General features: G+C 41.7%; 1 protein-coding gene across 1 annotated transcript; it reads right to left on the reverse strand.

Moving 5' to 3' along the window:
* Window positions 1–48,600: 48,600 nt before the first annotated feature.
* Window positions 48,601–121,418, reverse strand: LOC123761054 (uncharacterized). Its single transcript, XM_069339343.1, is given in 83 exon segments — window positions 48,601–50,090; window positions 50,831–51,048; window positions 52,813–52,962; window positions 53,383–53,494; window positions 54,016–54,161; window positions 56,036–56,160; window positions 57,003–57,224; window positions 57,877–58,016; window positions 58,126–58,370; window positions 58,682–58,832; window positions 59,411–59,613; window positions 59,736–59,877; window positions 60,618–60,729; window positions 61,847–61,962; window positions 63,667–63,779; window positions 65,110–65,298; window positions 65,529–65,703; window positions 66,840–66,911; window positions 67,011–67,116; window positions 67,683–67,814; window positions 68,947–69,110; window positions 69,708–69,919; window positions 70,083–70,287; window positions 71,944–72,094; window positions 72,225–72,409; window positions 72,549–72,645; window positions 74,213–74,358; window positions 74,605–74,741; window positions 75,471–75,576; window positions 75,697–75,900; window positions 76,072–76,269; window positions 77,189–77,227; window positions 77,229–77,331; window positions 77,605–77,819; window positions 77,932–78,130; window positions 78,584–78,829; window positions 80,954–81,099; window positions 81,576–81,755; window positions 81,912–82,044; window positions 82,471–82,712; window positions 84,211–84,375; window positions 85,403–85,597; window positions 86,239–86,328; window positions 86,753–86,875; window positions 87,015–87,170; window positions 87,645–87,772; window positions 88,687–88,897; window positions 89,298–89,523; window positions 89,691–89,889; window positions 90,588–90,721; window positions 91,558–91,647; window positions 92,053–92,237; window positions 92,896–93,081; window positions 93,369–93,514; window positions 93,748–93,841; window positions 94,179–94,325; window positions 94,551–94,694; window positions 95,715–95,893; window positions 97,191–97,364; window positions 97,681–97,822; window positions 98,247–98,523; window positions 99,032–99,215; window positions 99,557–99,743; window positions 100,096–100,224; window positions 100,425–100,580; window positions 100,846–100,881; window positions 100,883–100,956; window positions 101,365–101,538; window positions 102,604–102,770; window positions 103,083–103,216; window positions 103,817–104,030; window positions 104,414–104,548; window positions 104,800–104,918; window positions 105,328–105,473; window positions 107,002–107,194; window positions 108,579–108,731; window positions 109,241–109,382; window positions 111,147–111,250; window positions 113,088–113,248; window positions 114,846–114,950; window positions 116,151–116,265; window positions 117,361–117,512; window positions 121,185–121,418. Coding segments are annotated over 83 exon segments (12,705 nt in total). The 5' UTR covers window positions 121,228–121,418; the 3' UTR covers window positions 48,601–49,976.
* Window positions 121,419–121,896: the final 478 nt, after the last annotated feature.

Below are 121,896 nucleotides of genomic sequence, written 5' to 3' on the forward strand. Positions count from 1 at the left end.
TCCACCTTCCGGAGGATTATTAAAGGTGCCCAACGGCCTTCCTCCCACCTGTTGGATGCTGGCGCCGCTCCTCCGTGCTTGCATACACACACATACACACACACAAAGGGGGCTGGCTGGCTGAGTGGCCAGCGCTCTAGATTCGTGGACCTAGGGACCAGGGTTCGATCCCGGCAGCCGGCGGAAAAAACAAATGGGCAGAGTTTTCTTCACCCTGATGCCTCTGTTACCTAGCAGTAAATAGGTACCTGGGAGTTAGACAGCTGCTACGGGCTGCTTCCTAGGGGTGTGTGAATGTGTGAAAAAAAAGTTAGTAGTTAGTAACAGTTGATTGATTGACAGTTGAGAAGCGGGCCGAAAGAGCAGAGCTCAACCCCCCGCAAGCACAAGCTAAGTGAATACAACTAAGTGAATACACACACACATACATACACACACACACACTCACAGGGACTTTCTGTCCACGGAAAACAGAAGAGTAAGGGGAGACATGACAACTACCTAAATTCTCAGGGAAATTGGCAGGGTGAACAAAGACAAACTCTTTAGCACGGGTGGAACACGAACAAGGGGACACAGGTGGAAACTTAGTACCCAGATGAGCCACAGAGACATTAGAAAGAATTTTTTCAGTGTCAGAGTAGTTAACAAATGGAATGCATTAAGCAGTGATGTGGTGGAGGCTGACTCCATACAGTTTCAAATGTAAATATGATAGAGCCCAATAGGCTCCGGAACCTGTACACCAGTTGATTAATATTTGAGAGACGGGACCAAAGAGCGGAAGCTCAACCTCCACAAGCACAAGGTGAGTAGAGACATACACAGTACAATATATATATATATATATATATATATATATATATATATATATATATATATATATATATATATATATATATGTATATAGTGAGATAGAGTCGTACTATGTTTACCACTATTCACATATTTGTGTTTTACGTGCGTAGTTCGCTGTTTTGCGCTGGTAACAAGACGGATAAGAGGATTTACTGAAGATTTGCATCGTAAACCATGAAACTACGCTCCAGTGCTCCTTATTTGTGAAGGCATAAGAGGATATATTTCAGAGAAAAGTGCAGGGAGAGAACAAGAGAGAGAGAGAGAGAGAGAGAGAGAGAGAGAGAGAGAGAGAGAGAGAGAGAGAGAGAGAGAGAGAGAGAGAGAGAGAGAGAGAGAGAGAGAGAGGAAGACTGAAGATGAAAAACAAAGAGAAGGGAAAACTAACCACAGTTTCTGGTCAAGCCATTTTAAGCCTCTGAGGACGACAACAAGTCTAGCAAATCCTGCCCGACAAAGAGAAGCAAAATCCAATAATGGTTAGAGAAAGAGGGAGAGCAAGGAAAACTGGTCATATATATAATGCATTGCAGTGGGGTACTGAGCTTACAGCAGAAACTCTCTCTCTCTCTGTCTCTCTCTCTCTCTCTCTCTCTCTCTCTCTCTCTCTCTCTCTCTCTCTCTCTCTCTCTCTCCCCGCGCTCTATCTCTCAATCTTTTACTTTCCCTCTTTCTCTGTGGCTTTGACAGCGAGCCTAGTCTTATCATAAATGTTAAGGAGATCCTAACAAAAATCGCCCATGTTTTAATACATATCTCAAATGTATATAAAGTACTACAGAACAGTTTTGAGTGCAGGAGAAAACCAGAAGCATTGATGGTTCTTGTATCTCGGGCATTTTGTGAGCTTTGGATTTTCAACGTCCTGGAAAGAATTTCCTGAAATTTCACCAAACATCAAGTAAGCCTTTTTATACAGAGCAGCTGGAGCAAAACAAAGCCTGTTGCAACACTTATGGAACACTCGAGAGTACGAGAATGCTAAAAATGTTCGTCAGGTTTGGAACGAGTCAATGAGTAATGTTATTATTAAAGCAGAAGTAAACGTGGCAATTGAGTGAGTTGGTGGTGATGATGGTTGTGGTGGTGCTGGTTGTGGTGGTCCTGGTTGTGGTGGTGCTGGTTGTGGTGATGCTGGTTGTGGTGATGCTGGTTGTGGTGGTGCTGGTTGTGGTGGTGCTGGTTGTGGTGGTGCTAGTTGTGGTGGTGCTAGTTGTGGTGGTGCTAGTTGTGGTGGTGCTGGTTGTGGTGGTGCTGGTTGTGGTGATGATGGTTGTGGTGGTGCTAGTTGTGGTGGTGCTGGTTGTGGTGGTGCTGGTTGTGGTGGTGCTGGTTGTGGTGGTGCTGGTTGTGGTGGTGCTGGTTGTGGTGGTGCTAGTTGTGGTGGTGCTGGTTGTGGTGGTGCTGGTTGTGGTGGTGCTGGTTGTGGTGGTGCTGGTTGTGGTGGTGCTGGTTGTGGTGGTGCTAGTTGTGGTGGTGCTGGTTGTGGTGGTGCTCACGGTGATGCTGGTGAATGCTATGAATGGCGCTGACAGTGGTGATGGTGATGATAGTGGTAGTGGTGGTGGTATTAATTGCTGGCTGGTAGTGGTAGTGGTGCTGATTATGCCCAAATAATCATGTAATATTATTTTAACCTAAATCAGTAACAATATTTTTAAATTCAACAAAAACGAAAACTTCCAATAAAATTATTACTAATATACGGTTGGAAGTATTGACATGTGACTGAGAACTTCAAGGAGGGAGCTGTGTGAAGTGTGCCAGCAGATCCCAGACTGGCTGCTGCTGCTGCTGCTGTTGCTTCCTGGTGTTGACTTCAGGAACTCATCAAGCCGATCATCGCTAATGGTGTGGCAGAGCTGGCATCCTTCCTTGCTTGGTGCGAGGGGCGTCCATTTAGGTGTGAAAGAAACTTTAGAAACGCTGAAAGTCTGGAAAAATGTCATTTAACTTGCATCCTCCAATTTCAGCAATGATAATTTTAAAATTTAGATGATAAAATATATATTGGTACCTTATAACCTGTGAATGCTATAGCAGCGTTTTTGTTTCTGTAGCAGTAGTAAGGGAATAAATTAAATTTAGTGAATAACATTTTCATTTGCAAAATGTTTAAATTGTTGAGGTGACTGTTTCGTTAACATCCAGTTGCTAAATCGTGGTCCATACCTTTGTGTACATTTCTCTTCTCAAGTCACATGTGTATTAGAGGGACAAGATCTGCGCCATCTACAACTTGCTAATTTCTCCTGATAATTTCTCATCTAAAGGACACTGGTCTGAAGATTAGGAGAGCTTGTCTGTCTAATTTTGAATATCAGTACAACGCTGACTGTCTTCCATTCCTTCGGGATCTTTCCTTATTCTATTGAGAACCTCACTTCCTCTACTACTACATTTATATATTTTGTTTCTATCTCTTTCTCTCTTCCACTAAGTGCCTCAGGGAAAGAGGTGAGTGTGGGTGAGGTAGTTAGCTCGTCCTGAACACTTCTGCGCATTATACAAACATGCAATCCGAATGAAAAGAGGAAGGTGGAAGAGGAGGAGGAGGAAGAGTAGGACGAGGAGAGGTAGAATAAAAGAACTGGACATCGGAAAAAGGGACTAAAGGCGGACAACGAAAGTGAATGTCCGCTGACCGACAAGTGAGATTATCCACTAAAATTAACATTATTAGTTGTGTTAAAACTTGCTCCCTGGAAACAAAGATTGAATGATGATAAATATTGAGTGAAAAATCAAGAAAATATTGGATTCAACGTGTATACCCGACCATCAGCACCTCCCCTCAATCTCCCGTCTGTCTCTTTCCTCTCCCCTCTCGCCATGGTAACCTCCATACCCCACCATCTCCCCTCTACCACATTAATAGTATCCCTACACTGTTTCCCCTCAGTTGCACGTTCGAGTACTACTGTCCCCTTTGCTTGCTGTCAACACCCTTTGCTGATGTAACTCAAAGTTGTCATGTTTATTTACTTGCAATGAGAACCGGAGACGGATTTGTTCTGAAATTATCGAACATAACTGAATTCTCGAATAGTACAGCGTATTTTGACGTAAACGTCCCCCAACGTTAAAATATGATGTACTATAATCATAGCGACTCGCAAAATTGACAGGCTGTCCCGTTTTCTATTTGTGGGGTCATCGGTTAGGTTAGATTCAGGCAATTTAGTACAATTTTTTGACGTGACAACTCGAGAGGACGTGCTGCATATACATACACACACGCACACACTGAAGAGCGACTGAAGGAACTGAACCTGACGACGAGAGAAAAAAAGGAGGGAGTGGGGAGATATGATAATAGCATATAAAATACACACAACACATACAGCACACACACACACAAGAAGTTATCACCCACGTAATATAGAGGAAGGGTGGCAGTGTTTAATCTGAAGTAAGATAGCAACGCGAGAGCTTGGCTGTTTGAGAAAGCTCCTCCGGAGTTCACCACAGCTGACGACGTCAAGTTTTTCGCTCTAAAACTCTGAGATATGACCCAACGCCTCCACCAACCTCTCTGGGGAAAACATTTAGAAATTGTTTTCACTGACCAGCGAGGAGGTGATAGTTTGTTATTGCTGGTTTCCTTTGATGATGTTAGTCATTGCTGGTTTGTTTGGTGTTTTTCACTCCTGGTTTGTTTCATGTTCAAGACATGTGTTATTTGTATCGTGCGTTACAGGAGAGTGACAATTGCCTCCAACCTCCAACCGTTTATATCCTTATCATATATTAAGTTATTTACAAAATTAGGTACGACACCTCCTTTTATGTGTTCTTGTTTATAATTTTCTTACCTCCTCGCATAGGAGCATAGGAACTTTGTATTAAATAGGTACCCGAGAGTTAGGCAACCATTTTGGGGTGCATCCTGGGGAGGGTCAGTAGTTCCACCTTGGGGGTGGAACTATATATATATATAAATCACTCTCACCTTCATTATGTAACTTACACATTCCTTAAGCAGCTTTACTTCTTCTCATAACTTGATACTTCCGATCTCAGTATGAGGAATTGTGAGGGAGGGATAGTGAGGTAGAGTGAGTGGAGAGCCTGTGAGAGTGGGTGTGAGCCATGGGAGGCGTGTCTGTGTGACGGTGGGATATTGAGGAGTGGGAAGGGTCACGGACCCTACCCCGGCTGCTGGCGACAGCCCCTACAAAGAACGAAGCGAGCTGACTAATGGAGGCCCTATCTGTTGTATTCATCCTTTCCCCCTTTCCTATCTCCCTCTCTCCTCTCTCTCTCTCTCTCTCTCTCTCTAACAAGGTTGCTGCTGTGATAAGCGATAGACTACAAGCAAAACAAGACCAAAGGTGGCTCATGAATAAGTAAGTGGATTGAAGCTTCATTGTAGTTTTACTGAAGAGGAGCGCTGGCTGGAAATTCTTCTATCAAACACAAAATTGTATTTTCTAAACATTTTTGAAGTCGGAAATTTTGCGAGGTTGATGGTTCTCGTGGGTATAGTGGAGCGTGATGAGAGGAGAGACTGGAACTGACAAATAACTACTACATGAAGACAGGTGGAGGAGAAGTGAGCTTCATGGCAGCTGTGCAGACCAAGGGAACTGATCAATCACTATTGAATGTTATGGATTTTATGGACATTTGGGAAACTCATGGAAAAAACAGAGCGTGATTTATCTAACACGTCAGTATGCAGGTGGATTGGAAATATGTTATAGGGAAAGAGGAAAAGCAATAAGGCTAAATGTCACATACACACACACACATATGGGGTAATGGTATAGTAAGCCACATTAGGTTGACGTGGACTGAGACTGTATCTCACCCGCACTATGATCTCCTGTCAATAGAGCATTCTTTCAACTGCAGCGTCAACTCTTCCCCCTAAGCCTCTCCCAGCGAAGACCCATAAACAATCCACCTGGGACAGTCCCAATGCGAATAGAACTGCTGAAGCTATGTTCCAGATTGCAAGATCTTGAAAGGAGATAAATTGCTCGCCTTCCAGCCGTAAGCACCGTTCACACCAGGGACCTTCTTGGAACACTTCATTTCTCTGGAATTAGCACACATCTCGAACTACAAATCTTCTTAAGTGCAATAACCTCTGCTTTGCTGGTGTTATTCACTCTGAACACAAGTGAATTGCAACGTGCAACCTAACTAATATTGTCTGTATTTTTTTTTATCAATGGAATAATGGCAAACAACTGAAGTGAGGGTGTTTCTATTTACTCTGGAACTTGCAGTTCTATGTGTTTGTCCAAAGGTTTGCAACGCAGATCAAATGGAAGAAAAAACTCAAAATCTATTGGGTGGAAGACTATCAGTGCAACTTTGTATATATAAACAAAACGCTCAAACAACAGTCTTTTGATTTTGATTGTTGCCGCCGAAGGCGGCTAGTTTATTGTGCACCCCATACTCATCCTGTGACCGGTAGCGCAACAGCATTACAGAGGGCACCAAATGTCTTTATCAGACCTCATCTTAGATTATTACAAAAACATATTTCTTCAATCCTTCACACCTTATAGATACAATGTCAGCTAAGTTATAGAGAAAGTGCTATTATTAAACAACAGTCGAAGAGAAAGATCCTGTCCGGATTCCCTAACCACTCGACTCTCCACAGTCTGGTGGATTTACACAACATCCTGAGGAGAGAACCCTGGGCACCTGTTCACCATGGATCACCATGTAGTGAACCTGCTCGGCCATTACATGTCCCTCCAAATACAAACACGATAAATCGCGATCCTATATACTTCCAGTAATCCTGTTACTGAGAGTTTACTGACAGCTGGATCTCCAGTTCTAAATTAGGGCTGTGAGGCTCGTGCCTGCGACGCTCTCCAAATGCAATACAAAATGCTTAAGGTTATTATATATATTGTGACGATAATCTCCTTCAAGAGATTGAGCCTGCTCTTCCCTCCAAAATTACGTCTTCACAATTATATAAAAAGACTATGGAAGAAATGTCCAACAACGACAACAACACCAGCACCAGCAAGGCTTGCAAGGGTGAGCAGAAACGTATGCAGCCCGCCACCTGTTCGGACCCAAATCACCAAACTACCCGTTGATCGCTACGGCTCCGCTGATTGGTCGCCGGTCTGGCTGCACCTGCACTCGCCCCCCAATACTACCCGATGTCTGGGGTCGCCCCAACATCAGTCTTCAGAATGTTCCGTGCTTTCGTAGCCAGCACACCTCCCAGCTAGACTCTAGAGTGTACTGAGAGAGGTGGTGGCTTTAAGCCAATATTCCAGCACCTCCCACTTACTGTTGTATTGCACTTCTTGTTATTTTGCCTTAACGTAACTTTCATTGTGTCATTTAAGTATTCTTATTATTTTGATTCATTGATTTTATTATACATATTTGTTTGTCCATATTTTCATGTTTTGATTTATTTAACGTAATTAAAATTTCATTGTTAAAGTTTTACTTGTGTTTTGTGTGTCTTCTCCTTACCTTACCACAGACGAAGTTCCAGTTTTTCTATTTTTTTTTTATAACTATGTGACGAGGCCATACCCCTAGCCTTAAACAGCCGAACACCAACGCGTTACCGTCACAAGTTTTATGGGGGCCTGTCCTAGGAGCTTCACTCAGGTACTGGTGATAAGTGGTAATTTATGGTAAGCGTATTTAACTTTGTTAACGTAGCTTTACTATTTTTCATTCAATTTCATTTTTTATAAGGTGCGGTGTATTGTGCATTACGAGAGTAACATATAGTGAAGGTGAGACAACTTTGGATTACGTGGTGACTGTAGGCCTCAGTCATACTCTTAATTGGTCATCTCTCCCTCCATGTTATTACTCGTATTTACCATCTATGTCCCTTGAATATTTCTCATTCTGACAGATCATCATATTGGTACCCTGGTACTGTGGTCTGCCCCGGGTCAAGAGTACCCAATCTTCTGCAATCTGACTGTAGGAGGACAAAGAGGGCCATAGTTCCTCTAGCTCGAACTTTAGTTGCTGAATTGGGACCTCAGCAGCAGTTCTCGTCACCAGTTGACACCTCGCACCCCTACACGTCAGTCAGAGATGATGATACATACAACGGTAGGGAATTAGCTTATTTTTTCAGAGCACAAAAGTTCGCTAATTCTGTAAGTATCATATTAAATTCAGTAGGAAAAACTTGCTTTATGTCCTATAGAGACTTGGCAAGGTATGCCTACATCCTTGGACTACCAATTTTACTTTTGAAGCATTTAACTGTTTCATTTGTTTTCGAAACTTTGTTTCATTTGTTAGTAGGATTTTCTTGCCCTTATTCTCTTACATGAGTACCGGGTACAAGATTTCCTGCGCCCTTGATTTAATTTAATCATTTAATATCTTTCACTTAACGTTAATTGTTAAAGATCACACAGGATAGGTACCAGTTGCCACGTTGTCCTGTTTCTGACATTTCATTATTGAACATTCGTGTACCTTTATTTGCTAATTTCACCATGTTTCGTCTCCAAACTTTCCGTGCAAATCCAGCAGGTGAAATAGGGACTTTGAGTCGTGCCAAGAGGACTGAACTACAAACTCTTGCACATGAGTATCAACTAGAAGTTCCCTACCAAGCCAACAAAAATGACCTACACAACCTGTTGCTGGATTACTATTTAGAGCAAGGTAAGATAGACTCTGAAACTCATGAAACTTACTATATTGCAGAGAAAACTGACTTGGCTACGATGAAACTTAAACTAGAGCTGGCCAAGATTGAACGTGAGCAGCAAAGGGAAGCCCTCGAACAACAAGAACGAGCAGCTGCCATAAGGAGAGAAGAACAAGAACGCGAAGCTGCTTTGAGGAGAGAAGAACAAGAACGTGAGATTACATTACTCCGTGAACGTGAACGAGTACAGCTTGAAACACTCCAGGAGCGGGAACGCTTACAGCTTGAAACCAAACAACGCGAGTTGGAAATACAACGCGAACATGACAAGCAACAAGCGACTCTGGCTCTAGAGTGTCGTCAACGTGAAATCGCCTTGGAAACTTCACACTTCACTCAACGCCAGCAAGCTACTGCCAATCTTCCCGTCAGTTTTAATATATCACATGCAAGTAAGTTAATGCCATCCTTTGTAGAAGCAGAAGTTGATGTTTTTTTCACCACCTTTGAAACCCTTGCTAATCAACTCAGTTGGCCTGTCGACCAATGGGCTACACTTCTCAGAGTCCATCTTACAGGTAGAGCTGCAGTCACACTCAGTACTTTGGCGTCTGAGAATGACTACTACACTCTGAAACAAGCAGTGTTGGACGCCTACCTCCTCTCTACTGAAAGTTATAGAAGGAAATTCCGTGACCACCTGAAGGCAAGTACCACTACCTTCCTCGAGTTTGCTAACACGAAACGGAGGTATTTCATGAAATGGCTGGAAGCAGCACATGTCTCTACTTTTACAGAACTCGTCAACCTGATGCTTGTTGAAGAATTCTTGAGACGTGTGCCGCCTCCTGTCCGCCTCTACTTAGCAGATAAAGAAGAAACCGACTACCTAAAGTGTGCTAAGTCGGCTGACACTTACAGCCTCATCCACCGGCTGACACCTGAACCATCCTCCAGTAAGAAGTCGTGGTACAGTTACGAGAAGGTGAGCCCCGATCAAGCTGGTTCACAACTGTACTGCAAATATTGTAGACTCTATGGACATACCATAGACAAGTGTGGTAAGTCTCAATACAAGGGAACCACTGACCAACAACGACCCAAACCAACTCCTCCTAAGTCCGGTAAGCCTGTGATGAATGTTGGTGTTGATGTTAATGATCTTTCTCTTTTCAGTAACCACCTGTATACTGGAACTGTCTCTGCCAACGGTTCAAATCCGGAGGGACGTTTCAAATTGAAGATCTTGAGGGACACAGCGGCTCTACAATCGATCATCTTGAAGTCGGCTGTGCCCAACATAGTCTACACCGGGGAAACGGTCTTCATCACTGACCTCACTGCTACTACTCCATACCCTCTCGCCAGAGTCCACCTGGATTGTCCCTACGTGAACGGGGAAGTCCAAGTCGCCGTCAGGGAAAAGCCTTTTCCCATGCCTGGAGTGCAACTTCTCCTAGGCAACGACTTGGCAGAAGACCTGCAACCGACCAACCTGATCGTCATGGACAAACCCCAGGTGTGTAACTCTGTGCCAAGTAACCCTATTCTTGAGTATGTTCCAGCAGAGGTTCAAGAGAGTGATGAAGTTTCTCCTCCGGTTCTCGTGACCACCCGTGCACAAGCCGCACGTCCACAGCCAGCTGACTCTACTGCTACCGCTGTCCCTCAAGACCCTCAGAAACTACCCCCGCATCTGACCAAGTTGGAGTTCCGTAAGTTGCAGAGGGAAGATCTTACTTTAACACCATTGTTTTTCCAGGCTGAGACTCAACCCGACAGTATTCCTGGGTTTTTCCTAGAGAACGACTTGCTCTACCGCAGATATAGACCCAGTAAACTGAAGGAGGAGGACGATTGGGCCAACACCGAACAACTTGTGATTCCCACCAGCCTGCGGCCCACTATTCTACACCTGGCCCATGGAGCATTCTCCCACTACGGCTTCAACAAGACTTACCATGGGATTCGCCAAGACTACTACTGGCCAGGTATGGTAAATAACGTCAAACAGTACGTAAAACAGTGTCATACATGTCAGATGGCAGGCAAACCGAACGTCTCCATTCCCAGAGCACCACTGATTCCCATACAGGTGCCTGCGGAACCTTTCCACAGACTCATAATAGACTGTGTTGGTCCTTTACCTCGGACCAGTTCAGGTAACGCCTACATCCTAACCATCCTGTGTCCTACCACCAGATTTCCCATAGCAGTTCCAGTGAAGAACATCACGGCTGCTACGGTTATCAAACATCTATTGAAGATCTTCACTCAATACGGATTTCCCAGGGAGATTCAAAGTGACTGTGGCACCAACTTCACCAGTGATCTCTTCAAAAGAACACTGGAGGAGTTCAACATCAAACAGGTATTGTCCAGCCCCTATCATCCTGCTTCACAGGGTTCTCTTGAACGTAGTCATCAGACCATCAAAGCACTCTTGAAAAAGTTTTGTAGTGAAACCTCAAAGGATTGGGATAAGCAGATTGACCTAATAATGTGTATTTTCAGAAGTCTCCCCAATGAGTCCCTAGGAGTATCTCCTTATGAGATGCTCTACGGCCGTAAGTGCCGTACTCCCCTTAAGGCTTTCAAAGACTCTCTCAGAGATGCCACCTTCAGTGAGCATCAGAATGTGCCCCAGTTTCTTCAAAACCTTCAGCACATTCTAGAGAGAGTCCACCGCTTTGCCCATGATAATCTATTGAAAGCCCAGGTGAGAATGAAGACTCATTACGACCAGACCAGCAAAGTAAGAAAATTCAAGCCGGGAGACTTCGTCCTTGCTTATTTCCCTATCCCAGGTTCACCTTTACAAAACAGATTTTCAGGACCCTACTGCGTCAAAGAGTGCAGGAATAATAATAATTATGTGATAGAGACTCCAGATAGGCGGCGGAAGACCCAGCTGTGCCACGTCAACCTCCTGAAGCAATATAATGGTACTCCTCCCACTGTCTTGACTAATTATTCCACATTCACAGAACCCTACATTCACAGTGAGACCTTCCCAGCTTCTCCTCCCGAAAGCACTGACAAGGAGTCAGCGCTTTCTAATTCCGAAATCCTTAATGATCTTCCCAAATACTTTCAGGATAATCATAGTGCACCTCTCGTCAAGATCTTCAGAGAACATCAAGAGTTGTTCAGAGATGATCCCCAAGAGTGTAATGTTACCCAGCACGACATCCAACTGCTCCCCGACACCCGGCCGATTCGTCAACCCTTCTACCGAATCAGCCCGAGCAAGAAGGAAGTCATGCGTGCTGAGGTGCAATACCTCTTGGATCATGGACTGGCTACACCTTGTGAGTCCCCCTGGGCCTCACCTTGTATCTTGGTGCCCAAACCCCAAGGTAAGGTGCGGTTGTGCACTGACTATCGAAAACTGAACTCTGTCACTGTCAAGGATGCTTACCCCTTGCCAAGGATAGATGACATCCTTGATGCCATTGGTAGTGCCCAGTACTTGTCCCAAGTGGACTTGCTTAAGGGGTACTATCAAGTGTGTCTAACGGAGCGCGCTAAAGAGATATCTGCCTTCATCACTCCTTTTGGACTTTTCAGATATGAACGCCTTCCTTTCGGACTATGTAATGCCCCGGCCACCTTTCAAAGAGCTGTCAACCGTGTCATCCAGGGCTTGGATAACACATACGCCTACCTGGACGATATCGTCGTAGCCTCCAACTCCTGGAGTGAACATCTGCTCCAGCTGCGACGTCTGTTCTCCAAGCTCCTGACAGCCGGCCTCACCATCAACCTGGGCAAGTCCACTTTCGCGAAAGGTAAAGTGCGTTATCTGGGTCATGTTATTGGGAGTGGCAGCATAGCTCCGTTAGACTCACACACTCAAGCCATCCTACAGTATCCACAGCCTACCACCAGGAAGCAGCTCCTGCGCTTCCTTGGTCTTGCCTCTTACTACCGTAGGTTTGTGAGGAATTTCAGTACAGTCGCCACACCTCTAATTCTATTAACCAGTCCCAAGCAACGGTATAATTGGACCATGCAGCAAACCGTTGCTTTCGAACAACTCAAATTCCTCCTCTGTTCTAACCCCATTCTCGCCTCTCCAGATATCACCAAGCCTTTCGTCCTTCATGTCGACGCCAGTGGTACCGGCGTTGGTGGTGTCCTGATGCAACAACGAGGCGAGGAAGTTCTACCTGTCAGCTACTACAGCTACAAACTGAAACCACACCAGAGGAACTACAGCACTATTGAAAAGGAGCTACTATCCATCGTCCTGAACCTCCAACACTTCGCTCCGTACCTACAAGGCGCCAGGTCTACCACCATCTTCTCAGACCACAACCCTCTCCGCTTCCTACATCAAGCCCAATTCACCAACCAGCGTCTTCTACGATGGGCTCTGTATTTACAAGACTTCAACCTGGAGATCCGCTATATCAAGGGTTCTGACAACACCATAGCCGATGCCCTCTCCAGAGTTTATGAAGTAGAAGCGACTCCATCCATTACTCCACCACATAACGACGTACTTCTTCCAGAACCGCAGGCTTCGGGGGAGAGTTGTGACGATAATCTCCTTCAAGAGATTGAGCCTGCTCTTCCCTCCAAAATTACGTCTTCACAATTATATAAAAAGACTATGGAAGAAATGTCCAACAACGACAACAACACCAGCACCAGCAAGGCTTGCAAGGGTGAGCAGAAACGTATGCAGCCCGCCACCTGTTCGGACCCAAATCACCAAACTACCCGTTGATCGCTACGGCTCCGCTGATTGGTCGCCGGTCTGGCTGCACCTGCACTCGCCCCCCAATACTACCCGATGTCTGGGGTCGCCCCAACATCAGTCTTCAGAATGTTCCGTGCTTTCGTAGCCAGCACACCTCCCAGCTAGACTCTAGAGTGTACTGAGAGAGGTGGTGGCTTTAAGCCAATATTCCAGCACCTCCCACTTACTGTTGTATTGCACTTCTTGTTATTTTGCCTTAACGTAACTTTCATTGTGTCATTTAAGTATTCTTATTATTTTGATTCATTGATTTTATTATACATATTTGTTTGTCCATATTTTCATGTTTTGATTTATTTAACGTAATTAAAATTTCATTGTTAAAGTTTTACTTGTGTTTTGTGTGTCTTCTCCTTACCTTACCACAGACGAAGTTCCAGTTTTTCTATTTTTTTTTTATAACTATGTGACGAGGCCATACCCCTAGCCTTAAACAGCCGAACACCAACGCGTTACCGTCACAATATATATATATATATATATATATATATATATATATGCCGAAAAATGTCCCCATATATATGCCGAAAAACCACATGAGAAAAATAGAGAATGCTAAACGCGTTTTCGGCTCAATTCGCCTTCATCAGAGCATTTTAGAATCGCTTTGATGAAGGCGAATTGAGCCGAAAAAAACGCGTTTAGCATTCTCAATTTTCACATGTGGTTTTTCCGCATACTTGGATCAGTGTTTTTGTGATCGTTCTTGCATTATATATATATATATATATATATATATATATATATATATATATATATATATATATATATATATATATATATATAACTATTATATGGTCTGGGTACCATTCAGGCTTGTTCGCATTTGTATTCCTTACGTGTGCCCCAAAGAATGGGGTGATTTGATAAAATACTATGCCCAAGATTACCATCAGAGTGCCGGCGGGATGATGGGGAAATAGCCTCGGCTACCATCATCTTTTGTCCGGTCGTGATGGTCGAGTGGTTAAGGTGTCCTATACACCAGTTGTAAAGTGCTCCTGGCAGTATGGGTTCGAGTCACTTCTGGGGTGTGAGTTTTCAGTTGCATATATGCCTGGGGACCATTCAGGCGTGTTCGCATATATATATATATATATATATATATATATATATATATATATATATATATATATATATATTTATTTATTTATTTATTGTCCCGTCTGGTATTTTCATGAACTTGAGGTGAAATGTGTGAGGAGATGCCCCGAGGGGGCGGTAGAGAGCTATAAAACCGTAAACATGGAGGAGAGCTGTTGACGATGTGGTCGTCCCCTCAGGAGAGGGGAAAAGGGGGGGGAGGGGGAAGAAAAATATGTCGGAGAAGGTAGGTGAGGGGAAGGTCCCATAAACAGCTTCGTCAACTCCTTGTGGATTGACGAGTACAGAAAACAGCATCCCACTGAATCTCTTTGATCTATTTCAAATCTGTGTGTTTTGCATTAAATTTTATTCCGAGTTTTTGACAGAGTTATTCTGAGTGCTTGGCAGTTTTAATAGACTTTCTCGGAACAAATTATAGATTACTGTATATGTGCAACAGTCCATATTTGATGCTATTCTTTTGAAGGATTTTTATAGAAAGGAGCTAAATGAACACAAGAGTCCCCTTCATCATCAACCTCATGAGAGTCTGTGTTGGTGTCACCAGGCGTACTGCAACTTGTATTATCAATCTTAGCTTTGCCATCCACTCAAGTGTGTTCAAGACATTTATAGACATACAGCTTACCTCCATTAAACCTTACTACCTACATCACACCCCCGATCTCTCACTCTCTCTCTCTCTCTCTCTCTCTCTCTCTCTCTCTCTCTCTCTCTCTCTCTCGCTCACTCCCTCATAACCTACAACATTATAATCTTATTTTCCCTCATATTGCCACTGCGTCGCTCTCTTTCCTGCTCATAAATAGAGCAAGCACACTCTCACTCGTCCAGGTAGCCACCGCTCACTCACTCATAACCCAAGTAGCCACCCACCATTCACTCACAGCCCAGGTACCCAGCCATCTCTCACTCCCAGTACAGGTACCCAGCCATCTCTCACTCCCAGTACAGGTACCCAGCCATCTCTCACTCCCAGTACAAGTACCCACCCTTCACTCACAAAGCAGCCACCCCTCTTTCCCTCACAACCACGGTAACTCACAGTCTTGCTAGCCATTCACAACACTCACAGCCAAGGTAGCTAAGACAACCAAGCATCAACGCCGAGAGGAAGCTGAACCATTTTTGCTTACTGAATTATGTAATATTGATAGAATGAAACAAGAGGCAAAAATGAATAAAACAGAGGGAGAGGAGGAGAGAGGGTAGGCGTGGCAGGAGACTAGGCTGGTTATTGCCTCTATCACCTGGGGAGACTGGACAGTGACATTGTTGATTGTTGTGGGACCCTCAGCCCTCCGCCTCCACACACACATGTTGTTGTGTGTAGTACACTTGGCTGAAGACACTGTCTACGTCCACAAGCATGTGTGTAGTACACTTGGCTGAAGACACTGTCTACGTACACAAGCATGTGTGTAGTACACTTGGCTGAAGACATTACATGACCAAGTTTCAGCTTCTGGGTCCCAGACTTTCTAACAATTAGTTGTCTAATGCAATGACTCCCAACCACTTAATTGTTTGGAATATCTTATCATAGAATACATTTATGTCACCCTGAGCAAATACCTTCTCTAATACCATGAGTGTTGACTCACAACCTTATGGCTCATCTCTGCGTCCAGCTGCTATGCATGCTTCTCTTCTTACAACACTATAAACCACACAAACTATTATGACCAAATCATTCAAACTATTATGAACGAACTAAACAATTATGAACATACATACAAACTATTATGAACAAACCATACAAACTATTATGAACAAACCATACAAACTATTATGAACGTGCACACAAACTATTATGAACAAACTACACAATTATGAACATACATACAAACTATTATGAACAAACCATACAAACTATTATGAACGTGCACACAAACTATTATGAACAAACTACACAATTATGAACACACATACAAACTATTATGAACAAACCATACAAACTATTATGAACAAACCATACAAACTATTTGAATTACATCACTGGAGTTACAGTTTAAAAAATATTATAATAAAACTGAAAATGCTCCAATTCCACAATGCTGAACTGATTAAATTATCGTTAACGTTACATAAACCCCGTCCATAAATATAATCGTTGTTGACGTCTCCAACCTGTTTGTATTTAACTATGTCGCGAGAATTAAAATGAAATGCTTTGGCCTGGGAAATGGTTTTATATGCAAATTTATTCTAGCTTCATCAAATTCTGACATGAAAGATACCTGTGTAAGCAATTAAATTTCTTCCACCAGCAGCTTATAACCAGATTAGAATATTTAATTAAGAAATTTTTTGCATATAAATTGGACAAAAACTTCAGTTATAAAATGGGACTTCACGCTGACACAAGCCTGTGAGTGGTCTCGCCTCTGAGCACCAGTGCCACCATGGAACACCAGTCATACACACACTCTTGGTTTGTATGACCTGTTTCAAGATATACAGTAAAATAGTATACATTTCTTGGCAAACAGCCTCACATGCCAGGCAATTCCCCTAGGGAAGGCTGGCCACAGCTCAGATTACGGGAGTAGAATAACTCTCGAAATTATCAACAGGTAATATGCTCCTTGAGAAAGACAGGTACCTGGTAACCCCCCACGACCTATGCGCACCTCACCTCATTATGAGAGAAAGATACGGCACCTCTTCGTGGATCCCCAACTCCTCTTCCTTCCCCCACAGCCTCTTCCAAACCTCCACTACCTCTCCTCGTCTCCCTTTCTCACGCACCTCTACTCCCCTCTCCCCCATTCCCTCTTCCCAACTCCTCCAACAAACTCTCTCCACACCCTGGATGGCTTTTGGTAAATCTCCTCCAAATAAGACTGTCTGCAGCAGGTTTTAAAGTGGCGCTGCTGCCTTATAAGGAGACGAGTCAGAGTTCACATCGCCAGTGTTCATCACAACACCATCTCCAGCCTCCACACCTACACGAAAGCCTCACTGCTAATTGCTTCCCACGAAGTCTTTTACGGTCCATCCTAATTACTGAACCGCGCGCGCCCTGGCGACGTCATGGAAATCTTAGAGGCGCGGGAATCAAATGTCGCGTCGAGATATAACGGAAGCGAAGTGAAGCTAGGAGAAAGTTTAGCTGGTAATGAGGGACGATACGGGAACATATCTCGGAAGGTGACAACCTGCTAGGAAGCAATGTTTCACATCCATTACATTTTATTTGCGCAAAATTTATAACATCCCAAATCTGGTCAGAATTTATTTCATGTGTGTGTGTGTGTGTGTGTGCTCACCTAGTTGTGCTTGCGGGGGTTGAACTTTAGCTCTTTGGTCCCGCCTCTCAACAATCAGCAGGCGTACAGGTTCCTGAGCCTATTGGGCTCTATCATATCTACACTTGAAACTGTGTATGGAGTCAGCCTCCACCACATCACTCCCTAACCCCCTAAAGTGTTTGTGTGTGTGTGTGTGTGTGTGAGAGTGTGTGTGTGTGTGTGTGTGTGTGTGTGTGTGTGTGTGTGTGTGTGTGTGTGTGTGTGTGTGTGTGTGTGTGTGTGTGTGTGTGTGTGTGTGTTTGCGCGCACGCTCGAGTGTCTATGTGTTTGCTCGCGTATTTGTGCCTGCAAGATTGAGTTTCGGCTCTTTCACCCCAATAAAGAAAAATTCCCAATAAAATACAAGAGAACCACGAATGATTAATACAATAACTCCTGACCTAAATTTATTTATCTACATACCTGTTAAATTATGATATAACGGAAAGTTTCTAATATTCGTGGGATGTTTACAATATCAGGGACACGTTTGTAACACTCTTGGGATGTCTATAATGTCAGGGAAACGTTTGCAATACTCGGGGGAATATCTATAATATAAAAAAAAACTTTGTAATATTCGGGGAATTGTAATATCCGGGAAACGTTTGTAAAATTATTGGGATTCTAAAAGGGAAAATTTCATAATATTCACGGGGAGTGTTTGTAATAATGCTGGTGAATCTCTTTATTATTCTCAGGAATGACAGCAAGTGAGAAGATATTTTTTTTCCTTTTCTTCAAAATTTAATTATCTCTAACACTGTCAGCGTTGAAGTATTCAGACACGGCTCGTAAATGAAACAGGACTTTTAAGATATTTTTTCGCCATTCAAAGGAATTTTCGGTAATGAGGTTGTCTGCGAAGTGTGAGTGATGAGTTGTAGCTAATTTTATGCACTAGAGGAGTTGTGCTACTTTTCGTTCGCCTTTCTCTCAGCCGGATTTTTTAAAATCGTTTTTGAAGGAGAATTCTGATGCCAGCTTGTTATTGTGGTTTATGTTGAGGATGTTTGACGGTTCAGTTGGAGGATTGTTTAGTGTGATGCTCGGTATTCCAGGCTTGGTACCTGCTTTTGGTAATTACTTTGTATTATAATACTGAGTGAACTGAACGAGACTTCGTTGAGATGGGTTAGGTGAGGGTCGAGTAGACGAGACTGGGTTAGGATATATTAGGGTAGGGATAAGTAAGATAGGTTAGGATAGGGTAGGTTAGGATAGGGTAAGTTAGGTTAGGGTGGAGTATGGTATGTTACGGTAGAGCAGGGTAGGCATGTTTAAATTTTACTCCCCATATGAACTTCAGTGCCTCAATCTAGCCCAAAAAGTGCTTTTATGGTAAGTTCTCTCAGGGACATCATAGGAACTGGTAATTGCCAATGATGTTTGGTTTCCTATGATGGTGGTAATCCCGTTTTCTTTCATGGTGCTGATACCATTTCTGCAGGACTCCGCCCTCCCGCCAACCGTCGCCATCAACCACCCACCTCCTTCGGTGGCCGTAACCTGGTTTGTGAGGCGCGTAATGAGGTGAAGATGGGCACGTGTAGCACCTGTCGACTAAGACATTGTCACTAATTGCCCGTTAGCCCTTCCATTACCAACCTCTAGCGAACGGGAGGGAAGACCTAGTGTTTGGAATATGAAACCTATTTCAGTGCTTCGTTTACATCTGCTTTGTCTTCTTTAACTGAATAAGACTGGTGCGCCCCCATCTGGACTATTGTGTCCAAGCATAGACACTGCACCTTCAAAAAGACACTTTTAATAGAAAATTCAACAGACATAAATCCTCCCAGAACAAAGTCAACTCTCATACAATAGAAGGTTGAGGACCACAGGACTAACAACACTACAAATTAGACATGACGGCGCTGATCTCATCGAAATCTTTCAAATACTGAGCAAGTTGGAGGATATTAATCTACACCACTTCTTTAAGATGTCAAATGTTAGGCATACAAGGGGCAACAGCTTCAAGCTCAACAAGCTACAACATAAGACAGAAGAGAGGAGATTTTATCTTTAGTGTTATAAACCCATGAAACCGCCTATCCGCCGTAGCTGTAAATGCCAAGCCAGTACTCTATTTCAAAATCGATATAAAAAAACCTCAGAAAGAATGGAGGGAAATTTGACAAACCGTCGGTTTCCTGTCCCCGACAAAGCCACTAGAAAGACATAGCGTGACGCTTATGATCTTGCATCAAGGTGGCTTAAATGGTTTCGGATTGGGCATCAATACGACTTGGCCGGTTTCTTACTCTGCAACAACAAGGTTTAGACAGTTTCTGATCAAATGTCAACATAGTTTGAAGGGTTTCTAATCCTCTACCAACATGGCTTGAAGGGTCACTGATCCTTTGTCAACACGGCTTGTTGTTCCTCCTTCAGCACGTCACCGGCAGCCACGACATAACCAACTAGTGACTCCTGAAGACGGCTCATCCTCGTTTCCAGCGGACAGGACCGACGGCCCCAAACGTTATAACCTCATTAAAACTTTACTCTGACATGTGCCATTCCAACTCTCCGACAGCTCTCAGAGAATTTATTCCCAGCGCTTCCTAGTGATCTGTTGGCGGCTCGATTACACTTTTTAAAAGGAATACAGTGGCAGGAAATTTATGTGCTTAATTTTATACCCTCGGAATTTTATATTTGTTGTTTTATTTCGGTTCTAGTTCCTGGATTTTGCGTTGGACTTCAACACAGGAGTAGGTGTATCAGAGGTGGAACCAATATTATATATATTGTATAATCACTATCCCTTTCATAGAATGATTCAAGCTCTCATACACATAGCCCTGTCTCCAGGATCAGCTTCCATTAACATTCTTAATTAACTATAAACACCAAGGAAGAGATAACATTCGCCTGCTCTAAGCGACCCAAAGTGGGCAATTTCCAGCAGACATTTCATGAACTTGAAGGTTCATTGACAAATACATTCCAGCATCGAGACTGAGCAGCGCCTACTCCACACAGGCATAAAGTGAACACGACTGAACAAATTTACATAGAAATAAGGTTTCCTATTGCGTGCCTCTGAGCTGAGTCTCCCTGGTCCGTGTATCACGAGAGGTTAATCAGGATGTTTATATGCACCTGTATGGTTGGTACGTCTCACAATAGTTCTTATGTATAGTCTTATGAGGACTGACGGTCACTTTAACACTTGGACTCCTTGACTATGACGTGTTGACTGACTGCCTAGTGTTGACTCTCATGTGCTGGCTGACTGCTATATGTTAACTGTCATGTGCTAACTGACTGCCATATATTGACTGTCATGTGCTGACTGACTGCCATATGTTAACTGTCATGTGCTGACTGACTGCCATATGTTGACTGTCATGTGCTGACTGCCAAATACTAATTGACTGTCATGTACTGATTGACTAACTGCCGCGTCTTTACGTTTCTGAGAGAGAAATTCTCATGACGGTGTTGATTACAAGAAATAATAAAAACACTGTAAAAACAAACAAATATTATTAACTATAAGTCTTTTCACGAGACTCGAGAGCCCTCAGAGGGGAGCTCTCTGGTTCGCCTCAACATAAATAAGGTACAAACTATGAGTCTTCATTCAGTACCCATGATCAATGGTCCAATAAGAGCACACTGCCTGCCGGTGATAACAATTTGGTGCCATGACAACAAGGTTGGTGTTGCACGTATGCATTAATATGGTTGGGTTATGTTAGCTTTGCTTGATTACCTAACAGGAGGGAAGAGTTCTATGGATCATCAGGACCACAGGACTTAACATTCTAGAGAATGGAATGCTCTTAGACTGTTTCCTATCCTCAGTCTAAGCCAGAAGAGGCCGTCACAACTACTCTCCGGCAGTGAAAGTGAGAAGCATCCTCACTGTCCTGTGGAATGCTCGAGAGCCAGAAACGGATGTAAAAATTGTTCCTCACCTCGGCAACAGTTGGACACCAAAGATATAAAAACAAATGCACGTTACTCGTGTATCTCTTTGCCAGTGTAACCTTTTAACGACTCTTCCACTATTACGCAGCAACGGACGACCACATAGGCACATCCATTTGTACAATCCAACAACAGAGCTAGCAGCGTATGCATCTGCTGACTCTATAGTATAAAGGAAAATGTTTCCTCGTGCAGTATACTCACATAAATACACACATGCCTAACCACAGAGGAATATATACGCATGAAGAACTCAACGAGGAATACATTTCATTTTCCAAACAAAAATATCATATACACTGTCTACTCAGCCACAAAGATGCATGTGATAAACGTGAAGGGGCACAGGATATCATATAGTTGGGAGGGAACAGTTCCACTGGCTACCTGCAAATATCATATGCCGGCGAATCCAATTTTCATGAATTGGGAAAATGGCACGACCTGTGGGATTATTACAAGGCAGAGAGGCAACGACAAAGTGTGTGTTTACATGCTTGAGTACTCATCTACTCATCTGTATGTGTTTGTACAGATAATTTTCAGCTCCAAAGCCTTGCGATGGTGGTGGTCGTTGTGGTGGTGCGGGTGGTTGTGGATGATGATCAGTCATTGTCGCAATGACTGTATTGTCTGGCTGTAGGGGTCGTCATCAAGGGATCACACAGAAGCTTGCAACTGGCTGCCCCAGCAGCATCCCGACACATTAACCTCTCTGCATAAGACTGAGACAAATAAAAAGCTGTTCATTATGTGCCTAGAGGAAAGACAGACCATCTGACACATCCATATGTATCGTCTAAAGGAACCGGGCTGTGGAGTGAATGTGCCACGGGAAGAGAACCTGGCTGGCTCAACTTCTACAGACATTGCATTTAAAGAAACTCTAATCCTTCAGTGGGGTACAACAGGTACAACAAAGCTGGTAGGCGGGTCATAAAGAACTTAGACCTCACTTCCCCGCAGCCTCTGTTAGGTAAGTTTCTGTTAGATAAGTATACCTAATATGCCAGGTGGGCCCTATTTTACCTATGAGGCACGACAACACCATTACCCAGATTTGGTCACCGATTTCAAGAGTGACCTTTTCCCCTTGCAGAAACCAAGAAAATTGTTTTCATCAATCCCCATAGACCGTATACATGAGCATAACAACGTCCTCTTTAAAGAAGACGGCGGAGCAGTTAGCCTTACTGTCAACCAAAGTGTCTCTCATTGTTAGAAGGTTGTGAGACCAAAGGTTACCATAGCGAAAGACGATCCCCAAGATGGACACCTGTGCAGTATAAGGCAAATGAATATCTGCGTAGTATGAGGCGAATAGACACCTGCGCTGTAGGGCAAATAGAGAATATACATCTGTGCAGAATAAGGCGAATGGACTTATGTCACAACGACCAGAGAGTTCCTTATGGAAGAGGTCTTGTACGTCTTGGAGGATGAGATAGTCTGAGAGATCCTGATGGATGAAGAGTCCTGGTGGATGAAGGGTCCTGGTGGATGAGCAAGGAAGGTTAGGGTGCAGGAACGGACGCAAGGTCAGCTGCGAGGAACCTAATCAATACCTCAGTTGTGAGTCTTTCCTCCCTCCCTCCCTCTTTCCTTCTTCCCTCCTTCTTATTTACCTCCTTCCTCTCTCCCTTCTTCCCTCATTCCGTCCTTGCTCACTCTCTCTCCCCTTCCTCGTTCCTCCCTCCCTCCCTTCTACCTTATTTCCGTCATTCATTCCTCCTTTCTAACTCTCTCCTATCTTCTTCCCTCCCTCTTTCCTACATTTTTCATTCCTTCCTCTAACATTCATCCTGCCTTTCAAATTCCCCTTTTTCCTACCTCCCTCCCTTCCTTCTTTCTCCCTCCCTCCCTACATATATACATACTTCCTCAATCTGACCTCCTTCCCTTTCTTCTTCCTCCCTCTTTCCTCAGTTCTTTCTCCCTCCCTCGTTCCTTCCTTCCTTTCTCCCTCGTTCCTTCCTTTCTCCCTTTCCCCTTCCATCCATTCGTTCCTTCCACTGTTCCTTTGTGTCTTTTTTCATACATTTCTAACCTTGCTAAACCTTTCCAGCCTTTCCATTCCCTTTTCACTTTTCCTCTTCTTTCTCAATATTGATATTCTTTTCTTCTCAGCTTTATTTTGAATGTCCGTCTCTCTCTTGTGTTTCTCTTTCCAAGTTCCTCTAAGTACTTGCTTTGCTTTTGACTTATTTTTCCATCAAATTGCCCGTCAATCTCCACATATTTCTATTTTTAGATTTTACTTGATTAAAATTTCCTCATTTTCCATTATAATCTGCGTAATAAACGGGAGTTTTCCCCTGAACTTTTTCATCTACTTGAAGACCAAGGCTCTCTCATGGAGCAATTATTTCTGTAGCCCCTGAATAATAATAATAATAATAATAATAATAAAGATTATTATTATTTATGATTTATTATTATTGAGAAAATCCGTAGGAGCCGTGATGAGGGTTCGAACCATAGCGGTGTGTAGCCCCACGCACACGCCTCGGACAATATTGTTATTATAATACTACAGAGATTATTATTAGTAGTAGAAGTAATGTTATTTTACCAAAAACCGAACTTTGTGAGACTGTAAATGATGTATTGTCCACAGGACAGAGATCACAAGGGTTACAGTGGTACAGAGTACATAAGCGTTACAGTTGTCCACATGTTCAGGTCGTGTGAGACAGAATCAGACATATGTACAGAATGTGGCTGGACACGTATGAACCAGTTGGTATTTTATGCCAAGCCGGTGGGTGATTTTTAACTTAAACCTCGGCTTAAAATCCAGTCGTTTTAATGACGAAAAGCTGACTGGTTTGTGGCTAGCTGGCTGGCTGGCTGATTGACTGGTCAAGTGGCTGACTGGGCGCGTGGCTGGCTGGCCGGCTGGCTTTGCGGTCAACTGGTGTTGACCCTTGTGGCCAGCGCATCATCCATTTTAGTTAAGATATATATATAGGCCCCTTCCGGACCGGCCAGTCACCCTTTATATTCGAGACGTGGCTCAATATACACCATCTCGAAGGGTGCCACAAGTTGCCGCGTGAGGAGGTAGGAGAGTGGGGTAGTTGCCACGTGAGGAGGTAGGAGGGTGGGGTAGTTGCCACGTGAGGAGGTAGGAGGGTGGGGTAGTTGCCATGTGAGGGAGGAGGGTGAGGAACAGTTGTCATGTGAGGAGGGGGGGGGGAGGGAACATTGACGGGAGCTGGGGAAGGTTTTTGTTTTCGTTTTTCTAGTCAATTATGAAATAATTTGGCTGGACGGATGAAATTATGACCAAGGGCTTCAGTCACGAGAAACTGCTGCTAATTTCAATTTGTTCAAAACCATTTTTGAAGACACCATTACCCATTGCAATCTTAAGAAGCAGTTTCAGCGTAGTCTTCGCAGAGTTGGAATATATATTGTTTTTTGCAGGATAAACTGTCATTAAAAACTGTTCCTGTAGAAACTAATTCTTTTGTCCAACACGAACGAAAGCTGTCATTATTTCTTCAAATTAAGCTTTAATTTTCTTTTTGTTATAATTCAGTATAATATTTTTAAACACTGAAAAAGAACCATTGCAGAAAATAAATGTCACAACATTGACCGGATACACACACACACACGTTATTATATATTATATATATATATATATATATATATATATATATATATATATATATATATATATATATATATATATATATATATATATATATATATATATATATATATATATATATATATATATATATATATATATATACATATATTCAAATAAAGCAAATATATGTGTACATACAAAAGAATGGGGGTGGTAGGAGAAGATAATATTAGTGTTCAGTGAGAAACCACAAGGTCTCCTCTGAATACTTTTTATTTTCTTCTCCGAGGCTATGGGTCCCCACATTGGCACCAGAGGTGGTACCCTCACAAACTATAATATATATATTATATATATATATATATATATATATATATATATATATATATATATATATATATATATATATATATATATATATAAAGACATTTTCCGAGCTTCCAGGAACAGTTGGCACACTAATGGAAAATACGAGCAGCGTCCCACACAAGGCTTAGATATACAAGTTTGTAACCGGATTTTTAAGACGAACGCTAATTGAGTTTTACAAGTCCAAATAGACTCGAGAGACTTGCATTTTTTTTTGATAGGAAAAGAACAGTTTCATTTAGCTCTCTTCACCGGTCCTGGCTACGGTGAATATTTTTTTCCAATGAATACTAATAGTACGAATATATTTGTTTTATCTTTTAACATTTGTGAAAGATACAAATCTCATCAACTGAGATGGTTAAGACTAATAAAAGTTAAGACTTGGAATGGTAAAGACTTGAAAGGATGGTGTTACGACTGATGTAATGACCCAAGACGTTGTGAATGTTAGAGAGTCATCATGTCTTACCCACACCAAAGTGAGGTAACACAATAAGTCACTTAACAACAGGAGCCGCCATAAATGTTATTCAACAGCACAAGGTGCCATAACGGTCATTCAAAACAGAAGATGCCATAACTGTCATTCAATAACAGATGACATAACGGTCACCCAACAACAGAAGCTGCCATAAGACTTTACGTCTGGGAAACAGGGGGAAGTAATAATCCCTTGGAACTTTTCCTGTTGCCCACATTCTACCCCCATGGATTTAAATGAATCTATCATGTTTTCTTCACACACACACACACACACACACACACACACACACACACACACACACACACACACACACACACACACACACACACACACACACACTCACACATCCACAATCTGGTAAAGCTTACACAACTCTAATTTACAATTTAAAATACGATTTCTTTTCCTCTTCTGAGACTATGTTAAAACATATTGATTCGTTTGAATCTTGAATACTAAGCGAGAGTTTTAGATAGAATTCATTACTTTCACCAGCTTGGAGGGTAATGTTATGGTCATGATCTCACCATAGAGAACAGTCATGACCATATAGAATATGTTCTTATAGAAATATTGTGTCTGTTGGTACAATGGTCTGTTGGTACAGGTCATATCACCGTTGATCATCAAAACATTGATAGTAACCATGATATATATGTGTTTCCGCCTACTGTTTAGACCTATTGTCTTGTGTATGACCCTCTGTCCTGCGTGACAGTGAATACCAGCATTATCCTCACTTTAATAAGGCTTAATCGAAATCCTCAGATTAGGCAAAATTGTAATTGATTTTGTCAATAAAGATGTTAATAATAAATAGAGTTGATCATCGAAGTGCCAATATAAATGTTATGCCAATATAAATGCCAATATAAATAGAACCAATATAAATGTTGACTTAATCCTATAAGATGGTAAATGAAATAAAGCAGTTGGTGGGGTTCGACCAGTGTGTTCCCACACCACCAAGGGGCCGTTTCCCCACACCTGAATTCCAAGTTATTAACCGCTGACGACGCCATTACCACCGCTACCAGCTCCCTTCGCCATCTGGTGATAATGCAAGAAGGAAGAAAGTTTCCCAATTTGGTGGAATAAGACCTAATTTGCAAATTACACTCTCATTACACTCGGTCTGATTTGTTGTAGCGATGCCCATATTTATCTCTGGCACCCAGAGCCAAACTCACAGCAACTGGCTCCCAGACCCTAGCTACCATGGTCTGACTCCCAGAACCTAGCTACCATGGTGTGACTCCCAGAACCTAGCTACCATGGTGTGACTCTCAGGGTCTGACTCCCAGACCCCTAGCTACCATGGTCTGATTCTCAGGGACTGGCTCCCAGAACCAAGCTCGGTGTGATTATGCTCTTAGGCAAACTATTTCGTATTTGCCATTCAGCCATTTCACGACTGAGAGGTAGTGCATATGTTACGGCAGTTCGGATATCCTTGGTGGCAGCTCGGGTGTCTTTGATGTTTTGATGTCCGTGGGACAGTTTGGATGTCCTTGAAGCATTTCGGGTGTCTTTGGGTGTACTTTCTATGTCGTTGGAATGTTCGAGTACACTGAGGGATTGTTCCGGCATCGTTGGAGCAGTTTGGGTGCTCTATGGAATTGTTCTGATAGTTATGTTGCTGATTGGGTGTCATTAAGGACAATTCCGATGTCCTCGAGGGCAGTTTGGGGGACCTTGTGGATAATTCTGATTTATTTTCAGAAGATTAGGTATACTAGAGGGCAGTATTTCTCCCTCAAGTCTATAACTAATTAACGACTGAACCCTAACTGTTATGAAGTTTAATGATAGACACAGCATAATTGTCTCTAGTGGCACCACAGTAACAACTTCAAGACTAGATACGATAAAGAACTCGAGCACCAGACAATTAAAAACCAAAATACCAAGTATAAGGCTATTCAGCGGGACATAGAGCTAGACCTCAATTCTTCACAGACACCGATAGGAAGGTATTGATAGGTAAGCACCACCACCCCTGCAGCACCGCTCGCACCAGTACCCAGGGCCAGGTTGAGTCATAAATCATTAGATAGAGTCAAGGCCAGTCACCCGGACTTATCACAGCTACACACACACACACCGCCCACATTACCTACGCATCAACACCCATTGTTTCAGAAGCACTACCCACAATGCCAAGTGCCTTAATAACATTGTTCATATCGAAATAAGAGCTAACACTATCCACGGTGCCACGAGGAAAAATGCTTCCCACAGTGCCACTAGGGAAAACACTATCCGTAGTATTTCCAAGGGCAAACCCAACCTACAATTCCACTCGGGGTAAATACTACCAAGGCGTGTCATAATGGCTTCTTTTCTCAGTTCCCTATAAGGTAAACATAACGACATGAAGGGGTCGAAGCAAAACGTCTCCCAATGTCTTTTACAATAACACGTGAGATCAAAAGAGTTATCTTTAAATCTATCCATAACAATTAATAATTCCCGTTGTCGGGAACAGGATGAATGTACCTAGGCCTGTATCGAGGTCCAATATAAGTCAAACTTCTGACCCTCCCCAGGATGCAACCCACAACAGTTGCCTAACTCCCCGGTACTTATTTACTGCAAGGTGAACACATGCCTCAGGTGGACGAAAGCGTGCTCATCCATTTCTATCCCGTCCAGGAATCAAAGCCGGGATCCTCGATTTTGAGTCGAGAACGCTGTCCACTGTACAACAGGACCCTTAGTCCTCTTGTGCAGGATTTGATGCACATGAAAGAACTTGGAGTTTATTATGAATAATAATAATTTACATAATATTTCATTATAATGGCACAGACGTGTCGACCTGACAGTCTGCCACAATTTGGAAGCGACAAACTCTGAGACCCTGCAATAAACAGTCAATGGATATATATGTGCAGAGAGAGGGGGGGGGTACCCCGCTTCTCGGTGAATATAAACAGAGTTTACTCTTGGATTATGATGAAGACTAAAGCATATTTATTGGTTGGTCAGTGAGCTATTGTGGTGTCTTAAATAACCCTCCCGTGGTTGACATGTCTTAGGACGAACATCAAACCAGTGTAACGATCACGACAAATGAGTAATGGTTCTGACGAACAAAGCCTGCGAATAAGGAATGAGCTCTATGTCTGCAAACAACGGGTAGTCAATGATCAATATACCTAAAAATGCTAAGGTATATTGATCACCACAATCTGCTTTATTTACCGAGAATACTGACGACAAAAAATCCCAGAACCAATTTATTAAGAAAACTCAGTAAATTGCACTCGTAAAAGTCAAATGATTTACAATTCAGATAAATGGCAAGAAGTAAAGTTGAGGAGGCGAGCTACTGGCCGAGCAGCACGCTGCTAATGAAGACACGATGACAAAGACCTGCCAATACTAGCGACTAATAATAAAAAGTGAAACAGGCAGAGTCCTAGGGAAGTAAAAGAGGCCAATATAATTTTTAGCGTCATCAGTAAAGTATTGATAGTTTCAGGTCCTGGAAATTCATCCTGGAACTTGGACGTCAATAGTGCATTATATCACATAATAGTCTGCTCAATCTACGTCACTAAACTAGACGACATATTATATATATATATATATATATATATATATATATATATATATATATATATATATATATATATATATATATATAAATTAAAGACTTCATTACCGAGAATGTAAAAATAATTCGTGAGAATTCTGTTTACAAAAGTTTAATTTATTGTCATACATTCAATACAAATAATTAAAATAATAAAAAATAGGCTGAATTCAGGAAAATACTCTAATATTTTTATATCAAACTACGAAAATCAAAGATAAACACTGCCAAGTGCCACAAGAAAACACACTACTAACAGCGCCACAAGGGTAAACACTTCTCGCAGTGCCAAGAGGATAAACACTACCCACAGTGCAACAAGGATAATTAGTGCCCACAGTGCCAAGAGGATAAACACTACCCACAGTGCAACAAGGATAATCAGTACCCACAGTGCCAAGAGGATAAACACTACCCACAGTGCAACAAGGATAATCACTACCCACAGTGCCAAGAGGATAAACACTACCCACAGTGCAACAAGGATAATCAGTGCCCACAGTGCCAAGAGGATAAACACTACCCACAGTGCAACAAGGATAATCAGTACCCACAGTGCCAAGAGAATAAACACTACCCACAGTGCCAAGAGGATAATCACTACCCACAGTGCCAAGATGATAAACACTACCCACAGTGCCATAAACCATAGTATTTCCCATTAAAGGTCAACAAGTTCTCAATAAACATATCATTCGAATTTTACAGCGGATTATAACCTGTACTACAAATTCCTCAACTGCGTTTGTTTTTTTGTTTTCTTATGTTCTTCCTGAGTTTTTATATTCTTAATATGCTGTTATGATTTTCTTTGTTCTTACGTTATTTTCCCTTTATGCTATGTTATGCTACGTTCTTCCTATGTTCTTCTATGTTCCTATGTTCTTCTTATGTTCGCCGTCTGGTGTGTTGCCAAGATAAGATTTCGTGAAGCCGTTGCCCGGAAGAGAGTGATCTCTGAGAAGGATCCGTCAATATTTTCTCTCCTTGACGACGAGACTGCCTCAAGATGCGACGTGTTCACCCACGCACACTATTGGATATTTCAATTTAATATTCATTTTGAACGCGGCTCGTGCTTTTGAGAGGTGCTAAGAGGAGGAGATTGCAGTTTAATGGATGTTTGTGATTCATTTCTATTTTTGACGCGTTATATATTTTTTGTATAAGGTCCGAGGAAGGCATATATGTGGAAGAGATAACCAGGAAAAGAAGTTATGACAACATTTTGGAAATAGGAATGAAACAACAGGAAGAATATGATTAAGAATAAGCAAAAAAGTTCCAAAGAGCACGACAAATAATGAGAACAACGTTAAAAATAAGGTGACTATCTTTATCATAGGTGGATATTCCCCATGTGGATATCCTTATCATAGGTGGATATCCTTAACATAGGAGGATATCCCCGTCATAAGGGGAATATCCCTATCATTGATGGATATCCCTATCATAGATGGATATCCCTACTATAGGGGAATAACCTAACATGGGTGGATATCCTACTATAGAAAGATAAACCTATTTTTACTACATATTTAAATAAATGGGCGTCAATGCAGCTATCCTACATTATATGAAGGAGTAACATGATGTATCAGGAGCTAGCTATGGTATACTAAGGTACCTAGTCATATATGCAGCTACCCTTCAATATATGTAAGGTTACATAGCATGTAACGATGCTATGACCAGTGGGTGCTTCTTCAGACCAGTGAATTAACACAAAATACATACTGCGTGGAGAAGTGTAGGTATTTCAACAGACTCGTCAAACTCAACCCTTGACATTAAGAGCCACACTCTCATGGGTGTCTTCAGCAGGCCTTAGACTCCACTAAACATCCTCGAATCAAGATGCAGCAGCTCTTCAGCTATTGAGTTTTGACATTACCGTATTTCCAAGATGCATTTTAGTACACCAGACTAAGGTCATAGTGCCAAGAGCAGGTGTTTACTGGCCAATGAGGCCATTGGAGCAGGGCCAGAAGACCGTCCCTCGCTTAACCACTTACAGGTCCACTACATGGCAGCCACAACGCTCATTTCGAATTAACGGCTTAGGGAATCATGTGTAACTAGAAGAGTTATATAATGTAACTAGCTATCATCTTTAAGGCGGAGGCAGGAAGTAAATAGAGGTGGTATGGGACACACCAGCTGTGCTGTGCCACTAAGGAACGGGCGTACACACATACACACATGATTTCCTATTATCAGAGACAGGAAGTATTAAGGTTATCTAGGGGTACCTCCCTGTGTAACCCACAAAAGTTGCCTAACGCCCTAGTACCTATTCACTATTGGGAGAAGAGATGCATCAGGCATAAGGAGAAGTGTCCGTACGTTACGTTCGGACCAGGAATCAAACTCTAGCCTCATCAGATGTGAGCTGACTGCTACAAATCATACATGCATACCTACTTCATACATACATACATATGCCTTTTCATAACTAATAATATGTTCAAGGAGAGTCTCGCAGTATCCATGTGTTCATTATCATTATCGAAGTATTCATGCGTTCATTGTTATTATTGTTGAAATATTCATGCATTATCATTCTAGTAATATTCACTAGAATTCAGGACAAGAACATGGCCAAACCATTCTATTCACTCAACTCAATCTTGCAGTTGATTGACTCTTTACTGTGTGTTAATTATTACCGAGATACAGACAAAATAAAAGTACGAGATCTAAAAAGAAGTAGAGCAACATCAATAATAATAATAACAAAAATATATATAACATTACCCCTGCTAGCGATAATAACAATAATAAAGCAGAATTAATGTAATACAAATAATAATGATAGCAATATCTAAAATTATATTTCATTATATTTCCGCTGGCGAAGGAGCTAAAAGTTAAGGTTTCTTCCCAGTATGTTAATGATCAAGCCCGAGTACATTTCCTTTACAGCAATGCAACTCACAAAATGATTGTTAGACTATTCATGCTAAACGCCCATTACCAGACGAGCAACAACCACGCTGCCTTAAACACGCATTCTTTTGAACCTAAATGATGAACGCGCTGAAAGCCCATTAAGCATATATTAAAATCCACATGAAAATATGTTTTGCAGAATTTCCAGGGGGGGTAAAAAATATATAATTTTGGGGAGGGAGAGCTCAAAACACGCGGGTAATGTCTAATTGGCCTAATTATGACATTCCAGGGGAGTTTTCGTTTATTTTTTTTTTACCAATTTCTCCGGGGGAGTCGGTGGTGACGTGGCGAGCATCTTAATCTACAGGAGCAGGAGAAGGAGAGGGAAGGGAAGAGGTAGGTTAGAAGGTAGGAGGAATACAGGAAAAAATGATACAAGAGAAATGGAACAGTAAGTACGGGTAGGTGAAAGGAGTAAACTGGGAAAATGCCTGTTGGTAGAAGAGGAACGAGATGTGTGAAGGGTGTGTGTGTGTGTGTGTGTGTGTGTGTGTGTGTGTGTGTGTGTGTGTGTGTGTGAAGGGTGTGTGTGTGAAGGGTGTGTGTGTGTGTGTGTGTGTGTGTGTGTGTGTGTGTGTGTGTGTGTGTGTGTGTGTGTGTGTGTGTGTGTGTGTGTGTGTGTGGGTGGGTCGGTGGGGGGGGACGTATGTTTGGTCCATCGTCACTCGCGATGAGGTCGATATCTTCACAACAAAGAACTCCACAACAGTTTTCTGCTGTGGCAGAAAACACCATCGACCGTTTTGCAGGGATGATGCTCCGGAAACTTTAGAGAAGGCAGGCCAGCTGGCGAATCAGAGAAGCTGTATCGATGTTACTCTTCCACAGCGTCGTTTATGACGAGAACTGATTAATAAAACATAAATATTTAAGTAAATACTTATCTGACAGAGGGCGCAGCATCCTGAGGATTACTGGAAGCACGCTCCGCTGAGCTCTTGGGGAATATAAATGGACCTCTCGCAGCCCAGCCGTGTTGCCGGCCTGTTCTGTTTTCTTTCCATATGTCATGTGTGCGTGCGTGTGTGTGTGTTTGTGTTTATTTACTATTTGTGCATGCAGCAGCTGTTAGATCTCGAACCCTGCCCTTCTAAACGTCGGCTGTCTAAGGTACTGACTCCCGACCAATTTTGTTCTCTATCATATATGCTACATATATTTATCTCAAACACACACACACAACACACACACACACACACACACACACACACACACACACACACACACACACACACACACACACACACACACACACACACATACACACACATACACATTCCCAGGATGCAGCCCGTAACAGTTGTCTAACTCTCAGGTATCTACTGCTAGATAAACAAGGGCATCAGGTTAAAGAAACTCTGCCTATTCATTTCGGCCTCGGCTGGGAATCGAACCGGGCTCAAAGGACTACGAGCTCGAACACTGTCCGCTCAGTGTATGTATTTTTACAGAAAATAAAAAGTTCCAGTTTCGAAGGGAAGGGAACTAGCAGTTGATTGCGCCAAGAAATATTTGCGAGTAAACTCAAGAGATCAACTAATTTCTCTTAGTTGAACCCTGATTTCATTCCCCAAATTTAACCTTTTGTAACTGATATAGAATAAAAAATACACATACAATCTAAAACCAAAAATCATTATAAGATTAAACGTCACATTGTATATTATGTCTTTGGGGAATCCTGTAATGTACTGAATCCCATCCGCTGTCAAAAGGATTCAACCTTTAACGGTTTAGTCAGACGTAAATCTTACCACGTAACAATGAATACAGAGCAAACTATCATACACAAGGAAAGAGGAAGGGGTTGGCAAATGCTAAGAACGTAAACCACGGAATTTAACAAGTTTATAGCTTTGAAGAACATTTGATAAACAGTGTGTGACTGATCTAGCAACATTTTATTGTACAGCTAAAATATATATGTATTGTAATCCTTGCCACCAGCAACTTACAATGCTCGTGGCTTGGCCAGGTCATTCAACTTAGTGGAGGCCTGTGGAGCTATCGTAACATCACAAGTTGACAAACTACTGAAACTATCTACGAACCAGAGCTGGACAGATCCTATTGGAAAATGGACAACATAACCCGCTCGCGCGATTGATATTCGACTTATCTCAGAGTCCGGCAATTTCCCTAAATTCAAGGAAATCTTCAGCTGAAGAAACAGGTGTTTCAGTGGTGAATGGTGTAACTGAACATTCTCAATAGTTCATACTGTTTCACTTTCTCTTCCAACCAAGATATTAGTACCTTGAAACAGCTAACCTCGTACTGTCCTCTGAAGACTAATTTCGATATGCAACTGTAAAACAATTATAGGTTAACGTTTAGAAACATCCATGTAATCCTCTGTAATCCTTACGAAACTTTCAGTACTCTCGCTTGACCTTACACAAGCTAGAGTACTGACCCCTGACCTTACGTTAATAGACACCAATTTAGGCTATCATAGCTCCTGGCGCTACACTACCTTGTATATTACATATTACCAAAGTTTCATTTCCTACCTTCCACGTATCCTTATGTTTTAATAACTGACAGATGTTTTATTTTAAATTTCTATTTCCCTCTTCACTACATTTTAAAAACCTTTTCTTTTGATGATTTCTGTTTACATTCTGTTTCCTCATTCCCACCTTTCGTCGAGCCTTTTATTAAAAGGGGCATAACCCGCCGACTTCTCACCCTGTTCAAAAGAGAACTTTATAAACATCTCCAAAGGATACTTGGGCTGTGGGAGGCTCACACACCTGGGCTCTAGGAGGCTCGAACCGAGTACCCTTCGTGAGGCCGAAGCTCTATCGACCGAGCTATTGAGTAGTCTTAATAAGGAAAGTTTAATTTCCTGGGCTCTTGGAGACGCGAATTCGAGTCTTTTAAGAGGCCAGGTGAATGGAATGTTTATTACCACGGACGTGTTATTATGACAGGCGGTGAATGCGAGGAATGCAATACCTGGACAATAAAAAGTATTAAAAATCTTCTTGCAAAGCAAAAATTCAATGATATATTAATACGAATATTTGAAATACAGGCCATCGTACTCATGTTTCAGAGAGGTGTTTTAACATTACACCAATCACACAATAGTTGGCGTGATGTCAGTCCAACGAAGCGAAATGTGTTCTTTAATCGAGTGGTGAACGAATCAATTTTGTTGGTAGAGGAAGTAATAAAGAGTAATATTTAAACATGTTTATGGACTCGTTGAACGAATTATTATTTTGAGATCCAAAGGACGCGTTGCGCACTGCCGCCATACAGCTCTTACATTAAAGAATCTTGCGCCTACGAGATGAACCGTTACTGTTTGATTACCTAGTTTCCTAGTTACTTTACCTTGATTACCTTGATTCCCTAGTTACTGTTTGATTACCAATAGTTGACTATTGACCACTACTGTATGCTAGTTACAGCGATATACGCTCTCATAATCCATAGGTGAAAATAATAAAACAAATGTTGTGTACAATCTTAACCATCTGTCATCTGGACAAGCAGCGGGCACACCTGGGTTTTAATTGGTTGGTGTAAGGCGAATTGGGAAAGAATGCGAGTATTTCAACTGTCTAGGACTCAAAAGATAGCGCCGGGAGATGAGATGAAAGTGTCTTGAGAATGCTTGATGCCAGAGACGATGAATGAGTGTTAAAGGCAACAGAGGTGTTGGAGACGGAGAGAGAGAGAGAGAGAGAGAGAGAGAGAGAGAGAGAGAGAGAGAGAGAGAGAGAGAGAGAGAGAGAGAGAGAGAGAGAGAGAGAGAGAGGGTGAGAGGGAAGAGTAGAGAATGAAAGGGAGGAAGAAAAGGAGAAAAATGAAATGGTAGTTTAGATATTTTGAGAATTGCAGTTCGAAATGCCTCGGAATCTGATGGTTATACTCACAAAAGCAATTTCAGAACAGGAACTAATTATTACCTGCATTTACTTGAGAACAGGAACTGATTATAACACTACAAGTGAGAACAGGAACTGATTATAACACTACAAGTGAGAACAGGAAGTAATTATAACACTACAAGTGAGAACAGGAGCTGATTATTACTCTCACCAAGTGAGAAAAGGAAATGCTTGTAACACTCGACAAGCGAGTATAGAAAATTCTACTATCAAAACCCAATTTGAAGTAAAAGCAACACCAACAAGAGAGAGAAAGAGCCAACCTCTTCAGCAAAGGTAAGAAGAATCCGAATGCCTCGCACCCAAGCATTCTTACACATCACTGAGGACAGTGAAGATGCGGCCTCCACCCGAGACTCTGCATCTTGACAATGCCTGAAATGCTCTTGTTGACACCGTCAAAGATGCTCATGTTGAAGCAGCAAACTTCCTCTAAAAAAATCCAAATCCTTTAAGAAACAGATAGTTACACTAAGACCATCAGATCCCGTAAGAATATAGTCATATAGTCAGATCACCTAAAACACAACCAGATCCCCCAAAGGCACAGTCAGATCCGCTAAGACAAGGTGAGATCCACTAAGACACAATCAAATCCCATGAGGCACAGTCAGATCTCCTAATATGTTCTGTTTGTAGAGTGCTTCAGTGGACTAGGTAAATGGTCATCTTGCTGTAGTGTGCTTCAGTGGTGGGTGAAATAAAGTTGGCGCCCCAACGTCGGTCTGGTGTAAAATAGGGTAATTTGTTTTGAAGAGCCACAACGGGCCCTTCCCCACCCCCCTCCCCACCTCTCCGCTGCCTGCCGTTGTGCCTCGTATGTCTCAACCTTTATGCTACACTTAGGTGAGAAGACGAGTGAGAGTGAGGTCTAGCTCATTTTGCCTCGCCTGGCGATGCTTAAAAGTGAAGAAATAATAATATCCCTTCAACGTAAACAACTGTTTCAGGACGTTAAAAACAATTTGAAGCTCCCACTTTCTTAGATTCGTGTTGGTTACAGAATTATTAACCAGCTTTGGATATATCGTTGATGTAACTCTTTCAATTTGTCCCTTCGTATACAGGCTTTATGATATGTCTGCTTTTCATATATATCTTATTTTCGGACTGAAACACTTCTCGCTACCTTTTTATTTTTTCGCATACATCAATTGTCTAAGCTTCACTTTGCTTTATCCATCCATCCCTCACAGAATAGCTTCTTTTGTTTATCTTTCTGCCTTTGCCTATCTGTTTGCCTGCTGTGTGCTTGTGCGAATGTACATTCACTGCGGTAGTTGATCAAAGTGTTGATTCTGCATGCAATAAGTCTATAGCCTCCTAAGTCAGTCACCTTCTAATAAAATACACACGCCATTAAATTCGTCCATCTTTCTGCAACAGTTTTCTTATTTAAGAAAGTTGGATGATGAGTCGCATCTCACACTTGAAGGGGATGAAAAACTAGCACCGTCAGCTGCGCCTGGCTTGAAAAAGCTCTTCTGAACACTCAGCAAGACTCATGAAGAGGAAAAGTTCCGCCTTAGGACTCTTGTTGCTTCTGTGTTCCGTGTTGCTAGTTCTTGCCAACCTGTCGTCTGTGTTTCGAGGACTTCAATACCTTCCGGTTCTTGTGTTGCCAGATTTGCTACATCCTTCTTTTCCTTCTACGAAAAGGAAATTATATATAAAAACATCACTACACTGAAGTACTCTAGTAGAGCTGCAGTTCTAATACAATAAACTTTGCGTGGATAGGTCGTTGCACTTGACTACTCGCCTCTTACTAGGAACTTTTGCCATGTTTCCTGTCTGGCTTTACTCACCACAACACGAAACGTAAAGCTTCTTGCTCCTGACCATCTTCTGTAATAGAAGGGACTTACCAGCTCCTGTCAGTAACAGAAGTGACTCGATCTTATCACAGTAACAGACGTGACTCACCAGCTCCTGCCAGTAACAGACGAGACTCACTCTTATCACAGTAACAGATGAGACTCGCCAGCTCCTGTCAGTAACAAACGTGAATCGCCAGCTCCTGTCAGTAACAGAAGCTCATATCAGCGGATAGCTCAATTCTGCAAGCGCAGTTGTGTGTGTGAAAGCCCACACACGCACACACATTTAGACTACACCTTTCCAATGGTGCCTCTTGTGGCACACTTGATCCTGGCGCTACGGCTACTGGTGGCAGTGACCGAGTGACAGTGACAAGTGCCACGTCCGAGCGGTCGGAAACACCTGTATAATGGTGGCTACAAAGAATAGAAATCTCAATATTTTAAGACAGCTGCAGTCTTCATAGGAATGACAGTAAGGAGGCATAATGGGAGAAAAAGAAGGAATATATAAAGGATTGAAAAAATAGAAAAGAGAGAACAGAAAGAATTGGGAAAGTGGAAATAGAACAAGCGAGGCATGGAGAGTAATAGTGAACACCTGGAGGTGATGGTGTGAAAGAAGTATTTGACTGTTGAAATTATTAATAGTAGAAAGGATGGCCGAAGGAGACGGAACGGAAGTGGGATGGGAACTAATGGGGAAGAACGCTGTCGAAAGTAAACTGGAAGGATTGAGAGCGAGTTTAAGGGAAAGAAGTGGAGGGTGAGTGCCAGGGGGGGCGAGGGAGGAAGGGAGAGAGAGAGGGGGGGGGGGAACTGAGAATCAGCCCTCACTTATTCTATTCCATCACCCTCCCACCAGTTATCACTCACCCTAACACATATCCATCAAGTGGAAATGAGTTTATTCACGTTATTTTATTGTTTTAAAATGTCGCACTTATTTTTTCCCTAGACAATTTTCACAGTCCTATTTTATTTCTTCCTCCTCTCTCCCTTCATTTATTCCCATTCCCTCTTTATTTCCTCTAACCTTTCCTCCTCCTCCTTCTTCCTTCTCGTTGTATTGAAAGGCCGCCACTCTTAACTTGCCACTCCGTAAAAAAATTAAACTAGTTTTCCTGATCAAGTTATGTATGAACCTAAGCAACTCCACTAACCTATTGAGGCCGGTGCACAGAATACGTCAGTATTAGGGTGGTTTAATTTTTAGTAACCCGAGGACATGCTGGGGACACGGACGTGACCTGTACGTGCGTGCGTGTCCCCATGTACTATATACTCTCTCCTGTTCTTATTTTTACTCTCGTTTATATTTCTGTGCATCCCTTGGTGCCTTACGTCTGTGTCTCCCATGCGTCACTCTGTCGGTCGTACAGTCAAGCGTCCCCGTAAGACTTATACAGAGAACATTGGGAAATGCTAGTACTAAATTTATTTTCCTTCTCTCCGTCTATATATATATTTTCATCATATCCATTCCATGTGCTAAATACTCACACTAGCTTAGCGCTTTCTCATAATTGCCTGTCCTTTCACAGTTAATATGGTTTGCAACACCACGTTAATCGCTATGTTTTTCCTGGTTGCAGCATGGCAGGAAGTGCCATGATACAAGGCCTGTAAAAATGTCAATCACTGATATTCTCCAGCCAGTCTACTTCGACTGATTCTCCTGTGTGGGGTTGGTTTTGTACGCTCAATTGTGCTTTGCTTGTGTGGACACTCATACACCCTCTTGATAATGTAAACGAAACGTGGGTTGACATCCCGTGGAGTTTGTGAATGCACACATAATTATAGAGTCCGAACGTAACGTACGGACACTTCTCCTTACGCCTGATGCATCTCTTCTCCCAATAGTGAATAGGTACTAGGGCGTTAGGCAACTTTTGTTGGTTACATAGGGAGGTCTCCCTAGATAACCTTAATACTTCCTGTCTCCGTTAATAGGAAATCATGTGTGTATGTGTGTACGCCCGTTCCTTAGTGGCACAGCACAGCTGGTGTGTCCCATACCACCTCTGCTTACTTCCTGCCTCCACCTTAAAGATGATAGCTAGTTACATTATATAACTCTTCTAGTTACACATGATTCCCTAAGCCGTTAATTCGAAATGAGCGTTGTGGCTGCCATGTAGTGGACCTGTAAGTGGTTAAGCGAGGGACGGTCTTCTGGCCCTGCTCCAATGGCCTTATTGGCCAGTAAACACCTGCTCTTGGCACTATGACCTTAGTCTGGTATACTAAAATGCATCTTGGAAATACGGTAATGTCAAAAGTCAATAGCTGAAGAGCTGCTGCATCTTGATTCGAGGATGTTTAGTGGAGTCTAAGGCCTGCTGGAGACACCCATGAGAGTGTGGCTCTTAATGTCAAGGGTTGAGTTTGACGAGTCTGTTGAAATTCCTACACTTCTCCACGCAGTATGTATTTTGTGTTAATTTGTAGATGTCTTGTGATAACACAAATAATATATTATGTGCATTCCAGCAAAGTTCTTTTTGATTTACATATTAATGAGAGCATATTATTTTAAACTGATATTAATATTTGGCAAGGAAGAGGAGAGAGGAGTTTATGCAAGAGAAAATTTAATATTTCGTGTTCAGTAGGAACTTAAATCAGAAACAATTTGAATAGAACTTATGATAATACAGGTCTTAAAACTTGGACAGAAATATCTCGGGCAACTAGGTGTAATAATGCTTGAGTTTATAAATGTATATATTATTGAAATAAACTGAACCAATAAAAAGAATCAGATCACCTCTTTTTCGTTTGACAACAATCCACGCCGGTTCTCGTGGTCGTCCTGTCGACGTCAGAAATAACACTGTTACCTTCCTGTTGAATGCAAACACGTCGCTATTGTTCGTTTATGTTTGCAATGCTAATGAGCAATCCGCTTGAATAAAGAATAAACCTTGGGGGAAGGAATGTATAACTTAAAGATTGTTTGCTTCCAAAATAAGCCACGAGGAAATATTGCGTAAATCTGGTGCAAGCAAACACACCGGCTCCCTGTGAGTCGCCCGGTCGGTGTCGCACCGGATGACTGAAATAGACAAGCCTCATACAAAGATTGCGTTATATACGTCTTCTACAAGCGTCACACACCGTCTATTCAGTTCACACGTAGAAAAGCGAGGAATAATGAATTGTGAGTAAAAGGGAAGTAGGATTACATCTGTTTCAGGCGACGAGTTGCCTAAAAAATTCGATCAAATATAAACCTGTACACTGTGATGATTTTCCATACCTTAAAATTAATTTTGGCGGATCTCCAAATTACACTAACCAGAAAATAAACAAGCAACCCACCTACCACATAGAATCCGATGCATAGAAAGCGCAGACATTTGTGAGCCGTTACTTTTCATAGAATGTTGCATTTGCGACGTTGGTTACCATACCGTAAAAAACGCCACTAATTAATTGAGAAGACGGGTTGCTTGAGCACTTACCTCGCTCTCCCAAGTAAGATAACTGCTTAAATTTTCTAGTTAAATCTTTACTAACGATCAGAATGACCTAAAAATTGGGCCCACGCTGGCATACTTAGTGTACCTTGATCTCTTCTAACCGTTCCTTCGAAAATGTCATGTCATGTCTACTACAAGACATAACATTCAGTTTCACCATACAAGCCACCCACCACAGGTCATGACAGTCACTTTCACCACACTTGTCACCCTTCACGAGACATGACAACACTTGTCACCCATCTCGAGACATGACAACACTTGTCACCCATCTCGAGACATGACAACACTTGTCACCCATCTCGAGACATGACACATTCAACAAACCGTATATTTCAAGAATCTGATGACCGCAGCCTACAGAGTAGGCGAACATACACTAAATAACATCACGCACAAAACTTAAAATCTAACAACATTATAGAGAAAAATATATAATACTCTATAAAACCCTAAACTCCTAAAGTCTCTTATCTAATTATGAGAAACGACATGACCTATTCTGGGTTAAAAAGCTGGACAAAGGAAGCCTATCCAAGACCCATTAATGGAATAAATGTATTGGAAAGAGAAGAGAATCACCACCATCACCTCTGGATGAGTCGGTCAGGGTGGAAAAGTGACCCCGCACACTTGAGACAGATTTCCGGCCTTCAATGGGATTGGCTTCCCCTTCCCCCTGCGACCAGACAGTAATCTTTCCCCATTACGGAAAGGATTTATGAACCTGACTGGGGTTTTACTCCTGGTCACGCAGCTGTTTGCCAAACTTTAAGTGTTCATCCTGGCAGATCAGTTGCTCCCCACTCAGATGTTTCTAACGCAGCCTTTGGTCCAGCAGTTTTATTCATTCGCGTGTTGTTCCTCCCCTAGTGCTTATTCCTTGCCCAGCTGTTTTTTCTGACTCGCTATTGTTCCTGCTCAAGTTATTGCCCTGTTACCGCTGTTATTTTTGGCCCAGCTGTTGTTTCTAATCCAGCTGTTTTTACTAGTAAAGTTTATGCTCACTAAACAGCGTTTGCTATTGACTTAACTATAGTGGTCCAAGTGTTTCTCTTAACCCCGCCTTTGTTCTTGGAATATTAATATCATTCCTTGACCATTTGTTACTGGTTCAGCTGCTGCACTTAGTCCACATGTTCATCGTAGCCTGTTGCTGTTTCTGGTCAAGGAACATTCATCAAGATCTCTAGCGATTTGATCTGCAGAATGTTTTGGGCTATTGAGGAAAATGTTTCAAATCAGCTGTCCAACCTAGCAATATGTCACTAGGAATTTGAAATGAAAGTGAACATATTTTTATGACGAATAACGACTTGTTAATAGAAGGGCATTATATATGAAAAGATATTACTTATATAATCAAGCAAACACCGATATTACCAAACTTTCAATTTTTTTGGCAAAGCCTATGAAAATGTGACGATTTGCTTAATTTACACATCACAGCTGGTAAAGAGACTGCAAGTCTAATATTGGAAAACAAAAAATCACTGCTACGGTACATTTGCCGAAATGTGAAAGCCTAATAAAATAACTTATCATCCAAAAATTACAGCACCTATAATTAGTTTTCCAAAGTTAGGCTCCAGAAATATATTATCAACACTAACTTTCTTAGCTAAAGGATTTTATAGGTTTAGTTCCTGAGACTATTATGCACCTTTGTAACCTCTCCCACACAGGATAGGAATGAGATACATAATGAAGGAACTGAACTAACGTTAGGCTTCACATGAACTGATGAATAACAACTCTTAGCTTGCAAATTTCACTGGGAACATCAGCACCATATCTAACAAACGCAAATCTAATTATATTTTTTGAGAGCTTTGTATGTCTAACAGTGTATTTCGTTAGTCATCTTGTTTTGAAATATTTTCTTGCGTTTCACTGAATTGCCCTCAACTCAAGTCTATGGTAAATTGTACGTACATCAATGTTTAGAGATAATTCATAGGTGTTGAGTGGAGTATTACTGTTGTTGCCAACTAATGTCAGAAAGTAAGCAGACGATGAGTCACAATAACGTGGCTGAAGATATGATGACCAAACCGTACACCAGAAGATGATGACACGACAACGTTTCGGTCCGTCCTGGACCATTATAAAGTCCTATGTGAATACGACCTTATAATGGTCCAGGACGGACCGAAACGTCGTCGTCGTCTCATCTTCTGGTGTGGAGATTGGTCATCACATCAGAAAATAACGCTATCAGCAGCCTAGCACCAGCCCTTAAGACGAGCTGAAAGGCATATTCGCGCTTGTACATATTACAAACATATATATATATACTTATATATATATATATATATATAATATATATATATATATATATATATATATATATATATATATATATATATAAAATAAAATAAAATCAATCAATAAATTGCAATAAAATCAAATAAAAAAAAAATAGGGGTGGTAGGAGAGGAAAAGATTGAAGTATTCAGTGAGAATCCACAAGGTCTTCTCTGAACACTATTTATTTTCTTCTTCGAGGATGTGGGTCCCTTTAATTAAACCACAGGTGGTACCCCTATATATATATATACATATATATATATATATATATATATATATATATAATATATATATATATATAATATATATATATATATATATATATATATATATATATATATATATATATATATATATATATATATATATATATACACACTACCTAAACTTTCCCAGAAGACTCAACAGTATATTGGATTCATTAATTATCTTGAGGTTATCTTGAGATGATTTCGGGGCTTAGTGTCCCCGCGGCCCGGTCCTCGACCAGGCCTCCACCCCCAGGAAGCAGCCCGTGAGAGCCGACTAACTTCCAGGTACCTATTTACTGCTAGGTAACAGGGGCATCAGGGTGAAAAAAAATTGCCCATCGTTTCTCGCCGACGCCCGGAATCGAACCCGGGACCACAGGATCACGCGTCCAGTGTTCTGTCCGCTCAGCCACCGGCTCCGGTGTACTGACGGTGGTAAGTTGTACTAATGTGAAGAAACGATGTACAAGAAAAACATGAAAAAAAAATGACACTTACGTATACTTATACGTAAGTATCAGTATACGATACTTATAAAAATATTGTACTTACGAGTAGTAGCTGTGAAGAGCGTGTGTTGACTGAAGACGGATATGATGTGTCATCTTGAGAGGGTAATATAAGGTTACCTCCTAATCTTGAAAGGGTAATGTAAGGTTACTTCGTAGTCTTGAGAGGGTAATGTAAGGTTACCTCCTAATCTTGAGAGGATAATGTAAGGTTACTTCGTAGTCTTGAGAGGGTAATGTAAGGTTACCTCCTAATCTTGAGAGGGTAATGTAAGGTTACTTCGTAGTCTTGAGAGGGTAATATAAGGTTACCTCCTAATCTTGAGAGGGTAATGTAAGGTTACTTCGTAGTCTTGAGAGGGTAATATAAGGTTACCTCCTAATCTTGAGAGGGTAATGTAAGGTTACTTAGTAGTGTACGCTCGCCTCCTCACTGTTCACCTTCACCTTGTGCAAGTGGCAGCCACATTTCAAGTTACTGTAACCACCCATTGCTCGCTGCCAACTTTATCACTATGAACCTTCGCTACACACACTTAAGTACTCAAATAATGAGTCATTTCATGCTTAACTATCAAGTACCAGCCGCGCTTAATGTTCTCTGAGCCGCATCATCATCAATCCAAACACTAAGCAATTAATTAATGGAAAACGAATGTGTATCTTTCATAACATTTTGCAGCAGTAACGAGGTGGGAAACGAGCAGCTGCTCTTACACTGACGGTGGTCAGTATATTTATTCTTAAAGTCGTATAAGTCAAGCCAAGAGCGGAGGCGATGTGTCTTTGAGGAGTCAAATTGATTTAACACTCATTTTTATATCTATACTCACGGTTCCCCGTCTCTCTCTTGTGCTACGCGGCGCCACAATCACTTGACGAACGCGCTACACTCGGATGTAAAGATAGTTACTGCGTTATACAGTCGTAAAGGCCAATTATGTCCATTTGGCGGGCGCGCGCGGCCTCACTCGCCGCGGCCACAGGAACACTGAGGGCGGCCGCGTGTAGCACGCCGCGTCGTGAGCAAGGCGGGAAAAATCAGTTTCATAATTATTATTATTATTTATTTTATATTTCACAAATCTATATTAAAAAATGGGCATAATTCAGATTGAAGTGATGTAAATCGAAATTAGGTCATCGTTATCGTTCATTTGCAAAGATCGGTAAGTTACAAATCCACTATTATTAATATAATTATATAGCCTAATATTTAATTATCACATATATCATAGTTTTCAAATTATTTTTTTTACATTAGATAAAATCGTCATAAGTATCTGTATAAGTAAAGATGCTCATTTGAACGCGTGAAGTTGTGGGCGGAGCTTTTAGCAGATTCCTTCTTGTGATTGGCTCTTGTGGTGAACGTCACCAGAACTTCTACCAATCAAATGCTAGCGCGGTAATGTGCCCTTTAGCGTGTCAACCCGCCTTATGGACTGTTGTTGACCGTTGACTGTCATTTACCTAGATGCCAACAGCTGTAGTCATGATACTCATCTTAGAATTATAGGTCTAAAAAACACTGATGGAAAAGTCAGTATATAGCTGGGGGGGGGGGGGTGATGGCTCAGTAAGCCAAATATAGCTAAGACAACAGTAAGTTACATATAGTTGGGTCCACCCACTTCTCCTTTCCCATTAAAAGTGACAGAATAGTATCGGTGTATATCAGAGTTACAAGATTATCGCGAATAACCGAACTCAATTACGGGCTCGCCATAGCCCGTGCTACATGAACATTTCGTTCTAAGTAACTAAATCTAAAACAGCAACAACATGTCGGTGAAGAGCGTTTCGCTGTGTCAAACCGTTCTTATAAACAAAGGCCAAAGTCCATTACATGCACTTTATAAAGGCCAAAGTCCATTACATACACTTGCCAAACCATCTGTTTATGAATGAAAAACGGTGTACACAAGACTCACAACTGATTACGTCCGAACACTTCCAGGACAAGTGCTTTGCTGACGACTTTTGTTCGAACCACGACGCTGTAAATGCTTCACCCACGTACTGTACTACTAATACAAATAATTGTCAACAGAACCTAAACACTTAACCTAACCTAACCAATGCTTAAATATGCACAATATGCTAATATATAATAATTTTAATTTATATTTGAGAAAATTCCTGTTTTGAATGAACAGCATGTTAAAATGGCTGAATGCTTCTTTGGGATCGACCGCTGGATGGAATGGACTTAGTCTGAAGACGGGTTGCTCGTGTTTACCATAAATTACTCTGAATCTGCCGGCATCCAAGTGGCATAAATCGATTACTATTTAGCCCACATGATGGCTCTCGTAAATCCTTCCCGCCTGCACTTAACGTTAAGATAGCGTCGAGCGCCGCTACCTACGCCCAAGAGCGACACCCATGCGAGAGCAACTCTCCCTCCACGACTCTTGATGTTGATAAGGCAGGTTCTGGACGCGTCTCTCGTGATTATTTTAAATAGTTTTTTTTGAAGATATATATCGATTCGGCAGACCCACAGTCCCTGCCTTCGAACCATCAGCCCCCCTGTGCAGGCGATGAGTCACAATAACGTGGCTAAAGTATGTTGACCAGACCACACACTAGGAGTTGAAGGGACGACGACGTTTCGGTCCGTCCTGGACCATTCTCAATCGACTTGAGAATGGTCCAGGACGGAACGAAACGTCGTCGTCCCTTCAACTTCTAGTGTGTGGTCTGGTCAACATCAGCCCCCCTTTTCCCTAACACCATCACCTCATTTATTTCTACCATCCTACACATCGTCAGCTCCTCCCTCCAAACCCTTCACACCATCTCAGTACGAATGATAATTAATCACTGCCTCGAGGGGTTCTGGGAAGCAACAAGGGTAGAATATTTCGCAACAAAAGTTACATTGATTCTCTTCAACACACTTAAGGCACTACCAAACATCTGGGTCAGGATTCATTAGCATTTAAGTGGCCACTTACAAAACCTGCACATATTTCTTCGAGCACTGTGACTTAAGTCTGCATTTATTAAACTATAAGATCTTCGTAACTTCGTAACCTAAGGTCATTAGTGTTACAGAAAATCCTGAAGCGCTTTTGAGCTCATAAAGGGTTTAAAAATGTAAACAAAGCCATGATTAACGTAAGGTGGAAATCATGAAGACATCTTTCCATGATGAAGAAAAGATGTAAGAGGTTTCGTAAGTGGACAGTCAAATGTTTGACGAATCCTGGCCCTGGACACTGAGAAGTTTCGTTGATGTTGTTTCTTCCTGGTACACTGTCCTCTTGGGACCGATAGAGAGTTAAGCTTGAAATTTCAAGTTTAGGTTAGATATATATATGAATGAGTTTATGTGGCTAGGAGCTGTCTCGTATAAAGTAATTATCAAGAGAAAGCGCCTAAGCCATTACAACTATATAGCACTTGGAAAGGGATGAGGATGAGATGAGATTTGGGATTGGACAAGAGGAAAGGAATGGTGCCCAATCACCTAGACGGTCGGGGATTAAACGCTGATCCTCTAAAAAGCGAGACCGTTGCTCTACCGTCCATTACATGTCTCGTATGAGCCAATAGATCTTCTACAGTTTTCTTTATTTTGATGTTATCTTATGTGTATATACTCCCTCTGCTTCTTGAAGTGTCCTGGAGTTTGTGTCAAGATTTTCGTAGCCTCATGCTGGGAAGCTCCATGAATTGTGCTCAAAGAATATTAAACAACTTTTATTTATCAAAATTATATTTAACAAAGTCCATAAAATACACATTTAAATTTGTTTGTTTACTGAAGAGGATAAAAGTTTAAAAGATTGCATGTCTAAGACCACCAAAAGTACTTTTTAGACAAATGTATACCTGTAAAATTAAATAAAGGTAGAAACGTCATTGGGATTTAATTCAATCCAAGGATTCCTAAATCCCAAATTCCATGAAGAGTATCCGAAGTACTGAAGGAAGTTACCACTATTGAAGGTAACAGTTAAACAATTAAAAACTAAAACAAAAATGTTCAAGTATTGAAAACGACACATGTTACACAAACCATCGTCTTCACTTATAATTAAGTATATTAACTTTGTTCACGAAGGCATATAACTTTATCCAAGTAATCCACAGTCACATTTGGTAATCCACAAACGAACCTTGTAATTTACATACAATATTGTAATCCAGACAAAAACTTGACAATCCACAAATAAACCTAGTAATCTTCACACAAACATCCTAATCTTCATACAAATCTGCTAATCCACACACAAACCTGGTTATCTCCACTCAAATCCTGATAAATCACAAAGCTAGTAATCCAAATACACACCTAGCAATTCCCACACAGCCCAGGTAAATCCATAACAAGCCTGACAATCCTTCCAAACCTGGTAATCGACACATAAACCTGGTAAACCACCCAAAATCCTGGTAAATCTCAGACAAACCTGGGAAACATTACTAACCTGGTAATCCTCGCACAGTCCTCGTAAACCCATATAAGCCTCCTGGTGATGTGTTCCAATTATCTTTAGGTTCAGTTCGCCAATCTTCAAAGACATTTTCACGCTTACATATAAGGAGAACATATATTACCGAACTTGCATATTTTTGGTATACAAATATATCGATCTTGATCACACACACTGATGCAGCTGAGACAGTCAGCCATTCAGGACGACAGAAATAATCCCAGAACTACGACGACTTACATACCAGGAAAGGTTGAGGGTCACAGGACTAACAACACACCAACTCAGACATGACAAGGTGGATCTCACATAAACTTTTAAAATACTGAACAAATTAGAGGATATTAATCCAGACCATGTCACATTACACTGCACTTTTCACATTACACTGCACATTGTGAGTTTCTTCACTGTGTCACTGACATGATCAGAGCGACCTACTGTACACTCATCTAATATTATCGGAGAACTGCTATAGATTTTAAACCAAACACACTCAATACCCAGCTGCTGAAACTCACGAAAAACAGTTCACGGTCATAAACCAAGCTAATACTAAAAAAAAAACTCATGCAAACCCTGCGTCACACACTAAAATGTCCACTCACACTCCAAACCCAACTCACACAGTGAAGAGTCAGTACTTGAGCCACTCAACGCACTTTCCAGCTGGGTCCCGCCGAATGCAGGAGCCTTCTTCACCAATGTTGGTCTCGGGGTTTGCGGGTAGTTCCTCGGCCGCGTACTGCTCCTGGAGGTCAGAGTTGGTGGGTGGGTGTGAGAGTGAGAGAGAGTGAGAGTGAGAGTGAGAGAGAGAGTGAGAGAGAGAGGAGAGAGAGAGAGAGAGAGAGTGAGAGTGAGAGAGAGAGATAAGTTGGTCTCTACGAGTAGGTTTCAACTGAGCTGGATTAGGATTACAGCTCTTGCTTGCAGTTTCACCAGGTTCTTTATATAATAGTTCCATATGTGATACTTTCAAAGTACATTATCATGAATTAAATGAATCTCTAGGAGCCGGCTTCAGATGAGTTGAGGTAGGGTAGCGACTCTAGCTTGCAGTTTCACTAGGCACGCCATTTGACAGCCCTTATAAACCCTAGTTTTAATTTTAAACAATATATATATATATATATATATATATATATATATATATATATATATATATATATATATATATATATATATATATATATATATATATAAAAGGGGTACCTCCTATGTATGTATATATGTATGTATGTATGTGTGTACGTATGTTTGTATGCATGTTATCCTTTTTACTCACTTCGAACGAAGTCCGGAAACTACTAAAGTTTTCAGTCAAATTTCCTGGACTGAGGGGTGCCAGCAGATTCTCTAAGCCGCCTCCTATCCTCACAGCATTCCATTTCATCCTCTAGTTTCGAACTAAACAGTTTATTTCCCCATTACTGTGTCCTTGACCGACTCTACTTCCTGACAGCCATTACTAACTTACTATGGGATACTTACGAGGATGGAGATGTGTCCATTGTTCCAGTTGTCACAGTGGACGCTGGCGGCTCCGTCAGGAGTGGTGGGGACGCACACGCACCGCTTGCGCTCCTGCGGGAGGGCCGTCAGTGCAACCCGCTGACCGAACACGGTAGCCAGCTTAATGACTTTCTTCTTCTCCTTCCCTGGAGAGCGTCTCTTCGGGATCATGAAGGACGAGAACGTGAAGATGGTTCCTGCATGAGGACACGGATATATGAACACTTTATTCTTCCCACACACACATCATGAAAAGTTTTTCGTTATTATTAATAGTATTCTATTAATTGTATAATTGAAAACTAATTCATTTATTATTTTTATATAGCAAACTCTGAAGTATGAGATAACCTGACTGTGATATACTGTACAATGCTCTATCTCTCTCCCATATATATATTCTATCTATCTAAATGATAGATGACATAATAAGTGCGACTGGGTGGTTCTGTTAAGCCACAGGGTTCTATCCCCTCCACTCTGCTGTTGGAGATCAAGACTGATGGTAATACTAGCCCACATTAGTAGTGCTCCTCGAGAAGCCTCCACCGTGAAGTTAAAGGAATTCAACAATAACTCTTTGATGGCACCGTCGCCGGGGAATTGAATTTATACAATGCTGATGATCTTGTTGTTGCTGCCCCACCAAAAAACTAATTATAATTAATCAATTACATTAACACACAAACACGAAATAATCCATAAACACACAATAACACACAAATACATAATAAAATACAACAGAAGCACTCACAACAACCCACACAAACACTTCTAACAACCCACACAAACACTTCTAACAACCCACACAAACACTTCTAACAACCTACACAAACACTTCTAACAACCTACACAAACACTTCTAACAACCTACACAAACACTTCTAACAACCTACACAAACACTTCTAACAACCCACACAAACACTTCTAACAACCTACACAAACACTTCTAACGACCTACACAAACACTTCTAACAACCTACACAAACACTTCTAACAACCTACACAAACACTTCTAACAACCCACACAAACACTTCTAACAACCCACACAAACACTCCTAACAACCCACACAAACACTCGTAACAACCTACACAAACACTCGTAACAACCTACACAAACACTCCTAACAACCTACACAAACACTTCTAACAACCTACACAAACACTCCTAACAACCTACACAAACACTCCTAACAACCTACACAAACACTCCTAACAACCTACACAAACACTTCTAACAACCTACACAAACACTTCTAACAACCTACACAAACACTTCTAACAACCCACACAAACACTTCTCCCATTGTCAACACCAGCCTGGGGCTCCCGTAGCATCCATGCATATTCATTACTAATTTTCGCAATGGTTCCACTGTTTTTTAATGTTCATTACAGAGCCAACCTTTAAAATAAATATGCTTGGATAATTAGAATGTTGGCTTAGCCTACAATTATCGTTCTGAATCCTCCAAGCACACCCCACCTTCCTAATTTTCGAACTGAGGCAAGTATTGTACTTCATTCGACTTTACTTTTGCTCTGAAACAGTTTTCCCACAGAGCAGTAAATTATAGAGTGGACTGCCAGCTTCAGGTAAGTCAGATTCTAAGACATATATAGTATAACACTTCCTCTTGAGCTACGTTTTATACCAGAAGCAGTTCAGAGTGTAAATACCAGTATGGATATGCTGACACAAGGAATTTCTAGTAACTTTGGAGAAGGGATTCCACCGAACTACTAAAGATTTCTAGAACTATTACAGATTCAAGAATCACTAATCGCCTCGAGAACTACTTTAGAGTTCAAATTCTTCATTTGATTTTGAGTACCATTGAAAATTCCTGACTCATGATTCACCACGAGAATTATTGAGATTCCATTGGAACTATCTGAGTCACTGCAGATTCAATGCTCACCATTCATCTGGAGAACCAGTGCCTCTTTCTAACTCACCATTGGTCTCGAGGGCGAGAGGGGCACAGAAGCCAAGCTTGTCCTTGGGAATAGTAACTTGGCGTCTGATCACCGGGTCGCCCTTCAGTACAACTGCTCTCCCGCGGTTCTTGGCATCCTTGAGAGTGTAGGCGTTGCTGCTGTCAATACCTGCGAGAACAAGCACACATTACACAACCTGAGGAGGGGTGAACAGGGAAGGCATCAGCATGCTACTGTTCACACGCCACAGTATCTCTACACCTGCACACAAAGTTACACTTAAAACACCACAAAATCTATACACTTAAACATTAAAGTATCTCTACACTTACACACCACAATGGTTCTTAACAATCACATCCCATAATTCTCAACACTCACACGCACATTTCTCAATAATCACACCCAATAATTCTCAACAATCACACCCCATAATTCTTAACACTCTTATTTCCAGCTCATTTAAGCAGCATTTATTTTGTATCTCAGTGGTTGTATATAATGAAGGAACAATGATCATCAGTTCTTGTTAGTAATAAAGGAACAATTGACCACCGGTGTGAAACAAGTGTAAGTAGAGAGTCTCACCCAGTATCTTCTTTTTCTCCTTCTCCTTCGGGATGTCGAAGAGCTCCTGATTGAAGACGTGGAGGTTGATTGAGTACTCCAGGAGGATGTGGTACATGGTACTGTAGTCCATCTGTAGCAACACACGAGGACATTAAAACTTAAGTACAGGATGAGAGCTTCGCTTTTTGTGTCCCGTCTTTCCAGTACTCTGTCATGTGACGCTTTGAAACTACTGACGGTCTTGGCCTCCACCAACCTTCTCACTTAACTTGTTCCAACCGTCTACCACTTTGTTTGCAAAAGTGAACTTTCTAATATTTTTGGCAGTTTTGTTTCATTAGCTTGACTCCTGTTGTTCAAGTTCCAGGTTTCAAGATTTCTTCTTTGTGTATGTAGGTGTGTGGCAACATAGGCGTCTGTACGTGTAGATGTGTGAATGTGTGGATCTGTGTATTTCATGTGTAGATGTGCGTGCTTGTAAGTGTATGTATATATAGGAGTACTCATATATGCGAGTAAGTAGTAAGTAATTATCAAAAGAAGGCGCTAAGCCGGATGTAGCACCATCATGTATACGAACAGTGAAGGCATGAAAAAGAAAGAAACACAACCCAGCAGGAAGGGCGGGCGGGTGTCGCTGGCCATACTCACAGAAGGAACGGCTGGGAGACAAGACTCGCAGGGGAAGTGGACGAAGGTGATGGTGACGCCAGCGCGGAAGTTGAGCTTGGCAGCCACGGTGAAGGCGTCGAAGGCGTCAGGAGAGAGGTACCCGTACGCCTCATCCGTCTCATTCACTGCCAAACACAGGTTAATAAAACACAGATTAATAATAACACTACACCAGCTGCAGGCGGTGAGTCACAATAACGTGGCTGAAGTATGTTGACCAGACCACACACTAGAAGTTGAAGGGACGACGATGTTTCGGTCCGTCCTGGACCATTCTCAAGTCGATTTGTGATATCAAATCGACTTGAGAATGGTCCAGGACGGACCGAAACGTCGTCGTTCCTTCAACCTCTAGTGTGTGGTCTGGTCAACTACACCAGCTTTTTTTGGTTTTAAGACCAACTATCAAACTAATTTTGGGGTAATTTAACCGAATTGAATATTCATGAATATACAGATAATTACATTTATACAATTTGAAAAAAACAATTATTCATAAACTGGTTGTACATTTGTAATTAACTTATTTTACACTTTTTCAAGATCATTTATCCAAGAATAAGTCAAATTAATAGCCTAGCACTGATTATTATAATTCTAAATATTATACTGTATTATCAACCAAACGACCCGACCTCTCCGGCCAGCTACAGTAATGTGAAACACAGCCACCCACAACTGTGATCTTATTTCAACAGCATTAAAATCACTTCTCAACAACCCATCCATTTATGTCTAACTTATTAACCAGTAATTAATAATTTGAAAATTCAAAAATAATTCAGCAAGTAGTTTTCAAAAGAAGAATAACACAGTAATTAAAGAATAATTCATTAATTAAAAATAATCCTGTGATTCAAGAATAATCAGTAAACTAAGAATAATCAGTAAAGAAGGAAGAATGATTCAGTAGCCTAGTGTAATGGCCATACTGTTTTAAAATCTTCTTATTGTGTATTAATATAGATCTATTCTGCCTTTGTGACATTGTGAGTTATTCTTCTATATATATATTTTTACGTCTAAGAGTCCATTAGCAGTGCTAAGTCCTGTGTAATAGAGTCCATTAGAAAAGTAATGTCAATCAGTGTTTATATTTGACAACATGTGGACGAATCTGTCCCTCATGACATTATTTTTTATAGATACTGTTTTTGGTTACCTGTAAGATGATGAATTATATATGAATGTGATATGACCAATTGATCTACTAGCCAAACATTTCTTGGGGTTCAAACTCATTATTGCACATTTAACAAGTTTGTAAAGTATTTAATTTTATTTTGCTCTTTTGATACGTTTAATAACTTTCTTGAAGAAAACTATGCTTAGTTCCACATCGACAAGAAATTTTCCAGCCAATTTTGTAAAATTTCATGAGCTCACTGTAGTGAACATCATTACAAAATGAAGGGAAATAAATTTTCTGCGCCAAGAAACTGATTCTGTCGACTCGGGTTTCGTCCTAGGGGATGTTCTTGCCGTCTTCCATGTTCCTACGTCACCACTTTGATGGTGTGGGAGATGTGCTAGGGTATATTAGGGTGTGCAGGAGGGTATCAGGATGTAGTGGTGTGGGTGATAGTGTGATGGGGTGCATCAGGGTGTAATGGTGTGGGTTAGGGTGTGGTGGTGATGTGTATTAGGGGTGGTGATATGTGTTAAGGTGCGGTTAAGGTTATTAAGGTGTGATGAAGTACATGAAGGTGTGGTAGAGTGTGTAAGTAAGGATGGAGTGCATCAGGGTGTTGGGGGGTGTGGTGTAATGTGGATTGTGTGTGGTAGTTCAGTAGTGCTACAGAGAGAGAGAGTGAGAGAGAGAGAGAGAGAGAGAGAGAGAGAGAGAGAGAGAGAGAGAGAGAGAGAGAGAGAGAGAGAGAGAGAGAGAGAGAGAGAGAGAGAGAGAGAGAGAGAGAGAGAGAGAGAGAGAGAGAGAGAGAGAGAGAGAGAGAGAGAGAGAGAGAGAGACACAGAGAGAGCACCGTGTTCCAGCACTTACGGAACACGACGTGGTCGAGAGCTCTGTGGATGTTGGCAGCATCGACAAAGATCTGGTTGTCAACGGTGGACACAGTCGGCTGAGTAAACATTCCACTGTCAGAGCCGTACACCACCATAGCGTACCTGCGGGGGTGGGGACAAGCTCTTCACACTACTTTGCTAAAAATATTATTAAAGTAAAACTAGTCTAATGGGACTACGAGCCTTACATGTTATTACTAATCAACAATGAAAAATACAAAATATAAATAACTATTCTTCAATTACTTAGAATAAAGTTTTTATTTAGTTTTATATCATCGCAGTTTTGTTTATATAACTATTACATCAAGTTATAGTGTAAGGTTATACTAGTATTGCACTGATAATAGTATATTACTTTATGCTCATGTTGTAGAAGTTTATAACAGTATTGTAATATACACAATACTAATACTGTATTAGTATATAGCAGTATTGTATTAGTTTATACAGTATTAATACTGTATTAGCATATAATAACATTGCATTAGTTTATACTAATAGTGTAGTAGTTTATATTAGTATTGCATTATCTTAATTTAATATATATGTTTTGGATGGTATATTAATAAAATGATTTTGAGTTATAATTACATGATAAATTATTGGTATTACTACATTAAAATAACGGGAATTACCAGTTTATAAATTCTCTAGATAGCTTATTTTACATTACATTACTATAGTGCTACTTGTGTATGCCCCAACATGCCTATACCTTCTGCAGGAGCCTCGAGTATGATTACTGACCTGACACTGTACCTGGTCCTGGTATCTGATGACAAACTTTACCTGGCCGGGCTAGTTGTCACCTGGTACTCCAGTGTCATCTGGACCTTCATGTATTGTCACCTTACCCTCCATGTATTAACACACATATTGTATAGTAATAACTTCAAATAAACAAAAACCATTTTCACTTTAAAATGCAACGGAGTCCTCACCTCACAAGACGAAAACCATTCGTCTCTAACTCCTCGTTCATGACATGAATGAAGGCATCGAAGCGGTTGAGCGGTTTTTTCTCCGCGAGGGCCAGGTTGCAGGCTCTGGCCTCCACCAGGAGCACCACGTCTGTAGATCTGAGGATCTCGTCTCTCTCCAGCATGACTGACGTGCCCTCCTCCAGCGTCTTCGTCTGCCCGTCGTTAGTCATGTATTCACACCTGGGGCACGGAGGTGGGGTGTAAAGAGATCGATCTCACTCGCCCATAGTCACTGATGAAGATTAAACCGCCGAAGAGGTGGCACGGGCATGAATAGCCCGTAAGCCAGTCAATGACAGGCAAGCACTGATAGGTAAATACAGGTCAAATGTTTGCATGCAGCGAGGTGTACCCCGCTTCTCACTGTGTATGCACTCAAGAGTTTACTTTAGTCCTGGACAATGTTGAGAACTAAAGTGTACTTGATAGTTGGTCAGTAGACTATAGTTGTAGCCTTAATAACCCTCCAGAAGTTGATAGGTCTTAAGGAAGAAATACACTCTCTTGTCCTACATATACAAATTCAACAATTGGTTGACTCGTAAATTATTTCCTGTGTATGGACGGTGGGGTAATTTTTCCCTGATGTAGATACAATAGTTTTGTACGAAATATTTTCTTATATCACGATATACATAATATTATGTGCAAAATAATATATAAAGTGTTATTATAAACAAAGTTTATTTCTTTAAACATAGTCAAACTATGACAATATTTTGACAGTACAATGACCAATGTTCAGGCAGATGATAATAGAAGTATAACAAAACTCAAGCACTATGAAACGTGGAGGAAAATGGAATTGGAAAAAAATAGTGCATAAACTTACTGGACGCAGAAAACGGGAATCTTGACGGGAATGCTCTTAGTGGAACAGGCCTCCGTGTAGGCTGTAGCTGCTGTACACGTGTCACGCTCCTGGCCCCGGTAGTCCACCAGACACATGTCCAGGTATGGCCTCGGGTCCACCTTGCAATACATAGTAGATGGACAGTCTCTTACACCCACAATGGAGAGTAACAAAATTATTTCAAATTTCCACTCATATTCATTATCTATCTACAAGAAACCAGCCTACCTGGAAGAAACAGTGCTTGAAGGGAGAGATGTTAGCCTGGAAGAGGAACGTACAGGCGCCTATAGGCACCTTGGAGCGACCTCTGGCGATGTTTCCGCTGGAGAGGCACTGTCTGCGGCTCACGTCCCATCCCTCGGCCAGCACCCCCACCACAGGTGCCAGAGTGCCGTCGGGGAGCTGGAAGTCGTCGTAAGGCTCGTTGTTGTACACACCCAATAGCCCGCCAGTTTTGTTGAAGTACAGACCTTAAATACAAAGATTATTGAGTGTTTGTCAGTCATTCAAACCTTGCAGCCTGACCTCATCGACATTTGATTAATTCATATAAATATACACTGATCAAAACTAGCTACCGACATTATTTACATGCAGCGAACATAAATTGAACGACTAAAGACTTTCGTCGGAATTCGGTGGACCAAAGCAAGCACAAGTCCGATCTGGCCTAGTCCGATCGTGAGAAAATATTTTAAAGTGAGTCTAGGTGACCACACTTCCACATTCTTCAACCAGAGAGGGAGAGAGTGTTACACATAAATATACGATTACACAATACCATAGACGGATACAGCAACAACGTCGTGAGCCTGGTTCCAGGTGACGGAGAATTCGTAGTCAGTGTAGACGTGGATCTTATTGAGCCACCTGTGCACGGTTGCTGAAGGAAGCCCCGCTGGAAGCTCCGTTGGACGTCTGTTGATTGTCACCTGCAATCACAACAACCATCAGCTCAATACACACACATAAACACACACAATAAAAAGTTTCTATCTCGCAGGACTGTTAGTCATCCAGGAGCAAGCGATCAGAACTCAAAGGTAATAGTTACGGAGAAAACTATGGAATAAAACCTCCCATTGCTGGTAGTGTGAAGAAACTTGGAACGCGTAAACAAAATATACAAGATACTGGCCTCCCAGTATCTTGTTAATTGTGTTCATGTATTCCAAGTTTCTTCACACTACCAGCAATGGGAGGTTTTATTCCATAGTTTTCTCCGTTTTTTCTTCTTGTTCCTACAAGAAATACAAGAACCAACTACTTAGCATAAGTAGCAGCACAAGAACAAGGAGATTTAAGTGGAAATTAAATACTTTACCCGCCAGAGTAACAGCAGATGTTGGAGAAATACAAAAATAAGATGTAATAAGAAGTGATGTGGAGATGGAGGCAGACTCGATATATAGCTTCGTATAAATATATGACAGAACAAAGGGTTTTAGAAACGGTGCACCATGTTCTACCAGAGTGGAACCACCACTTACAAACCCAAAAACTTGCTTACCCTGAATTCACTGGCCAGTTCTATTTCGCTATTGTCGATGTATATGATGATGGTGCGTGATGAGTGGCTGTGGTAGTTGACGGTCACCGCCCACCTCCCGCCCACCATATCGGCCGCCAGAAGGTGCTGACACCGTCCCTTGAACTCCAGGTGGCGGCCGTCGAAGGTCATGAAGTGCTGCTCCCCGATCATGTACCCCGTCGCTGCAGGAGAAGACTCTAGTCATTAACCATTTATTTAGTCTAACTGCTTGACAATTACGTCATAATAATTATTACTAAATATATATAGGTACTTAAAGGGATGTGAAACATGATAAACTAACCCGGTGAGGGAAGGATCCACGATATGGGCTTCAAGCTGAGGTCGAGGTTGAGGTATTTGTACCATACCTCGTGGAAGGTGAAGTTCATGGAGGAGAAGAAGGTATCACGCACCCACTGGATGTTCTTGTACTCTGGCAGGTCCTGTTAGAATGCCGTGAATGTGAGTCTAAAGGGTTCAGGACAACCAAAACATACGACGTCTTATGAAAAATAATCACCAACTCCTCACACAATACGCTGGATAAGCTGCTTTCCTCCCATCCCTCCTGCTTCATCAATCAATATCCCTCTCTCTCTCTCTTGCATGTCAATGCCCTCTTAAGGCCAGTTACTGTGCGAACTATCGTACAGACGGTAACAATTATTAGTCTTCCCTGTCTATACATCTTGCTTCTCCGATCAAATGTCTGAAGGCCAGATTAACGAAAAACGTTTTTAATAGCCGAGCCTATAAACATTACAGACTGAGTAAATGTTAGCGTCACTATATTTCAGTATTTTAAGACTTACACAGATAACAAAATAGCGTCAGGTTTTGGTCACAAGTCGTCTCTATCTGCACACCTGCAGTTCATTCCTTCAACACACCTGCAGCTCACTCCCTAAACACACCTGCAGCTCACTCCCACCCTCATCATTAATATAGAATTATCAGTCTCATTCCCTCGTGAATTGGAAACATCACAAACTCATGCATATAAAAGAAGACACTCAAATGTCATTTTTGTTTCGTACTTTTCATATCAACTCTCATACCCACCATTCGCTCTTCATAATTCTATTTACATGTTGTAACAATTCCAGTCCTGCGTGTGTCTCCACAATTCACAATTCTACTGTCTGTTTACAGCGAGGTCAAACACACTACTACGAAGACTGACCCGCCAGTTGGGCTTGTGGTCGAAAGAATGCCAGTCGATGGGCAACTTCTGCACCAATTCCATCTCTCCTTCTTCTGGGATGAAACTGAACTTCGTCTTGGCCAAGATGTGTCTAGAGAGGAGATATAAGTTAGTTACGTCTTTAGTTAAGCAATTTATCATCACTCTTTAGTCCTACCGTGACTACACTGTCTGCTGTATTAAGGAATACTACATAATATTCGTGTACTTTACTATTCTGAATTACTGCTGGTGGTGTTTATTAGCAAACACCTAATAACATACTAAGAATGTTAGATAAGATCGGTGTTTTCTATGAAGCTTTTCAAGGTAAACTAAAATATTTACAATAAATTAGTATGTCACATATGCACTTATTTAATAAGTCAATATTGACTGTACGAAAGTGCGATAACGGGTTGTTATTATACACGACAACGTCCTGAATATTACGTTAAACTACAGTACCACTATTCAATAAATCTCTACTATACAATAAATATTATAACAATACTTTTAATATTTATACTACATTTTCTTCATAACATTGTGTGCGAAGATACATCATCTGTGTCCATGAGCTTGAGAGCGTTCAACACAATACTCACCCAACGCACGCCTCGCATGCCTCATGGTAGCGTGTGTATAATACCGCATTGTGTAGTGAATGAGACAGCGGGACGCACACGGAACAAAAAATTTCCTTGCTCTAATCACGTCACAAGAACAGAGTGTGAGGTTACCACCTGACATTCTGTCAAGGAGGGGGTTGAAGCTAGCAGTTTGAGGCAGTCACAGGACAATGTTTGATCCTCTTCAAAGCTAGAAAATAAACATTTTTTTCCTCTGTCAGCCTAAAAGGAGAATATATTTACCTCGTCCTACTTTGAAAAAATAGGAAATGGGAAATGTTTAAATAATCCTTTCTCATTGCTAAGAGATTCTGTTTTATCTGGTAAAAATATCTTATTTATTTATTTATTTATTTATATATATACAAGTAGGTACATTGGGATTGTAAGGATACATAGGATAGTAATTACAATCTTGTAAAGTCACTAGTACGCGCAGCGTTTCGGGCAGAAAATCTAGGGGATCTATCTTGGAAAAAAATCTAGGAAAAAATCTAGGAAAAATTATGAATCTAAGGGGCACGTAAGAAATTAAAATAAAACGGCACCAATCTGGGAAGACAATGTGACACATGTAAGAGAGGAGAGGTGGCTTACTTCTGGGAGGCCTGGACGCTGGTCTGGGAGACGATAGTGTAGCCGTGCTCGAGGGTGAAGACCAAGGCGTCCACCACGTGGCCCCGCACGTCAACATACCTCACCGTCCACAACACCTGCTCCAACACACGCACCTCTTATTCCTTAATTACATACAAATTATATATATAAACATTTCCCTAATAGGCTACCTGAGAGGTATTAAAAGCAGTCAGTATTACACTGGAAATTATGCAAATATATGTATTGAACAGGATATTATTAACTGAATCAGGCCATCCTTAACCAAATAGGGTAATCCTTAACCGGAGAGAACACCTTTAACAGGCATCCTCTACCAGATAGAGAATCCTTAACAGGAGAGAGCATCCTTAATCAAACAGAACTTCCTCAAATGAGCAAAATATCCTTAAGTGATACTTAGTAAAGCTGCAGCTAATGTGCAGTCACCAGAGACGTGAAAATAGAGTGTAAGTCGTTAAAACGACGTCACGAAAAACACGACACAAAAGTAAACTTTAATTTTTGTCTCACTGAAAGCCACAACTCTTAAGAAATCTTGACGGAGAAAACTTGGTTACTGGGAATACAGAATGATAAAATAATCCTTGTCAGAGCTTCGTAAATGTGGCTTCCTGTGATGTACACACAAATTTCAAACATAAAAATAAAGTAACCTCCAGAATCCCTACTGACTCACGCGAGGCGCTCCAGTTTATTCCCACCCAGACTCATTCATATATATGTCTAGCTTTCGCTTGAAACAATCCAGCACTCCCACGCCCATTATGTTACCTGGTAATTTGTTCCATAAATCGACAATCCTGGGTGATAATCCTGGATTCACCCAGGTCCTTCCTAATTATAATATTATCTAATTTGGACCCATTGCTTCGGGTTCTCTAAGTATCTTGATGTATACAAAAGAGGAGATACCTGCGGCCCTCAGCCATCAACTAAAGGCAATATCCACCTTGAATAACCTGCGGTGGCAGGTTATATCTGCTGCTTTACTAGAGCAGGCAACGCCAGTCTCATTATTGAGACACGCGTGAGGACTGACGGAAGTGACTGATATGAATATTGTATTGTGTGTTGATGACTGACGACCATGAAGAACTACGTGTTGAACCGTAAACAAGGTAGTCGAGAAACTTGCAGCGTGAAGGCGCATCTCATACTTGACAGCAGTGTTGAAAAACATTATACAAAACATTGTCTCGCAGTAGTCTTGAGTATACAGCAGCCTTATGGCCTGCTACTATATCTTTTACCAGGTGAAGGTTTTACCACAATGTACAAAAACGAAGTCCTCCACGTTCCCACCTGAGCCAGTCTTGTGGACAACCCGAACACGTCTTTTATACCACAAGATAGCCATCCATCAGCAGCCAAGAAACGGGTATTATATCAAAAGAGGGTCAGCCATACCAGTTTTACAGTGGGTGTGCCAGGCTCAGGGATCTCACTCCGGCCGTGATCCGATACTCACCTCACCCACACACGGAACATGTTTTCACAGCAAACACCTCAATATATTTTCGATAAATCAGAACAAACTGACCGAATAAAAAGCTCTTGCTCACATTTTGCGCCACTTTCACCCTGCTTCCAATGTGAATGCTACATTTCACGAAATATAATATTTATACCTCTATAAAATTCGCTATATAAATAAATCACATGTCAGGGCTAGGTTTTAAATCATGCTTTCATATTGTCATTAAAAAAACATTTAAACATTTGAATTAAAAAAAAAACGCTTATTTTTTGTAATTTTAACAATAAAAGCAAGATGAGAAGAGGACAGCAACACCCACCTTGTCGGCAGCAGCGAGGAGGGTCAGCTGCAGTTGTCTTACAGGTCGGTACTGAAGAAGTTGCTCCCATGCTTTCCGTAGCTCGCCCACCCAATCCTCCACGAACGGTGCCACTACGGGAAGAGAGAGAGACATGCAGAGACAGGGTTACGCCATTCAAGTGTGCATTTATACGGATTAATGGAAGAGAATCTCGAGCGAATACGAGAATAGAATTGTAGTTAGTAATTATATATATTTTTTTAGCATGGCTTATCAAGGGAGGCGTCCCAGGCTCCCAAGACAAGCATATCTCACAAAAAATATTATTAACAAATATTATTATTAATATTCTTTCAAAAATATATCCCCTCAACTATATTTAAAGTTGATATAAATAAAAAAAACATCATTATCTTCATTGTATGATAACAATTTCTGCCAGTTTCAAGTCAATACGATGAAGCTTTCTTAGTATTTATCACGTGGAAACAAGAACAAAATATGCCACTGGGTTACATTCTTAAATTTCAATAAAAGACGTTTGATCACACTATTATGAGTTCCAAGACAAAACGATGACCCGCTAACCATTGTATTCTCTCATCTTGCCACACACACAAAAGCAACTATATTTGTTTTCGTCAATTTCCGTAATATACATTTTCTATACAGGTTTATAAGAATGTTTATCCAAGACGAGATTGCTTTGGTGTTGGGCCTAAGGCGCCTCAACGTCTGGAGGGTTATTAAGACCACAATAGTTTACTGGCCATCCAACAAGAGTACTTAAGTCCTGCACTAAGTACACGACCAGAGTACACTCGCATTCTACGCATACAAGAATCAGGGTACACCTCTGGGTATATGTATATGTATACATATATGTAAATCAATTAGATGTAACGTAGGAATTCCTCACTGATAGGTAGTCAGTGAGACCATGTAGATCACATACTGTAGATAATATAATTAATATTAACAAAGGGGAATTACAGACGAGTACAGAATCGTCTGTAATTCCCCTTTGGAGGGAAATATGAAGAGAATAATATTTCTATAAAAAAAAAGATTGTAAAAAAAAATTGATCGTGAAAGATGTATACAAATCGTTCTTCTTGAAATCCTAATGAAGCTGGTTTGCATATGTTAATGAGTCCTTTTACAACGGAGCTGAAGGTTCCTTTTATCAGGAGCTAAGCCAGAATATTTGCAAGTTAACAAAAATCAACACTCACATGTTAGGAGTATTACAAAGATAGTTCCCGCGTAGAAAGAGGTTGTATGAAGGCAGCACTTCACTAAAGTGAAGTGCTGCCCCGTCGTCGTCCCTTCAACTTCTAGTGTGTGGTCTGGTCAACATACTTCACTAAAGTTGTCATGTTTCAACGTTCGCCACAGACAACCCTTAACACGTTGGAACAGGCTTAGTAAGGTGAGAGAACTCCATCGCAGATTGCTTACCTCTCATCATGAGGACTCTGACTCCGTTTTTAACCATTTCGACCATCATGTTGTAGTACTTCTCCAGGTTCTCACGCTTCGAGTTCTCGGTGAAGTCTCTATAGATGTCTTCCAAGTACTCGACCATTTCCTGGATGCGCCGGTAGGTAGCTGAGGATTTGATTTCCAGGCCCAGCTTCTGCAGCCACTCTGTCAGGAACACACGTGTCAGTACCTCCGTCCTGAACCCCACGAGGAGCTTTGATACTGCTACTTAACCTAGAGGCGCGAGTACATGTCACATACGTGTGTGACATGTACTCGCATGTACACACAATCAAACATGTGCGTATGCTTGTGTGTGTATGTTTGTGTGTGCGTATCTGAATAACAACCATCCCTGAACATTGTGGGTGCAAGGTGTGAGACTCTGAACTAACCAATAAGGTTCTCGGCGAAGATCCAGGCGTTGGTCTCCACGTCATCGAATGTCCTGAGGATGTGGGGCTTGTAGTTGTCGTAGACGGCCCTCCACTTGCGCCTCAGCCACTCCCCCACCCGGTCCGTGAACCCCTGGACAGCTTTGCTCATCCACAGGTACAGGCGCTTCGCCATCTGCACAAGAGAGAGAGAGAAGAGTGCTCTCGGTACTGCGTTAATTAGCCAACTTCACCTCCGACCAGTCAGTCAGTATAACTTACCAGGATGTTGTCAAAGCTTACCAGATTGCTATGATAGCTTTTCAGGTTGCTGTCAGAGCTTACCATGATGCTGCTCTAACTTACCATGTCTATACCATCCTGTAATCTTTTACAAGCAAAAAAATAATAATAAAAAATGAATAAAGTTCATTTCGTTGTTCAAATACATTCCACAAAATCATTCGTCCAGTTCATCATTGACGCTGTGGTTGTTTGCGTGTTGTACCTGGTGACTCCCGAAGGTGACTGGCAACCAAGAGGATTATTAATTATTATTATTATTATTATTATTAATTAATTATTCACAAGGGATTATTAATTACCCTGTCACAAGGGATTATTAATTAATAATCCCTTGTGACAGAGGCGCGTGAAGCAGGCTATTGGTCATCACATGTGTTGATCACAAGAATATTAACACAATTATTCCCTAATCAGAAAAAAAATCATTGCTTGGTGAGATTGGCCTTGTTTGTAGAGCTTGACTCTGTCCTGTTAAGCTTGGCGTAGTTTCTTGATCTTAACGTTGCTCGTACAACTTGTCAAGCTCGACGTTGCTTCTTAAGCTTGATGATCTCGTTAGCGTGTGCCATTCCTTATCGAGCTTGTTGGCTCATAAGCTTGACGTTACGTGTAGAGCTTTCAGTGCCTTATTGAGCTTACTGCTGCTTACTGAGCAGCAGGTATTGTAACTGAGGTATTGTAAAGCGCAATTCGTCTTAATGTATCGTACTAAAGATCTGGGCACTTAAACCAGAAAAGGAAAAAAATAGTGCCACTAATATTGATAATTTCTTAAAGAAATCTGCTCTTTGGGGCGAAAAATTAATGGATGAACCATTATTGCTTCCATGGTTACTTTCGTCACGCTAAGCTGTTTTGTCTAGTACACTTTTGTACATTCCGCTTTTGTAGAGTGCACTTTTGTACGGTATAATTTTGTGCAGTGTGCTTTAGGAGAGGACCCAACCGTGACACTAATAACACCTGAGAATACATATAGCGTAAGCATGTACATGTGAGAGTGAGAGGGACGTGGAAGCGACGAACCTGGTCGTGCATCTCAGCGAAGGTGGACAGCAGCGAACTCAACTTCTCCTTCAGCCCTGGTCCAGACGGCTCCTGCAGGAGGCCAAGAGGCACGAGTGAGTGTCTGCTTTAACACATAAACAGAAGAAGATATTTGTATATGAGATAAACAGTGGGTAGGAGAAGACTCACTAAGAAGAGCTGGAGGTAGAAGCCTCGGAGCTTGTCGAGAATGGTCTTAAGGGCGCCACGCAGTACGCCGCTTTCCAGGCGGGCCTTCAGGCGCTGGACGGCTGGTCTGCCATAACATTAGTGCCACACATTAGAAAGAAAGTCAAGTGATGGCGTTTCCGTCCATTCTGCACCCTTATCAAGTTGTCTTGTGTGATAAGGGTCCAGGACGGACCTAATCGTATGAAACTTTCATTTCATATGTGTGAGTTGGGTTATTAATTTCCAGCCACGTTATTGTGACATTCTCTGCATAACATTAGTATAATAACGAATACAATCATATTGTTGTCACTAACGATAAATTCCGATATAAGATTGTTTTATATAAACGTTACCTTAAGCAACACATATAATGGAAGTGTATTCATTGTATAAGCTAAATCTAAAATAATTCTTCAAACAATTTAAAACATGGAATAGTTGATTAGTGGAGATCAGTGAACCATTTAGGGGCTACAGAGCCACAACTGTGTACAATTATTCACTTCAGCCACAACTGTAATGATTCCTTATTTTGAATTTCTCCTAACATGTAAATAATATATCGAAATTTTGTGCAAACTATTTAAATTTTACAACCGTTTATTAATGAAATGTTTAATTTGGTTTAACTGGGTGTTGAGAACCTACATTTCCTCCAGGGTCACCATGACGCTGCTGACGACGAACCTAACAGACTCCAGAATCTGCAGCTCCATCGCCGTCGAGTTGATGTTGTTGTAGAGAAGCCACAGGTCCGCTACGAACTCCCGGGACTCATTCCTGACGGAGGCACGACGCTGCTCTTTATATCAACACCGGGTATATCGAGTGGCACTCTCTGCACTTATTATCACAATTAATAAACAATTAATATATTTGGTCCGTATGGGGTGACGTACCGAGAGAGCAAAATTTAGGGGTCTGTAAGAGGAAGGAAACATTCTAAGGAGAGTTCACGCCGCATTTGACTATCTCGCCCGCAAGAATTGCCGGTGGAGATAATTGAGACGGAAGATGAGGATATAACATCAGCCAGAGAGGAGTCGCCATGTTGTTGTTGTTGTTAGATTCAGCTTCTCGAAACAAAAGTTGCAAGTAGCACTGGCTATGGCGAACCCGTGCAGGAATAACCAGGAACCTCGAAATAACTGCTCGAAGTGTATACATCTTTAGATTATACAAACCTTGGGAATTCCAAAGCATGGCGTAGCTCACTAAACCATGGAAAAGAAGTCTCTCACGTACAATCCAAAGGATTTGGTATGTCGAATATATTCTATCTATATATGGGTATGTGGGCCTGCGGGCCGCTCCAAGCAACAGCCTAGTGGACAAGTCAAGCCTGGCCTCGGGCAGGGCTTGGGGAGTAGAACAACTCCCAGAACCCCATCAACCAGGTATCTAGCTACTAAATCTGTTCAATATTCAGTGTTATTTGTTACGCAATAAAGTATTTAAATATCTGGAGATTCAAAGGTTGTTTCAAGATTGAATGAAGAAGGTAGGTGGCTCCTCCCCCTTCGCGGTTATGATAGTGTAGTACAGTTTACACCGAAGAGAGTGTAAACCTCCCCCGTGGCCTATGGTTTATGCAGGTCACCACTTTTGGCACACGTAGCCAACAGCTCCCATTATTCAGCTCGACACCGGGATGGAACTAGTGTCTGCAGTGTTGCAAGTTCAGAGCGGCTGCAAGATGCAATTTGGTTTTGCTGATGTTTAGATAATAAATCCACGAGATTTCCCCCTCATAGTAAACTTTTAGAACATGATGTTATGAACATTTACGTGTTACCATTGTTTCCTTAATATTAATTAATATATTCTAGTTATCAGTTTCTGAAAACTGTAGAGGATGACTTATGATTTAATTTATTCAAATTATTTCCCTTTAGTGAGCCCAAGAAGGCACCTGAAGTCCAGAAGAAGTGGTCTGACAACTCTGACCAAGTCCTTGAGGATGGGTTGGGCACGGATGAGGACCTCGTCTGCAGCCACCTCCAGGGAGCCCATCACCCAGTCCTCCAAGTTCTGGCGCAGGTCGTGCGACGCACCGATCACCTCCGCAACTTCGTTCTTCAGGGAAAGGATAAGCATGAACATTTTTGTGAACATCAAGAGAGGTAATAATAATTTATTTTTAATTCAGAAATATTAAGGCACTTCTGTATACATCACAAATGTTCGCCCATGTTCACTTATTGTTCGTGAAACTCGCATCTCAACACACTCTTCCACATGCACTAACCTTCTACACTGCGGTAGTGGTCAATCTCTCTCGTAACCCACTAACCCCTAAGTGTAAATAACTAGCAGAGATTGCCGGCACTGCCCGAGAGAAGATTGTATCGTCGTCCGCGTGACGATTTTCATTATTCACGATTTTCGCTAAACGGGATCCTAACAATAGATGACATTAAAAATCAAGACTTTCTGTACACGAGCTGCATTACAAACGATGTTCATTATTAACGATATTTGCTACAATTTTTAATAAACAGAATCCTCACTACAAACTATCTACAATATGCACGTTCCCTTTTACCCGGTCTTCCTCGATATGTGACAGATTCATTCTTAACCTTCCAAGCTTTGTTATGCTCCCAATGATATCGCACGCCTAAGAGAACTTAAGAGGTGTGTGTGCCATCCACAGACATACGAAGATCTTACCATCAGCTCAAGCTTCATCTCGGGTCTCCAGGAAAGGCGCGAGGTGAGGAGCCGGGAATGGTTCAGACGGAAGAAGAAGTTTGCATCAGAAATCCACTCGGATACCTCGGCCGCCTCTCCTCTGAGCCACGCGGGCTGCAAGTGCTTCATAGAGAAGCGAGCATTGCGGTGATCCTCTATACCGCCTTCAATCACCACTTGTTCCGCAATATCTGGCCAGAGAAAACCTTGATGAAGCGAAAGGTAACATCTAGTTACATTGCCCACCCTTCGAGAGGGGCAACTAACTGTTGTCTCACTAACTCAGCCCACAACTCACATCTCCCATTAATATCATATCCACGGTCTGTTCATGTGCCAAAGCCGACCACTTACACCTGGGGAACGAAGTGTCGTAGGTGGTGTCATTAGAGAGGAGGTTGTCGAAGGTGATGGTGAGGACGGGATGGGCGGGATGCACCTGCAGGTAGGTCAAGAGGGGCGCCTGGCCAGGGGAGCTAGTCGTTGCCACCTTCCACCGGCCCTGGTTGTCCTGCTCCACCTCCATCTCGATGTCCACCAGCTTCCTCCACGTTTCCAACTAAGCAATTGAGAAATTTGTGTGTAAACTAAGTGTTTTAATGCGAAAATATTAAGGGAATGCGAAAGGATCGAACTTGCGCTCGAACAATCCCCTCCTCAGACACACACATCCCCAAGACTTCTCCATTATATTGCCTCAACACTTTCTCGCATCCGTTGTAGTGATCTCAGAGTATTCTAGTGTGATAAATTAAATTACATAGTTTTGTCATAAATTCTAATATTAGACCATAAAGCTACTTTCCTCTCTCCTTTTACAGTCACTCACATATATATGAAAAATAGTATTCCCTTCTGGTATGTCACAAGTAGACATTTTATACACTCTTGTGAGTCTTACCAGTTACATATTCCTGTAACCTCTACCACAATTATATTCCTGTCACTCCTAAAAGTTAAACAAAAGTTACACATTCCTGACACCCCTACAAGTTATTCATACACCCATATAGCATTATAATTATCATAAAAATATTCTTACGTTTGTCTTAATTCTTAATTGAGTTGAATGTCTACCGTCTACTGCGTATGTTTATGTCATACTCTGTTCTGTTTAGCTTTCATCCTTGTTGTGTGTGGTGGCTTTAAATCCACCTACTAAATTGTCTCACTCCTTTCTTTCTTTGCCCAATTTTCTAGAGTACCTTAGGCACTGAATGCCTACAAGATCATCCTCAGGTGCTGATTCGTGTAGCTGATCAACCCGTTATCTTAAGATGATTTCGGGGCTTGGCGTCCCCGTGGCCCGGTCCTTGACCAGGCCTCCTTTTTTGTTACACAACTCAAGGAAGCAGCCCGTAGCAGCTGTCTAACTCCCAGGTACTTATTTACTGCTAGGTGAACAGGGCCCATCAGGGTGAAAGAAACTCTGCCCATTTGTTTCCGCCTCCACCGGGGATCGAACCCGGAACCTCAGGACTACGAATCCGAAGCTGTCCACTCAGTTGTCAGAGGGCAAATCACAATACCCGTGTTGTGATTTGAGAATAATTACATTATCTAGTTAAGCCAAACTGTAATTAGGTTATCCGTGTCCCAAAACACGCACTCGCCTAGATAGCTGCTGGTTACGATGTCTAGCACTTATTATACCGCTGGTTACGATACCCAGCACTTATTGTACCGCTGGTTACGATATCTAGCACTTATTGTACTGCTGGTTACGATACCCAGCACTTATTGTACCGCTGGTTACGATACCCAGCACTTATTGTACCGCTGGTTACGATACCCAGCACTTATTGTACAGCTGGTTACGATACCCAGCACTTATTGTACAGCTCGTTACGATACCTAGCACTTATTGTACTACTGGTTACGATACCTAAACCTCTATGACTATTAGTTACAATACCTGACCCTCCGCGCCATGTTGGTTACAATAGCTCCATGTATCTGAGAGACAGATACAAGAGAAACTCACTAAGAGTCATCAGAGGCAACTCATTAATAAAGAGAATGTCACCGCGTGCAGGAGGCATCATTAGAGGTCTTCATAAAGTGGTGTCAGTGCCATTCAAAGCGGTGAACAGTGTAGGAAGTGTAGCAAGCGAATGAACCATAGGGGGATCGAACGCCGAGCTTGCAGGAAGGAAGCCCGTGGCTGTATGGAGCAATCCTTGTGGATGAAGTCCATGTGTAAGGAGAGCCTCACCGAGATGTGAAGGGTCTTCTGGAGAGGGTGGAGCGTGGTGAGGAGGTGCGCGGTGTGCTGGTGACCGGTGAGGTTGGTGTAGCTCAGGTCCTGCTCCAGACCGTATCTGGCTGACCCGAAACTCACTGTCCCGTTGGTCTCCACACTCAAGCTAAGCCAGGCAAACCGAAAAGAAATTAACACGCATAAACCATTAATAAATATACAAGCGTAAGCTATGAACGGATAAACGGTCAGTTAAATATAAAAAATCATTATCAAAAGGTTGATAAGGGGCTTACTTGGAAGCCGGGTGAAGGAGGGAGGTGGTGCCGGTAAAGACGAGTGCTCCATCGTGCGCCGTGTCTTTCGTCACCACCAGCGTCGCCGTCAGATCATCCTGGGAACCCTGCGAGTACTCCAGCTTCACATCCGCCGCGATCAACTCCCGGGCATTCTGCCGTAGCTCTCCCGCTAGCTTCACGTCCTGATGGTATAATACACGTCCTAGTGGTATGTTGGTCATGTTGATGGAGGGTGTTTCACTACACATGAGTGAAACATGAGTATCACTAGCCATGAGCAGGGATGGTATATGCAATGTGACGCTAACATGAGACACTGACCTCCTGTAGGAGCGGGTGTGTGAGACTGATCAGGCCCTTGTGAAGCCGGTTCCCTGTCGTGCTCTCGTCCGCCCATGTCAACCGACCGGTCACCTCGCTGTCAACACAACCACGCAAGAAAAGTTAAAAGCGGCCATTATAATGAGTTCGCAATGTTAATTTAACCATAAATAAAGACAGGTGTTGCCACTTCGCCACCTGCAACATCCTTATGACATTCAGCTGACCCCCAAAGAAATCGAAATTTCAGGGTTATTAGTATGCTGGTGCGGCTCCAAGAGTTCCCCCCAGACCCAATGGTCTCAGCACTCGGGTTTCTGTAATTAAGACATAACTTAATGGGGCTCGAGGCAAGGGAACTGCTACACTAAGCTTCCAACATGGCAACTGTTTCAACCAATATGAAGGCTCAGTCCAATATATTGTTCTAATGGCATGATAAAGCTTTCCATTATATTGACCAGACCACACATTAGAAGGTGAGGGGACGTCGTCGTCCCTTCACCTTCTAGTGTGTGTTCTGGTCAACATACTTTAGCCACGTTATTGTGACTCATCGCCTGCTTTCCATTATATTATACTGTATATGATTTTAAAGTTTTTGAGTTCAAACTAACATAGAAATGTTATCAAACCTAACGTAACTAAGTCAGTAATTCATGTTCTTAATATAATAAAAAATATTACCCTAAATAAATGAATTTGAAAAAGACATACAGTATTTGAAAAATAACAAATATCACTCTGCCTATTAAGCAAATCGGTCATTACATACTAGGTCAAGTAGTGCGTTCTGGCTATTAGGTAAGACATCATCTATTTATATATAGTAAATTGATAACCGGGAGATTGTCATGTGTTGTTGTCAGACCACGAAGGAAGAACTGAAACAGGAATTTCCTTAAGTACTTACAGATTTAATAATACATCTTTAGAAGGATCCTTCTGAAGATGTAATATTAAATACGAAAGTACTTAAGGAAATTCCAGTTTCAATTCTTCCTTCGTGGTCTGACACTGTCACATTTCGTGATTTATACACACACACACATCATATTACATATATATATATATATATATATATATATATATATATATATATATATATATATATATATATATATATATATATATATATATATATATATATATATATACATACAACAAATGACTATCTCCCGGTTATCAATTTACTGCTAGGTGAACAGATGCATTAAGTGAAAGAAAACTTGCCTAACCATTTCTGTCCCTCCAGGTATTCGAACCTGGGATCCCCGATTATGATTAGAGAACGAACCCTACTGTACTATCGAAGCCACAACATGCTGACAACGGTGTCGAGAACCACCAAGTTGTGTGCAGACTTTATGTGAAGATGACGTTTTGCGAATGACTTGATCCAATATAACTGATAAAGACCTTCCAGGCGAAACTTTTCATCTACAAAGCAGGTTTACTTTCCTCTTGGCTTTGCTCTACACATACATAAGTGGTACACACCTGAGTGCTATTGGTTATTACATGTAGTTGGTACAGATAATTAGGGATTCTTACTGTTCTTTCCCCACTTACATACACCAATCACTCGCTAGTGAGTCTTCTCTCATGAATATATATTTCATTCTACAGTGAGATCTTGACTGGATTTGTGGTTGAGATCTCACCTGGGATCATCGCTGTCGTCGACGTCCCAGTTGAAGGTGATGTAGGCGTTGATGTTCCTGGAGGAGCGCTTGTAGAACCCGTCGAGCAGCACAGTGCGGTAAGGTTGCGAGAATTTTCCCCTCAAAATGTGCTCCTTGGTGAACCCCTGGAGGGTGAACAGGTACATCAGAGAAACAAGGCAGGGTCATAACAGGTCATAACATAACATAATTGTATATACATCTAAACGAGAGAGAGAGAGAGAGAGAGAGAGAGAGAGAGAGAGAGAGAGAGAGAGAGAGAGAGAGAGAGAGAGAGAGAGAGAGAGTATACTCACCTAGTTGTTTATTATTATTAGTGTGTGTGCGTGTGTGTGTGTGTGCGTAAGGTATACAGATCGTCTCCAACATACCTTGGAGACGTCCTTCCAGTCGAAATCAAATTCGATCTTCTCGTCTTGAGACCAGGAGAGAAGGAAGCTGGTGTGGAAGTTGTGGTGAGTGAGGCGGTAGCCCATGGCCAGCACCACCTCCCGGTCCAGCACGTTCCCTGGCGGGTACACACACACACCTCTTCATGGATACACGCTTTTTTGACTTGATACAATAATATGAGAAATGGTTTGTCAATTTGCCTAATTTTTACCTCTCTTTCTACTTCATGTAATCCTCTTTTTCCCGCTATTTTTTCTTGCGCCTCCCTTTCTCCATATTTTCTCATCTACTCTTCATCCTTCTTATGATTATCTTACGATTCATTATGCTTCTTTTATAGTCCTCTATCCTTCGCTTTCTTCTCGCCCTCCACTATTTCTTTATCTTGTCTTTATCCTATTTTTATCTCTCTCTTAACGATATACTCAAATTATAATTATAATGCAACCTTCGATGCTGTATACCCAGACTTCCGAAACGGTACGTGTACTTCTCACTGTATATATTAAACCCGCTGGCATGTCATGCACGCTGGGGCCTCGCCCCCACCTCTACCCCCCGCACTTTCTTCCTACCAAAGCTGCTCTGATTCCAAGAAACTTTTCCCCTTTAAACTGCTGCATTCTGACACTGAAATCACAATCATCATAATTCATTAAAGACATGATGTTTGTTTCTAAATATTCATGCTCTATTATACCTTGCAATGATAAATGCACCGCAGTTGTCACTAATACTCAAGGCAGGCAACATGGTATTATATCCGGAAACTATAATTAGTTTAAAAGGCATTCATACAGCATTACCTTAGTGAGAGAGGAAGAAGAGCGCGTACGATACATACCCTTGATGGAGAAGCGTGTGCCGGACTGAGCAGTGTTGTGGAGGAGGCTGATGGTGATGCGTCTGGTCACATCGTACAGGTCGAACACCTCCACCGTCGTCACTGTCTGTCACATCGTACACACACCAATATACAAACTCTCCCTTTGCAGTACTTCATAGTAGAAATACACAAATTACTCGGTCATTGCACTATTACATTTGCATAAACATAGTATGATACGAACCTCTAATTCCGTATCCGTTTTAGGGTTAGTTTCTGTAGTTGAGGATATTCCAAAAGGCCAGAGGGCGTTGTCGAACTCGAAGGAAGTGCGGCGTTTGACGATGCCTTGAGGGAGCACAGCGGTGAGGCGCTCCACTTTCACCTTCAGTACAAAGAGACGATACGTGGCCCCCAGCTCCATCGTCACGTCCCCCGTCACAGGGAACTAAACAAGTATACACTTAATACCCCATACATCACTCCCATATAGACCTATGACATACAGAAAGTGCTAATCAGTGTTTAATATAGAGGGAGTCGAATCTCTCCTATTCTTCAACAGTTCTAATTAACACTTTCCTCTAGAACAACTGCATCACCAGCAGCTGTCTCTCACCTTAAAACCATAGTCGATCTGGACGGGCATTTTCTGTGTGAAATCTCCCGTGATCTGCAGAGTACCACGGTGTCCTGACGGCAGGAAGCGATGCTTGAGGGAGGCGTGGACGGGACTGCGTTCCCAGGGCGAGGTGGAGTTGTGCCTTCGGGGCCACTCCAAGTTATAGTCACCCTCGTACCCTTCCTCCGTCAGCTCCTGAAGCCCCAAAATGACTAAACAGTTACTCAAGGCAACACTTATAAACAGTCTACTGTAATTGTTCAGTACCACAAGAAACATTTGATACACAAATTAAATAAATACCAAAGATGTTATATAGATAAATTTCACATTACGAGTCGCATCTCGGTATCGATATTAATAACTACCAATGCCTTAATATTGGTAAATTATTGTTTTGTACACACACATAAGCGGAGTTCAAGAGCTAGAGTTCGATCCTGCAGGCACAAATAGATGAGTACACATACTCTAGGGGTGGTTGTGGATAGTACTGTCACCAGAAGGCCACATAAAGGATACTATGCTATGCTAATGTGCTATGCTTCCCAACTTCAGAATTGCATTTAAATACATAGATGATGAAATGTTAAAGAAATTGTTTACGACATTTTTGAGACCAAAATTGGAATATGCAGCTGTTGTTGTGTGGTACCCATATCTCAAAAAGCACATGAATAAAATGGAAAAGTGCACACATGCTACTAAATGGCTTCCGGAACTTAAAAATAAGAGCTAGAAGGAGAGGCTTGAGGTGTTAAATATGCAAAGGCTAGAAGATAAAAGAAAAAGAGATATGATCACCACATACAAAATAGTAACATGAATTGAGAAAACTGACAAAGAGGAATTCTTGAAACGTACAACTACGAGAACAAGAAGTCATAGATTCAAGGTAAGTTAACAAAGGTACAGAAAAATGTTAGAAAGTTCTCCTTTGCAAACAGAGTGGTAGACGGTAGGAACAAGTTACGTTAGAAGGTGGTGGAGGCCAAAACTATCAGTAGTTTCATAGCGTTACATGACAAAGAGTACTGGAATGCCGGGACACCACGAGCGAAGATCTCGTCCTATAACTACACTTGGGTAATTACACACACACACACACACATACCTGCTTAAAATTGAGAATGATGGGCTGTTTGTCCCAGACTGAGGGAGGAAGTGACGGTAATAACCCCGTCACCTGCAGGGAAGCCTTGACCCAAAATGTTGCCTGACACTGTCGTCACCTCTGACCCCGTCTCTATGGTTGTCCTACCAGAGAACACAACTGGTATATATATGCTGCATGCAGATAACACCAGCTTGGTGAAGCGGGTTATGCTTCCTATAACTTACACGTGACTTAAAGCAACAAGCAGTTATCCCGTTTCTAATTGAATTGTAAATCACAAACATTCCTTAATACTATGTAATTAAAAAATATAAATATATAACAATGTCTGCTGGTTTATCTAGGTTAATGCAAAGTTTGTTTTTATTTTCCCAAATATTTCGCATATTTGTGCAGAATATGGTGGCACTCACCTGAACCAGTGCCTCTCGTCATGGGCCTCGTAGTGGATGTCGGCCTTGTTGGTGTGCCAGCCCTGCACCATGGGCAGGTCGAAGGTCAGGAGGCCGTCTATGGCATCTCCTTTGAACACCAGGCTGGAGTGGAGGACGACCTGCTGGGGCGCCGATGACCCTCGCTCCCAGTCCAGCGTTCCCGTCAGGTTCAGCCGACGGTCGTCTTTACGTAACTGCAGATAAGTTGAAATCAATGTAATGCCATTACGGATACACTAAATCAAAATTCGGATTGTGTCTTCACTTCTATGTGTGGCTGTGCGTGGAGGCACAAGGCGAACTCACCTCGCCGGCGAAGCTGTAGCGTGACCTGGAGAGGTCAAGAGTGATGGTGGGCTTAATGACGCGGAAGCCGTCGTGGTCGTGATAATGCTCAGCGAGGGCCTTAAATGTGATGGGTTCAAGACGAGGCCACAGCAGGTACAGGCTCAGCTCCCCCGGCGCTGACGACACCTGCAGCACCCTCCCCTTCACCACCAGGTGGCTGCACTCACAAGTTGGTTTGAGTTAATAACAACAACAACGAAATGGTAAGTGAATAGTCATAGTAGCAATAAAATCACACTATTGTTAATAAGATAATAAACGTGGAATCGCTTTGCTGTCTCAAGAGTAGGTTAGACATATATATATATGAATAAGTTCGGTTGGATATATATAGGAGTTGCCTCGCATGGGCCAATATGCCTTCTGCAATTCCTTTAAATAATAAATAACCCTTACACTACACAGTGTAGTGTATTTGTTCAAATAAATAACCACCCACTACATTTTGTTTATTAATAAAGCTGCACGAAAGATAGGTATTAGCCTAAACATTATTAACATCTTTAGAAACAAAAGTAAAATATCAAGGTCTACACAAGTTTATGTCTGGGCTAAAACTAAATGTTTTTATTATTAAGGATGATTGAAACAGCTACAAGTAACTACTCACTCCCAGTAGCCGTCATTGCTCTTGACGTCGACGCTGCCCACTACGTCAATCATATCTTGCGCCGAGCCATTGGTAAGGTCCAGCTCCACGGCGTAGGACCTGTCCGGACCCTCCTCCTGCACCACCTTCAGGGACACGTTGCCCTCCACCTTACTGAAAGAGAAGCTCTTGAAGACGAGCTCGAGATCACCGGAGCCAACAGGAGTCTCCCAAACGATTTTGAGCTGGTAAGGGGCTTGTGATGGTCTGAGGATGAGGATGAGAGGCACCCGATTAATGAGGTGTACTCGTAGGAGCAGCAGTAGTAACGTTGTATGATAAAATGGAATTGATGAAGCTCAGCACTATGATGCTCTCGATGACGCCACTTATTACATCAATGGGCTTTATTGTTGAACACATACGTCAATTATTTATAAATCAGTCTTCAATAAATTAATGGTGTTAGTTAGAATTAATGGGGCTAATAACAATTAATGATGCTAATTAAAATTTTGCAAAATATGAAACACTAAACATTGCCAGAATAGTTTTCGTAAAGTGGACATATACCAGGCTCCACATCATACTACCCTTCACATCATACAAGGCTCCAAATCACATTTAGCTTTGGATCATACAAAGCTCTACACAGACGCCATAGACACAATCAGGGAACACAGTATGAATATCAGAGTTCTATGGCTCTTCATCAGAGCGTCACAGCTATTCAATATCCGGCCAAGCAAACACGAGAACAAAAGTGCAGGAACAAATATTGCAGGAACAAAAGTGAACGTGTTCAAAAAATAATTAAAGTTGGTGGGGGAAGTAGCGGAGGAGCTGTGTTGTAGTGGATATGTGGGTCGTCAGGGTCGCTCCAAGTAACAATCTATGTTACCAATGTGTAACAAGTCAAGCCTGGCCCCAGGCTCAGTGTGGAGGGTTGATATTCCTGAACCCACTCCAGTAGACTCCAGGTATTGTGCCAAGCTCCACTGCATACCAGGTTCCACCTCGTACCATGCTTCACATTATACCAAGCTCCACATCACACATAGCTCACATTATACTAGAGCCACATCATCATATTTCTCAACTACTTTAAATCGCTTCAATTATTTAAGTATGTTATTATTTCGCATTACATAAGGTACTGTTAAGGACTCGGTGGTCTAGGTAGCCTGAACCACTTGAGTTTATCAACAACCTTTCATGCAGCCCGTCCTCATAAACAAAGGCCAAATGCTCGTTAATCAAGCCACTAAACCCTTTTGTTTACTGACTGAAAAACTTTACACACGACTTACAAATGTTCGAGACTTTGGTGTCTTAATGTGTCACCAGAGCTAATATTAGTTTAACGTACTGTGTTGGTTCTACGCAGTACGTTTAACATACTGGTACTCACAAAATTTGTATTTCTCAGACATAAATTAATGTTATTAGAAACTAGAATGTGTTGAATAGGTAACTAATTTAGGTTAGGAGGTTAGGTTCTATTAGCAAGTACTGGTACGTGGATAAAGCATTTATAGAGACACGATTCGAGCAGAAGGCGTGAACGAAGCCCTGCTTGAGACAAGTACATACGTCATCCGATGTGAGTCGTGTGTAAAGTGTTTTTCCTTCATTTGGTGGCTAGATTAACGAGCATTTGGCTTTAGTTGATGAAGACAGTTTGTGATGATAACATGAACTACTGTACTGTCTCGTGAACCACTGAATCACGCACCATTACTCAACTTGAACAAATCCACAAGGGCCGTGACGAGGATTCGAACCTGCGTCCGGGAGCATCCCAGACACTGCCTTAATCGACTGAGCTGGTTCGAATCCTCGTCACGGCCCTTGTGGATTTATTCAGTTGATGCATCACGTTAGTGTGATCTCTGTGTGCAGCCCGTCCTCCAAACAAAGATCCAAAAGTGATTCCATCCACCCGCCAAACCCCCTGTTTATGAATGAAAAGCGGTTTACACACGACTCACAACTGCTGACGTTCGAACATATCCGGAACAAGTGTTTCACTGACGAATTTTGTTCGAATCACAACGCTATAAATGCTTCACCCACGTACTACAAATACAAATAATCGCCAACAGAACCTAAACACCTAACCTAACCTATCCTATACCTATATATACACAATATGCTAATATATTATAATATTAATTTATACTTGAGAAATTTCCCGTTTTGAATGAACAGCATGTTAAAATTTATGAATGCGTCTGTGGGGTTGACCGCTGGGTGTAATGGACTTGAGTCGAGGACGGGTTGCTGTGTGTGACTACTCAACTTATTTCAACCATATTCCACTCTCCTATGAAACATTGGCACATTCCTCCTTAATCCAGCCTTGAAAAACTTGTGTATCTGGAGACTTACTGTAGCAGAAGATCGATCTTGAGGCTCTTGAAGGCTTGGTGAGGCGTGGTGAGGCGCAGCGCCACCTTGAGCGGCTGTGAGTGGAGGTTAGTGAGGCCGAGGTGGACGGTGTACCTGCCGTGTTCTCCCCCGTACTCCCGCTCCACCTGCAACAACAACAACAACACACGTCTTCCACATACATGCATGTGTTGTCAAACTCTACCCTTTGGCCTAGCATACATAGCTCGTTTTCTAATTCTACAAACTGATTAGGTCGTTAGGATAGGCGGGATTAGCTAATATGTTAGTTTAACTAAGATATATTACGTTAGGTTTGGCCCTAATTAGGTTAGGCTGGTTTAGATTAGACTGCATTAAGTTATGATAGGTTAGCCAGATTTTAATACAACAGAAACACAGTAGTCAAGCTGTCTTAGATAGAAAATGTTCTGTGTTCAGTCAAATTGTTTATTGGCATTTCATACAAAAATATAGGCTTCTCTATACCGCAATCTGTAAATACTATACCGTAATGAGGGTGAGGATAAAATACACAGATCGTATATGATCAAACAAACAAATTTACCGACATTTGAAAGAAATAATAAACTCTAATGCAATATTGTAATAAAATTCTGACCTGGATGTCCACCTCCCAGTCATTCTCCTCTCGGTATTTCCAGAAGAGGTCGCCTCGGTAGGTGTGTCCAGATCCCTCCAGCACCAGCCGGTTCCTGTAGCCGCCCTCCTGCGGCGTGCCCTCCAGCCGGAGTCTGGAGTGTTCCAGGTCCTCCCACGGCGTCTCAAGGGTCCCATCCAACTGACAAGAAAGGGAATCAAACTAGTATTAATATTAAGTGTTAGAGCCGTGGTATTTCTTCTTTTAAACGTTTTATTGCGGCAAAATAAGAAACAGTTCAAGAAATTATATTAAAATGTAATAAACACGCCATTCGATCAAACTTCAATGACTCACCTCACGAATGAAATTATGCTGGAATTTAACAGTGGCATCCAACACGATGTCGCCTCCTTCCCAGCCCAACTTAGTCAGCAGCTGAGACTTGAGAACATCTAAGGCTGTCAACTTCCACGCGAAGGTTCCGTTTCTGTGATTAAGTTGGTATTTAGTGTTTAGGGTATGCTAGGTAAGCATACTCTCAAGCTAGTCAAGGATGAATAGTGAACGGCTACTCAAAGCTCAACTTTTATTCACACATTGTTTGTTTGTGACTGTGTGTGTGTGTGTGTGTGTGTGTGTGTGTGGATAATTAATAGAAAAATACCTTTCCCTGGCCCACGGCCTGGTGAACATCTGCCGATTCCCCATATCGGGATGCAATCAAGACAATGAGAACTTGCCTTGAAAAAAACACCGAGGAAGGAAGGAATGGCAGATAAAGAACGGCATTATAAAGTGATATACGCCCGAGATATTATACTTGGAGATGTTGCAGTTTACTACACAAAATGTGCCTTATTTCACAATCCAGTATATACTCATTTCCAAGTGGAAAATGTGTGCTGTACTCTACCTGAAAGGTTCAAACGGTGAGGCGAAGGAGCCGGAAAAATCTTTGGTAGTGCCAACTGTGGTGAGGTGGAAGGCTCGGCCTGCAGGAGTACTGAACCTGAGGGTGAGGTGGCCGGCCTGGTAGTCGTCAGGCAACTGGTACTCGCACGCTATGTCCAGTGTCTCGTATCCCTCCACAGGCGTCGTCAACATCAGCTGCAGCTCCCCTTCCTCCTTCTTGGGGAACCTTCCCTTCAACATCAGCTACGAGACGGTGCTAGTGTTAATATCTTTATACATTACTATTACTCTTGTTGCACATGTCGTGCACAAAACACGCACCACAACTAACACCCACGTCAGAGCCAGAACTACTAACAAGGTCACTACATTAAAAACCCCACTAAGCGGCAGCGTATAATCCCTGCAGCCATCAAACACAATAACACCATCGAACACACTGAAGCAAAATGTATCACTGGTTCCCTCTTGCTAATTTAATACATGAGCTATACATGTTATAACACAAAATCCCTCACATGTTTCTCCCTCCACTCATGCCTCTTACACCTCACTCCTCTCTCCGTTGTACCTGCTAATAAGCCTTGCCTTGTGTATATGTTGGATTTGATAAAACGTTCATAAGCGGAACGCTATCCACATATAAAGTCTATTTTATAGTGGTATTTTCTACAATGATGCCAGCAAAGTCATGTAACATGAACATTAGGAATGAACTGCACGACCCTGATCCATTTTAGTTCATATACTTAGTAAGAGGATCACTAGAATTATTCCCATTAGATGTAACATAAACTGAGACATGACATGATTCAGTCTTATCTTCTAGACACTGATTTTCCTCTTTACAATGTATGTTCCTTGAAGATGTTCCTTGGTGGGGATGTTACCTTGGTGGGGATGTTACCTTGGTGGGGATGTTACCTTGGTGGGAATGTTACCTTGGTGGAGATGTTACCTTGGTGGAAATGTTACCTTGGTGGAGATGTTCCTTGGTGGGAATGTTACCTTGGTGGGGATGTTACCTTGGTGGGGATGTTACCTTGGTGGGGATGTTACCTTGGTGGGAATGTTACCTTGGTGGAGATGTTACCTTGGTGGGAATGTTACCTTGGTGGAGATGTTCCTTGGTGGGGATGTTACCTTGGTGGGGATGTTACCTTGGTGGGGATGTTACCTTGGTGGGGATGTTACCTTGGTGGAGATGTTACCTTGGTGGAAATGTTACCTTGGTGGAGATGTTCCTTGGTGGGAATGTTACCTTGGTGGGAATGTTACCTTGATGGGAATGTTACCTTGGTGGGGATGTTACCTTGGTGGGGATGTTACCTTGGTGGAAATGTTACCTTGGTGGAGATGTTACCTTGGTGGAAATGTTACCTTGGTGGAGATGTTCCTTGGTGGGAATGTTACCTTGGTGGGAATATTACCTTGATGGGAATGTTACCTTGGTGGGGATGTTACCTTGGTGGGGATGTTACCTTGGTGGGGGATGTTACCTTGGTGGGGGATGTTACCTTGGTGGGGATGTTACCTTGGTGGGGGATGTTACCTTGGTGGGGATGTTACCTTGGTGGGGGATGTTACCTTGGTGGGGATGTTACCTTGGTGGGGATGTTACCTTGGTGGGGATGTTACCTTGGTAGGGGATGTTATCTTGGTGGGAATGTTACCTTCGTGGGAATGTTACCTTGGTGGGAATGTTACCTTCGTGGGAATGTTACCTTGGTGGGGATGTTACCTTGGTGGGGATGGATGCATCAGAAGAGATGGTAAGGTCGAGCTTGGCCTCGGGCATCCAGGAGAGGCTACCTGAGGCCTGGAGACTGGTGTCACTGAGGTGCTCGTCCAGGGACCTGAGAGGCAGCACGGTGATGGCTTGACCTTCCACCCCATTCTCGCTTTGCTGCGATATAACACCAGCTCGATATAGCATTTGTAATGCCTATATAAGCATTAATGAACCCTCCAGGTACAGTGTAAATAGCCCATGGTAACAGCTGTCATGATGCACTTCGCGAATTAAGAGTCGTAGCAAAGATACCGATATGACTCTTCTAATTACCTTATCTCTCAGACACCTGTTATAAATCTTCCCTCACTATAACCTCGTGAACTTAGTTGGAACTCTTAGTCCCAGGTGTCATTTATAGTCTCAGTATACACGCCACTTTCCACTCCTTTACTTAGGTCTACATTATGTATATATATATGACCCTCGTCTTCAATAACAAATGTTCTCAATTCCCGCCATCCTAATTCCTTCAGATTTCCTTGTTTACCAGTCCTATGGTCACCCAAACTTCCAAACGTTGTCACTAAAGACACAGTTACCCTACTAATAATACATTAGTTATCTACTAATAATAAATTAATTATCTACTAATAATAAAATCTGGTATCTACTAATAATAAATTAGTTATCTACTACTAATATATTAGTTATCTATTAATAATAAATTAGTTATTTACTAATAAATTAGTTATCTACTACTAATATATTAGTTATCTACTAATAATAAATTAATTATCTACTACTAATAAATTAGTTATCTACTACTAATAAATTAGTCATCTACTAATAATAAAATCTGGTATCTACTAATAATACATTAGTTATCAACTAATAATAAATTAGTTATCTACTACTAATAAATTAGTTATTTACTAATAAATTAGTTATCTACTAATAATACATTAGTTATCAACTAATAATAAATTAGTTATCTACTACCAATAAATTAGTTATCCACTCATAATAAAACTAGGCTTCTATACTAACAATAAACGTCGTCAATTTAGACAAATTCAAACCAGTTTGATATGACGTTCATAAAACAAAAAGTCTATACCTGATCAAATTTGGGAGAACTTAGTTTGTATATCATTAAACAAAATGTGCAACACCGAATATTCTCCAATTCTATTCTTACCTGGAGTTCGAGGTTGATTCTTAGGGTGTTGGTGGGTCCGTACTGCATGGTGAGATCGTAGCTAGTATCAGTGACGGTGGAGTTGTCGCACAGGTCCAGGAAGATTGTGTGGAGCTCCGGGAGGGGCGTGTACACCTCCAGCGCCACCCTCAGGCGAGGCAGCTGGCCGTGCTCGTAGCGAGCCCCCAGTCCGTACTGTAGACAATGATTGATTGATTGATGAAGATTAAGCCACCCAAAAGATGGCACGGGCATGAATAGCCCGTAAGTGGTGGCCCTTTTGAGCCATTACCAGTATCAATAGATGATACTGGAGATCTGTGGAGGCGCAACTGCCCCCTGCGTGACGGGAGATGTCTCCCGGCCCAAATGGTGACCAAATAGTCAGACACAATGCTCGTCAAGTTAGCTTTATAATGCGCTGCACTGCACCACCGGCAACGATTATATGTAAGGCAACATCGTGTCTTAAACCATATATTAGAACTTCAAACACAGTGATCTTATGCTACCATCACACACTGCACTAACAAATCGGTACTTGGAGCTGATAACGACTCTGATAATGTTATAACTTATTGCTTCTAAAAGTCCACTGCCAACAGCAATGATAAAACTAATATTGATACGTGTAACTGCAAAAATTGACAGTGCTATATCTCTGATGACTGGGAACTGTTGGTACATTATTAAATTAGGTTTCTTGTAGGTAAGAGGACAATAGTCTTTGCTTCACACAATATATAAGACAACACTATTGACCATCTTTCACACAAGTGGTGCCAATAAGGTTCCAGAGAACTGTGGTCAGATGAAGATAATTTTTTGACCCTTACCTTTTGTTCACCAAGCTGGCCAAAGATCCTAGAGTGGACCCGGACCTCAGGTTCCAGTCGGAAAAAGTTTCTCAGCTCTCCTGTTATGACCTGAAGAACAACGTACCAATCAGTAAGTGAACGGTGAAAAAAATACCTAACATTTGTAGGAGAATGGAGAGACAGAGAGAAAGAAAAGTGAAGGAGAAAGTAAAGTACTGCAAACTGAAAATTAGTCTAACGGTTAAACAATTAATGTTATCTTAAATAATATAACTATTATCAAGAATTATATTAAAAGTACAGTAGTCTTTTTCCTTCGACAACTTCAACAAATACTCAAAACTTTTCACACACACACACAGGATTAACACCAGTACACCAGTTGATTAACAGTTGAGAGGAAGGACTAAAGAGCCGGAGTTCAACCCCTGCAAGCACAATTGAGTACAATTAGGTGAATATACACAGAGGAGACCACCGTGGTCGCCAGCAAGTAACCTAGACAAGAAAAGAAACACTTGGACTAGCTCACCTTGAAGCCTGGGAAAGGGGTGAGGATGGTACAGCTGACGAGGAAGTCTGAAAGTGACATCACCTGACCCAGCAGCACAAACCCTACATCAACTTTATCGTTCCACTGAACTTTGGCTTCGGTCTGCAAATAACACACAATGGAATGAAGCCCTCGTTTTCCCAAACCTATTGCTTCAGCGTCAAATATTTACTGGTACAAACGTTATAGATCCCATATAAAAGATTCTGAAAACATTAAAAACATACAAGGACATATGTACCTTGAAGACGGGGTCCTTAGAGTGTCCCAGGACGATGACGGCACGTTTGAGTTCATCCAGTGTGGTCTCTATGTGTAAGCCTGCCTTGAAGTTCTGGGGCAGCGTCGCCACCTGGCCCTCAACCATCACTTCATCTCCGAACCACTTCACCATAATCTGCACAAGCACATGAATGGTGTTGCTTTAACTGCGTCTCTCAAATATTTGTATTAGCGGGGACTGACCTTCATCCTCCACACCAACTTTCCGAAATACCTACGGAAATTGCAGATCTGAAGCACTCACATTACTGCACTGTATCACTGTGTTCGGAGCAAACATACTCTCATAGGTTCTAATCCCCCTCTAGCCCTTCTATTTCACTCTCTACTTCATCTAGCCTTTCTGCTTCCCTCTCCACTCCATCAAGTCCTCCTGCCTCCCTCCCTCTCTCTACTCCATCTAGAACTCCCACTTCCCTCTCCTCAGCACGTAACGGTATGTGTGACGACATATAACGCATGATAACACGTAACAACAGATAACACAACAACACTTAATAACACGTATCAATATACAACAACACGCACCACTTCATAACAACGTGTAACACCCCATAACACAAAACACGTAACGTCACAGGTCACGTACAGAGAGTTTGTCCTCCATGACGAGGGGATCCTGGTAGACGCGGATGGTAGCTGTGACGATGTCCTCCTGCTGCAGGGAACTCAACACCAGAGAGGCAAACAGGTACTCCTTTCCTTTGTACATGTCTCCTGTAAGGAAGAAGGTAGGTAATGAAGCTCTAGACTCACGAGAGTCGTGTGTGTGTGTGTGTGTGTGTGTGTGTGTGTGTGTGTGTGTGTGTGTGTGTGTGTGTGTGTGTGTGTGTGTGTGTGTGTGTGTGTGTGTGTGTGTGTTTAGCTTCAGTACTACTCATTTAAGCAAGCCTACTATTCGTTGCAATGCTTAAAAATACCATCTGTGTGCTGCCTATGACATGAGCGTCGCACTGGTGCTTCAGGGGACTGTTCTAGCAACGGGCTGGGAGCCTCGGTCCTAGCAAAGCGCTGAGTGACTCGGTACTAGCCAAGGGCTGGGTGACTCAGTCCTAGGAGAGTACTAGGTGGTTGAGGCCTAACTGTGCTGGGCAGCTTAATCCTAGCAGGGCTGTGTGGCATATTTCGCCATAACTTGAGTAATACATTATATTTTTGTAGTTATACATATGTATCTATAATGTACACATATAGTCTATACAGTGTATGTATTTGTTCTTTCGCATATTCAAAGATCGCATCGCTTCACAATAGAAGTTTTTAAGCAATGATTAATATTTAAGATGTTATTAATATTTAAAACAAATTAAATATCCTAATTATAAACAAAGTAAAAAGTTTATAATGTTACTCAGCTTTTAGCGAGGCTTCATGAACAGCTGTGACATCTGTTCCTTCCTTTCTCTACTTACAAGCTCAGTGCATCTGTTAAACTTGATAAAGTTCTTTACAGGTGAAGCATTATCTATAAATAAAGTCTACTTTTCATCTTCAGGTTTTTCGAGCGCGTCTGCTCCTCGGCAGGCCATAACATCTCGTGGAAACAAGCCTAGGAACCTTTATTTTTTAATCTTTTAAATCCAGAACCGTCAATATTTAGAGAAAGATCAGCAAAGCAAGCAGAACCTTACCGTTTAAGTGAAGCTTATAGTTGTTTCCTTCCCACTTGGAGGTGGCCTTGAGGTCGAGGGAGGCAGATCTGAGCATTAGGTCGACGGCCGAAGACATCTCGCGGTAGCCCTCAATAGTAGTGAGGATCTGGCCGAACACCGAGTAACGGAGCTCGTCGTGGAAGCTGTCGTCTTTACCCTCCAAGGAAATCTCCAAGCGGTCTCGGTCCCACTGTATGGAGACACATGTTACCTGCTCAGGCTTCTTTCACAGGATTACTCTATATAAGAAAATCTCACTCTGGAGCTTCACTATTAGACTTATTAAAATTGCACAAGATGACTATAAAGTTACTGAAACATGACATAGGTAAAATGTCAAAGTCTTCCAAGGTAGGTAGCCTGAGCTCACACACACGCTTACATTCAGGTGTGAAAAGTTTTTGGAAATTTCGCAACTGTAAAATAGGTTACCGGCCGAGTTATGCTGAACCCATGAATCAAATAAATGTTTATTTTACTGCCGTGTCCGGCAGACCACGGAAAGTGGCCATCAGAGCAAGAATGTAACTGTTCCTCATCTTTCAATTGCTGCTAATACATATATGTGCAGAATAGATCAAAACAATAACCTGGATGTAGAAGTTCGAGTCGATAATGTTCGGTTTCTTCTCCATCTTGACCCCTGTGCTGGCGCTGACGAGGCCCTCGAAGGAGGAGCTCACGTCCAGCTTGGATTCGATCATAAAATTAGCAGCGTCTATCTGCTTTTGAGCTAAGAGCTGCAAGTCAATGAACTCTCCGTCGTGCCAGCGCGCCCTCAAGGTGCTCTCAATCTGGTCTACGTTGCGGAAGTATCTGTTCAGTCACACTTAAAGTCAATACAATCCAAAATCCAGACAAATATTAATAGTTATTCAACAGCATATCTCACATCCTACGGTTCCAGTCTACTACAACAATTTTCTCCATTGGTAATTATATTTTATAATTAATAATTAAAACACGAAGAAGGCACCACATACTTCACTTCCAGGTAGTTCTTGGTCCAGTGCATGAAAGGAGTTGTGAGGTCAAACTTGCCGTAGAGTTCAGCCGTGTCGCCGCGTCTGAAGCGTAAGGTCATGTTAGCGGTGACGGACTGCACCACCCGACTCGTGTCCGTCCAGCTCAAGGCGCCTTCGTTCCTGTGCTCCCACACCAGGTCCTCCTCCACGTACTCCACTGAAATGATACCATTGACATTTAGATTGTTATATTTGGCCTAGGAACAATACAGTAATTATTTACATACATTGTCGCACATTTACTACCTACAGTGAGCAAAAGTGACTAAAAGTAGTTACAGTGTAAAAGTGGTATTAATTAGTATTTTTGACAATTTTTCAAAAGATATTTACCTTGATGTGAAAAAGTTATTTAGCTAAATAAGTAAATAAATAGTAAATATTAATTTAAAGTAAATATTCCAAGCACACTTGCAATTACAGTAATACTCAGTTCCATTTTTTCTGACATGATCACTGATAATTAAGAAGTAGGTAACTCCAGTGGGACACCTGGAATGTAATGAGAGTCCGGGATACTCAAATTTGATGAAATTATGTGATAACTGATTTTACCATCCAGCAGCCGTAGTGGGAGCCTGAGAAACAAATTTTGAAACTCTGTAGGGCCTAATTTATCATGTGACATCTCGCAGTTAATATGGAGACGAAATTCATCATATGATGTGAGAGTTGTCAAAGGGAGAGTTGTGCCTATTTTTACCACAGTTGTCATCACACTTCCCTCAACCTGCTAAAGGGCTCGATTAAAAAATACAGACGAAAAAGATACGTGTTAATATTTCAACAGAGAAGCAAACAAGAGTGTGGGAGACATTCGACAGCATGACTGAGAGTACGGACGAAGGCCCTTACGTTGTTTAAGAGTCATCCAGTTGGCCCGATACTGCTGCCCCAGAAAGAAGAGAAGTCCACTCATGGTGAAGGAGGACCTCCTGTCGCTGGGAGTTTCATACTTCACTTCCAAGTCCATCCGTTGGTTCGGATCCCTGTGAGAATGATGTAATCATAATATCAGTAGGAATTATGTGAATTTTCATATAAGAAATCTTTCCTTCGCTTCATAACTGGTGACACTGGGAAACTTCTCTCACCAACACTACTCGACAATGGTTCTCCTCACATTCTTGTACCACATTACATCATATTGATGTAGACAAAACAAGCAGATCAAATCTCTTAAAAGTGACCATAACAGGTGTTACATTAAAAAGTAACAGGTGATAATTGTAGACCGCTCAAGGGGAGGTTACCCCTCTACCTGCCAGGTCTCACAACTCACTATCAATATTCTCAATGTAGTACACTGTATTAAATTGCTCTAATAATATTTTGAACATATTATTAATAAATAATATACAGCATTATTACTGTATACTTATACATTTAAATACTAAATAATGTGCCAAGGTCAAACTGTATAGTTTTAAGAAAATATGAGAGAAGTGAAAGTTAAGATTTGCATACTTATGTCTTGTAGACATAATGGGGAAACAGAGATCTGTCTTCCCTTTATATATATATATAATACTATTGTCCATTTACAATGAATGCATAAACACGACTACAAAGTTTTGCATTAGTACATTAAGAGTGAATTCGATGACTCAGCGTATAAGAAATGTGATAGGCGTTTCACTCTACTGAACAATTCACTGAATATGGACACTGAAGGAAACAAGAGGAAGAAAACAAAGCTAAGACACTCAAGACCAAGAAGTACAGGAGCACGATTCACAAAAGGAAACTATATAAAATGATGAAGACGGAGGAGGAAGAAGACGGGAGGGAGGAAGAGAAAGCAGAGTGAACGATGGATACAGACCTGTTGGCGTCCCACTTGAGGAGCACCTGGAATCCTCTCTGCCTGGGCCTTAGCACGTCCGCCGTCACACTCATGTGGATGTCTCGATGTCTGCAGGCAGGCCACAAGTAATGTAAGTTACTGTATTCTTACATATCATCTTCATCATAACACATGGTGGGACATACTTTAGCTACTATCTAGTACCGGGTGATGGTTATTGTAGGTCATGAAGCAGGAATAAGCTGAGGTAAGGTAAGACAATTATCAGGCAAGAACACTGGAGCAAAATGATCACGTAGCACTTGGAAGGGATTGGAGGACGGAGTGAAGGAACTGTGCCCAATTATTTGGATCATCGGGGATCAAACGCCAATCTGCAAGAAGTGAGGGCGTCGCTATAAGTCCAAGTGTGTGTCCTGGTTTGTTTCATGTGCTTCTGCTTCTCTGCTGTGACCACTTGTTGTCCAGCCTCAGAGAATGTTTCCCCATACAACTTATACACACACAACTCACCTGTCCAGGTGGAGCTCGGTGGTGATGGTAACAACTGAGCCGAAGGTGATAGCGGTGTTGAGGATGTAGAGCTGGTTAGGGAGGTGGAGCTCCAGATGGAGGTTGTGGCCTCGCGTCTGCAGGTGGTCCTCCCCGTGCTCATACTCCACCCGAACGCGGTAGTTGCGTCCAGAGTTCGTTAGCACCTGCAGGAACACCAACATTACATTTCCTCACAGTGCGATCACGTCGATAAAAAAGTATATATTTATTTATATTATTTATTTTATTTCCATTAGTCATAAATTTATATTGTTTTGCTTCAGTGAGAATGTAAGTTATTTGGTTATCATGGTTGGCTAAACTAAGTGGTAGTTAACATCTGACACTCACGTCTGTGATCCCTTCCCACCTTCCTTTTTTTCCTGCCTTCTGCCTTACCTTTCCTTCATGTCTGGTAGAGAACATCACTACGAACATTGTATTACAAACGAATATGTAAACAAAGAAAATTTACGCCATCAGGGACCCAGAGCTAGAGTCTACAGATCATAGTTTTTCACGTTCATAAGTCCATCAACCAGACTAGCAATACCAATTTGTTAAATATCGAGGCAAAGGTGATTTTTGCCATGATTACTGTAATTCCGATGTGTGAACTCTTGTTCACGTTAAAAGGATTTTAGACCAAGAGTATTTATGGAGCACTCAGATCCTACCTCAAGAGTATTCAATATTTAGGACGCACCACAAATCCTACTATAAGAGTTACTGACATTTAGGATGATCACAGACAAACCTGCATACTCCACGTTCTGGGGTTCGTGTTTAGTGGTCAGCTTGGTGCACTATGGGTGTACTCACGCTAGTGTCGAGGCTCATCTGGCGCTCGTTGGCGTGGAAGGTGGCGTTGATCCTGGTGAGACCGTAGGGAGGGAGGGTGACGTCCAGCAACAAGTTGTGTACTCGTTCAAGACGGGAGGAGAAGTCCCCATACGCCCCACCCACCTCCACTCGCCAGCTGCCCCCAGACTTGGCCTCACCCTCAAACTGTTGGTTCACATACACACAAACGCATTACAACTCAATCGCCTCACCAAACAGATAATAAACACGAGTGAATTTGAAAAGCACTATGTGATATTAAGCCGTAAATATTGAACAATAAACTATCGGTCAGATTAATCCAGGCAAAACAACAACTACTACATTTACAAACTTGACAACTTTCCAAGTAAAGAAAACAAAAATCAATTGTATTTTATACCTGTCATAAATGTTACTAGCTACTTTAAATAATGACAACATGAAACAGGCTTATATTCTCTCACACTAACCGTGTATATTTTGCCTCTCTTCTCTTTGATATGACCCTTGACCTCCCAGTGGACGTTATCCGGTACCTTCAGGTACCAAAAGCCCTGAGTGTCCAGGAACCCTGAGAGCTCCTTCTTCATGTGCAGCCGAGACTCCACCTGGCGATCTGTCGTGTGGAAATGACATCAGAGATAACATTGATATATATACACAAAAAATATACAAACAAGAAAAGAAACCGGAAAAAGAGAAACAGAGATTAAAATAGGTATTAACAATCTTAAAAAAATACACTTATATAATAAAGGCCAAGACAAAATACGCTGCTTTTTAAAATACTGTACAAGCCGAGTTCGTATCCAGATAAGGGAAGAAATCAACATGGGGAAAATATCTCACTTGTGGCGTACTGGACGAGGAAGCCCGTATTGAGAACGTGGTCGTCGTGGAACCAGTCGCCGCCCACCTTCAGGTCCAGGTTACTTCTCAGGTGCTGGAACACACAGAAAGACGTCGTTCCGTCACTATGTATGTCTCCACACAACACACCATGAATATGCATGAAAATGTCAGCTTATGAGAGCTAAAGGAGGCGGGTATGGGTGAAGCTGAAGCTAAAGAAAGCAGGTGTGGGTGCAGCCGAAGGAAGCAGGTGTGGGTGAAGCTGAAGCTAAAGAAAGCAGGTGTGGGTGCAGCCGAAGGAAGCAGGTGTGGGTAAAGCTGAAGGAAGGTGTAGATGAAGCTAAAGAAAGCAGGTGTGGGTGCAGCCGAAGGAAGCAGATGTGGAGTGAAGCTGAAGAAAGATGGAGTTGAGTGCAGGGATGGACTACCTTAACACTGAAGGTGGAGTTGAGGGTGGTCCTGTGGTCGGCCAGGTAGACAGTGAAAGCCTGGTAGACATCCACACGGTGTTGTGGGTCTTCAAAATTCTCGCCCAAGTTAATCTGTAGGTTGTTCTCCACTGACCCAAAATGGCGCTGGTAAGAAGAGAAAGTATCCAATATATTGTTTACGTTTATAATTCACTCAAAAGTACAACAAAGTGTGTCAATTTTATTTTTAATCTATATTATAATTTCCCGATGCAAATCTGCTGAAAGAAACAAAAATAAGCAGATATTTTTTGCAGAAAATACATTCAAACTCCTACAAAATACCTTAAAAACGCGTGTCATACACCCCTAGAGAAAGGGCAAACTCACCCGGTGGAACCACTGGCCCTTGAAGTTAAGGCTGGGGAACTGGGAGAAGAAAAACCGCCAGTTGCGCTCGAACTTAATGTCAGTGACCGTGGAGGAGTTGGTCTCCTTGTACTCGATCCTGAGGTTCTCCTCCGGCGCCCCCACCTGCAACCCCACCGCCAGGCTGGCTGTTTAGGGTGATGATCACTCCGACACCACACTTTGACAAACACTCTCACACTGACAACACAGACATACACTCTGACGATACGCTCGTACACACTGAAAGCACTCACTGTAACAACACTGATAGCACTTTCTCTCACACTGAAAGCACTCAAGTTATAAGGTGATCGCGTATCTCTCTCGAAACACACTGGTAGCCCCGCCCTTCAGCGTCTCTTGATAAACTCTTTTCAAAACTAATCAAAAGGCTCTGTCAACACAAGCTGCTTAGCTGCACACACTCTGATCAACAAACTCAACTCACCCAACACACTCATACTTTGGACAACAAACTAAACACTCCCTACACACCCCACACTCTGATCAACTCACTCAACTCACCCTAAACATTACTCACCACCTGATCCAACCAACTCCCTTTCCCCTCCCCCCTCACACATGACTCAATGGTCTGCTTACTCACCAGTAACTCACATCAGGACATTCTCAAATATTCTAGAAAACATTCAACACTTTCTCAAAACATGTAATGCTATAAAAACAAAGTTAAATTAGAAACCCACAAAATTCAATGAAGCAGACGTTCGAAATGAGGTTAAATAAGAAACAAATTATCAATACAATAGATGAAGGTGATAATAATAATAATAATGCTATAGCAAAGATCAGAATAAAATAGTATAATATTAACATAAAAATTGAAGACAGACTTTACAGGGATTGACGGTGATTAATATGTTCAATGCCAATGTTTAAGTGTCCTAGATGACAGGGCAAGTGCCAGAGTCTTAGATCAGAGGGCAAGTGCCAGTCTTAGATGAGAGGGCAAGTACCAGAGTCTTAGATGAGAGGGCAAGTGCCAGAGTCTTAGATGAGAGGGTAAGTGCCAGAGTCTTAGATGAGAGGGCAAGTGCCAGAGTCTTAGATGAGAGGGCAAGTGCCAGAGTCTTAGATGAGAGGGCAAGTGCCAGAGTCTTAGATGAGAGGAGAGAGCAATACCGCGGGGCTGTAGGCCAGGTCCAGCTTGGCCTCCCTCTCCAGGCCGTTGTCAGTGAGCTCTCCGTTGATGGTACCGGTGGCAGGGTGCCACTGGCCGGCCTCTCCTGGCACCTGGTAGTTCACCCGCATCTCTGCCACGTACACCCGCGCCCCCCGCTTCTGCCGCAGGTCTATCACGCCTGCGTACACATCCACAGGTAAGGTAGGTGAAGGTACAAAGTTAGTACGGCTATATTGCATTTGGAACGGATATAAGGACAAGGAGTTGAGATAGAACGGAGGAAAAGAATTGTGCCCAACCACTTGGATCATCGGGGATCGAACGCCGACCAGCAAGAAGCCGTCGTTGTACCGACTAGTTCAAGTGCTACCGACATTAATGACCCGCGTGTAGAAGGTACACCACTAAGACTCGATGAATAACACGCAATAATGTTCCCTTTATGGAGGGATAGTGAACGCCAGTTTATGGAATAACAAGGTAGGAATTATAGAGAATTACTTTATAAGATTTATCATATACACATAACTAGTCATCGAATTAGTTTTTTAAAGACTGTAATAAAAAATACTGCTAGATGATAGTCGTTGGTTGAGGGATGTATAAAGTATATAAACCTGTTGTATGATATCCACCTAATGTTTATACTGACTCAATGGTAGACTTAAGCATCTGACGAATATAGAGGCCCAGATGGCCAAATAGACAAGACCCTGTATTATTTTTTTCTAAAACATGGAAAAAAGATTACATATCAAGGAATTATTATATTTCTTTGTGGATATATAATATCTATATTATTTAATACTAAATTAAATTAACATAATCTTACCAATGTTTGATACATTTGCAATATGTATCAAACACTTTTACACACACACACACACACATGTGTGTGTGTGTGTGTGTGTGTGTGTGTGTGTGTGTGTGTGTGTGTGTGTGTGTGTGTGTGTGTGTGTGTGTGTGTGTGTGTGTGTTTACTAGTTGTGTTGTGTTTTTTTGCGGGGGTTGAGCTTTTGCTCTTTCGGCCCGCCTCTCAACTGTCAATCAACTGATTTACTAACTACTTTTTTTTTCCCACACCACACACACACACACACACCCCAGGAAGCAGCCCGTGACAGCTGACTAACTCCCAGGTACCTATTTACTGCTAGGTAACAGGGGCACTTAGGGTGAAAGAAACTTTGCCCATTTGTTTCTGCCTCGTGCGGGAATCGAACCCGCGCCACAGAATTACGAGTCCTGCGCGCTATCCACCAGGCTACGAGGCGTGTATGTGTGTATGTGTGTGTGTGTGTGTGTGTGTGTGTGTGTGTGTGTGTGTGTGTGTGTGTGTGTGTGTGTGTGTGTGTGTGTGTGTGTGTGTGTGTGTGTGTGAAGATGGCGGTAACTCTGGGGTGCACAGTCTTGTTGGACATTGAGCCTCCATGAACTCCGGTAATTAAGACTGTGTAATACTCCAGTTACATTACCTGTAACCTTGACAATCTCCTGCTGGAGCCAGGTGACGGTGAAGACGGGGTTGAAGACGTCTCTGCCAGCCTTGCTGTAGGAGGTGATCCCGGTGGTGAAGGTGGCCGTCTCATGGTTGTTCACCGTCAAACTCAGGTCCAGCCGCTTGTCAATATTCGTCCACACGTACCGACCTAAATAGGAACACATACAAACATACATATATTACATATAAATATATGCGGCATCAATGACCTAGTTGTTAAGGTCATCAGTGCTGGAAGAGGTAGGTAATGACGGGTAATGACGGGTGAAGGGTAGGGAAAATAGTGAAGAGTAGGGAAAGCAGTGAAGGGTAGGGAAAACAGTGAAAGGTAGGGAAGGCAGTGAAGAGTAGGGAAAGCAGTGAAGGGTGGGGAAGATGACGCAGAGTAAAGAAGCTGGTGAGGCGTTGAAAAGCTCATAAAGGTACAATTTTGATATATATTTCAGTCAATATCTGCATCCTACCTCTGGCTGACACATTCGTCTTGGGCGAGTGGAGATCCAGGTAGATGTTCTGTGACCTGAAGTTGACGTTGTATTTAACACTGTGTTCTCTAGGAGTGGCAGTGCCAGGTGTATTCACCGACAGCAGGAATGTTCGATATTCCTGGAAAAAAACAAAATATATCACCGGAAAATTCTGTAAATATTTCACATGCAGCTATAAAACAGGGTGTAGAACACAGTAGTGATGCGTGGCAACCATGACCAGATACTAACCACCACACAGTTTGTGAAACATTTTTACAAATCATCTGCTAAAAACTCGGGTATCTGATAGTGAAATTTAAGAACATCATTTCCCTTATACTCAGAGTAGGTCATCTTGACGGACCAGAATGTCGTGGAAAGATCAGAGAATTTAACTAACAGCGAGAAATGTGTTGATTAAAAGTACTGTAGACAAACATCTTGTCTGAAATATATAATTTCCGCTATTTTACTTCCAGAGTAAGTTTGCAACATGATAGATGTTGGAGCATTATATCAGTGTGACAACAAAGCACAATAGAAGAGATGACTGGGCTCACAGGGCGTGTCTCCCAGGTGTAACGCAGTTGGTAGGTGGACAACGTTGGATCAGTTTTGTGCAAGGCCAGCTGGAGCTGAGACGGCCCCGTCAGCGGATAGAATGGGCTCTCTGGAACCCTGGAGGCATTAGGGTACTGCACGTTCCAGCACAGTTTGGTTCCGAGTTGCTGTTGGTAGTCCGAGCAGCCAGTGAGCTCCATGCGGTCGCTGGTCACGCCCTCCACCACCTCCAGGGACCCAGCTTCAGGCGACCCATGAACCAGTACCAAGCTCGTCCTGCACACGTACACTACACGTTACCTACGTTATTTTATTAACATCCTCACGTATATCTCTATATAAAGAGTAACTTAGTGACACTAAAATTCTTATTTCGAAGGGTTAGTCATGCAGGGGGATGTAATCAGTATCCAGAACTGGTGAAACTTTGAATGGATTATGAAGACATCCTCAAAATCATAGGAGTGGATACAGTCATTGCAAAGCTCCAGGTATTTCATACCTCCACTTAATAACTATAGACATTGCTGATATTGCTAGACGAAATTTTATTTCCCTTGGAGAGCTATGATATGGCTTTTAAAAGCATGGAAATTTACATTTCATTTAAAAAAGATAGTCAAGAAACTGTTATTGTTAACTAAAAATCTTTATTAACATATTCTCAGAATGAGTGCGAGTATTGTAAAACATTACTCTACTGTAATTTTGAGACTAACTCAATTATAAATGTAAAAACATTTATGCCATAACATTTTTAAATTTAAATTACAATTCTACTCACGTCATGTTGACGATATCAATCTTGTCCCTGGGCACTTTAATATCGAGGCGGAGGTTCTCGGAGCCTTCCACGTCGAACCTGCCTTCCACCACAGTGGAGGAGTGGAGCGTAGCCGTCAGCTGAGCCCCTGACTGTGCCGCGTGCCCATCCACCAGCATGGACCCGATCACCTCAACACCCACGCTGCCACAACAATATATATCTAGTCACATTATGCCATAATGGCACATACGGGCTACTCATGCCCGTGCCACTTCTTGGGTAGCATAATCTTCATTAATCAATCTATCGGCATAATGGGACGTTAAATTTTATAGCTGAAATATTCAATATTGAACAGAAAAGTTGAAATATTTTGAATTAAATCTCCGGAGCCTTTCACACTCCCCTCGACATAGCAGCAACTCTTGGGAATTAGTAAATGTATTGAAAACACAAAAATAACACAAATTTGAGTCCTAGCCAAGGAGCATGATAATATAATGGAACTGGAAGTCAACATCGTTGGGCCATGGAGCCCCACCTTAGGCTTCAGTTTGCCACTGATGCCTCCTTGGCCAGTAGTGAAGAAGGAGAAGATGTCAACGTTGCCGCTGGCGTGGAGGTCGAGGGCGACGCTGGCGGTGAGGCTGAGGTTGAGAGGCAGCCCTGCAGTAGTGGGGATGATGAACGTTGACTCCGCCGCCAACCATGATTTGTGAATGTTGATAGCCTGCCGACGGACAAGCAAAGTTCTAGTTCGAGGATTCACTTTGCTGATGTTTTGGATTATAGGCCTTAATGGGCTTGATTAATATACAGTTTAATCAAAGATTTTTTTATTTAATGTAACACGAGGGACTTTGAGAACAAAATCCAAATGAAGAACCGACAGCGTATCACTCTGTCCTGGACCATTATCAAGTCGTGTAATGATGGTCCAGAACGGACAGAGACATCGTCTGTTCCTTCATTTTCCGATGTCTTAGTTGGGTGTCCAGCCGTTCTCGCGAGCGATCCCAACGGAAAGAAACTGTCGAACTAAAGTGCCTGCAGTAGTAGTGGAAGAGGCGGAGTGCTCTCACCTGTCCCTGGTTGAGGAGACGAATCCTCTCCGCTGGGTTGAGGGTGTTAATAGCCTCCATGATCTTGTCCATCCCGTGCAGGTGTCGATAGTATATCTCGCTCCCAAACGTCTTCATGTGCAGTGACAACTGAAAGACCACAAAAATTTCAGAGCCAATAACTGTTATCAGTCTGACAAGATACACATAGGCACACTCACAAACACACATTTAGGCACGCACACACGCTTCCTGTCTCACTCAAACTCTCAAAACACACAAACGCTCCCGGTCTCCCACGAACATTCCTAAACACATACACACAGCCAGACACCCAAACATTTCATTACCTCGGCGTCTTTCTCGAGGTATTGGGCTTGCTTGCCGGCCTGTTCGATGAGACTGAGAACCTTGGGGTTGCTAATGCTAGGAGAGTCGTCCTCGGAGGGCGTACTCCTGAAGATGCTGTCAGTGTAGCGGTCCCAGCCTTCCGCCCGCGCTCCAATCTAGCCGCCAAAGTAAATAATTTCTCTGTTACTTTCTATATTCAGTGTCCCTTCTTATTTGACTAATCTTTGGTCACTCAACACTTAGATGATTAAAGATTCTACGCAAATATGTGAAAAAGGGGCCATTTACTTAAATATACAGAAATAATTTATTCATTCCAGAAACCCCATTAAACTGTACTTATAACTGAGTATTGAATGCCTATATATCCACTGTTATTGTTTAGGTTGTGACTCTGCCATCCTGACCGGTACTGGTTACCTCCAGAAGGTTGAGGGAGTGGCCGAAGAGGTCGGTAGGTGAAGTTGAAGGTTGCCGAGCGCGGGATGTAAGACTTCTGCGAGAACACCATGTTGATGTCCGCTCCGCCTCCTACAAACACACACACACAAATTCTAAATCATCAGTAAGTCATCTAATTTTATCGTTTTAGTGACATTAGTCATCCAATCATTGGATTGGGCTACTTGTAGCCCAATTGGGATACTAGTTTGGATAATTGTATTCAATTGAAAAGCCTGGTATGTATTTCGCTAATTACTACTCTTTAAGGTTACTGTTAAAACAAGCTGGGCTGTGTATTCTGAATAGCGAATCGAGAAAAAAATATTAAACTACTTTTATAGTAAAGTTTGTAACTTTTAGTTCTTCAGCTCGCGACTTTCAGCAACTTCAATCTGGCATCCATGAGATTCCAATGGTCATTGTACAATAAGTGTCTTCTTCCTAACAATGCATTACTGGGCTATGAGTAACAGCTGAAGCTTTGAAGCCCCTTACCAACATTGAGATCGTCATAGAAGCCCGACCACTCGATGTTCCTGGAAAACCTTCTGATGTCTGGGGTAAACTTGGAGGCAATATCCTGGTTGGAGAGAAGCCCCTGCACCTCAGCGCGTGACGGAAGGCCTGTCTCCTTCAGGTTCTGAAGGTGAGTCCACACGAACGACCCCACTGCAGGCAAGAAGCAACATAGTATGATCTACGAGGGACGGTTGAAACGTTTTGCACACAATGGGGAAAAAACAGCGCTGCAAATTTCTAAGTTTCTTATGATACAAATTTGAATTCATGGGTATTTATTTGTTAATATGACTAATGTGATATAACTTATTATGTATATAAACAATTTTTTTAAGATAGAACAACAGCAATTAGACAACACATATAACGGGTGGACAGACAGCATCAGTATTGGGTACAGTGTCGAGCATGAGACGAGCCCACAAGCAGTATAAACTGGCTGGAGTGACAAGAAAAGTGCTTCAGTGTATAAGGATGCAGTGACGGGCAAAAAGTCACGATGCTGGAACGCTCAGAATGATGAACCGTTACCTGCAGTATTCCATAAGTGTCAGTTATAAGACTCATTTAGAGGTACCACCACTGGTGCACTAAGACCCATTTTATATATAATATATATGAATGATCTCTCAGAATATTTTTCTTCTTACTAATACTGATGGTGTAAAATTACTGAGGGGGTTAAATATGGATAATGAAGACTACAAGAAGCAGCATGATAACCTGGACCAGATATGCAGTAAGAATTGTTCCTGAGGTGAGGAGCCTGAGCTACGAGGAAAGTGAACCTCTCCACACTGGAAGTGAGGAGGAACACGAAGGGCATACTACTGACATAAGATTCTAATGGGAATTTACAAAACAGACAAAGAATGAATGCTCAAACCTAAGAACGGCAGAACAACAATGGCATATGCAGAAAGTGAGTCACAATAACGTGGCTGGTATGGGAAGTTTGGGCAACTCCGGCATATATGGGAACCCAGAGGCACAGATGAATGACAAGAGATACAAAAAATAAACTTCTTCACCGTTAGAACTGTAAATTAGTGGAAAACGGTTAGATAATGAAATGACTGAATTACAATATGTTCAAAGGTGGGACAAGGATCTCGTGCTCGACCCTGTAACCACAACTAGTAGTGAACACGCACACACGCACGCACACACCAAGCATCAAAGCATATAATATACAACCATAATCATTGACCTCACCTTGGTTGACCTCCTCGTAGAGCAGCATATGTTTAACGAGCTTGACGATCTGGAAGTCTGCGCAGCGCATCAGTTCAAGGTAGGCGGCGATGCGCAGCTCTGAGTCCTGGGTAGAGTCCATGAAGAGTGTCTGCAGCGGCTGTCTTGATATGTGGCACGGGAACCGTCTGTAGGAGGAGGTGGGTACAGGAGGTGCTCACGAGAGGCTGGTATGGAAAATGTGTGTATAGGAGGTGAGGTTGGACGGAAGGTAAAGGTGGGGAGTTACCTATGGATTTCTGGCAAATGAACCCAAACTTTTAACACCGCCCCCAGTATTAGTGCTTCATGGAGACACTATGTACTTCACAGATCAAGTCAGTATCCCCACCAGCTGGGGGAAAATCCAGCAAAGTGGGTTTAATATCAATTAAAATGGCTGAGAAGAAGCAGAGTACGATATGAAGTGACACAAAAATGGAGTGTCTGGTGTAGCTCACCTGAAGGCGGTAATAGCGCCCAACCGGATCTCGTTTTCAATAATGGGATCAAAGAAACACTTGGCCAGACTATCAGGGATGGTCTCTGTAACCGCAAGGCCAGCGTTGCCAATCCCCTTCAGTGCCATCAGAACCTATGAGGAGAGACAATAGTTTGTTATGTCTGATGAGATGTTAGCTTATGTCAGTATTAGTTACAACTGTGGTGGGCTATGTTAGTAAACAATCTCGTTCCACGTGATGCTAATGGGTAGCAAATACGAGCATAACATGATAAAAGTATAAAGAAACGGCAGAAAGGCCACTGAGCCATGCTAGGCAGCTCCTGTATGTACCCAACTGAGCTCAGAAACCTCAATATCAATAACAATATCACACATATATGTCAAACCATCGCATGAATCAGTCCAGCGACCCCAAGTCTATTATGTTACAAAACAGTCTTGTATAAGTCATCTATATAGTTTACTGGGAACTCCCTCTCCCTCTTACTACCGCCAATTGAACCTATATTGTATAGCATTTCTTTAACATTTTACAAATGTATGCGAAAGGCATTATGTTCAGATAAGCACTAATGTCTGCTCGAAGTACTGTTCAGGTTCGAACTTCAGTTCAGATTTAGTGTTCATCTACCAGTAATACCTATCTCCAGCTGTCTTACAAAACGCTTCTCTCTAGACCCCTAAGAGGACCAGAAATCTCTTCAGGCGGAGGATCGAATACCTACTGACCTGGATCTTGGCTTCACTAGTATCCTCTCTGCAGCCTGTGTGAAGAAATCCCTGGAGGGCGTCCATGACGCCGCGGACGGGCGGGTCTGTGCTGCAGGAGAGGTGGTCGCGGCAGTACGAGTGCACCAAGGAACCAACCCCCAGGAAGGCATCTGCAGCCACCGACTCAGACTCCAGCAGTGGCGCCGCCTCCACTATTGTGTCCAGGTCTGGCCTGAAACACAGGGTGTTCGCGTGAAACCTTTACAGCATCGAATGAGCATTATTTATACAAAATAAACAATATTTAATATAAAATAAACAAATATTTGGTGTACATAGGAGCACATATCCACCTGTTTTTAAGTGAAATATGAGTTGATTAATATTAAATATTATTCATAAATAATGCTGTGATTCGGTTTGGTAAAGGTTTCATGTGGACATTCTGATATTATACCTGTTTGATGTTATATCCACCTAATATTACCGTTTACCTGACGGTCACTATCTCTTTAGTGGCCTCGACGAAGACAGGAAGCCAGCGGCTTGTCAAAGGACCCCCCCCCCCCTAACGCTCTGGATCCCCAGCTGTAGGGAAGAGATGCACAAACATACCTGGGTATGAAGGAGAGGGAGGTGAGCCAGGTGTTGGTGATGATATCGTTGACCTGATGCTTCACCATCAGGTCCCGCATCACGCCCACACTGGCCCCGGTACCCACCATGGGCAGGGCGTCCTCGAACACCGGCCTGCAAGTCGTACAACGCCCTCGTGTATTAACATACAAGTAAAGGAAACTGCAGAAGGACTGCTGGTCCATATGAGGCAGCTCCTATTTATATCTACCAAAACATATTCATATATAACAATATGAAAGTATATTAGTTTACGGATTAGTCCAAAAACATACTCGCCTCATCCAAAAAAAGTTACTAAATTAAATATTTTACAACTGGCCAAAATGTTATGAGAGATGGATTAGAGAGCGTATGATAGTTACCGTTCAGGTCCCCACTGTCGTTCCTGGGTGATGCCCCACAGCTGCTCGAAGTTCAGATGACGCAACACCTGCACTAAGTCGATGAAGAGCCGGGGGGCGTTGGTGGCCACACCCTCCCTCTGTCAGGAGAGCCACTACTCAGTACAACTACTTACTCAAACAGGTGTTTTAACATCATACAAAAAGTGGTAATCTTTTAAAATGAAATATGTGAAGATGACTTTAAAAATATATTCTGAAACGATGGATAACTATTTTTTTTAATCTTTTATTAGGATGGTTCACAACTAATAGGCATTCAACATTGCTGACTCATTAACGGGCACGGTCATTATATTTCACTGCAGTGAGCAGCCACTGCAGTGAAATATAACAGCAGTCACTCTGATTTATAATGATCCACTATTAGGATAAGATATGCCAAAGCTTAATAGACAAAGGGCCTCGACCCAGACAGTAACTTGCAAGCAACCTGACTCGTTGACTTACAACTTTATGATAAACATATTTGAAGAGTTTAATATGCACCTTCATATTGTCAGCAATGTGGTCTAGAAGCGTAGTTGTTTGGGCTCTCCACTGGTGGGCATCGTCCACCTGGCCAGAGGTCATGCCCTCCAGGTGGATGTGGTTGTGGTGGTCGTAACGCAGGTCAGTACGCCCATGGACAGCCCCTGCAGTACAAAACATTCACTCATCAAGTATTTATTATGGTTCATCGATACACACAAGCAACGAGGACGAGAATTCGCCAACTTTCATGTTAAACTCGTAAGATATGTTGGCGTGGAGGAAAGTTATATCGCAATATGCTCGTATAATTTGCATCCACGTCTCAAGTAGCCTCAAGCCCTTTCCTGCCGATCGAGGGTAGTTACTGAATTTACTTTGACCAATCACACTAAAGGTAACATTTATCTTTGACTAATCACAATCTAGCATACGGGAAGAAGTGACCAATCACGTAAGAGTTACATCAGCTTATGTTTATAAACAAGATTGGATCACATGGGAACATACGTCTAAAGGTGTACCCCCGTTTTCTTGGAGCATATACACAAATTTTACTTTAACTTTGAAGTGTGTTCAGGGCAAAAGTAAACTTTCTGGTTAGTCATTAGCTTTCGTGGATGCTTTTATAACTCTCCCGAGGTTGATAGTACCAACCAACTGAAGTTACCTTTACGAGCATAGGATATGAGCTTTATAGAGATTAAAAATACAGTATGTTAGAGATAGATAGTTAAGCAAATTACTAAAAATACGTCTATTATTTCGTTTATATAATGAAACCAATTTAGTATGGAAATTTATATTCTAAAAATTACATGCAAAAAAAATGACATTGTCGTGAATAATTATTATAGTTATGGACAGCAGACGGTAATGTGCTTCAAATAAAATACCTAAAGGTTTGAGTCACATTAAACAAAGTAATGATGCAGTAATTGAAATAAACACTCACAAAACTTCTGTAACATTGTGTCTGTCAAACACTATAAAATATGAACACCATTTTGCATAAGGAGAAAAGTTATTGAATTTTTGAAACATGAATTTAGTTAAATACAATTTATGATATATATAATTTAATAAATATACTTTATTGGTCAGATAAGGATTCTGTCTTTGTTATTTTATCCTTGGGCAATTATGTATAATTCACCAGAACAAGCTGGTTGGGTAATAGTTTTCTTACAAGTAATCTTCATATATCAAGAAGTTAAGTTTTAAAAAGTATATTTTTTATATAATTTATATCTGAAAATAGACTTTAGAATACATTACCCCAATATAAGGCTAAAACGTAAAGTTCCAAAACTATTAATGTTAATACTTGTATATGTTTTATTATACGATTCTCTCATAAAGATCATATTACGAAAATATCAATATATAAATATATATCAACATGCCACTAGTCCCATGGCACAAATCATATAAATGGATGAAATATTTTTGCCACAAACTATGTTTTGCCATTTATTGGTGCCATGGGGGTGGAATACCAGCGGCTGCTACTATCGCCCGGGAAGGTCTCAGGGAGAGAGGGTATTGGGTAGCAGCCGATCTCGACTTGCAAAGTCCCAGTACCTTTACTCATGCCCATTCAGGTCAGGGGTAGCCACTTTGGGGAAGCTCACAATATCAATAACGGCAGTGACTGAGAACTGCGAGGCACATTAGAAGTATGTAACTCACCCATCTTAGCCTGTGAGAATGTCTGGCGAATGAATGTGAGGTTCTGGGTGATGGAGGTAATAATGCCGCCTTGCTCCGTGCTGAAGGGTGTGAAGCGGTGCTCCTCAAGACAGCTGGCAGACTTTACCAGCCCCTTTCCTATCTCCTGGATGCAGCTACTGCTGCTGTTCAACAGCGGTATGTTCTGAAGGCCCTGGAGGCGTCCACAGTAGTGTTAGCGATCTCACTAATTTAATTCAAACTGTAGGTTATGCATTAAATAAATAAGAATAACACTGAGAAGACGAGTTATAAGCATCGCCATCCTTCCTTAACCTTAAAGACCATATTACCTTTATTAGGGAATGGTGAAAGCCAGAGACAGATCAACACTACCATAACAGAGCGGCGGCTCATTCTCCAGACGGTACAAACAATAAACAACTGAACTAACACCTGCAATAAAGTCAATATAGCGAGTGTTCATAAGAAATCTACAACAGACAATTCCTTCGTCAGAGGCAGAATTAACCACAATGTACTCTACACTAATAATTATGACGAAAGATATATAGGGGAAACATTCCAAAACTTAGATGCGAGGCTTTACGCGCGCCATCAGCCCGTAATCATATATAAATCAATCAATTGTGATAATTAAAATATTCAATTATATTTATGCTGCAGGACTGTAAAAAACAGTTTTTAAAGTTTATACACAAGAAGTTGATGCTAAACCTATATTGTAATTTGTTAGCTTTTTTTTTTAATTCCAAGAGCTTTCACAAATTAAAATGTTTGTGGTGTTTAGAACAAGAGAATCACAAACAAGTGAAGGACCAGGTGTTGTTGACTGACTTGGCGTTACTCGCAATCTTTACACTGACACTATACAATGTCATTCAAAATCTACAGTGTAAAAGTAAACGTTTAGTGAGTTAACTGTAAACTAACCTTGTTAGTATCTCACATGAAAAACACCAGACCTGCAATTCCTGCATCTCCAGAATTATATTATTGAAACTAGTGGTAAAAATGTCTTTGATAAAATGCTTTTGTTGGCTACACTGAGGAGCTGCAAAGTTAGTCGAATATTTCCAAATGTTCAGTGTGTTCGAACTAGCAAAACAATCACTGTAAAACTAGCCTATTCTCCAGCCATCATCAAAACAAAAGGCCGTCGGGTTAACAAAGTCTAAGCCAAATACGAACTTATTAATCAACGCAAGTCAGTACAGTATTTAAGTTACAGCTTGGGCTAGAGGGTGGATTGACATCCTCATAAATTTGAACCAAATGCTCGTTATTCAGACGAAGATATAAAGAAAACGATAACATAAGAGACGGATAATTATGATTATTAGTATACGTTAATGATTGATTGATAAAGATTAAGCCACCCCAAGAGGTGGCAAGGGGCATGAATAGCCCGTAATATACTTTAATATTCAATCATCAGTTTTACGGGCTATTCATGCCCGTACCACCTCTTGGGTAGTTTAATCTTCATACATCAATCACTCACCAGTTGATAGTACAAAGACCCACACGATGAGAGAAAATGAGCCGTAAGGCGATACAAGGAATTTGATACTCACTCCAGCGAAGGCGTAGGGGACTCCTTGCACAAATGAGGTGGTGGACGAGCGGGCGGTGCAGGAGGGAATATGGCGTTTCTTGTGGATGAGGAGGCTGGTCCCCGCGGCGCCCTGCACCACGTAGTCCACCTGGCACTCCCCCACCACGTCCCTCTGAAAGTCAATCCACATTTCAGACTGCTACTCACTTTCTCTCAATGCTGTTTTGGCTCTGAACTCCATCAAACTGGACTGGAACTGAAACAATGCCTGTGAGGTTACAATGCAGACCCCAAATGTTCAAACCTAAGTAACCCACCTAACCTATTACACCTAGTGTTCAACAGAGTTAATATTTTGGTGCTTTAAATTGTACTATTACCCCGGAATTTTGACGGTTTGGTCGATTGTGTTAAAAATGCGGTGCAGTAGGAGAGAGGACGGTTGCTGAATCCGAAGGAAGAATAGAAATGTACATGCTTACACCCCCTGCTTGGTAACGTCACGGACGGCAGCTCTAACACACCATGGTGAACAGTTCTGGAGGAACGCTCACTGCAGTAAGAGGGAGACACATGAGAGTGACGAAGAGACATGAGGGTGAGGGAGAGACATGAGGGAGAGACATGAGGATTAAGGATAGACATGAGGGTGAAGGAATTAAATATGAAAGATTCATTTACCTCCACAGCACGGTAGTCGAGGTCAAGACGCTCCATGGTGTTCTGAAGAAGGGAGACAACTGCACGCTTGAAGTTGAGGGCGCGGGGGTCTTCATCAGGCGCGGGACACACCTCCTCCACCTCCCCGTCGTGGTACGCAAACCTGGAGAGCAAGGTCAGAAACTCATGTGGTAATTGGCTTAGCTAGAACAGGTGAATGCAAAGTGGATGAAGAGGACCATCAAAATCAAAAAGAAAACAGCTAAGAAAACAAACTAAGGAGAGTGGGAGAGTATGATGTAGAGAACAGATATAGAAGAGAAAGACCAGATTTTCAGCCCTGGAGACCAAAATAGAATGCATAACCTCCATCGCAGATGCCTTTACTCTCTCGACTTGCAAAGTCCCAGTACCTTTTCCCAAATCCCCGGACACACTTCTCCCTCTGACCTGTCTCCCCTTCTTGGTTACTTCTGCCTCCTACACCAGACACACATAAACAGACAAGTCCCTCCCTCATTCCCATGTTGAGATCTCGCCAAATTCGTGCTCTTCTTCGATCCCTGAAGCCTAAACCCCACCAGAAATAGCCTCGTCCCACTACCCTCCCCTTCCCCCTTTAATAAAAAAAAAATACCTGTCTAACAGGAGAGTTAAAGAGCCAAAATAAGAAGTTCTTGACATATGAAACACTTGAGCAAGAAGAATCCTACATGTTGATGTGTTCAGATGCAAAACTTGAAACACAATATATAAGTGGATTGCAAAATAGACGAGGGATCTCTCGATTTCTTCAACCAACATTCATAAATATGAATGTATTTGGTTGAGTATGAATGAGAGGAGCTTTGCATAGATCTATACACCACTGTGGTTTCCTTTATTCTTATGTTCTTATGACTTTAAGAAACTACACAGATGGTCCAATAAACGGTTGCTGGACCTCAACCCAGACAAATGTACAGTGATGAGAATATGGAGAGATGGAAGAGACATCAAGAACAGTACACCACGACTGTATGACAGCTCCCCGAGTAAGGTGAGAAAGCTCTAGAGTACACAGCAGAATAATATCAGCAATATGCAAAGCTAGTGAACAACTGAGTAATATTTAGAAACAAAAACAAGAAAGCCTTTAAAGCCATACAATACCGAAATGGTATATACAGTTACTGCATGTGTGTATGTATATGAATGGGTATAAAGTATATATGGAAGCTGATCAGAATTACATTTCACCTTTGTAAATGTACATTAATGACACTATGTAAAAGACACATCGAACACTTTATGTAGGGGATACGTAAATCTGTGTATCTATGTATTTACGTATGTAGGTTAGCTTAGCATTTTAAAAGCACCGAATCACCTTCTGTGATTGAGTGTTCAATAAACGCCTGAACTATATGTTTAACACATCTCTAACCCTGTCCATGGAGGACAGAAGAAAATGTATATATTCTGGTTAGCATTGTAAATGTGTGGCCACGTTTGTGGTAGAAAATAATAATAAAAAAAAAACTGCATAGAGACTCATCTAAACAAAAAACACATAGGCCAAGATGTTTGCCACAAGACTGGCCCTGAAACTGAAGGGGTTTGGAATAAATGGGAAGACTGATAGAACTTTAACTTAAAACATGGAGAAAATATGTGATAGAGAGACGTGATCACAACATCCCTGGAAACACAAACCGTACCTGTCTCTATTTTCAGCTTGTTACAACTTGTAATAGAGTTGTTACATCTTGGCTTAACGTATTTAGGATGTATTAGAACGTTGTTATAACTTGCTATATTGGTTGTTATAACTGGTTAGGAGGTGTTAAAACTTGTTCGAACGTTGTACCAACGTCGTAGTTTCAGTGTGTGTTTGGCGGGATATTATTCGTATTGGAATCATTATTAATCCTCAACCTTTGCTTACCGCAGTGGGTTCTTGGTGACGGCTTCGGTGAAGGCGGTGTCCTCAACCATCTCCTGCTGGCCTCCGCTGTCACTCTTACTCGTCCTCACGCTCAGCTTCTCTACCTGCACACAAATACTTTAGCCACATGAAGTTTCAATAACGTGGCTGAAAAATGTTAGACCAAGACGACGACGTTTCGGTCCGTCCTGAACCATTTATCAAGTCAATTGTGATATCGACAATCGACTTGATAATGGTTCTGGAAGGACCGAAACGTCGTCGTCTCTTCAATTTCTAGTGTGGTTTGGTTAAATACTTTAGTCACTCCTCTATTGAAATACACAAAAACATTAGGCACTCTTCAGGTGAAGCATTCATAATTGAAACTACATTAGTCACCCCTTTATTGAAACACAACTACATTAGTCACCCCTTTATTGAAACAAATACATTAGTCACCCTTTTATTGAAACAAATACATTAGTCACCCCTCTATTGAAACAAATACATTAGTCACCCCTCTATTGAAACAAATACATTAGTCACCCCTCTATTGAAACAAATACATTAGTCACCCCTATATTGAAACAAATACATTAGTCACCCCTCTATTGAAACACAAATACATTAATCTCTGCTCTATTGAAACACAAATACATTAGTCACCCCTCTAATGAAATACAAATACATTAGTCACCCCTCTACTGAAACAAATACATTAGTCACCCCTCTACTGAAACAAATACATTAGTCACCCCTCTAATGAAACAAATACATTAGCCACCCCTCTATTGAAACAAATACATTAGCCACCCCTCTATTGAAACAAATACATTAGTCACCCCTCTAATGAAACAAATACATTAGCCACCCCTCTATTGGAACAAATACATTAGCCACCCCTCTATTGAAACAAATGCATTAGTCACCCCCTCTATTGAAACAAATACATTAGTCAGCCCTCTATTGAAACAAATACATTAGTCACCCCCTCTATTGAAACAAATACATTAGTCAGCCCTCTATTGAAACAGCTTCAAGGATTAGAAAGAAAGATCGAGCTCAATTTGTTTTCAAAGAGATAGGAATATATATATTGGTTTTCGCCCTACACACTTTTATTATGTTTACAACAGTTTAGTTTGTATTTCTGTGTTACTCCATTATTCAAATTCAAATGTTTATTCAGGTAAAGCACATACATAAAAGGTGTGATACAAATATTGATGAAATTATAGATAGAGCTAGTACATAGAATGCCTAAAGCCACTATTACACAAATTATGAAACCTTATGAAACTGTTTAGGAGGAAACTAAATGAACAGATTGAGAGAGAGAGAGATAGAGAGAGAGAGAGAGAGAGAGAGAGAGAGAGAGAGAGAGAGAGAGAGAGAGAGAGAGAGAGAGAGAGAGAGAGAGAGAGAGAGAGATAGAGAGAGAGAGAGAGAGAGAGAGAGAGGTTTTTTTTTTGCAAATTATAGAGAATGGGAAACATGCAGACGAGGAGTCACAATAACGTGGCTGAAATATGTTGACCAGACCACACACTAGAAAGTAAAGAGACGACGACGTTTCGGTCCGTCCTGGACCATTCTAAGTCTATTTTTTGGGGGGAAACATGATTAAAAGAGTAAATAATGGAGACAAATATGGATACCGTATTTAGAAAAGAGAATTAAGGCTGGAAAGAGGCTAAAGATAAGGAGAAGGATTACGAAGGGTCAGGTATGGGGAGGGAGATATAAATGCGACAGGTGAGGGGAGTGGGAAATGAGGGAAGGGATAGGGAAACGAGGGACCAGATGAGTGGAGGGACAAGATAAATGATGAGACAGATTAGGGGGAGGATTGCGGAACGAGGGAACGGGTGAGAGGAAGAGGGAACGAGTTGGACAGATAAGTAGAGGGGGTGAACGAGTGAGACAGGAACGGGAGGAGGTTGAAGGAGAGGGACTCACCACTAACTGCATCTCGCAGGCGGTGAGGGAGGTGAGGGCGAGGGTGGCGGTGATGGTGAGGGTGGTGACGGAGGGGGAGGAGCCGGCCACACGCGTCATGCTCTCCGTCACATAGTCGTACCGGTACACCCGTCCGTCCACCAGTCGCAACTTCCTCCCAGCTGCACAACCAACACAAATAACTCAACCTCTGTTTATTACAGTAAACTGCACCTGGCTTAACTTGACGTTTATGTTCTACTAATGCTCCAGGATGACCTTAAAAATCAGCTGTAATTAATTATGGCTCACAACTTAAGTCCCGGGTTCGATTCCCGTGTTAGGACCTTTTGGGCACACATCCTTTCACTTGATGGTTGTTCAATAAATCTCTGAACTGTGAGTTTGACAAATCTTTCACCCTGTCCATGGAGGACAGAAGAAAATGTATATATGCTAGTTAGCATTGTAAATGTGTGGCCACGTCTGTGGTAGAAAATAATAATAATAAAAAAAAACCTGATGTCAATATCAGTTGAATCCTGGCAATGGCCAGTATTTGGCTTGGGAGAACATAATTGTTTTGTGGCGTAATAACTCGAGAAATATGTATAAATGTAGAAAATAGGAAACAATTTATAGAATACCAAATGAAGGGATATATATTAGGTACAAGTGGTGGTTGAGGCAAGGCAAAATATATCCATATCAGGCTCGCTGGAAGGTACTACCTGCCTTGTGTAGCAAGGTATGTAGGTACACAAGTAGGTAGGTAGGTACAGGTGATGACTGAAACTAACTTGGGTACACGCATATCAGGTGCGTCTGGGGCTATAGAGTCAAGAGCCACTTACTGCCTTATCGCTGGCCCATAAAATTTATGTACCTGTGTCGAATATACATTTCCTTCACATCCTTGTTCATTTTCATTTCCTTTTGACCCATTTTCTCCACATATTCATAATTATCCCTCTCGTCCTACTTTTTCTTCTCTTCGTCAGTCCTCTCTGCTTCTTATTAGGTCACGAGATAATGTTTGTCTCAGAGCACTAGTTGTTATCAGTAGTGTTCGCTGTGTAACGTCATCGTCCAATACCAAGTGACATCACAGTATGCTGTCACCGCATTATAGTCTACCATGTGGCAACACTTCATTGTTCCACACAATATAATCATATTGTGACACGTGACACTTCTTCATTATACATCACAAAAAAATGCAATTTTTGGCTTAACAAGATGCGTTCCAGCCTAAACAAACCCCCCCCCCCCATCTAGCCTATCCAAGCCGATGATTAAAAAAAATTATGATACTTTAATTTTTGACTAGACTCCCGCAATTTTAAGATTTGGCTGCAGTAACGTTGACCCAAAATTGGCTTAATGTTAGCGACGGTGATCTGATGTTAAACCACCGCCATTTGTGTTGGGTTGACTGCTGATGCATTTCATGCATCCATGTTAAGTCTGACAAACGGTGTCATAACAAGCAATATTATAGCATGATATATAAAACAACTGAATTATCACATTGTTATCAAAGTGTGTATACATGCTCTAAAAATCTCATTATTAATTATTTTTATGTATAACAGCCAGAAGTATGTCAAATCTTGGGAATTATAAATATAAACAAAACCCAATATTCTTTAACTTGTATTGTGTAAAACGTAATATAACTCAAGCAACGTATAGCCCGAGAGGGAACCAAGCCCGCCATACGACGTAAGCTGTCACATATGGGTTAATCTCGGGGTTTAAAAATCCCTTGATACTCACGTTGGCATTTGGTGGTGGCGCATCTCTCCTGAGGCTCCGCCTCCACCACTGGAGGCTGCTCCACCGACACGCCTTCACTACCGTCTGGACCCGGTACCTCAGCGGCTGAAAACACAAGGATAATAGATATAATTGTAACTTATAGTTATGTTAACATTAGACACAAAATCTTAAAACGGATAGCGTCTATCAGTTAAAAGTAGATTCGCCTAACCCTTAGGCTTTCAGATTTATTTGGCAAATTTACTTCTGCTGGTATCCTTAAAAATAAAAGTATAAATTTTACAAAATATTTTGTTTTTTATTTATAGAAAACATATGGAGATTACTGCACAAAAAAGAAAACTCAATTTAGTTGCCTTACTTTTAGTCTGACGAAATGATAAAACATGATTGGTGGCAGCAGTAATATTTACTATTTGTATCCCACCCTCCTACTTTGCTACTGTGTCCACTATTTTAAAAATTTCATTCATGGAGACCCTACTGGCATTACAATACTTAAAAACTCGCTAATATCATCGATTCATCAATGAATATTGTGTTCGTTAAAGACTCTGGGGGAAGGTAGTGGACCCATGACGAGTTTGGCTAATTTTTCATAACATGGGAGCTCTGCCCATAAAGATCTTTGTGGTAGGAGGCAGCAACCATTCTTAAGCTGCCTTCATCTCCAGTAATCCAAATATTAAAACGCTAATGAATGCTAGACACACACATAAACCTAATTTTTTAATAAAGCTTATAAGTTGTAAACCAAAGCCTAAGGATTACAATTCGTATTAATAAACTGTAATAAAGATACAAAGGAACTACATAATGTCTGGCAATGCTGACACTGTTCAGGTGACAAGATAACATAAATAATTTTATATAATTACTCCATAAGAAAACAATGAAAACCTGAGATTATTAGATGTTTAGATGCCTCTCAAAGATTAAGGTATACTACCTTGAAGATTTTTGTTTATTAACACATTTTAGGTACATCTGCATTTGTACAGTTACCCTAGACTATATGAAGGGGAAGTACAGTGTGTCAAAAAGCTAGCTACGTGATGCTAAAATTCCCATCACACAGGACGGTTAGTCATACAGAGGCATGTGAACAGTAGTCTGCACTGGCAGACTCTGGGTGCAATATGAGGATATCATCATCAACACAAGAGTGAATAAGGTAGCAGTGGTACTAAGAAGAAAATATAGTGCCTAAGCCACTTTCTACTGCCACAAAATGTAGACGAACGACAATATTTGGTATCATGAAACACTCAAGATATGTTTAGAAAACCAAGTGCCACTCACATTGTTCATCAGGGTCCTCATGATCCTGCGTATCTTCTGCGTCCTGCGTCCCTCCAGCGTCCTGCGTCCCGACGTCCCCACCATCACTGCCAGCATCGTCCTCAGCACCTGTCGACTGTGGCAACACATGAGAGCCTCATAGTTTACTATAAAAACATGATGATGATGATGCATGTTGGTTGAGAAATATACAAACAGACTTCTGAGATATATTCCTAGAAGTGTTAGTATCAAAACGTATTTAATGTATCCTTCAACAACATGCAACACTTGTTAGGCACCATTTACAGTAGATTATGAAGTTCAGTTATGTGGGCAAAAAGTGATGAAAAAGTTCATTCCAGACATTATTAACTTTCCTTTTGACGAGAGAGATTAAGAAATCTTGACTTACTTCTCTAAGAAGGCGAAGAACATCGGGATAACATGACTAATATACAAATGTATGAAAGGGTATAACAAGAGGGTTATTACTCGGGTAATAACCAACACAACATAGAACACGATAATATAACTTGAATACATTCAAATTCTGATAATAATTAAGTAAATATTCAGGACTGGAAATAGCGTTCTAGATTTATGGAATAGGTTGCCTCATAACATAATAATAATAATCAGTTTTGTCGGCAACAGCCAGCCTTTGTATATATATTTATATACACTTTAGGATTATATAGAGGTCCCCCCCCCAAAGGTCGAATTACTGACCTTCTCAAGGATGCAACCCCACAACAGTTGACTAACTTCAAGGTACCTAATTACTGGTAGGTGAAAAGACAACCATTTCTATCCCGCCCGGGATTTGAGCCCAGGATTCCTGTAAGTCGAGAACGAACTCTGGATTGTTTCAAGCGTAGGTCAGACAAATAACTGTGGGTTTGGATTGGTATAAATAGGAGCCGCCTCGCATGAGTCAATTCAGCCTTCTCTTATCTTATATTTATTCGAACTAACTCTTGTCGGACTGGCAGATATATCACGTGACGACCCCTCTGTTGAACCTACAACACTGGTCATTCATAGATTGATTGATTGATAAAGATTAAGCCACCCAAAAGGTGGCACGGGCATGAATAGCCCGTAATGGTCATTCAAAGAGTGAATCACGCCATAAATAGGGAACCTAGGGATAAACCAGGACTACTCCAGTAACAAGAGGTATCAGCCAGGTCTCTCACTATCCAGGTCATTAAAATAGTGCACCCACCGTACAGTCGTAGAGAGGCGGCTCGTCACTCTTGTCGTCGCAATCTGGGAACTCGTCACACACCCATTCCTTGCTGATACACTCGCCACTGGTCCTACACTGGTACTCCTCCACCGTGCAGGCGGCGCCCTCGGCTCCTGCCACCACCACACCTGCACCGTCGCCGCCAGAAGGATGTTGTTGTTGTTATAGATTCAGCTACTCGGAACAAGTTCCAAGTAGCACGGGCTATGGTGAGCACGTAACTTACCTGGCACAGGAGCGGTGCTCACCAGAAGGAGTGGAGAAGGTATGTTATACACAACACAGCCCCATTTGCCTAACTGGCAGAGTGATTTTCGTTATTTTCAAATATTTCTTTAAAAGTTGGTTTATTCCAAGTAATATTATTATATTATATTATATTAAAAACATGAATTTCTGATCTAGTTATGTTATGTTAAGATAGGATAGGTTAGGTAAGTTAGGTTAGGTTTGATATAATTTATGTTAGTTTTATCTTAAACAAATGTAATATATAATATAATGGCAAGTTGTATTATTCCATAAGAACAAAATTTAAAAACATATAATTTCATGAAAACTCAGCTTGGTAGGCAACTTGGCCTATTAGGTATTAATGCTCACCATTTTGGAAAAAAAAAGAGATAGTTAAGAAGATAGTAACAACATATGGGATTCTATAAGGCACGGAGAACGTGAACAAACCTGACTGTCTAGCATGAACAGAAAAAGCCTTTTTTTTTTAACCTTTTCCAGTTTTGTCTTATGCTTGACTAGATATGGACTACATGCTGGATCTGCATACTCCAGGATTGGTCTGACATATGTGGTATACAAAGTTCTGATTTTCCCTTACACACGTTTCTAAAGGCGTTCTTATGATGGTTAACCTGGCATATGCCGCTGATGTTATCCTCTTGATATGGGCTTCAGGGGACAGGTCTGGCGTGATATCAACCCCCAGGTTGATATCTAGGGGGGTTTCTCTCTCTCTCTCTGATTCTTGAAGAATTTCATCTCTCAAATGATACCTTGTATCCGGCCTCCTACTCTCTACACCTATCTTCATTACATTACATTTGCTTGGGTTAAATTTTAACAACCATTTGTTGGACCATTTCTTCAGATTGTCCAAGGTCTTCCTGAAGCCTCAAGCTGTCGTCCTCTTCTTAATCCTTCTCATAATTTTGGCATCGTCAGCAAACATTAAGAGGAATGAGTCTATATCCTCTGGGAGATCATTTACGTATATCAGAAACAGGATAGGTCCGAGTACAGAGCCCTGTGGGATTCAACTGGTGATTTCACGCCAGTCTGAGGTCTCACCCCTCACTGTAACTCTCTGCTTCCTATTGCTTAGGTACTCCCTTATCCACTGGAGCACCCTACCAGTTACTCCTGTCTGTTTCTCTAGCTTATGCACCAGCTTCTTATGAGGTACTGTGTCAAAGGCTTTCCGACAGTCCAAGAAAATGTAGTCTGCCCACCCTATTGAAAGTGTTCAATAGGCGGGGCTGAAAACTGATTCTCGTCTGTGAAGGCATACCTAGGTTAGTACATGTAGGCAAGTACACACATTAATACATCTTGTGTAGATTACCGTACTTCAACTGTCTTTGTGTAATCTCTACAGCATTATCTAACCAAGATATTGCTTTCCAAACCCCGATGGACTAGTGTCTTCTGAGATAACACTGAACCATTCATTCAGTTTGCAAATCGTATCAAAGCTTGCTTAAACTCATATATTTACATATTAATTTTTGACAGTTGAAATAAAGCTACGAGGAATGTTGTCACTGACGGTTGGTAAGTTTTGTTGACTGATCTCCTTATGAAGGAGATGGGAACTTCAGGAACCTTGTGAGCGTGTAGAGGTTACAATCTTTATCACAAAATTGACGTGTACTTTTGGGCGACCTATGTAGGATAGAAAGTAGGAAATACTTTTTTACCTATTGGGCACCTGACAGCTGGGTGGACAGCGCTTCGGATTCGTAGTCCTGACGTTCCGGGTTTGATCCCCGGTGGAGGCGGAGACAAATGGGCAAAATGTTTCTTTCACCCTGATGCCCCTGTTCATCTAGCAGTAAATAGGTACCTGGGAGTTAAACAGCGGCTACGGGCTGCTTCCTGGGGGGGGGGGGTAACAAAAAGGAGGCCTGGTCGAGGACCGGGCCGCGGGGACGCTAAGCCCCGAAATCCTCTCAAGATTGGGTTTTAAATCCATGGAATCACATACACGCCGAAGCCATAAATTGTGTAATTCCTAGACTCGGTGATATAATTGTTCCTTTTGGAGAAAATACAAATTTTGAATACGCAATACGTTAAAATCTTTGGGGGACGACCCCTGGTTAGACGAGCCAGGTTGTAAAATTTATTAATACTTCTTTGGGGTCGGCTACTGCATGGAATAAATTACCTGGGTTCGTATCCTGGCTGGGGAGGATTGACCGGGTGCCAAACCTTAACTGTAGCCTCTGTTCACCAAGCAATAAATGGGTCCCTGGTTGTTAAACGATTTGGCGGGTCGTATTCCAGGGGAAAATTTGGATTAAGGACCTGGCCGAAATGGTATGCTTGCTGGTGGCTGTACAAAAATGTAATACCTCTTCTATAAATAAATAAATAAATAAATAAATACATAAATAAATAAGGGAAGGGTAACCATCAGGGGAAAGCACCAAGCCATTGCGACTATATAGCACTGGAAAGGGATCAGGATAAGGATTTGTGATGGGACGGGGGGGAAGGAATGGTGCCCAACCACTTGGACGGTCGGGGATTGAACGCCGACCAGCAAAATAACAATAGCCTGAGGTCGGAATGATCCACGTCAAAACACATTATTGACAACGGAGCCAAAAAAACCGCTAATAACCTACTCTAAACACAAAACTAATTAAACACAAAATTATAATATAATAATAATATATATTTGATAAAATAGTTTCTTATTTCAGCCATTGATGAAAAATTTCCGAAAGCTGGATTTGGGGTCGACTGCAGCTTGCATGAGTGTAGCCTGAGGGTAAGTTGGGAATATTATCTTTATCAGCCAAATAATAGGCGACTCACATTATTCCGAAACGAAAAATGGCAAAAATATAAATTACATTAATATATACGTTTTACAAGGAAACTGGTTCACTAAGCTCTTGCGTACATTATGAACCGGGCAATTTGTTACTGCATATAATACTAATAAGAAGCGTAGCCTACAATACCATACTAACTGAGACCAGGAGGGCCTAGTTGTTCACTCAAGCACAGAGTGGTGGGTAGAGATTGATTGATACAGATTAAGCCACCCAAGAGGTGTCACAGGCATGAATAAGTGGGTAGAGCAACGGCCTCGCTTCTTGCTGGGTCGGCGTTCAATCCCCCAATTGTTCAAGTATCCCAGCGGATTATCTTTGAATACCTTGAGAATGCTGTATAGTCATACTGGGTTAGTATGTTAATGCTTAGTTGGCATTACCTTACCTAACCCTGCTTATGTGATCAAATTACCTTGTTATGAAGTATAAAAATTACACATTTGAGCGGAATCAGAATTTCATGTGAAATTAATATTATAATATTAACTTCCAATACTCTTAAATTTATTGTTATTGCCAAAAAATATAACTTTTCTATTTATATATATATATCTTTATTGGTGAGCGTCCAGCCCTAAGTCACATGTACTCATGGACTGAAAAGACTTAACAACTTCACTTTCAACGCTTGATACCATCTGCCCCTACCTCTATATCAACTAAATATAACTTTGATACCGATACACACTTTTTGACAGCCTAAATGGCCGAACTTACCGGTGATGAGAGCGAGTATGGCCCAGAGTGTCGACGCCATCATCAACTTGAACTCATCTTATGATGATCTTACTCCTCGAGGCGGCCGTTATACCCAGGTCTTCCACGACCAGCTCACTCACAATATCTAATTCCTAGTACACTGTAAACTGGGGTTTGCTTTAAGGTAATTAGGGAGAAGAGGAGGAGGAGGTGTGGGTGGCCGCGGAGGACACTTGGCAGTTACTAAGTGGTTGTCCACTTGACCGTTGGTCCACCTGCGCGCCGCTCTCTATCCCTTATCTTCCCGCCACACTAACACTATCTCCTTCCACTCGTTTACTTTCCTGATAAGGAAATCATTTTTGTTTACCTTTATTGGAAACACATATATAAAACCAGGGGCCAGATTCACGAGGCAGTTACGCAAGTACTTACGAACCTGTACATCTTTTCTCAATCTTTGACGGCTTTGTTTATAATTATTAAATAGTTAATGAGCCCCGAAGGACCAGGAGGCTGTTTATAACAATAACAACAGTTGATTGGGAAGTTTTCATGCTTGTAAACTGTTTAATAAATGTAACAAAAGCCGTCAAAGATTGAGGAAAGATGTACACGTTCGTAAGTACTTGCGTAACTGATTCGTGAATCTGGCCCCAGGCTTTTTCACTACTTCTCTTAACTTTGAAAACACAAATCAAAATGTTCTTAATAACAGTGCGACGTTGAA

The sequence above is a fragment of the Procambarus clarkii genome, chromosome 41 (genome assembly GCF_040958095.1).
Source record: "Procambarus clarkii isolate CNS0578487 chromosome 41, FALCON_Pclarkii_2.0, whole genome shotgun sequence".
Taxonomy (NCBI): Eukaryota; Metazoa; Arthropoda; class Malacostraca; order Decapoda; family Cambaridae; genus Procambarus; species Procambarus clarkii.